At 44.0% G+C, this 110584-nt stretch overlaps 2 protein-coding genes across 6 annotated transcripts in view; one reads left to right on the top strand and one right to left on the bottom strand.

The window, feature by feature from the left end:
• The first annotated feature begins 11796 nt into the window (after nt 1-11796).
• Nucleotides 11797-74317, top strand: cog4 (component of oligomeric golgi complex 4). The gene is made up of 19 exons (XM_078543926.1): nt 11797-11956; nt 19269-19351; nt 24345-24459; nt 31312-31486; nt 32940-33133; nt 40907-41012; nt 42751-42908; nt 44410-44468; nt 49377-49510; nt 50615-50733; nt 52278-52444; nt 61414-61579; nt 62447-62509; nt 63207-63323; nt 65883-65975; nt 66872-66955; nt 68959-69060; nt 70448-70576; nt 73887-74317. Exons 1-19 carry the CDS (start codon nt 11825-11827, stop codon nt 74019-74021), a joined length of 2331 nt encoding a protein of 776 aa, XP_078400052.1. The 5' UTR covers nt 11797-11824; the 3' UTR covers nt 74022-74317.
• A 5487-nt stretch (nt 74318-79804) lies between these two features.
• fcsk (fucose kinase) overlaps nt 79805-110584 on the bottom strand; it is a 391747-nt gene continuing 360967 nt past the window's right edge. For 2 of the 5 annotated variants that reach the window (XM_078543941.1, XM_078543938.1), the window contains 9 exons: nt 105048-105258; nt 102582-102748; nt 100593-100820; nt 99456-99599; nt 98597-98716; nt 96569-96756; nt 89739-89838; nt 83442-83665; nt 79805-80838 (listed from right to left, as the gene is read on the bottom strand). In XM_078543941.1, coding sequence (XP_078400067.1) covers nt 80755-80838; nt 83442-83665; nt 89739-89838; nt 96569-96756; nt 98597-98716; nt 99456-99599; nt 100593-100820; nt 102582-102748; nt 105048-105258 — 1466 coding nt within the window. In that variant the 3' untranslated portion in view covers nt 79805-80754. The remainder of the gene's footprint in view (nt 80839-83441; nt 83666-89738; nt 89839-96568; nt 96757-98596; nt 98717-99455; nt 99600-100592; nt 100821-102581; nt 102749-105047; nt 105259-110584) is intronic. The other 3 variants (XM_078543939.1, XR_013576865.1, XM_078543940.1) reach the window with 3 other exon arrangements.

The following is a 110584-nucleotide window of genomic DNA, read 5'->3' as shown; positions in this document are numbered from 1 at the left end:
AACAAATTTGTTGTCAATTTACTGTAACATCTTTATTGCAACAGTACTGCTTTAAATACAGGATTTCCAATTATTCTTTCACCGAATACTTCAACAGAATCTAAATTTATTATTCTGGATCCTATACATAAAGCTGCCCATGTGTACAAACATGGATTTATAGGAATATAAATGCAGCTTTTGTCAAGAGTCTGGCCTTGTGACTTGTTTATAGCCATAGAATATAAAAATCGAATTGGGAACTGTTTTCTCCTGAGTTGAAAATTAAGGCAGGCTTACATCTGATGGGTTCTGTAGAAGAGTTATCTCATTTTAGGGAGCGATGGTGGCACGGTGATAATTTCACTGGGCTAATAATCCAGAAGCTCCAGGCTAATGCCCAGGAACATGAGTTCAAATCCCACCATGACAACTAATGGAATTTGAATTAAATTCAATGAATAAAGTCTGGAATTGAAAACAAGTCTCAGCAATGGTGACCATGAAACTATCATCAATTGTCATAAAAACCAATGTGTTTCATCCTTATCTGGTCGAGCCTTCTTCCCATGGCAATGTGATTGACTCTTAACTGCCCTCTGAAATGGCCTAGCAAGCCACTCAGTTCAAGGGCACTTAGGGATGGGCAACAAATGCTGGCTTTGCCAGTGACACCCACATTCCATGAAAGAAAAAGGACAAAAAATTGGACTCAAAACATTAACTCTGCCTAGTATATGTTGTCCAGGTCTCACCACTGAAGAGGAGTGCACTGAGGATAGAGGGGAGGCAGTGGAATAGTGGTATTGTCACTGGACTGGTAATCCACAGACCCAGGGTAATGCTCTGGGGATCAAATCCCACTATGGCAGATGGTTTTAATTCAATAAAAATCTGGAATTAAAAGTCTATTATGACCATGAAACCATTGCTGATTGTCATAAAAACTCACTAATGTCCTTTAGGGAAGGAAATGTGTTGTCCTGGCCTACATGTGACTCTAGACCCACAGCAATGTGGTTGACTCTTAAAATGTCCTTTGAACAAGGGATGGGCAATAAATGCTGGCCCAGCCAGTGATGCCCACATCCCATGAACGAATAAAATTGGTAGACTCACTGTTTGATGTTCTCAGTCGGGTTGCTATTGTTCCATACTCTCTTACTCAGCTTGGACATAACAGCTGCAATGCATGATTTCAGCATCAGGTGACAAATTGCTGGTGATTATGGAACCTAGACACATGAAACTATCAACAACATCCAGCATTGTCAATGCTGATAGATGTAACATCCTGGGCAATGACATTCGTCTTCCTGATACCGATGATCCGATCAAACTCTTTACAGATGTGAGAGAATTTGTCCATTTTGCCACTGAAGGTGTTCCTCAGTATGGAATGTAGCATCATCAGTGCAGCGCACCTTTGTCTCGGATCTCAGGTGAGCAGGGCTGAACAGTTTTTGCTTTTAGCTTTCCATCAGTCCTGGTATGTAAGTAGGAACCCCCTGTAGATGACGTGAAGGCAAAGAACAGAAATTAAGTCACCACAACTTGCACAACACTGTAAAACAGTTAAACGAAGAAAATGTATCAAAATGCTGAATTAAATCTGATATTAAGTGTTTGGGGGAATTTTCAGTCAGGGAACATGTTTCCTTGGCTGTGTGGTGGTTCCCCCCGACATTAGCTAGATGAAAAGGTATGTAAGGACAACTCCTTTGTGCCGGTGCTCGGACCCTTGCTGCTCGTGAGCCAACTGGGTCAGTTGAGAACAAAAGTAATAGGCTGAGCTAGTTAATAATGTAAATCTGTGTAAGATAGGGACAGACGTTGACGTTGGTTGTATGTGTATTTTGTGTGTTTAAAATAATCGGAATCTTCTGGGCATTGTGAACACCCATAACCTTGTTATGGGAGGGCAGTTAAAGAGAGATGGATGTCTGTAAGTAGAAAATAGTAGACTATCAAAATAAAAGCAAAATACTGCAGATGCTGGAAATCTGAAACAAAAACAAAAATTGCTGGAAAAACTCAGCAGATCTGACAGCATCTGTGGAAAGGAAGACAGAGTTAACGTTTCGAGTCCGTATGACTCTTCATCAGAACTAAAGAGGAATAAGAAATGAGGTGAAATATAAGCTGTTTAGGGGGGGTGGGACAGGCAGAGCTGGATAGAGGGCCAGTGATAGGTGGAGGCAAAGGAGAGATTGCCAAAGATGTCATAAACAAAAGGACAAAGAGGTGTTGACAGTGGTGATATTAGCTAAAGGATGTGCTAATGGTGACATTAAGGGTAGAAAGCAGGATGAGCAAGTGACATGGCCCTAGTGGGGGTGGGGTGGGGGGAAGGGATAGAAATAGGCTAAAAGGTGGAGATAAAACAATGGATGGAAATAAATTTTTTAAATAATAATAGAAATAGGTGGGAAAAGAAAAATATATATATGAAAAAATATATAATAATTATTAGAAAAACAGGGATCAAAAAGGGGGTGAGGTTGGAGGAGAGAGTTCATGATCTGAAGTTGTTGAACTCAATATTCAGTCCAGAAGGCTGTAAAGTGCCTAATCGGAAGATGAGGTGCTGTTCCTCCAGTTTGCGTTGAGCTTCACAGGAACATTGCAGCAGGCCAAGGACGGACATGTGGGCACAAGAGTAGGGTGGTGTGTTGAAATGGCAAGCGACAGGAAGGTCTGGGTCATGCTTGCAGACAGACCGAAGGTGTTCCGCAAAGCGGTCACCCAGTCTGCGTTTGGCCTCTCCAATGTAGAGGAGATCGCATTGGGAGCAGCAAATGCAGTAGACTAAATTGAGGGAAGTGCAAGTGAATTGCTGCTTCACTTGAAAGGAGTGTTTAGGCCCTTGGGCAGTGAGGACGGGGGGGAAGTAAAGGGGCAGGTGTTGCACCTTCTGCGGTTGCATGGGAAGGTGATAGTAGACCATCAATATTCATCGGAATTCACCTCCGATTGTAAACAGGCTATCAATACTTATAATACAATACTTATCAGAATTTACTTCCGGCTACATTTTAACATGAACTTGACTGTGTAAAATCCTTAATATGAAATGGGAAGCAATCTCCGCGTATTGTTTACTATCTCCGCTGTATTGTTAGCCATAGCAATGAATGAAACTGTCTTACTATAAAAACTGGATACATGCTTGTATTTGTTAGATGTGACTCTGGTGTAGTCCACATCTCTCGTTGCAACGATAATAAAATCAACTGTGTCTTCGCCTCCAGCCAGGGTCTCGGGGCTTTCTCTTGTTTTCTCTAGGCCACACTAATTCGACAGGAAGCCCTCAGCAAATTGATAGACCCCAAGAAGTGTAATTGAGAAATCCCCCAACATTAGGCTATAAGGGTTGATGAAAAAGACTGGCTAAAGAAATGGGTTAAGGAGATTCTTTGAGAAGGATAGCAGTGTAGGCTGGGAATTTCAGAGCATGGTGCCTAGGTGGCTGAAGGAAAAGCAAGTTTCAAAAGACTTACATTTATATAGCGCCTTTCAGGACTCAGGATGATCCAAAGTATTAACGGCCAACAAAATACTTTCAAACAAAAACAAAAATACCTGGAAACACTCAGCAGGTCTGACAGCATCTGCGGAGAGGAATACAGTTGACATTTTGAGTCCGAATGACTCTTCATCAGAACTAAGGAAATAGAGAAATGAGGTGAAATATAAGCTGGTAGAGGCGGGTGGGACAGGTGGGGCTGGATAGGGGGCAAAGAAGAGATTGCCAAAGATGTCACAGACAAAAGGACAAAGGGGTGTTGATGGTGATGATATTATCTAAGCTATGTGCTAATGGGGACATTAAGGGTAGCAAGCAGGACAAGCTAGTGGCAGACACTTTCAAAGTACTTTCAATGCCTAGTTACTGTTGTTAGCTAGGAAATGTGATAGCCAATTTGCACACAGCAAGGTCACAGAAACAGCAATGAGATAATGTGACATCATCTAGTCTGTTTGAGAGCGAAATATTGGCCCACACACCAGGGAAAAATCCTCTGCTCTATTTTGAATAGTGCCAAGGGATCCTGGTGAGGTCATCCAAAAGCATAGTGTCAGTTTCCACATGGATGCTGATGACATCCAGCTCTATCTCACCATAACCCTCTCTCAACCCCACTACTGCCCCCAAATTATCAGACTACTTTGTCTAACATCAGGAGCTGGACAAACAGAATTTCATTGAATTAAATATTGGGAAGACCTAAGCTATTGTCATCAGTCCCTGCTACAAAGTCTGTTCCCTTGCCATCAACTCCATCCCTCTCCCTGGCAACAGTCAAAAGACTGTTCTCAATCTTGATGTCATATTTGACCCCAATACATGCTTCTGACTACAGATCCGTGTCGCCACTAAAACCGCCTATTTCCACCTCAATAACATTGCTCAACTTCATACCTGCCTCAGCTCATTTGTTGCTGAAACCCCTGTCTATGCCTTTGTTACCTCTAGACTTGCCTTATTCCAATGAACTCCTGGCTGGTCTCCCATATCCTCCATAAACTTGAGCTCATCCAAAACACTGCTGCCCGTATCCTAACTCACACCAAGTCCTGTTCACCCATCACCTCTATGCTCGATGAACTACACTGGCTCCAAATGAAGCAACGTCTCAATTTTAAAATTCTCATCCTTTATCAAACCCCCACCCCCAGCCTCGTCCCTTCCTAGCTCTGCAATCTCTTCCAGCTCACAACCCTCTGAGGTATCTGCGCTTCTCAAATCCTGGCCTCTTGACCACCTCTAATTTCAATTGCTTCATCATTGATGGTCATTATTTTAGCTGCCAAGGCCCTAAACTCTGGGATTCCCTCCTTAAACTCCTCTCCTTCTCTAAGTCCCTTTCCTCTGTTAAGACACTGCTGAAAACCTCCTACTTTGACCAAGTTTTTGTTCCTCTGCCCTATATGCTTCTTAATGTGGCTTTTGGTGTCAAATTGTCACAGAATTTTAACGGCACAGAAGGAGGCCATTCGGCCCATCGTGTCTGCACCAGCTCTCCAAATGAGCATTATGACCTAGTACCATTGCCCTGCCTTTTCCCCATGCTCTTGCGCATTGTTTCTATTCAAATAATCATCTAATGCCCTCTTGAATGCCTCGATTGAACCTGCCTCCACCACACTTCCAGGCAGTGCATTCCTGGCCCGAACCACTTGTTGTGTGAAAAAGTTTTTTCTCACATCACACTTGCTTCTATTGCAAATCACTTTAAATCTGTGCCTTCTCATTCTTGATCCTTTTACGAGCAGGAACAGCTTCTCCCTATCTACTCTATCCAGCCTCCCCATGATTTTGAACATCTCTATCAAATCTCCTCTTAGCCTTCTTCTCTCCAAGGAGAACAGTCACAACCTCTCCAATCTATCCTCATAGCTGAAGTTTCTCATCCCTAGAACCATTCTTGTAAACCTCTTCTGCACTCTCGACAATGTGTTCATGTCCTTTCTATAAAGTGGCGCTCAGAACTGTACACAGTATTCCAGCTGAGGTCTAACGAGTGTCTTACATAAATTCAGCATAATCTCCTTGCTCTTGTACTCTAGGCCCTATTAATAAAGCCCAGGATACTATATGCTTTATTAACTGCTCTCTCCAACTGTCCTGCCACCTTCAATGCAATATATATGCACATATAGATCCAAGTCTTTCTACTCCTGCACCCCCTTCAAAATTTCACCCTTTAGCAAGTGTCCCAATACCAATCCCTAGGGAACTTCACTACAAACCTTCCTCCAGCCCGAAAAATACCCATTGACCATTACACTCTGATTCTTATTTTTCAGCCAATTTTGTATCCACATTGCTACTGACCCTTTTATTCCATGAACAATGTTTTCTCACAAGTCTGTTGTGTGGCACTGTGTCAAATGCCTTTTGAAAGTCCTTGTACACCACATCAACAGCATTACCCTCATCCACCTTTTCTGTTACCTCTTCAAAAAACTCCAGCAAGTTAGTTAAACATGATTTCCCCTTTACAAATCTGGATCTTCCTTATCAACCCATGTTTTTCCATGTGACTACTAATTCTATCCCGAATAATTGTTTCTAGGATCTTGCCCACCACTGAATTTAAACTGACTTGTGTTTTATAATGCTTCTGCCTAAAGCCTTCAGGCGTTTTATTGCCTTAAAGGGGCTGTATAAGTAGAAGTTGTTTTTCATATTCATCTGTGGAGGAAAATGGGACTTGCTTTAACATGTCATCTGAAAGATAGCACGTCTGACAGTGCAGAACTCCTCAGTACTGCACTAAATTATCAATCTAGATTATGTGCTCAGTCTCTGGAGTGGGACTGACCAGGTGAGACCTTGGCTAACTGGAATGCAACTAATCGTAGGTTTGAGGGAGAGTGGGATCCACAATACACTAAAGTCAGAGAAGAGTTTTGGGGATGAGAGATGATAAATTGTCAAAGCTTATAGAGACAGGGAGAGGCATGATAAATAAGGCATTTAAACACAGGAATGAGAATTTCAAAACCAATACGTTGAGGGACTGGGGACCAGTGCAGATCTGCAAAAACAGTTGTGATGGTTGAGTGGGGCTTGGTTCAGGATAGGATACAGGAAGCAGAATTTGGGTAAGAGTACAGAGGCTGAAGGATGAGAGATTATCCAGGAAAGCATTGGAGCAATTGAGTCTGCAGGTGGCAAAAGCAAATTGGCAGAGGAGAGGCTTAATGCCTTCTAAATGTGAACCGGGGTACTATTGGGGTTTAATCAGTTAAAACCACTCCACTTACCAAATTAAAATTAAAAAGGGTTTCCTGTTTACACTCATTAGGCCTTTGGCCTATGGGGATATCTGAAACAAGAGGCAAGGCCTATCTTGACTCAAGATATCCAAGATGCACTGCAGCAACTCACTAAGGCTCCTTCAACAGCACCTTCCAAACCTGTGGCATCTATCACCTAGAAGCAGCAGATGCATGGGAACACCACTACCTGTGTTCCCCTTCAAGCCACTCACCATCCTGACTTGGAACTATATCGGCGTTCCTTCACTGTCACTGGGTCAAAATCTTGGAACTCCCTTCACTATGGGTGTACCTACATGACATAGACTGCAGCAGTTCAAGAAGGCGGCTTACCAGCACCTTCTCAAGGGCAAGTAGAGATGGGCAATGAATGCTGGCCCAGCCAGTGATGTGCACTTCCCATGAAAGAATAAATACATTTTTAAAAACTGAAAGGAATTTGGGAAGGGAAGGGAAGGATACAGTTCTTGGTGTTCATATTGGGATAAATGAAATTGGAAAGAAGAGGAAGGAAGCCCAAGAGATAGGAGCTAAATTAAAAGGCAGGTCCTCATGGGTAAGATCTGGGGTTGTTACCTGAGCTACAAGCAAATTGGCATTGGGACAAATAGATTAGGAAAGTAAACACATGGGGCGGAATTGCCTCAGATTTGCACTAATGTAGTAGTGGGCAGGTAAAAAGATGTTTTACCCGCCAGCTGTGATGGCGGGTTTTCATGCCTTATTGTCTCAAACCCGCTGCATTACTTATACATGCCTGGGAAAGACACCATTTCCATGGCAGAAGGGCTTTCACTCATCCGCTATGCTGTCACCTCGCTGCTTCATCACGCCGGGAGCCATATTTAAAGTCCAGCCACACGCACACATCTCAGTGCTTCCAGCCCAGATGTCCGCAAAAGACAGAACGACTGCAGCCCCAAGGTTTAGCAACAGGTCACTGGAAAGCCTTTTGGATTCTGTGGAGGCCTGCCACGATGTCCTCTATCTATTGGCAGGATGGGCAACGGCGTGACCAGCCAGGCTTGGGAGGCGGTGGCAACTCTGGTCAGCGCCAATGCCCTGCAAAAGAGAACAGCCACTCGGTACTGCAAGAGAATGAATGATCTCCTCCATTCTGCCAGGGTAAGTCATTCTACTCACACTGTCAACTCACACACTCACAAACCCATCACACATTCACAGGGATCTCACTCACTGCCAGTTCAAGGGACATCACCATTCACTCTCTCATGCACCCCTTCATTGTCCTTATCCTGTCCATGGGACCACTCATCACCCACATATGCCAGGCTTACGTATCATCTGGCCTGGCAGGTGTCCTGCTTACACTGTCTCCATCTCTATTCATGTAGGATAATCTGGCATACAAGAGGGAGAGGTTGCAGACTGGTAGAGGAATGCCTAAAATCAAAGTCCTCACAGACTTTGAAAACAGAGCCATCCAGCTGGCCAGCGACGACCTGGACCAGTCCTAAGCTGTTAATGAGGTTGGTGGTGCTCTACCAAGTGAGGGTCCAGCAATGCAACATCCATCAGACAACCATTCTGTGAGTGATGTGTCCTGTTTCACAGGCCACTGCCATGCACTAATTATTTCCCCTTGCTTCCGCAGGCACATGTGGGAAACAGCCGACAGAGTCCATGACCCAGGGCCTCCAATCAAGCCCCGAAGAAACCTCTGAAGAGGAATCTGAAGGCACCCTCCTTGAAGTCCCGTCACAGTGCTCACCCACACCCTCCACCAATGCAGAGACATACACCTCGGTGGGACCTAGCTTTAGAATAACCTTGGGATCACAATCTGGTGAGCTCATTGCACTGTCTGATCCACAGCAGCCGTGGCAGGGACATCCCAGGTGTCTGGCACTCAGAGGATTCTGGAGGCCAGAAATTTGATGATGAACCTCTAGACTTAGTCATGTCACAGTTGCTGGAGCTGCAAAGGCAAGGTCGGAAACATCTGGAAGGGATGTCTGCTGCACTCTTCAGATTGCAAGGCATGATGGAGGAGTCCACCCATCTTCAGGCTGAGGTCAACAATGGTAGGTTGGCGGCCACCATGGAGACCTTGGTCCAGGACGTCGCTCCTGCACTGTTGCATGGGCTCAATTCCACCACTGTTGCCGTAGTTAGCCTCCAACAGTGTATACATGAGAGGGGTGTGGAGCAGCTCAATCTCACTTCAGCTACCTCTTTTCCTCAAGGAGTCAGGCTGGGGCCCTCGGGCCGCCATAGGGTGGAGGATCAGCAGGTATACTCCCCTGGGCCATCCATCCAGGTGACTCCGGGAGTGTCCAGCCCATTCGAATCTCCTCTTCCTGTGGCCTCAGCAGCTCCAGCTCCACAGCTCGAGGAGGGTGTCACTGCCACACAGCAGGTCCCCGAAAGCAGGCCGGTGCCCTCCAGGTCTCAGACCGCCAGAGGATACCTGCCAAGGTCATGACAGTCAGCAGGATACCTCCCACTCCGCTGTGGATGGCCAGGGAGCACCAAGACGTAGCGGCAGGATTACATAAGTTAAGAAGATGTAACTCTTTCGAGTTATCAATAGATCTCATGTAACCCTTTCGAGTACATTCACAGTTCATGGTTTCTGGGAGTGGGACATGAACCCACAACCTTCTGACTCAAAAGCGAGGGTGCTATGAACTGAGCCACAGCTTGGGCACGTGTGTTAATCACTTGTTCATTATTGTCAATAAATCAATAGACTCCCAAGTATATCTCCCTGCCTATGGCTCCTTGTTCTGATGAGCAGTGTTCATGTCACTTAGATGCAAAACCTTTCTGCACAGAGTAAAGGCAGGTGTCTCAGTCCAGGGCTTCTTCCCTGTGCTTTGTGCAGCCTTCAGACCAAAGTGATGGTCCAGCCTCACACTCCCTGGACACCTTACTGATGCCTGCAACTTGATGGTGCTCATCATTGCTGCCAGAATGTCGTGGGTGGGTGTCACAGAGTTCCGTCATTCTCTCTGTGTGTTCTCGGCACCTTTAAGGTGGGGCTGGCCCCCAATCTCTTCAGCATCTGTGACCAGTGACACTGTGCTCCTGAAGGGGCCAGGTTCTGAAGGCAGACAAAGGATCAGGTGCTTCTGAAGTTTCATGGCTGCATCTCTATGATATGACCCTGATCACAGGGCCCAAGCGAGCTGCCCTCGGCTAGACAGGAGTCAGACATTTTCAGAGGCTATGTGAAGATCTATGGAGTGTCCTCACTGCATGTCGTCATCATCCCCTTGCAATCGAGCAACTATTAGAGCCTCCACTGTGTCTCCATGACAGGAGCCTTAACGCATCCTGGAGAGTGCTGGCCACCACTTAGATGATCAGAGTTTAGTGCACTGCATGGCTGCCCGAAACCCCACCCACCTCCCCCCCACTCCACTTGGCCGATTGGTGGGAGCTTCGGCTACTGGACTGCATGCTGTGCTCTCAGCTCAGACACAGGCATTCTCCTCACCTGCACTGCAATGTTGCACTGTTAGCTTGAAACATCGGGGAGACTGGTCCAGACCTGAATGATAACATTACAAGGGACTGTGAGTGCCCCCACCAGTGACTGCTCCTTGGCCAGCTTTAGCAAGGAGATTGCACAAAGTGTCCAGTCATCCAACTATTCTGCAGTCCACTAAAATGCTCATTACTTTGCAGTCTGTGCCCAAGGGGTAAAAAGCTCTGGAGCACTTGGTGGCACTTTGATGCCTCTGCACTTCTTGAGTGGGCAGATAAGTTAGAAGCCTGACTCCAATCATATCATTGGCTGCACCTGAACTGTCTCAGTTGCAGAGGAAAGGTCACTTTATGTAAGGTATCCCTAATGAGTGACTGCTTCTCTCGCCCACCCTATCCCCCACCCCGAATGCTTGTGCAGTACATTCAACTGCAGGGTAGCCCTAACACTCCCCTCAAGCCACCTCAACCACATGGCCGCCCTCATGCACCCCCCTCCCAAGTCACTTCAGCCACAGAGCTGCCCTTGCCCACCACCTCCCCACCCCCACCATGTCACCTCAACCCCAGAGCTGCCCTTCCCCCTCCCAACCCCGAATGCTCCTCAAGCTTGAAGTCCAACAGGCGACCCAGGTGAGCTCTGCGTAACGTGACTGCATACTCACCTCCCAGTTCCCCTCAAAGTGCAGCCTGCCACGTGCATGCCTTTTATATACTATTGTGAAACACGTTGGTGGGAAAGCCCGCCGACGTTCGTGGACAATCCAGCTTGGGGTGGGGTGGGGAGCGATTCTGGCGGGCAGGCATAATAATGATATGCAGATGTATTACAATGAGGTTCCCAATGTCTGATGGTGAGAAACATAGCCCAACATTGGCGGGCTGAGAGGACAATCACAAACTGGTTTCACGCTGTTGTGAAACCGATTGGGCCATATTATCCGCTCGTGACACCAAACACACCCAACACAGGGCGGGCACAGAAAATCCCGGCCACGGCTAAAGTATTGGTGTGGTAAAGAGGGTTCTATTCCTGTACTGGGACAGAAAAGAGCTGCACCAATGGGACTGACAGTATGCGACTTGGGCTGAGACCAAGGTCTTTGCTGAAAGGATGAATAGGCTGTGGAAAGGACTTTAAACGAAGGGGGGGGGGGGGAATTAAGGCAGAAATACAAATAGTCTAAAGATTAAACAAAGGGATGAGAGCAAAGGCATTAATAGTGTTAATGCTAATGGAAACACTACAGGTCTGCAAAAAAATAACAAAGTAACTAATAAAAATGCAACAAAAGTATTAAAAAAATGCTAAGTTAAGGAGTGCTTGTTCCAAGAGCAAAAAGAACTCTAAAAAGTGATTCCCAGAAAAGAAAAAGTCAGTATTTGGGTCACTTGATCAGAGCTGAAAAGCTGCAGTTGATTTGTGCAGTATCAGTGGGCCAAGTTTGTGTGTTTTTGTACATATAGATTGTGTCTGGGTTGGAAAGAGTCAGTTCAGTCTCCTTCCTCCTGCCCTGCTCTCTAGGACATCTTGGCTCGGGGGCGGGGCGGACACCGCCGGAAGTGTTTGACCCGGAAGTGGTTGCCCGGGGTGACGGTGAAGATGGCCGTCGCTTCCACGTCGGGCGGTGTTGGCCGGAGCAATAGCTGTTCGAGTCTGACCATGGAGTTTTTGGAGGGGCTGACGGAGATCGCCGAGTTACAAGAGGCCTACAGCAAACTGTGCAGCGAGGAGGTGCGGCTGGGGCGGCGGGGGGGGGGTTAGACCGAGAGGGATAGAGTGTCTGCTGGCGGAGACTGAGGCACTCCAATCATATATTTACATCATCATACAACATATCACTTCAATCATATATTTACATCATCATACAACATATCACTTCAATCATATATTTACATCATCATACAACATATCACTTCAATCATATATTTACATCATCATACAACATATCACTTCAATCATATATTTACATCATCATACAACATATCACTTCATCATATATTTACATCATCATACAACATATCACTTCAATTATATATTTACATCATCATACAATATATCACTTCAATCATATATTTACATCATACAATATATCACTTCAATCATATATTTGTATCATACAATATATCACTTCTATCGCATATACATCATATCCAATCTCTTCTCATGACTAAAACTCTCCGGCCCAGGCAACATCCTGGTAAATCTCCTCTGCACTCTCTAGTGCAATCACATCCTTCCTAACGCTACCTTAAGGGACCGGTGGACATGCACACCAAAGTCCTTCTGATCCTCGGTACTTCCCAGGATCCTATCCTAAAAAAATTGTGCATTCCCGTGCTTTGTTGGTCCTGTCCAAGTGCACCACCTCACACTTATCCGGATTAAATTTCATTTGCCACTGATCAGCCCATCTATATCCTCCTGTAATCTAAGGCTATCCTCCTCACTATTTACCGCCCTACCAATTTTCGTGTCATCCGCGAACTTACTGATCAACCCTCCTACATTCAAGACTAAATCGTTTATATATACCACAAAGAGCAAGGGACCCAACACCGATCCTTGTGTAACCCCACTGGACACAGGCATCCAATCACAAAAACACTCCTTGACCATCACCCTCTGCTTCCTGCCACTCAGCCAATTCTGGATCCAAATTGCCTTGGATCCCATGGACTCTTAACTTCGTTATCAGTCTCCCATGCTGGACCTTAACAAAAGCCTTGCTGAAGTCCAAGTAGACTACGTCAAATGCATTGCCCTCATCTACACACCTGGTCACCTCTTTGAAAAATTCGATCAAATTGATCTGACATGACTTCCCCTTAACAAAACCATGCTGACTGTCCTTGGTTAATCCCTGCCTCTCCAAGTGTAGGTTAATTCTGTCCCTCAGAATTGCTTCCAATAGTTTCCCCACCACTGAGGTTAGACTGACTGGCCTGTAGTTCCCTGGTTTATCCCTTCCTCCCTTCTTGAATAACGGTACCACATTGGCTGTCCTCCAGTCCTCTGGCACCTCTCCTGTGGCCAGAGAGGTATTGAAAATTATTGCCAGCGCCCCTGCTATCACACACACATTACCACTATGGTCCTTAATGGGCCCTACTCTTTCCTTAGTTATCCTCTTACTCTTAATGTACTTGTAAAATAACTTTGGATTTTCCTTTATTTTACCTGCCAATGTTTTTTCATGCCCCCTTTTTGCTCTCTTAACTTCCTTTTTTTAAGTTCCCCCCTACACATTCTATACTCCTCTAGGGCTTCCGCTGTTTTGAGCCCTCTGTTTTTGCCATAAGCCTTCCTTTTTCTCTTTATCCAATCCTGCATATCCTTCGACATCCAGGGTTCCTTGGATTTGTTGGTCCCACCTTTTGTCTTTACTGGAATATGTTGGCCCTGTACTCTCCCTATTTCCTTCTTGAACGAGTACCACTGCTTTGACGCAGATTTACCTAAAAGTAGCTTCTCCCAGTCCACTCTGGCCAAATCATATCTGATCTTATTAGAATCGGCCTTCCCCCAATATAGAACTCTGATTTCTGGCCCATCCTTGTCCTTTTCCATAACAACCTTGAGTCCAACGGAGTTATGATAACTATCTGCAAAATGCTTCCCCACTGATACCTCTACCACTTGCCCAGGTTCATTCCCTAAAATTAAGTCCAGGGTCGCCCCCTCTCTTGTAGGACCTTCTACGTACTGGCTTTAAAACATCTCCTGAGTGCATTTTAAGAATTCCGCTCCCTCTAAACCTATCACACTATGACTAACCCAGTTAATGTTGGGGAAGTCAAAATCCCCCACTATTACTACCCTATTATTTTTACACTTGTCTGAAATTTGCCTACATATCTGCTCTTCTATTTCTCTCTGACTGTTTGGGGGCCTATAGTACACTTCCAGCAATGTGATTGCTCCTTTTTTGTTTTTCAGTTCTACCCATATGGCTTCATTTGAGGAGGCTTCTAAGATGTCATTCTTCCTTACTGCTGTAATTGATTCCTTGATCAATATTGCAATACCCCCTCCTCTTTTGCCTCCTTCCCTATCTCGCCTGAATATTCTATATCCTGGAATATTGAGCTGCCAATCCTGCCCCTCTCTCAACCATGTTTCTGTGACAGCAATGACATCATACTTGCACATGTTAATTTGTGCCCTCAACTCATCTGCCTTATTTGTCAGACTCCTTGCATTAAAATCAATACCATCCAACATTGCCAAACTCCCTTGTGCTTTAACTAGCCTATAATTTCTATGCCTTCCAGATTCACTTGCTCTCTCTTCTAATTTTGGCTGTGCATCTCCCCCTGCTGAACCTCCTCTCAGGATCCCATCCCCCTGGCAAGTTAGTTTAAACCCTCCCCAACAGCATGAGCAAACCTCCCCGCAAGGATGTTGATCCCATTCCGGTTCAGGTGCAACCCGTCTGCCTTGTACAGGTCCCCCCCTCCCCCCCCCCCCGAAACGGTCCCAATGTCCCAAAAATCTAAAGCCCTCTCTCTTGCACCATCTCTCCAGCCACGCATTCATCTGGACTAACCTCCTATTTCTATACTCACTAGCGGATGACACCGGAAGTAATCCAGAGATTACTACCTTTGAGGTCCTCTTTTTTAATCTGTTTCCTAGCTCCCTAAATTTTGCTTGCAGGGCCTCACCCTTCTTTCTACCTATGTCGTTGCTACCAATATGTACCACAATCTCTGTCTGTTTGCCCTCCCCCTTTAGAGTGCCCTGCAGCCGCTCAGTGATATCCTTGACCCTGGCACCAAGGAGGCAACATACTATCCTGGAGTCACGTCTACGGCCGCAGAAACGCCTGTCTATTCCCCTTACTATCGAGTCTCCTACCACTATTGCTCTCCCCCTCTTTTTCCTCCCCCCCCTGCGCCCCGCACAGCAGAGCCACTCACAGTGCCATGAGTGTGGCTGCATTCCCCAGAGGAACTGTCACTCTCACTGTTTTCCAACACAGAAAAATGGTTCTCAAGCGAGATGCACCCTGGGGATTTCCTGACTACCTGCCTGACACCTTTCTTCTGACTGATGGTCACCCATTCCCTCTCTGTCTGCTCTTCCGTAAGCTGTGGGGTGACCACGTCTAAAACCGTGCTATCCACAAAACTCCCAGCCTGGTGAATGCACCTCAGTGCCTCCACCTGCCGCTCAAGCTCCAAAACTCGGAGCTTAAGTAGCTGCAGCTGGTGGCACTTCCTGCACATGTGATCGGTCAGAGCGCAAGGAGCGTCTAGGACTTCCCACATGTTGCAGGCGGTACATAACACGGGACTGAGCTGCCCTGCCATGCATCTAGTTGAAAAAAAACCCTTACTTTAAGTTAAATACAGTAAAAAAATGTTAAGTTATTTATGTATTTTAAATAAAAACTAGAACCCTTACCTTTCCTTAGCTTAATCTATTTTAAACTGGAGAAAAAAACTAGGAGAAAAACACTTATCCACTACTCACCAACCGACTCTCACCTTTGTGCTGATGTCACTTTTTGAAGCTTCCATGCACTCACGCTGGTTCTAATCTCCCCGCCACTCTCTTGCGCTGTCTTGTGATGTCACTACTGTTATTTATTTGAAAAATATACTTTATTCATAAAATACCTGGAAGAACATTACAAAACATTTCTAAATTGCCATCACAAAAAGTGCAATCAGATTCAGAATGATGTCACTCTTGTTATTTTCAATAAGAACTGACTGCAGGACACTCTTCCCAGACTGCTTCACCACGATGCTGGCTGCAGGACACTCTTGCCAGACTGCTTCACCACAATGCTGACTGCAGGACACTCTTCCCAGACTGCTTCACCATGATGCTGACTGCAGGACACTCTTGCCAGACTGCTTCACCACAATGCTGACTACAGGACACTCTTCCCAGACTGCTTCACCATGATGCTGACTGCAGGACACTCTTCCCAGACTGCTTCTCCCGTGATGCTGACTGCAGGATACTCTTCCCAGACTGCTTCACCGCAATGCTGACTGCAGGACACTCTTCCCAGACTGCTTCACTGTGATGCTGACTGCAGGACACTCTTCCCTAGCTCAATATAATATATCCCTCCAATCACATATACGTCATATAATCACTCCAATCACATATACATCATATAATATTCACTCCAATCGCACTTACATCATAAAATATATCACTCCCAATTGCATATACATCATATAATATATCACTCCAATCACAAACACACACATATATATTATATATATATAATATATCACTACAACCACATACATATTATCACTCCAATCATATCTCTCTCATGTAATATACCATTACATTACTATCTTGGCCCAAACATGCAATTGTATATTTACGCATGTAAACACAATCATGGATATATCAATGCTACTTTGGAATAAATGTGTATAACATGGACATATGTATGTGTGCTCTGCCCAGAGGCAGGTTCTTGGCTCACTGTCTGCTGATGTTTCATTCTGAGGTGTTTTCTTGGCAGTTTTTTTGTCAGTGGTGGTTTGCTATTGCCTTCCACCCTCAGGGGCAGGGCGAGGAGGCAGGTCTACCTCAGCCGGAACAGGAATTGAACCCGTGCTTTTGGCGTTATTCTGAGTAATGTGTTAGCCAACTGAGCTAACTGCCTCCACACCGCCCCCAAAACATAGACATGTCTCACACCTTTTATGACCTCAGGACCAAAGCATGTCGCACACAATTAAGTAGTTTAGAAAGTGTTGCAATGTAAAAAATGTGGCAACCAATTCACACACAGCAAGCACCCACAAACAGCATTTGTTTTAGTTGTTGGTTGAGAGTTAAATGTTAGCCAGGGCACTAGGGTGAATTCCACTGTTCTTCTTTGAACAGTGTGATGGGGCAGATATGGCCTCGGTTTAACGCCATATCAAAAAGACTCTGACAGTGTGGCTGTCTCTCAGGACGGATTGTTAACATGGGTTACGGGTTCAGGTCCGTGGTGTGGGGCTTGAACTCAGAAGCCTCTAAAAACATTGTCTCTTGTCCAAACAATACAGTGTTTATATGGTAGATCCACAGTTTGGATACATTTCACAGCTAGAGTGCCTCTCACGACCCTACAGTATAAGAAGGCGAGGAAGACTTAGGAAGTGCTGGATGGACGATGTTGTGGGAAGCGATACAGGTGACTGAAGCGGCCGGAACAGACAACAGTGGAGTGAATTCGTTTTGCCCCATCGTTGTTGCTGGGTTGACCAATGGGAACATATATGTTTACGTTTGTGTTTCTAAAATTGAGCACATATTTATGTTACACATTTTATATAAATATTTTTCTCCCCTCCAATTTTCTTTTATACCTTCCTCTTCCTACCGTGTTAGCCTTGTCTCGGAATCAGAAGGTTCAAGTTCAAGCTGACACTCTCATGCAGAACTGTGGGATTGCTGCACTGTTGGAGGTGCTGCCTTTTGGATGAGAGGTTAAAGTTTTAAAAAAATAAGGTTAAAGTCAAAGTTAAAAATTAATTAGAAGTTAAAAATTAAATGGCAAATTGGAGTTGAGACGACAACCAGATCAGCCATGATGTTATTGAATGGCAGAGCAGGCTCGAAGGCCCCTCTCAGATGGACATAAAAGATCCCATGGCACTTTTTTGAAGATGAACAGGGGAGTTCTCCCTGGTGTCCAGGCTAATTTTTATCCCTCAACCAACATCACAAGAACAGATTACCTGATCTTACCTGATCATTACTTGTTTGTGGGAACTTGCTGTGCGTAAACTGGCTGTCACGTTTTATACTTTACAGCAGTGCCTACACTTCAAATATACTTCATTGGTTTTGAAAGGCATTATAGAAATGTAAGTCTTTCTTTTGATGGTTTCTCTTTGTGGGGTACAGTTCTAAGACCCTCTTGTAACAGCTCAACTGAGTGGCGATTATTTCAGACAAGTAGTGTGACAGTAGCTGGCAGCAGGCTGTTTTACCACTGAGGGCATCATAATTGCACCTGATCCTGAATGCATATAATGTTCACACACCTGCACTTTTCAACAGGGGCTAATACATGATGATCAGGAGCAAGCCGGGGAACCATGACGTAATGGTAATGTTACTGGACTAGTAATCCAGAGGCCTGGATTAATGCTTTGGAGAAATAAATTCAAATACCACCACAATAGTTGTGGGAATTTAAATTTAATTAATAAATCCGGAATACAATGCTCGTCTCATTAATAATGATCATGAAGCTATTGGGTTGTTGTAAAAACCCATCTGGTTCACTAACGTCCTTCAGGGAAGGAAATCTGCCATCCTTACCTGGTCTGGCCTACATGAGACTCCAGACCCACAGCAATGTGGTTGATTCTTAACTACCCTCTGAGATGGCCGAGTAAGCCACACAGTTGTAGGTGGTTCACCACCACCTGCTCAAAGGCAATTAGGGATGGACAAAAAAATGCTAGTCTTGCCAGTGATGCTCAGATCCCAAGAATTAATTAAAAAAACCCCAAGAGTTTAATTGTAGCAACCCAGTTATTGCTGAAATCACATAACTCAGCACAGAGGTGGAATCAAACCCAAGACCTGCCTGGTTTGTATATCTCAAGTACTCACTGAATAAACCTCCTAAGCCTCAAGGAGACCATTAGTTCCATCAGATGCCTAGTTCAGTTCCTGCTCTGTGCTTATTTAACTAATGATGCTGCAGTTCAGTGTCAATGTTGGGTGAGAACGTGATTGGTCTTACTGTGATATTATGGTCATTTAACAGCTTACTGACACTGTCTAGAATTACCATTGCAGAATGCTTACTTAAATAAAGAGCCAGAGATTAGCTGTTCTCTGTGTAACTGACTCGAGCAAAACTTGGTGCATTTGGGGATAAAAGTAGACATTCGGTGGTAGAGTGTAACTGGGCATCTTCACCCAGTGAGGAGTGTTGTGTATTTTTGTGCATTTGGAAAGAATTCTTCGTCTGTAAGGTATGTGCATATCTGTAATCGGTGCAAATCTGTCAGGTGTGTATATACTGTGTTTATTTTATTTTCCTCTGCTCTTTATGCAGAAGGAGGTTGAAGCAGAGCTTGAGGCTCTCATTGGGCAGCAGAGCAGCCTAGACAGTAAGATGGTGGCTCTGCACCGCATGGGGTAGGTACTAATCTGGAGAAGCAGTGATTAAAGAACTGATTTGTAACAGATGACTGTCAAAGGCTGATTTATTTTTTGATCAGGTTCTCAATTTCACTGATTACATCCGAAGCCATTGTGTGGAACAAGTTATATATGAATTAGGAGTAACAGTAGGCCATTTGGTCCCTCGAGCCTGCTCCACCATTCAATAAGGTCGCGGCTGATCTGATTGTGGCCTCAAAGAAAGACACTTCCCTGTCTACCCCCAATACCTTGTTAGAGAAGAATCTGACGACCTATAGCTTAAAAATATTCAATGACCCTGCATCCACCGGTCTTTGGGGAAGAGAGTTCCCCAGACTCATGACCCTCTGAGAGAAAAAAAAAGCTCTTCTCATCTCCATCTTAAATGGGGGATCCCTTATTTTTAAACTTTGTCCCCGAGCTCTGGTCTCTTCCGCAAGGGAAAACATTCTCTTAGCATCCACTCTATCAAGTCCCTTCAGTATGTTATATGTTTCAATAAGATCGCCTCTCATTCTTCTAAACTCCAATGGATACAGACCCAGCCTGTCCAACCTTCCTTCATAGGATAACCCCTTTCGCCCCATCCTAGGAATCAGCCAAGTGAACCTTTTCTGAACTGCTTCTAATGCAATTATGTCATTTCTTAAATAAGGAGACCAAAACTGTACACAGTACTCTAGCTGTGGTCTTACCAATGCCCTGTACAACTGCCACAAAACATCCCTGCTTTTATATTCCATTCCATATTGTTTCTAAGCAGCATGCTTTGCAGATTTGTCCTTGGGTCTGTTTCATGTACTAGTACCAATACACTGCATTTGAGCTAATAAGCTTTAATGAGGTACATGGCTATTGCTCACATGGAGGGTAAATACCAATATGGACTTGTTGGGCTGAGTGGCCTGTTTCTATGTTGTAGGTTATATGTAAGTCTATGTAATTTTCTTATATGTGGAAGTTATGGTAAGTTATTAGAAATCACAGCTCGACTTCAGCTTCAGTATTGTGTTCAATTCTGTGCACCACACTTCAGGAAGAGGGTGCACAGGAGATTTACCAGAATGGCAAAGGGATGATGGACTTCAGTTATATGGAGAGACTCCAGAAGCTGGGATTGTTTTCCTTACAACAGAAATAGTTAATTAATAGGGGTGCTCAAAATTGAGAGGTTTTGATAAAGTAGATCTGGAGAAACTATTTCCACTGGCTGGTTACCAGAGGACACAGCTTTAAGATTGTTGCCTAAAATGAAAAATAAGGGAAGGAGCAAGGGGCAAGTGATTTTTTAATGTGATTGGCTGTTAAGATCTGGAATGCATTGCCTGAAAGGGTGGTGGAAGAAGATTCAATAGTAACTTTCAAAAGGGAGTTGGATATAAACCTGAAATAGAGAAATTTTTGAGGGCCAGGAGGGAATAGGGGAGTGAGACCAATTGCATAGCTCTTTCAAAGAGTCAGCACAGACTCCATGGGCTGAATGGCCTCATACTGTGCAGTATGATTCTATGACACTTGAAGTTCATCCTTTCAAGTTGTTCCCATCACTAGTATAAACATCTTGGTGTTGTACAATTTAAACCGGTCTCTCCAGACACAACCCAATTCTACATGCTTATATTTGCACACCACTATGCTTTACTGAATCCTAGTGACAATGTTGCAAGTGGAGAAACCTATAAAGCACCATGCCATGGCTTTCAGGAAACTTCAGATGTCTGTGTTTGCTGATTTGAGGCACTGTGTCACCATAGCCAACAGTGTTGGTGCATGTTTGTGAGGAACTGATGGAATTCCAGTTAGCCAGCCTGGAGGACAGACAGCTTGATGTTGATACTGAGTTTCTGAAAGGCAACATATTTCATTCCCTGATGGTGATATCCCTTTCCTTTGATCTCAAAATTAGTACAGTAATCTACTCATTCAGTAAATGTAGTTCTAATTGTTTTATGTGTGTTTTGAAATGTTTGACTATGGCATTAAACAGCAGAGAAACCTGATGTTATATGAGGGTTCCACAGAATCTTTACAGTGCAGAAGGAGGCCATTTGGCCCATTAAGTCTGCAGTGGCTCTCTGAAAGGGCATTCTACTGAGTCCCAGTCCCTTACCTCATCCTTGTAACTTGCATTCTTTCTTTACAGATAGCAATCCAATTCCTTTTTGAATACCTTGATTGAACCTGCCTCCACTGCCCTCTCAGGAAGTTTGTTCCAAACTCCAACCACCCTCTGGGTGTAGTTTTTTTCCTCGCCCCACTTTTACTACTTTTGCCACTTATTTTGAATCAGTGCCCTCTAGTTCTTGATGCTCTCTTGAGCGGGAACAGTTTCTCACTATTTACCCTGTCCATACCCCTCAGGATCTTGAATACCTCTGTCAAGTATCCTCTCAGCTGTCTTTTCTCCAAGGAAAACAGTCCCAACCTCTCCAATCTATCCTCATAGCTACAGTTCTTTATCCCTGGAATCATTCTTGTGAATCTTCTCTGTATTCTCTCCAATGCCTTCACATCATTTCTCAAGTATGGCACCCAGAACTGGACGCAGTACTCCAGATGAGGCCTAACTAGTGTCTTATACAAGTTGAACATGACCTCCTTGGTCACGTACTCAGTGCCCTTATTAATAAAGCTTAAGATACTATATGCTTTCTTAACTGCTCTCTCAACATGCCCTGTCATCTTCAATGATATGTATATATACACACCAAGGTCCTTCTGTTCCTGCACCTCCTTTAGAGTTTCTCCCCTTATTTTATACTGTCTCTCCATATTCCTCCTGCCAAAATGAATCACTTCACACTTCTCTGCATTGAACTTCATCTGCCACTTGTCTGATAATGCCCAACATGTCTATGTCCTTTTGAAGTTCAAGACTATCCTCATCACAGTTGACAATATTCCAATCTTCATATCATCTGCAAATTTTGAAATCATACCCTGAACACCACAATCTAGGTCATTAATATATATCAAGAAGAGCAAGGGTCCCAACACTGACACCTGGGGAACTCTGCTATACACCTTCCTCCAATCTGAAAAAAAAATTATCACTACTCTCTGTTTCCTGTCACTCAGCCAATTTCTTATCCAAGTGCCTACTTTTCCTTTTATTCCATGAGCTAGAATTTTGCTCACAAGTCTGTTGTGTGGCACTGTATCAAATGCCCCTTGAAAATCCATATATACCACATCAACAGCATCAACTTTCTCTGTTACCTCCTCAAAAAATTCTAGAGTTAAACATGATTTTCCCTTAATGAATCCATGCTGGCTTTCCTTAATTACCCTGTACTTGTCTAAGTGACTATTGATTTTGTCCCGAGCTATAGTTTCCAGCGGTTTCCCTACCACGAAAGTCAAACTGATTGATGTGTAGTTGCCGGCTTTAACCTTGCACTCCTTTCTGATCAAGGGCATAACATTGGCAATTCTCCAGCCCTCTGGCACCACCCCTGTGTCTAAAGAAGATTATCGCTAGTGCCTCTGCAATTTCCAATCTCACTTCCCTCAGTACTCTTGGATGCATCTCATCTGGTCCTGGTATCTTGTCTACTTTAAGTAAAGATACTCAGTCTAACACCTCCTCCTTCTCAATTGTAAGTTTTTCTAGTATGCTAGTTACCTCCTCTCTCACCTCGGCCTGGATAGTATCTTCTTCCTTTGTAAAGACAGATGCAAAATACTCGTTTAATACCTCCCCTACTTTTCCAGCCTCCATGTGTGAGTCCCCTTGTTTATCTCTAATCGGTCCTACTCTTTCTTATACCACGCTTTTATTATTTATATGCTTATAAAAGATCTTGGGATTCCTTTTTACGTTAGCTGCTGGTCTCTTTTCATGCTCTTCCTTGCTTTTCTTATTAATTTTTTCACTTCTCCTCTGGTCCTTCTATATTCAGCCTGATTCTCCATTGTATTTTCTACCTGACATCTGTCATACGTGCATTTCTTTCTCTCCATCTTCACTTCTATCTCTCTCATCATCCAGGGTGCTTTGAATTTATTTGTCCCACCCTACCCCTTGACATGCCTGCAATACTTTTTCTTTGAAGGTGGCCCATTGTTCAGCCACCGTCTTTTCTGTCAACATTTGATTCCAACTCACTCGACTCAGATGCATTCTCATCCCATCGAAGTTGGCTTTCCCCCAATTAATTATCCCTGCTCTGAATTGTTCCTCTTCCTTTTCCATGGCCAACCTAAACCTTGTGATGCAATGGTCACTGTCCCCTAAATGCTCTCCCAATGTTATTTGATCCACTTGGGCCAACTCATTCCATAGAACCAGGTGCAACAGTGCTTGACCTCTTATTGGACCGGAAACATACTGCTGCGGAAAACTATCTTGAACACATTCCAGGAACTCTGACCCCTTTGCACTATTCTTATCCCAGTCTGTACTTGGATAATTGAAGTTCCTTATTATAATGACTCTATAATTATTGCATCTCTCTGTAATTTCTTTGCAAATTTGTTTCTCTACATCCCTTCCACTAGTTGGTGGTCTGTATACTACACCAATGTTATTGTACCTTTTTCATTCCTTACCTCTAGCCAAAGAGATTCTGTCCTTGATCCCTCTGAAACATCCTCTGTCTCCATTATTGTAAAGCGATCTTTAATCATTACTGCCACATGCCCCTGCCCCTTTTTCTTCCTTTCCTGTCTCTCCTAAACATCTTGTACCCAGCAATGTTTAACACCCAGTCCTGCCCTTCTTTGAGCCAGGCCCCTGTTATAGCAATAATATCAACCCATTGTAAAAATAAAGTGCTCATTTATCTTTTAGCTTTTGGGTTTTCTGAAAGGAATATAGCTGAAACGTTAACTTGTCCTTTCTTTTTACTGATGCTGTCTGACTTGCTGTGTATTTCCAGAGCTTTCTGTGTGTAATGTGGAATAGTCCAATGTCCTCCATTCTGTATGCACTTCATGGTATTTGCATTGTTCCTTTATCATGGTCCTTTCTTGCTTTCTTCCCCAGTCCGAACTTGCAGCTGATCGAGGGGGATGCCAAACAGCTTGCGGGGATGATCACGTTTACGTGCAATTTGGCTGAAAATGTCAGCAGCAAGGTTCGGCAGCTTGACCTGGCCAAGGTACAGCAATCGCTTTGTAACCCAAGTGCAACTACTGTATGAAGTACAGCTATTATATACTTCATTCTTACATGGTAAAGGGACAGTGTCAGTTGTTGAAAAGTTTTTTTTCCTGTTATCTGATAGTCCCAGTTTTTGAAACAGTCAGCTCCATTTTAATCCTGCCATATGCACCAGTAGTCACAGTGGACATTCTGCTCTCTGGAGTACCAGGTGTAGGCTTACACTTGAGTTTATTTATCCCAGTTTTTGCCCGCTGAAGGCGTTAACTCATGTTAGGATATGGGCACCATGTGCATTGGGCATTCCTGGTATCTTGGCCAATTGTCCATTAATTGTGTGCAAGCTTAGATAGAGTGTTTTGACAGAATATTCACAATGAAGGATTGCATAGCCATCTACATTTTCACAATCCCAAGCTGGAGTTACTGGATAGTGACCAGGTACAGAAACATAGATTCGAATTTATTTTTGAAAAGAATAGACTTATATACAGTATTTAGTATATCGCATACATTTTTGAAATTAAGTTTAATATGGAAACTGTCTTTGCATACTCAATTTCAATATTGAGATGAATTGTCTATGGGACCAGGCTAGGTTGGTTGATTTGAAATTGGTCAGACTACAGCAGCTAATCATATGGTCAAAAAATCAGCAGGTATACAAGATGAAGATGATGTTTAAGTTTCTCTATCTTGAGTCAGGGTTGGTGGGGAAATATGGCTCTGTAGCCTATTGGACTGTTCAAGCCTGGGGAATAGTTGCACGGGCTTTAGTTATAGCCAAAGATCTAAACTCCGGAGGTGGGCTGAGAAATCCCCATTACCCACAGTTGAATCTGAAGTGTCTATAGGAGAAATAAGATAAATGAGCACAAGAAATATACCCCCCAAAATGGTATTTTAATTCATTATGGATGATTTTTTGGATTGCTTTTAAATATTCATGAACTGTTTATTGGTCTTTACCCAGAGAATAGTTAGAATGCGGAACTTGCTGCCACATGGAGTGATTTTGGTGAATAGTGTAAATAAATTTAAGGGGAAGCTGGATAAATACATGAGGGGCAAAGCAATAGAATGATATGCTGATGTAACTGTTGCACTCTCAACACCTTCCGATATTATTCAACCTGAAATGAATCTTTCTGTTGCAAAAACAGGAAAAATGCTTTAAATACTCAGCAGGCCTGGCAACACCATTGGTGGGAGAAGCAAGGTTAACGTTTCAGGTTGATGACCTTTCGTAGAATTGGCAAATGTTAGAGATGCAACAAGTTTTCAGCAAGAACAGTGGCAGAGAAAGGGGTGAGTGGGTGAGGGATGTTAGTATGGAGGACAGAAATGATTAAATGACAAAAGTAGTGGTAGTGTTGGACAAAGGGGGCAGTAATGGGGCAAGTAAAGAAACAAACAATGTCAATTACAAAGGCATTGCTTGTAATGTATTAAGCAGGCCAGCTTTTGCAGGAAGTTTAACAAGTTATTATCCTGTGTTTAGCAATTAATAGGAACATATGAATTAGGAGCAGGAGAAGGCCATTTGGTCCCCTCGAGCCTGCTCCGCCATTCACTAAGTGCTCTGATTTCAGGCAAAGTTTGGTCTTCAAGTCTGATTATCTTAGTACATACGAACAAGGAGCAGGAGTAGGTCATTTGGCCCCTTGAGCTTGCTCTGCCATTCAATAAGATCATGGTTGATCTGATGGTAACCTCAAACCTACATCCTGCCTACCCCAATAACTTATAATCCCCTTGCTTACCAAGAATCTATCCGCCTCTGCCTTAAAAATATTCAAAGACTCTGCTTTCACCGCCTTTTCAGGAAGAGAGTTCCAAACACTCACAACCCTCTGAGAGAAAAATTTTGCCTCATCTCCGTTTTAAAAGGGCAATGCCTTATTTTTAAACAGTGACCCTGAGTCTTAGATTCTCTCACAAGAGGAAACATCCTCTCCACATCCACCCTGTCAAGACCCCTCAGGAGCTTATATGTTTCAATCAAGTCGCCTCTTACTCTTCTAAACTCTAGCAGATACAAGTCTAGCCTGTCCAACCTTTCCTCATAAGTCCAGCTATTAGTCTGGTAAATCTTCTCTGAACTGCATTCAACGTATTTATATCCTTCCTTAAATAAGGTGACCAATACTGTACACAGTATTCCAGATGTGGTCTCACTAGTGTTCTGTATAACTGTGCATAACCTCCCAACTTTTGTATTCAGTTCCCCTCACAATAAATGATAACTTTGTATTGGCTTTCCTAATTATTTTCTGTACCTGCATACTAGCCTTTTGCGATTCATGCACTAAGACATCCAGATCCCTCTGTATTTCAGAGCTCTGCAATTTTCATTTAGATAGTATGCTTCTCTTTTATTCTTCCTGCCAAAATGGACAATTTCACATTTTCCCACATTATACTCCACTTGCCCGATCTTTGCCCACTCACTGAACCTAGCTATATCTTTTTGTAGCCTCCTTTTGTCTTCTTCACAACTTACTCTCCTACCTATCTTTGTGTCAACAGCAAATTTGGCAACCATCCCTTTATCCAAGTCATTTATATAGATTGTAAACAGATGAGGTCCCAGCACTGATCCCTGTGGTATACCACTCGTTACATCTTACCAACCTGAAAAGACCCATTTATGCTTACACTCTGCTTCCTTCTAACCATGCTAATATGTTACCCCCAGCCCCATACCATGAGCTTTTATTTTCCGCAATAATCTTTTATCAAATGCCTTCTGGAAATCTGTGTATAGTACATCCACCGGTTCCCCTTTATCCACAGCACATATTCCTTTGTCAAAGAACTATAAAAAGTTGGTTAAACATGATTTCCCTTTCACAAAACCATGTTGACTTTGCCTGATTACCTTGAACTTATCCAAGTGCCCTGCTGTACCTTCTTTAATAATAGCTTCTAACATTTTCCCTATGACAGAAGTTAAGCTAACTGGCCTATAGTTTCTGGCTTTCTGTCTTGCTCCCTTTTTGAATAATGGAGTTACATTTGCTATCTTCCAATCTAATGGGACCTTCCCTGAATCTAGGGAGTTTTGGAAAATTAAAACCAATGTATCAACTATCTCACTAACTGCTACTTTTACGACCCTAGGATGAAGTCCATCAGGACCTGGGCACTTGCCAGCCTGCAGCTCCAACAATTTACTCAGTACCACTTTTCTGGTGATTGTAATTTTCCTGAGTTCCTCCCTCCCTTCCATTTCCTGATTTATAGCTGCTTCTGGGATGTTACTTGTATCTTCTATAGTGAAGACTGATGCAAAATATCTGTTCAATTCATCTGCCATTTCCTTGTTTTCCATTATCAATTCTGCAGATTCGCTTTCTATAGGACCAATGCTCACTTTGTTAACTTGTTTCTTTCTGAAATATTTATAAAATTCTTACTATCTTTTTCTATTTCTGGCTAGCTTTCTCTCATACTCTTAACTTTTCCTTCCTTATTAATCTTTTAGTCATCCTTTGCTGTTCCTTATACTCTGTCCAATCTTCTTTCACCTTCCACCTATCTTTGCACAATTATATGCTTTCTCTTTAAGCTTGATTCTATATTTAACCTTTCTAGTTAACCACGGATGGTGTGTCCATCCCTTGGAATTTCCTTACTCGTTGGAATGTATCTATTTTGTGTTTTTTGAAATACCTACTTAAATGTTTGCCACTGCATCTCTATTGACCTATCTCTTAACCTAATTTGCCAATTCACTTTAGCCAGCTCTGCTTTCATGCCCTCATAATTGTCCTTATTTAAGTTTAAAAACATAGCCTTGGACCCACTCCTCTCTCCCTCAAACTGAATGTAAAATTCAATCATATTATGGTCGTTGCTACCTAGGGGTGTCTTCACTATGAGATGATCAATTAATCCCATCTCGTTGTATAATATCAGGTATAGTAAAGCCTGCACTCTGGTTGGCTCCTGAACATGCTTTTCTAAGAAACTATCCCGGAAACGTTCTATGAACCCCTCATTTAGGCTACCTTTGCCCATCTGAGTTTCCAGTCTATATGTAGATTAAAATCTCCCAGTGATAAGAGTCTGGATGTTACAATTTGGAGAGGCAGTCTCTAAGATTTCTGGGCTTTTTAAAAAAATACTGCATTATGGTTATTTGCCTTTTGGTTTTATTGTCGAACTCGTGTTAACACCAACACACTGACTAAAAAGTGTGAGCTGTACCATTTGGCGTAGTGCTGAACACTGAACTAATTATTACAGGATTTACAAATCATGTCAGATCATGAAACCTTTTATACATGCTTTGTGTAAACAAAGCCATTCATTTGCACAGATTGAATCAGTCAGATTATGTTTTTATTACACAGGTTTAAAAACTTTTACTGGTATTTTAGAAGTTGGGTTTGGTGAAAACCAGAAATCACTGACCTCATCTGCAAGATTTTAATCTTCAGTTGCCTTCAGTAAGGGATGGAAAAGGAACAATGTATATGGACCTTGCTATAGAACATAGCCTTGCAAGGAGTTGGTAGGTAATTAGCCATAGTCCATGAGGGACTGTAGGTATCTCTCTATCAGAGGGAGAGAAACAGAGAGATGCCTGCGGTCCCCCATGGACTATGTTTCTTTCCATTAGAGAGAGAGAGAATTGGTTATATAGCTTGAGGAGCACCACTCTGCATCAAGTATGGACTAGTTGAGGAGGCAGGTCCCAAAGTCTACCTCAGCCAGGAAAGGAATTGAACTTGTGCTGTTGGCGTTACTCTGAACCACATGCTAGACTTCTAGCCAACTGAGCTATCTGGCCACCTACCCCACAGCCCCCCTTTTGGAGTAGGTAAATTTAAAAATAATTTTCTGCTGGGAAACCCAACAAGGCTGACACCAAAAATTAGCTCATGCATCCATTTAATATTTTGGGAATTGAATAATGATTTTATAAAAAATTATAACATAATCTTGTTTTGACACAAATACTTTGATTTATTACTTTCTACTCTGAGGACATTGAGTCTTCCTGAAGCACTGTTCCACAGGCATGGACAGCTTTCATAAGCTCTATGAATGCTGTCAGACATTTAGCCCTGGAGCCTTCCCTGACACTCATGTATATATACTTTCTGTAATTGGAACACCAATTGTGAGTGGAAATGTTGGTTGGTTTCCTTCAGTGCCTTTCCTTGCCCGGGAGCGTTGAGGTAAATTGCAGCACCTCAGCTACACAAATCTCCAACCCAGCTAAGATCCACACATTGGGAATCCACTTGGAGCCTTCCTGATCTGTGTGGCCCAGTACCACATCAGGCCATGCTACTAGGTAGTGAGAATTCTCAGGAGCTACTTTATTAGTTCCAAAATAATGTCAAAAATATAAGCAGGTGAATATCAAGCTCTGAATCCCATTAAGAGCTAACATCTTTGCAGTATCGCAGGTTGCAGATTCAATCCATAAGACCATAAGACATAGGAGCAGAAATTAGGCCATTCGGCCCATCGAGTCTGCTCCGCCATTCAATCATGGCTGATAAGTTTCTCAACCCCATTCTCCCGCCTTCTCCCCGTAATCTTTGATCCCCTTACCAATCAAGAACCTATCTATCTCGGTCTTAAATACACTCAATGACCTGGCCTCCACAGCCTTCTGTGGCAATGAATTCCATAGATTCACCACTCTCTGGCTAAAGAAGTTTCTCCTCATCTCTGTTCTAAAAGGTCTTCCCTTTACTCTGAGGCTGTGCCCTCGGGTCCTAGTCTCCCCTACTAATGGAAACATCTTCCCCACATCCACTCTATCCAGGCCTTTCAGTATTCTGTAAGTTTCAATCAGATCCCCCCTCATCCTTCTAAACTCCATCGAGTATAGACCCAGAGTCCTCAAATGTTCCTCATATGTTAAGCCTTTCATCCCTGGGATCATTCTCGTGAACCTCCTCTGGACCCTCTCAATGGGCCAGCACATCCTTCCTGAGATACGGGGCCCAAAATTGCTCACAATATTCTAAATGTGGTCTGACCAGAGCCTTATAAAGCCTCAGCAGTACATCCCTGCTTTTATATTCTAGTCCTCTCGAAATAAATGCCAACATTGCATTTGCCTTCCTAACTAGCGCGTCAACCTGCAAGTTAACCTTAAGAGAATCCTGGACTAGGACTCCCAAGTCCCTTTGCACTCCAGATTTCTGAATTCTCTCCCCATTTAGAAAATAGTCTATGCCTCTATTCTTCCTACCAAAGTGCATGACCTCACACTTCCCCACGTTGTATTCCATCTGCCACTTCTTTCCCCATTCTCCTAACCTGTCCAAATCCTTCTGCAGCTTCCCCGCCTCCTCAATACTACCTGTCCCTCCACCTATCTTTGTATCATCTGCAAACTTAGCCAGGATGCCCTCAGTTCCTTCATCTAGATCATTAATGTATAAAGTTAAAAGTTGTGGTCCCAATCATAGCGTTACACATGAACATATGAAGTAGGAGCAGAAGTAGTCCTACTCCATGGACTTTGGTGCTGTGATGCAGAAAAATTGAGAACATAACAGCTTTTATGCTGCATGTCCCTGAAGTCTTGTAGAAGCAACTAAAACCTCTTATACTCAAGCCTGGTCTGCCATTCATTAAGATCATGCCTGATCTGTTTGTGTTTCAAATTCAACATTCCCATCTACCCCCTATAACCTTTGATTTCTTTGTTGATAGCCTTTGTTGGTAGAGGCCTGGGAAGTGAGCTTGTTTGACTACCTTTGGGTCAGGGGGCTGTGTTTAATTCAGAGATGATCAGGGCCTGAGGAGAAAGGGAGGGAAAGTGAAAGATGACCAGCAGACCCAGTGTGGTAATTGTGGTCTTATCTGTATCTTGCAGAACCGGATTTATCAGGCCATTCAGCGAGCAGATGACATCTTGGATCTGAAATTTTGCACTGATGGAGTACAGACAGCTCTGCGCAATGAGGACTATGAGCAGGCAGCAGCACACATCCATCGCTACCTATCACTCGACAAATCTGTAATTGAACTCAGCAGACAGGGCAAGGAAGGTGAGGACTTAAAAATCCTGGCTCACTTAAAGCCCCCAGTATTGAAACTGCAATGGGTTAGAGCTTCTAACCTCTGGTTAGAATCTTGCTCAAACAGATTGGATATAAATCCCCTTCCCCATATATTTTTTTTAAACATGAAATGGTTTTGTGCAGCATCAGCCCAGCTCCTAATGTTGGTCCCACAGCTATGTAGCTACCAGGCAAGTGAAGATAAAGGCCTTTTCCAGCCTGAAAGGAACAAGGGCTTGCTTATGGAAATGAACTTTGGTGCTGTGATGCAGAAAAAAATGAGAACGTAACAGCTTTTATGCTGCATGTCCCTGAAGTCTTGTATAGGCAACAAAAATCTCTTATACTTGATAAATTCCAGAAGGCAAAAACAGTCCTTAATCAGCAGTGAATATGCATGAAGAGAACTGAACCTCTGTGCACTCATTTTATTTTTTCCAAGTGTGCGACTGTACTTGTGAGATAACAAGACATAATTTCCATTTGTTTATGATGTGAAGAAACTAAAAATATCAGGAACTTGTACAGTACGTACCCTGCAATTGCGCTGCAGGCCAAGGAAGATGAAGACTTCAAAATCCTGACTCACTTAAACCTCCTTCAATGAAAGTGCAGTGATGGAAGTTAACTATTGCACTAGCTAACAGCACTGTGCTGCTATGGCCAAACACTGAGCTCAGCTTTGTAAAAGCAGCAGAGAGAAAAGCTTGGAAGCAGGTTACCAACCCTGTACTGTCACCATGATTTAAACTGTAATATACTTGGTTGACATGTTTCTACTATATCTGCTTGAGTTAAAGTATAGTTACAAATTTCACTCGAAGCTCAGGCTTGCGGCTGGAGAAAGCATTTTGAGTAGAATTTTCAAATGGCTACTTTGGTAGGGGTTGATTAAGACTATCATACAAAGAATGATTTGTATAACTCAAAAACCTATTGAAGTAATTGTGATTTATTTTCCTGAAATATATTGGTATCAGTGCACTAAATAAGCCAAGTGACAATACTGTTAATGCTGCCCTGCCTGAGGTCCGATATTTCTGCACTGGCCAGGGAGCAAATTTGGCATTCTCCTGGTCTATATTGTGGAGTATTGCGCTGTTTAACCTCTAGGTTATCTATGTGAATGGATTTTGAAATCTCTGGAAGTTTAGCTCCATTCCTGTCAGTTCTTATATGTTCATTTTGAGTGTGGTAGCTCAAGAAAGGCAGCTTTAATGAGTGTTAGGCACAAGAATGATTGTCTATGCATGACTTGGAATTAAGCAATTATCTTGATTGATGAACATGGAAGACTCATTGCCATCAGTGGCAAGTTCTTCTAGTTATACATGAACCCCACAGCTGGGAAGCATTTTTTAAAAAATGGGTATGATTGACTAAATGTGAAATAGACATCACGGGCCCTTCCTCAACTAATTGTAGCTAAATCTCCCAACAGCCAATATCATCGACGCAAACCTAAACCTTTTGCAAGAGGCAGAGCAGCGGTTAAGAGTAATTGTTGCTGAAAAGTTTGATATAGCCATCACAGAAGGTGACCTGCCACAGGTGGAGCGCTTCTTCAAGATCTTTCCATTGCTGGGTTTACATGAAGAAGGGCTGAGCAAGTTTTCTGAGTACCTCTGTAAGCAGGTAAGGAGATCAGGAAGGCAGAAAGGTTGTCTCTGTTCAATTTATGGTATTGGGGTTGATTTTCCTTTTCAGTTGAGCATTTACATCAAGCTTCAGGCCTATGATCCCGTGTATGGCATGTTGTTCTCCTACTTTCTCTTCCCTGTGCTGAAATCGAGACTCATCACGTTGACTCCTGCTCCAACACGCTTTTTGCTAGAATAGAAAACTATGGAACTTTTCTGATCCATCATCCAAAAATCATCAGACTTTTAAACTCTAGGTGAAATTGATCTACACCTACAGTAGTAATGTCACTAGACTAGTAATCCAGAAGTTCAGACGAATGCTCAAATCCCACCAAGGCAGGGGCCAGGTGGGGAGGGGGGTGGAATTTAAACTCAATTAATAAATCTGGAATATAAAGCTAGTCTCAGTAATGGTGGCTATGAAACTATCATTGATTGTTGTAAAAACCCATCTGGTTCATTACATATAAACATACGAAATAGGAGCAAAAGTAGGCCATTTGACCTCTTGAGCTTGCTCCTCCATTCATCAAGACCATGGCTAATCTGTTTGTGTTTTGAATTCCACATTCCCATCTATCCCCTGATAATCTTAGATTCTCTTTAGGCAAGGGAATCAACCTCCCTCCACCTTAAAAATATTGAGTGACCCTGCCTCCACTGCCTTCTGAGGTAGAGAGTTGCAAAGTCGCACACAACCCTCTGAGAGAAAAAATTCTCCTAATCTCTGTCCTAAAAGGGCGACCCCTAATTTTAAAATAGTGCCCCCTAGTTCTGGACTCACCCACAAGAGGAAACATCCTTTCCACGTCCACCTTGTCAATACCATTTAGGATTTTATATACTTCAACCTAATCACCTTCACTTATCTAAACTCCAGGGGAAACAAGCCCAGTCTGTTTAACCTTTCTTCATAAGACAACCCGCTCATTCCAGTTATCAATCTAGTAAACCTCCTTTGAACCACCTCCAACGTATTTAGATCCTTCCTTAAGTAAGGCGACCAAAACTGCACACAATATTTGAGTCTCACCAATTGTGGTCTCACCAATGCCCAGTATTATTGAAGCTAACATCCTTATTTTTATAAAAGCAAAATACTGCGGATGCTGGAAATCTGAAACAAAAACAAAAATAGCTGGAAAAACTCAGCAGGTCTGACAGCATCTGCGGAGAGGAATACAGTTAACGTTTCGAGCCCGTATGACTCTTCATCAGAACTAAGAAATATAGAAATGAGGTGAAATATAAGCTGGTTGAGGGGGGTGGGACAGGTAGAGCCGGATAGAGGGCCTGTGATAGGCGGAGGCAAAGAAGAGATAAGACAAAAGGAAAAAGGGGTGTTGACGGTGGTGAAATTAGCTAAGGAATATGCTAATGATGACATTAAGGGTAGAAAGCAGGACGTGCAAGTGCCAGATGGCCCTAGTGGGGGTGGGGTGGGGGGAAGGGATTGAAATAGGCTAAAATGTAGAGATAAAACAATGCATGGAAATACATTTAAAAATAATGGAAAAGAAAAATATATCTAAAAAAATAATAACAAATTATTGGAAAAGGGGGGACCGGAAAAGGGGTGGTGATGGAGGAGAGAGTTCATGGAGATGGTCTGAGGGCTCTCCGCTTCTTCCTCGAACAGAGGCCCAAACAATCCCCATCCACCACTACTTTCCTCCATCTGGCTGAACTTGTTCTCTCACTGAACAATTTCTCCTTAAACTCGTCTCACTTCCTCCAAATAAAAGGTGTGGCTATGGGTACCGCATGGGCCCCAGTTATGCCTGTCTGTTTATGGGGTACGTGGAACATTCCTTGTTCCAGTCTTACTCAGGCCCCCTCCCACAACTCTCTCTCCGGTACATTGATGACTGCTTCAGTGCCGCTTCATGCTCTCGTCTGGACCTGGAAAAATTTATTAATTTTGCTTCCAGTTTCCACCCCTCCATCATTTTCACATGGTCCATCACTGACACTTCCCTTCCCTTCCTTGACCTTTCTGCCTCACTTTCTGGTGATAGACTGTCCACCAATATTCATTACAAGCCTACTGACTCCCACAGCGACCTCCACTACAGCTCCTCACACCCCGCTTCCTGTAAGGACTCCATCCCATTCTCTCAGTTCCTTCGCCTCTGTCGCATCTGTTCTGATGATGCCACTTTCCAAAACAGTTCCTCTGACATGTATTCCTTCTTCCTTGACCGAGGTTTTGCACCCACGGTGGTTGACAGGGCCCTCAAGCGTGTCCGGCCCATCTCCCGCGCCCGGCCCATCTCCCGCGCATCCGCCCTCACACCTTCTTCTCCCTCCCAGAACCATGATAGGGTCCCCCTTGTCCTCACTTATCACCCCACCAGCTTCCGCATTCAAAGGATCATCCTCCGCCATTTCCGCCAACTCCACAACTCCAGCATGATGCCACTACCAAACACATCTTCCCTTCACCCCCCCCAGCGGCATTCCGCAGCGATCGTTCTCCCCGGGACACCCTGGTCCACTCCTCCATCACCCCCTACACCTCAACCCCCTCCCATGGCACCTTCCCATGCAACCGCAGAAGGTGCAACACCTGCCCCTTTACTTCCCCCCTCCTCACAGTCCAAGGGCCCAAACACTCCTTTCAAGTGAAGTTGCACTTCCCTCAATTTAGTCCATTGCATTCGCTGCTCCCAAATACGTTCTCCTCTACATTGGAGAGACCAAACGCAGACTGGGTGACCGCTTTGCGGAACACCTTCGGTCTGTCCACAAGCATGACCCAAACCTCCCTGTCGCTTTCCATTTCAACACACTACCCTGTTCACATGCCCACATGTCCGTCCTTGGCCTGCTGCAATGTTCCAGTGAAGCTCAACCCAAACGGGAGGAACAGCACCTCATCTTCTGACTAGGCACTTTACAGCCTGCTGGACTTAATATTGAGTTCAATGACTTCAGATCGTGAACTCTCTCCACCATCCCCACCCCCTTTCCGATCCCCCCTTTTCCAATAATTTATAATTAAAAAAAAATATATATTTTTCTTTTCCCATCTATTTCCATTATTTTTAAATGTATTTCCATCCATTGTTTTATCTCTACCTTTGAGCCTATTTCGATCCCTTCCCCCCGCCCCACACCCACTAGAGCTAACTGTCACTTGCTCGTCCTGCTTTCTACCCTTAATGTCACCATTAGCACATTCCTTAGCTAATATCACCACCGTCAACACCCCTTTGTCCTTTTGCCAAGACATCTTTGGCAATCTCTCCTTTACCTCCACCTATCACTGGCCCTCTATCCAGCTCTGCCTGTCCCACCCCCCTCAACCAGCTTATATTTCACCTCATTTCCATATTTCTTAGTTCTGATGAAGAGTCATACGGACTCGAAACGTTAACTGTATTCCTCTCCGCAGATGCTGTCAGACCTGCTGAGTTTTTCCATCTATTTTTGTTTGTGATCATTATTTTTATGTTTAGTTCCTCTCATAATAAAGGATAGCATTCCATTAGCCTTTTTAATTACTTGTTGTACCTGTATACTAACTTTTTGTGACTCATGCGCAAGAACATCTAGATCCTTCTGCACCTCGGAATTCTGCTGCCGTTCTCCATTTAAGTAATACTCTGCTTCTTTTATTCTTCCTGTCTAAGTGAACAACTTCACATTTTCCCACATTATTCTCCATCTGTCATATTTTTGCCCACTCTCTCAACCTATCTATATCCATCTGCAACTTCCTTATATCCTCTTCACAACACACTTTCCTACCTATCTTTGTGTCACTAATGCCCTTTAGGGATAGAAATCTGCATTCCTTACCTGGTCTGGCTTACACGTGACTCCAGACCCACAACAATGTGGTTTACTCATAACTGCCCTCTGTAATGGCCTAGCAAACCACTCAGTTCAAGGACAGTTAGGGATGGGTAACAAATGCTGCCTTGGGGAAGTCCACATCCCAGGAAAGAGTAAAGAAAAAATTCACTTGCAACAAACTCCTAGCGAATCAGCAGCCCGTTTATATCCCATGCCCGATTTTTCTTTTCTGTTTAATGGAAAAGAGAATTGGGTGCAGTATAAACTGGGCTGCTGATTTGTTTCACATTCCTGCTCAAGGCCAATTTCATCCCCCAGCCCATGTCAGCTTGGTTTAGTTAATAGCACTCTGGCATTTGGCTTAGAAAATTGTGGGTTCAAGTTCTACAATCTATAAACTGAGGCTCACTTGCAATGCTCGAGACCTTAAATTAATAGGCAGATGTTAAAGATCGCACGGCACCATTTGAAGCAGGGCGGGTTGTCCTCCTGGTGTCCTGGACATCTATGCTTCCTCAATCAGTAGTAATATAAAACACAAAGTCAACTGGTAATTTATTCTTTGCTGCTATGGTGCAACAATTGCCTATATAATAAAAAAAATATTCATTGGATAGAGGGCTGTGAGAGAATTGGGCCTGTGCCTGAGCCATTATTTAAGCCCCCATGAGAAATACATTTACTTTTTGGGTCTCGAAGAATTTAAATTCTTAAGAGAAAGTGATGGATTGGGAGCAATTCACTAAAGTTTTTTTCCTGATTAAAAATCCATACCAACCCTGGTGCTCTCATTTGGGTCAGAAATTTGTTGTTCAAATCTCACTCAAGAGACTTGAGCACAAAATCTAGGCTGAAAATGCCTGTGCCGTATTGAGGGAACGTTACAATGTTGGATGAGCCATATTATGGATGAGACGTTTAACTGAGGCCCTATCTGCTCTTTCAGGTGGGCATCAGAGATTCCGTGGCACTATTCAAAGAAGAGCAGGGGAATTCTCCCTAATGTCCTGGCCAATATTTATCTCTCAACCAACGTAACTAGAAATACAGATTATCTGGTCATTTGTCTCATTGTTATTCATGGGATCTTGCTGTGCATAAATTGGTTGTGTGTTTTGTACATTACAATGGGAAGCAAGCTTCAAAAGTAATCCATTGGCTTTAATGGTCTGTGAGAACGTTCTGCGATTGTATGAGTTTCTATCTAAATGTAAGGTGTCTCATGGGTGTTAAAGAAAAGGAGTTTATGTCTAATTGGATTGGCCACGCTGGTGAGGGGAGGGGATTACAGATGGTACTGAAACTGAGAGAAGAGGACACAAAGAGTCTGCCAAGGGATATAGATAGATTAAGTGATTGGGCAAAAGTTTGACAAATGGAGTCTAATGGGGGAAGATGCGAACTTGTCCACTTTGGCAGGAAGAATAGAAAAGCAGCATATTATCTAACACTATGTCTCCTTCCAACACAATATGGCCACCAATATGCGTCTGTGCATGATGCATGCGCAGAAATCCAATGACATCACTGCTCGAGCCTGTAGCCTGGAACTCAGTGGGGCAGAAGGGGGAAGAATGAGGAGAGGCAATATAGTCTTAACACTCACAACAGCCTACAATCCAATTACATTACTGGGATAGTGAGACCGAAAAAGCAGGACAAATCCAACCCGGCCAATTACGGCCCCATCAGTCTACTCTCGATCATCAGTAATTAAGGGGTCATCAACAGTGCTATCAAGCGGCACTTACTTAGCAATAATCTGCTCACTGATGCCCAGTTTGGGCTCCGCCAGGGCCACTCAGCTCCTGACCTCATTACAGTCTTGGCTCGAACATGGGCAAAAGAGCTGAACTCCCGAGGTGAGGTGAGAGCGACTGCCCTTGATACCAAGGCAGCATTTGACCAAGTGTGGCATCATGGAGCCCTAGCAAAACTGGAGTCAATGGGAATCAGGGGGAAAACTCTCCACTGTTTGGAATCATACCTAGCACAAAGGAAGATAGTTGTAATTGTTGGAGGTCAGTCATCTCACCTCCAGGACATCACTGCAGGAGTTCCAACCTCGGCCCAACCACCTTCAGCTGCTACATCAATGACCTTCCTTCCATCATAAGATCAGAAGTGGGGATGATAGCACAATGTTCTGCACCATTCGCAACTCCTCAGATACTGAAGCAGCCCATGTCCAAATGCAGCAAGACCTAGACAATATCGAGGCTTGGGCTGACAAGCGGCAAGTAACATTCACGCCGCACAAGCCAGGCAATGACCATCTCCAACAAGAGAGAATCCAACCATCGTCCCTTGATGTTCAATGGCATTACCATCACTGAATCCTCCACTATCAACATCCTGGGGATTACCATTGACCAGAAACTGAACTGGACTAGCCATATAAATACTGTGGCTACAAGAGCAGGTCAGAGGCTGGAAATCGTGCAACGAGTAACTCACCAAAGCCTGTCCACCATCTACAAGGCACAAGTCAGGAGTGTGATGGAATATTCCCCACTTGCCTGGATGAGTGCAACTCCCACAACACTCGAAGCTTGACACCATCCAGGACAAAGCAGCCCGCTTGATTGGCACCCCTTCCACAAACATTCACTCCCCTCCACCACTGATGCACAGTAGCAGCAGTGTGTACCATCTACAAGATGCACTTCAGAAATTCACCAAGGCTCCTTCGACAGCACTTTCCAAACCCATCACCACTACCATTTAGGAGGACAAGGGCAGCAGACACATGGGAACACCACCACTTGGAAGTTCCCCACCCAGCCACTCACGATCCTGACTTGGAAATATATCACCGTTCCTTCCCTGTTGCTGGGTCAATATCCTGGAACTCCCTCCCTAACAGCACTGAGGGTGTACCTACACCACACAGATGCAGCGGTTCAAGCAGCTCATCATCACCTTCTCAAGGGTAGCTAGGGATGGGCAATAAATGCTGGCCCGAGCCAGTGAAGCCCACATTCCACAAATGAATTAAAAAAAAAGAAACACTGACCGATATGACTGCAGTAGAATATCCAACAAGGAAAAGATTTTAGTTTCCCATCTGCAAATCATTCCCTTCTAACTGCCTGTAAAAGTAGTTTCCAAAATCCTTCACTGTTAGTCCAAGATAGAAATTCAGAAGATACAAACATTTCTCTTGGTTTGATTTTGCTGTGTGTAAATCCTTCCTTTCCAACCTACTGTAAAACAAGTTTCTAAAATCCATCACTGTCAGTCCAGGATAGAAATTCACAACATTTCCTCCTCCTGCTGACAGGGTCAGTGATGACCGTGAATGGGCCCTGCTGCAATTTGCCCTCTATAAAGATGGCAACCTCTAGCCTGGGTCTACCGTCAGCATTCAACTGTGCATGAATGGTGTTGGCATCAAATGCAGCCATCATCTAAATGGAGAGAGATTGCAGAATTGAGGTATAGAGGGGTAATGTTGGATAGGTTGGGTCTGTGCATTGGAGTGTAGAAGAATGAGAGGTAATCTTATTGAAACATATAAGATTCTGAAGGGACTTGACAGAGTGGGTGCTGAGAGGATGTTTCCCCTTACGGGAGAGACTAGAACTAGGGAATATAGTTTAAAAATAAGAGGTCTCCCATTTAAGACGGAGGTGAGGAGAATTTTTTTCTCTCAGAGAGTCATGAATCTGTGGAGCCCTCTTCCCTAGTGGCAGGATCATTGAATATTTTTAAGGTAGAGGTACTTAGATTCTTGACAAACAAGGGAGTCAAAACTTATCGGGGGTAGGTGGGAATGTGGAGTTGAGGCCATAAGATCAGCCATGATCTTATTGAATGGCGGAACAGGCTGGGAGGGGACGAATGGCCTACTCCTCCTAATTTGTATGTTTGTATGTAACTTGTTGGTGTATTTTTGCTTTGGATATAAATGTACTTTAGTTGAATCTTAGTTGCCAGCCTGATCTATTTTCTGTTACTGAAGATTGCAAACAAAGCTGAAGAAAACCTTCACCTGGCACTGAGCACTGAAACGAGTGATCGCAGGGCGGCTGTTACCTTTGCTGACACACTCACACTGCTCTTTGAAGGTAGGATTGTCTCAGTGAGTCTAATAGTTGCATTGACAGGCTGGCCACAAGGGGTTAGAACAGTGGTCTGCCACTTCCTCACCCTGAGTTTGAATCCAATCTGTTCTATGGCATGAAAGTCACTTCTCTTGCTGCTTCACCAGCCTAATGAACTACACCTCTTGTAGAATTAGTGTGCTTGAGCTGGGAGATTAAAAAAAAAATCATTTGAGTTGTGAGCGCCAATGGCAAGGCCAACAGTTAATGCTCATTCCTAGTTGACCTGTGAAGATGGTGCTGGGGCTGCCTTCATGACCCACTGGTACTAGGTTCATATAACTGAATGGCTTGTTGAGGCAATTCACTAGGTAGTTCAGAGTCAGCTGTGTTACTATGGGTCTGGAGTGACATTTGTGCCAGACTGGATAAGGACAGCAGGTTTCCTTCTTTACTCTGATTTTTAATGACACGTTGTCATGGCACACTGACAGCACTCCTGCTGAATGAGGGCTTATGCCACACCGGTGTTGCTACCATTCCCAGTGTTAAATTTCGGATACTTTCTGCAGCATTTCTCTTTCAGTTTTTTGCCTTTTCTTGCTGGAATGGAGTATCAAACTAAGCAGTAACTTTACACACTTCTGGTTAATAATTGGTCACAGGTAAAATAGATGTATTCAGAAAGCTGCAGAATGTTTCCTTTTGCTGACTGTTTGGGCCCTGTGTGCACCTTTCAGCTCAGATTGTTTTTTTATTTGTGCTTGGGATGTGGGCATCTCTGACAAGGCCAGTATTTATTGCCTATTCATAATTGCCCTTGAGAAGGTAGAGGTGACTTGCCACCTTGAACCACTGCGGGTAGGTACACCCCATTGCTGAGGGAGGGAGTTCCAGTGACAGTGAAGGAACAACAATTTAGTTCCAAGTCAGGATGGTATCTGTCTTGGAGGAGAACTTGCAGGTGGTGGTGTTCCTGTGTGTCTGCTGCCCTTGTCCTTCTAGATGACACACATTGTGAGTTTAGAAGATGCTGTTGAAGGACCCTTGCTGAGTTGCTGCAGCATGTCTTATAGATGGCACACACTGCAGCCATGGTGCACTGGTAATGGAGGGAGTGAATGTTTAAGGTGGTATATGGGGTGCATTGTCCTGGATGGTGTCGAGCCCCTTGAGTGTTGTTGGAGCTGCACTCATACAGGCATGTGGAGACTGTTCCATCACACTCCTGACTTGTGCCTTGTAGATGGTGGGCAGGCTTTGGGGAGTCAGGAGGTGAGTTACTCTCCAGAGAATTCCCAGCCTCTTGCAGCCGCAGTTATTTATGTGGTTGGTTTAGTTCAGTTTCTGGTCATTTGGTAACCTCCAGGACGTTTATGATGGGGGATTCAGTGATCGAATGCCGTTGAACATCAAGGGGCCATAGTTAGATTCTTTTTGGAGACATAATTGCCTGGCACTTGTATGGCACAAATATCACTTGCTACTTAGCCACCCAAGTTTCTAGGATGTTGGACCTATAACAGCCTATTTGCCACTAAGCACTGAAATGGCAGCATCACTTGGTGAGGTTACACGATGGCTGGTATGGGAATTGAACAATGTCACATTGGTGCATTACCTCTCTGAGCTTGAGGCTGAGGCACATGGTTGATGTGGAGTAGAGGAAGGATTACTTTCTATTTAAGCTGTAAAAGGGATTCAGAACTTGGAGGGGTGATTTTGACGGTACAGAGTTTATATTGTTTGATCTCTTTCACAGGGATCGCTCGTATAGTGGAGACTCATCAACCCATCGTTGAAACGTACTATGGGCCTGGGCGGTTGTACACACTTATTAAATACCTACAGGTGGAGTGTGATCAACAAGCTGAAAAAGTAGTGGATAAGTTCATTCAGCAGAGAGATTACCACAGAAAGGTAAATCAGAGCTCCTGTATCTTTGTATAAACTAATTTTTGACTCGTGTTATTTTGTAGGGTGCCTTGTTTGCCTGCTGTTGGCCCTGTAAGGAAGTAATCGTAAATTGATACAACTGAAAAGGAGGCCATTCAGCCCATCGCACCTCTTTGAAAGAGCTATCCAATTAATCACATATCCCTGTTACTTCTGAAAAGCTGTACAAATGGTTTCCCTTCCAGTGTTTATCCAATTCCATTTTGAAAGTTATTATTGGATTAATCTTCAACCACCCTTTCAAACAGTGCATTCCAAAGTAAAAACCTGCTGCACTAAACAAAATTTCCTCATCCTCTCACCTTTGAAAATTCAAAACTAGATCAACCATGATTGTAACACAGTGCTGGCGAAAGTCAAGTCTCGGTAGTTGAGTGTTGAGGGGTAGCAGCAGGTCAGTGAACAGCACCTGTGGGGGTGAGGTACAGATCTGAGCCTCAGTTAGATTTCATGGAAGATCGGAAACTGCACTCTGTGAGTAAACAATGGGCAGGATGGTCCCCCTCCCCCGTTGGGGAGGTTGTACGAGAGTGGGTGCGAGCAGCTGGGTTCCCTATTGGCACCCCCAGTTGGGGGCGCACTGTCATTTTAGGTGGGCAGGCCAATTAAGGCCTGCCCAGCGTGATATCCGCCTGGGAGTGCTGTGCACTCCCCGTGCAGCCAGGAGGGATTCCCTTAGCCTGGGGTGCACTGTTTCGCATGCCCCCCACCCCCCACTCCGCTCGCCGACCAAAAGATGCAGCCCAGTGTCTAGGAGTGAGGATTCTTTCTTTGTTTAAACTGACTATCTACTTCCCTTGCTTAAAGTGTAATTTTCTTCGTCAAATCCCAAATTCTGAACCTTGACTTTGTGGCTGAAGAAAAATTGTCTCCATTATTTGAGTCATTCTGTCCATTTCCAGCCCAAGGTCTGTTCTGATGTAAATGGTGTGAAAAATGTTACTGCTGGAAACAACAAAAGCACACATTCAAATGGGATAACTCAATTTTTTTTCACTTTATTTCAATCAGTTGACCATAAGCTGAAACATTAAGGCCAGAGAGTGACAGTCATTTTGCCCTCCTCAGTTTTCTCTCCTCTTCTCCTGAGTGTGATTTCACAGGCACTGTCAACATTACAAAACCTTGCTCAAAGGGGTCACTGTTCATGTGGGATGCTACTTCTAATTGCTACATGTTCACTCCTGCTGGCGGGGAAGTTTGTGTGTGGCCTGACCTATTTTTATTTGCATTGTTTTCAATTCCATGGAAAGACAACTAACAGTGGCAGTGGCCTGGCAGTCCCTTTCTGTGGAATTGTGAGGATAAACCTACAGCTAACTCTTATCGGCACAGCAATGTGGTGAATCAATGGCCTGGTGCTAATTCTGGTTCTACAGTTACTATTTGCAATTGGATCTTTACTGTAAACGCCTGTGTTACATGCAAAACAAACATTGACTTCATTCATTTTGTGGCTTTGCAGTTCCAACGAGTGCAGAACAGTATGATGAGAAGCTTAACGATGGATAAGATAGAGCCCAGGTATGAATGTACTCTGAGTAGCTATAAACTGTTGTGTATCCTGCTTTTGTTCAGTAGAAACACAATTAAATTGTTGGTTGTTTATTATCTGCACTTTTTTTTGAAAAATAATGGCTCTGGCTCTGCATCTCTTCTGTAGGCACGATTCCTGGGGTACTGATACAGTCCACTACTTTATTCTTAAGTTATGCACTCAGGTAGCGAGTGTTGACAGTGTATTTGACCATTGAAGGCACAGAAGGAGGCCATTCAGCCCAACGTGCCCGTGTCAGATCTTTGTTAGCCACGCAATTGATACCACACTCCTGCTCTTCCCCAAAGCCCTATAAAAAAATTCCCTCCATTATTTTTCCAATTCTCTTTCGACTATTATTATTGTATCTGCTTCCATCTTTCAGCAGTGCATTCCAAATCACAGCTGCTCACTGTGAAAAAATGTTTTCTTATCGCCAGTGGTTATTTTGCTAATCACCTTAAATCTGTGCTCTCTGGTTGCTGATCCTTCTGCCACTGGAAACAGTTTCCCCTTATCTATGCTATCAAACCCTTCATGGTTTTGAACATCTCACTCGAAACCCCTCTTTGCCTTCTCTGCTCGAAGGAAAACAACCCAGGCTTCTCCAGTCTCTGCATAACTGAAGTCCCTCATCTCTGGTAAGATTCTTATATATCTTCTCTGCATCTGGTAGATAGGTCCTTCAGGACAAGGCCAGTTTGGTCCATAGTGCTGCTACTGAGCTACTCTTGGTGATGGACATTGAAGTCCCCCACCCAGAGTACATTCTGTGCCTATGCCACCCTCAGTGTTTCCTCCAAGTGGTGTTCAACATGGTGGAGTACTGATTCATCAACTGAGGAAGGGTGGTAGGTGGTAAACAGTAGGATTCCTTGCCCATGATTGATCTGATGCCAGGAGACTTCATAGAATCCGAAGTCAATGCTGAGGACTCCCAGGGAAACTCCCATCTGACTGCATACTACTGTGCTGCCACCGTCTCTGCGGGTTCTTTCCTGTCCGTGGGACAGGAAATGCACAGGGATGGTGACAGTGATGTTGATGTGGATGTTGCTTCAACAGCCTCTGTCACACTCATAGAATCATACCTTACAGCCAATGTCCCAGGCACCTAGGCTCTTCCTGCGGCCCCCAGCATCACAGACACCAGCCTTCAGCCTATTTGATTCGTTCCACATGATATCAAGAAATGACTGAAGGCATCGGATACTGCAAAGGCTATGGGCCCTGACAACATGAAGCAATACCACTGAAGACTTGTGCTCTAGAAGTAGCTGCATCCTTAGCCAAGCTGTTCCAGCTGGTCACCACACTATAGGAAAGATGTGATTGCACTGGAGAGGGTGCAGAGGAGATTCATCAGGATGTTACCTGGGCTGGAGTGTTTCAGCTATGAAGAGAGACTGTCTAGGCTAGGGTTGTTTTCCTTAGAGCAGAGAAGGCTGAGGACAGACCTGATACAAAATTATGAGGGGGGTAGATAGGAAGAGACTTTTCCTCTTAGCGGAGGTATCAGTAACTAAGGGGCATAGATTTAAGGTAAGGGGCAGGAGGTTTAGAGAGGATTTGAGGAAAAAATTTTTCACCCAGAGGGTGGTTAGAATTTGGAACACTGCCTGAGGGGGTGGTAGAGGCAGGAATCCTCACAACATTTAAGAAGTATTTGGATGAGCACTTGAAACCCCATAGCATACAGGGCTATGAACGAAGTGTTGGAAAATGGGATTAGAATAGATAGGTGCTTGATGGCCGGCATGGACATGATGGGCCGAAGGGCCTGTTTCTGTGCTGTATAACTCTATGATTCTATGAGTACAGCTACAATACTGGCATCTACCTGACAATGTGGAAAATTGCGCAGATATGTCCTATCCACAAAAAGCAGGACAAATCCAATCTGGCAAATTACCGCCCCATCTGTCTGCTCTCAATCACCAGTAAAGTGGTGGAAAGTGTTGTCAACAGTGCAATCAAGCAATACTTATACAGCAATAACCTGCTCACTGACACTCAATTTGGGTTATGCCCTCATTAGAGCCTGGATCCAAACAGACAAAAGAGCTGAATTCAAGAGGGAAGGTGAGAGGTACTGCCCTTGAAATCAAGGCAGCGTTTGACCGAGTGTGACATCAATGAGCCACGCTGGAGTCAGTGGGAATTGGGGGAAAACTCTCCACTGGTTTGAGTCATAGGTAGATGATTGTGGTTGTTGAAATCAGTCATCTCAGCTCAAGGACATCACTGCAGGAGTTCCTCAGGGTAGTGTCCTCGGCCAAACCACCTTCAGGTACTTCATCAATGACCTTCCCTCCATCACAGGTTTAGAAGTGGGGATGTTTGCTGATGATTGCACAATGTTCAACACCATTCGCAACTCCTCGGATACTGAAGCAGTCTGTGTCCATATGCAGCAAAACCAGGCTTGTGCTAATAAGTGGCAAGTAACATTCACACCACAAAGGTGCCAGGCAATGACTATCTACAAGAGAGAATCTAACCATCTCCCCTTGATATTAAATGGCACTATTATTGCTGAATCTCTTTACTATCAACATCCTAGGGGTTAACATTGACCAGAACCTGAACTGGACCAACTGTATAAATACTGTGGCTGCAAGGGCAGGGTCAGACACTGGGATTTCTGAGGCGAGTAACTCACCTTCTGACTCCCCAAAGACTGCCCATATCTACAGGGCACAAGTCAGGAGTGTGATGGAATACTCTGCACTTGCCTGGATGAGTGCGGTGCAACAACACTCAAGAAGCTCAACACCATTCAGGACAAAGCAGTCTGCTTGATTGGCACCCCATTCACCAACTTAAACATTCACTCTTTCCACCACCGTAGTACAATGGCAGCAGCATGTATACAAGATACACTGCAGCAACTCATCAAGGCTCCTTCGACAGCACCTTCCAAACCTGACCTTTACCACTCAGGAGGTCAAAGGCAACAGATGCAAGTTTCCCTCCAAGTCACAAACATCCTGACTTGTAACTATATCGCCATTCACTGTTGCAGGGTCAAAATCCTGGAACTGTCTCCCTAACAGCACTCTGGGTGTACCTACAACACATGGACTGCAGCGGTTCAAGAAGGTGGTTCACCACCACCTTCTTCTGGTGAGACACTTTCTTGAACTGCTGTAGTCCATGTGGTTTAGGTACACCCACAGTGCTGTTAGAGAGGCTTTTTGACCCATTTACAGTGAATGAATGGTGATATAGTTCCAAGTCATGATGCTGTGTCACTTGGAGTGGAACTTGCAGCTGGTGGTGTTCCCATGTGTCTGCTGCTCTGTATGCTTCTCTCCAATTAAACAACTATTCACCGCAACTCTCTGCTTCCTGCCCCTTGGCTAATTTTATATCCATGCTGTCAAGACCCTTTCGTTCTGTGGACTATAATTCTGCTGGTAAGTCTATTGTGTGTACTTTCTTAAATGCTTTTTGAAAGTCCATGTACACAGCTGCTGTATCCTCACTACACTCTCCATTACTTCATCAAAGAACTCGATGAAGTTAGTAAAACACGATCTACTGTTAATAAATGTAACAAATGAACAAATTTTACTGGCACATACTTTTCAAAATTCTAATTAATTTTGTCCCCGATTATTGTCGCTAAAATTTTCTTCACCACTGCTGTTAGGCTGATTGGTCTGTAATTGCCAGCTTTATCCATTTCTCCTTTTCTTAAACAGGGGTGTAACTTTTGCAATCCTCCAGTCCTCTGGCACCGTCCCCATGTCCAAGGATAATGGAAGATTGTGGCCAGAGCATCTGCAACTGCTATGCTTTTTTTTTCATTCATGGGATGTGGGCTTTGCTGGCTGGGCCAGCATTTATTGCCCATCCCTAGTTGCCCTTGAAAAGGTGGCAGTGAGCTAACTTCTTACACCACTGCAGTCCATGTAGTGTAGGTACACCCACAGTGTGGTTAGGAAGGGAGTTCCAGGATTTTGACCCAGCGACAGTGAAGGAATGGCGATATATTTCCAAGTCAGGATGGTGGGTGACTTGGAGGGGAAATTCCAGGTGGTGATGTTCCCATCCATCTGCTGCCCTTGGCCTTCTAGATGGTAGTGGTCATGGGTTTGGAAGATGCTGTTGAAGGAGCCTTGGTGAATTCCTGTAGTGCATCTTATAGATGGTACACGCTGTTGCTACTGTGCATCGGTGGTGGAGGGAGTGAAGATTTGTGGATGTGGTGCCAGTCAAGTGAGCTGCTTTGTCCTGGACGGTGTCAAGTTCCTTGAGTGTTGTGGGAGCTGCACTCACCTAGGCAAATGGGGAGTAGTCCATCACACTCCTGGCTTACTTCCCCCAGTAACCTGGGATGTATTCCATCTGGACCTCGTGGCTTTTCTGCTTTGAGGACTACCGCCCTTTTGAGTGCCCCCTCTTCATCTATTTTTATCCTTTACAGTGTCGCCACTGTCTCATCCTTTATAATTACATTGGCAGCCTTCTCCTTTACACATACATATATTCATTCTCTATTTGCTTTCTCCTCTTTCTATGCCACTGGATAATGATTAGGAATTGAACCAAGGCCGATTTTTCCTTTATCTCTCTCTCTCTCTCCCCCTTTCTTTGCCAACAGCACCCACCCCCAAACACTCCTCTTCATCCACCCCTCTGTCCAACAAGATTCACTGGATAATGACCAGCAATCAAACTCTTGCCGATTTTTGCTCTCTCTAGCCCAAAGCACTTAAAAAACTTGCCTGACCGATATCAGCTACTTGACCAAAGATGAAACCTGAGACCTTCTGGTCTGCACAGTTTAATACTACAGCAGGCAATGTACTTAAAGCATTAGGAAGAATGGGCCAAGATATGGATGAACACTTTTATTATACTTTTAAGAATTTATGTTTGATTTTCAGAGAATTGGACACTATTTTAGCGGAGGTTACATTGATGAATGCTCGCGCGGAGCTGTACCTGCGTTTCATCAAGAGAAGGATTACTGCTGATTTTGAGGTTTGCGATGCGGTAGCCTCTGAAGAAGTGAAGCAGGGTACAGACATCTCCTTGCTGTAAATGGTGGAATTTCCATCCAACTTTAGAATTGTTGTGTTTAATTAAAATTGTTTAAAAGAGGTATTTTTTGGTATTTTATCCTTCCTCTCTCAGTCCAGTCTCTCTTGTCTGAAAAACTTGGCTGTCAGGAGGGCAGGTGAGTGGATGAGCTGCTTACAGCTTCTCCATCCTGTTGGGGAGGTGCTCAACTGACACGTAAACAGAGAGGTGGAATTGCACTAGCCCTTAGGCACTGCATGATGCTCTGCCATGCTTTCTCCTTTTGCTGCCTTGTTTCTCCCCTGCTCTTCGTGCTGCCACCGTAGGATGTCTAGGTGCCCTACTGTGATTTATGCTGATCCTTGATAGTGAATTGTGGGAGGCTATTTGGCCCAGGGGCCATTGGAGTGGAACCTGAGCCAGTTCTTGGCCAGTGTCCAACTGTGCAGACTTTGCAGCAGGAGTTAGTGGATAATGACCCCAGGAGCTGGAAGGCTGCTTGACCCCTACCCCACCTCACGCAGCAGTGCTGTATTTGAGGAGTTGTGTTGAAGCAGGATGTGAAAGTTACAAATTATGGATAACTAGAAATAACAAGACTGTACTTCTAATAATTTGATTAAAAAATTCAATATGCAACTTAATCTAAGCCATTTGTAATGGTTTGGGATACAGTGTTAATTTTATGGGTAATTTAATGGAGCCCAAAACTAGTTTCATAAATATAAGACAGTTACTAACAAGCCCAGTAGGGAATTCAGGAGAAACTTCCTTAGCCAGAGAGTGATTAGAATGTGGCACTCACTACCACATGGAGTGGTTGAGGTGAATAGCATAGAAGCATTTAAGGGGAAGCTAGATAAACATGAGGGAGAAAGGAACAGAAAGATATGTTGAAATGGCCAGATAAAGTAAGATGGGAGGAGGCTCACATAGAGCTAAAACAACAGCTGATTGACATGTTTTTGCACTGTAAACTTGATACTAATTAATTGCTATTATACTAATGTGCTAGCTGTGATTTCTCTTTGTGTATTGCTGACTGCAAAGATGCTGAATAATTTGTTGACCTGTTTCTGTGATTTAATTACTTGTTACTCAGAGCATCAGAAGGCACTGGATAAGCTGTGTAACCTCTGTTTGCTGAGCCGGAACATGCAGGAGCTAATTGGATATTACATCACCATGGAAGAGTACTTCATGAGAGAGATGGTCAACAAGGTAACTGTATAATGGTGTCAACTTCTCTCACACACATCTGAGAAGCCATGATTATCACAGTGCAGGCTCACCTTCATAATGCTAAGGAGAGAAAAATCAACCTGGGTTCCTGCTCCTGACTACTGTCTAACAGTCCCAGAGACAAGGGATGAGCCTGTGATTTCCCCCTCAATGTCAAATGGCTTACTGCTACTGGCTGTCTAGGTCCCTGTGTGGAAATGACTATTGGACAAGGTACCTGAGGGATTAATCATACCAAGAACCAGCATCTATAGGAGAGAAAGACGGGGAAGAAAGGAATACTGATGATTATGAAAACAGAATGTTTGTTAACTCCTTGCACTCAGATTAAATGACATGGCATCAATTCTTGACACTAGGTGGAGGCCTGGCCTCTCTACATGTAGAAAAGGGGGAAAGTGGTTGAGCAAATTATCCCAAGAAATTGAGACCTTCTTGGCCTGTTTGGCTCAGTTTCATTCCAATAAGGAGGAAACTACTGGAGGCATTTTAACACCATGACCATAGGATCTATTATGAAGAATTCTAGGTGCCCAGTTGTAATTCCAAGGCAGTATAGTATGATTTAGATTCAGATATCAGAAGGTAATCTGATGAGGTTTATCATTGCATCCGTTTCCAGTGGAGGATCCCATCCAAACCACTAACCTTCTCTTTTCAGGCACTGACTGATTTGTGTATTTCAACAGTTTTTGTTTCTGTATCTGCTGTCTCAGCACACACTATGATTGAACTGGGACTTACCTGAACACTGCCGTGGCTAATTTAACCATCTGGTGTGCTCCCAGCCCATGTGTACAGTGTTGCAAAAGGCCTTGAATTAATCCTGCTTCTAAAACCGACTTCACCATGGTTTCTGCATCATACATACACATATCTATAGTACACTGATCCCCATTATCTCAGCAAGGCATATGGTAGTGTGGTGGTTATGTTATCCAGAGGCTTGAATCAATCATCTAAAGAATGTGATTTCAAATCTCACCATGGCAGTTTGAAAATGTGCGTTGCTTTTATTAAAATAATAATTCTGGAAATAAAAAGCTGCTTTCGTTAAAAGTGACCATGAAGCTGTTATATTGTTGTAAAAAAAAATTAACTGATTCACTATTGTGCTTTATGGAGGAAAATCTACTATCCTTACCTGCTCTGGCCTATATGTGATTCTAGTCCCGCACAAATGAGGTTGACACTTAACTGTATAGAGACTAACGTTAATGTCCAACTATTGCGCGCCCCCCCCCCCCCCCCCCCCCCACCCCCAGTGTGATCAGTTACCTTAGAGCAACAACTTAGATTTATACACCATCTTGAATTAGTGAGCTTCAGGTAAGATAAAGCTGATGCAGAGCATGAGCGGAGGTGCCTGAAGGTGTGGATGCTTTAAAAAGCATGTTTGGAGGAGGCTTTTAAAATGGGGAATAAATCACTGATACAATTTGGGATTTTCTCAGTTTGTATGGCTGAGCTATTCGTTGAATAAACTTGCTGAGGCATTTAAAGGTTGCAATGTTTGATTACAGGCTGTTGCGATGGACATCTGTGAGAAGGGCCAGTTGACATCCAGCATGGTGGATGATGTGTTTTTCATTGTGAAGAAGTGCATTGGTCGTGCCCTGGCGAGCTCAAACATTGACTGCCTGTGTGCCATGATCAACCATTCCACCACTGTACTGGAGTCAGATTTCAGGTAATCTAGGCAATGACACTGTGCGTGCTCCTCGTCATTAATGTTAACATGTTCCTGTAGCTATTGCAACCCCTAAGGTATGTCAATCTGTTCTATTCCCTCACCCTTTTTAGTAGTGAGATTAATAACTTATTCTGTTTGATAGTGCGTAGTGTAAAGTCCAAATGTGTACCATCAAGATAAAATGTTACTCGACCACCCACAAACACTGAACCTCCTGTACTTCAGATTGAAATGGTAAATTCTGGAAACACTCAGCAGGTCAGGCAGTATCTGTGGAGACAGGAAGGGAGGGTTAGTTTCTCAAGGTGATGACTTTCATGGGTTCTGGCAGAATGTTGTTGAAACATTAACTCAACTTTCTCTCTCCACAGAGGCTGCCTGATCTGCTGAGTGGTTCCAGCATATTCTGATTTCATGTCTGATTTCTAGCACCTTCCATTTGTGGAAGCTGTAACAATGCAACATTGGGCTATTTAAATATTAAATGCTGAAAATAGCATCCCTATCTCTGAGCCGTGTGCTAGATGTGCTGCATGTTCCCTTTTCAGAGATATGCCGCAGTTCAGAAGTGCGGCTTTCTTTGAATTTGATCTTTCCTGATCCACTCGGAGGAGCTCTTTTGAGATTGATAATTGGTGCTTTGGGAAATTGAGCCCATGTTTTCCACCTACTATAATGTTATGTGTTGGCCCGTTGCAGCTGCAATATTCCAGTAATCCTCAATGTATTGTTTTTTCTATTTGCTGACTGCCACACAGCTAACAGGAACCCTCAGGATCCACATGATACATTTGTACAGCTTATACTGCATTCTTTATTATCTAACTTCACCCTCATACAATACAAGCTATGTATATATCAAACTAATAGCTATGTTACAAATGTTGAGGTTTACAAGATTATTCTATTTGGGGACTGTCTCTTTAAATTTAAGGTAAAATGGAAGGGGTCATGTGACCTGTTCTGGAGTCTGCCTGACAGTAAGTCTGGGTGGTTTGATTGTTAGCGATCAAAGAAAGGCTTATATTGTATTACTGGGAGGAAGGTACAAGGTATTTATGCTTGGAGACAATGGCAGCAGTCTGTATGTTAACAGTGGAGACCGAGAGTCTCCAAAGTCCCAGGAAAGTGTTGAGACTGTCAGGTTGTAAACAGGTGTGTTATAGAGTTGGATTCTCAAGGATAGCTACTTAGCATTTCTACCTGGATACAAGACCTATTTGATTCACTGACTATGGGGGAGGATTCAGAGGAAGGCATTGTAAAGATTAAGTTACACGCTTTCCTAGAATATCACTGAATATCAGAGTGTTTTGAGTCTGCCTGGGTTCAGGAGAGAGCAGCTAGAAACCAAAACATTTCTGTGGTTCGCTGCACAGGAGTGTGGGTGGGAGCTCATGGCTTGGATTGGAAAGACCAAATTCATGGGTTAAAACAAGGCTGGAAGAGTCACCTAGCTTGGGCTAAAGGGAGAGTCTCTGGGAAAAGAAAACCACAATGTGGAAGACTTATCTAAGATTGCAAGTTACCAGGCTGAGAAAAGAAAAGAACAGAAATAAATCCTGAGAAGCTAAGAATCACTTTGGATTGATTTTGGGAAAGTGTCTACATAATAGACAGTGTAAAATATACCTGTGAAGTGTGTTTTTTTGGTTAGGCTAAGAATATGAATAGGGGTGGGGGGGGGATGTTATTCTGTTCTGTGGTTTAAAATATAAGTTGCCTACAAAGATGGTGTTTAATTAAAAGTGTTTTAGTCATTTGTTACAGTAAACGTCTTAAAACGTGAAATCTTGCTGTGTCATCCTTTCTAGCTATTAACTGGAAATTTGAATTTCTTTTTAAAAATTATTGGCCTCTATGGACATTGTAACAGTGAACACTCTGCAAAACCTATATAATGCACCTCTTGAGTGAAGAATAGAGTCATAAAACCAGAAGGTTCCTGGAACAATCCCCAATCTCTGTTGTGTTACCTGCTTTCATCTAGGACTGGAGTGGGGTTCTGCAGTTGCCCCCAGCGGTCCTAAGCTAGGGAGCACAAATCAGCCAGATTGAGGGTTGCCTTTTGACGTCTGCTGGAGAATGAGTATATGTAAAGGTCAGGCAAGGAATGGGTTAGCTTTGATGTTCTTCACAACGGAATAACCTGGCACTAAGTTAGATATGGAGAACTGCAAACATCTTGTAATCCTTACTACGAGCATAAGGAAACACTATAAGAAATGAGGGGAGAAAATTGAAAGGAGATGGGATAAACACCTCATGATCCATCTCTTTAATGCTACTGAATATTGTTTTCTCTTGCTGAGGAATGTATGTATCTTAGGTGATCACCGACTGAAGTCATTTCAAATCCCAGCTCTGTTCTATGGCTAAAGACCAAATAGTTTTAGTGTGGGAAGAACTGTGAGTCATTTGCTAACAGTGACGATACAGGAGGAATCTATGGATCAGTATCAGTGAGGTACAGGAGAAATCTAAGGGTCAGTAGGCGGGAGGTGGTGGCATAGTGGTAATGTCACTGGACCAGTAATCGGGCGGCCCAAGCTAAAGCTCTTAGAAGGCTAATACTAATGGAATTTAAATTCAATTAATAAATCTAGAAACGCATCTAGTTTACTAATGTCTTTTAGGAAAGGAAATCTGCCGTCCTTACCTTGTATGGCATACAGTTAACTCCAGACCCATAGCAATGTGGTTGACTCTTAAAGTTCTCTGTAGTTGAGAGTGAGAGTCTGTGATCTCTGCCTGGTGCCAGGGTTCTGGACATCTGCTCAGGGCTGGAGAGGAACTTGCAGTAGGAGGGGTAAGATCCAGTTGTTGTGGTCCAGTAGGTACCAACAACAGAGGTAGAACTAGGAAAGAGATCCTGCTGAGGGAGTATGTGCAACTAGGGGCTAAACTAAAAAGCAGAGCCTCAAGGGTAATAATCTCTGGATTATTACCTGAGCCATGAGCAAATTGGCGTAGGATAAATAAGATTAGAGAGATGAATGTGTGGCTCAAAAGATTTTTGTAGGAGAAATGGGTTTCTATTCATGGGGCACCAGCACTGAGGAGAGTGCGAGCTGTACTGTTGGGACAATCTGCACCTGAACAGTACTGGGACTATTGTTCTGGTGAATTGTATAACTAAGGCGGTAGAGAGAGCTTTAAACTAAATAGTGGGGGAATGGATCATGTAAGAGGAAATATAGTAAAGGGAAATAACAAAGTGAGAGAGCAGGGCAGCAATTTGGGTAATGAGTTCCAGAGTGTGACAGGACATATAATCGTAAGAGTGCATCACCAGATAAGGCCAGAGATTGCAAAGATGGTGAAAAAAAAAGTTTAAGACCCCGTACCTAAATGCACACAGTATTTGTAACAAAAAGGATGAATTTGTTAACACAGATAGAGATAAATATGTATGACCTTATAGTATTACAGAGATGTGGCTGAAAGGTGACCAAGGTTGGGACCTGAATGTTGAAGGGTATTTGACATATCGGAAGGACAGGAAGCTAGGATAAGGTGGTGGGGAAGCTCTGTTAATTAAGGATGACATTAGTTCAGTACTGAGAGATGACTGTAATTTGAAAGACCAAGATGTAGAATTAGTTTGGGTATAGATAAGAAACAGTGAAGGTAAGAGGTCACTTCTGGGAGTAGTTTATAGGCCCCCTAAAAGTAGTTACACTGTAGGACAGAGCATACAGGAGGAAATAAATGGGGTGTGTAAGAAAGATGCAGTAATAATCATAGGTGACTTTAATCTACATGTAGATTGAGCAATTCAAATTGGCAAAGGTAGCCTGGAAAATTGAGTTCATAAGGGTATTTTCGGGACAATTTCTTAGAGCAGTACGTTCTAGAGCTAACCAGGGAGCAGGCTATCCTAGACCTGGTAATGTGCAATGAATAGGATTAATCAATAACATCATGGTAAAGGAGCATCTAGGTAACAGCGATCACAACATGATAGAACTTCATGTTCAGTTTGAAAGGGGGAAGTGTCGGTCCATGACTGGTGTTTTAAACCTAAATAAAGGTAACTATGAGGGTATGAGGGCAAAACTGGCTACGGTGAACTGGGAAACTAGTTTAAAATATAGGACAGTAGAGTTCCAGTGCCAGATTTTTAAGGAGATAACTCTCAGCAAATATTTATCCCAGTGAGAAAGAAAAACTCTTTGAGAAAGATGCATCATCCGTGGCTAAATAAGAAAGTTGAGGATAGTATTAAATTGAAAGAAACACTGTACAAATCTGCAAAGATTTTTGGTAGGCCAAAGGATTGGACAAGTTTTAAGAACCAGCAAAGAATGAATAAAAAGATAATGAAGAGGCAGAGTATGAGAGAAAGCTAGCTAGTCATATAAAAATAGATGGTGACAGTTTCTACAAGTATTTAAATAGGAAAAGTGTAACTAAGGCTATTGTGTTTGTCCTCTAGAGAGAGAGTCTGGGGAATTGATAATGGAAAACAAAGAAATGGTGGAGGCATTGAACAGGTATTTTGTGTCTGTCTTCAAGGTAGAAGACTTAATCAAGAGGTGCTAGGGATGGATGAACTTAAAACAATCACGATTGCCAGGGAAAAGGTGCTAGGAAACTATTAGACCTAGAGGCTGACAAGCCCCCAGGACTGGATGGCCTGCATCCTAGGGTCTTATAAGAAGATAACCAATGCATCTACTAGATAGTAAATGCATTGGTTATCTTCCAAAATTCCTTAGATTCAGGAATGGATTGGAAAATTGCTAATGTAACACCTTTATTCAAGAAAGGAGGGAGGCAGAAAGCAGGAAACTATAGACTGGTTAGCCTAACATCTGTCATAGGGAAAGTGCTAGAATCCATTATTAAGGAGGTTATAGCAGTGTACTTAGAAAATCACAATGTGATCAGACAGAGCCTACATTTCTTTAAGAAAGGGAAATAGTGTTTAACTAATCCATTAAAGTTTTTTGACAAAGTAACATTCAAGATAGATAAAGGGGAACCAGTAGATGTGATGTACTTAGATTTCCAAAAGGCGTTTGATAAGGTCTCACATCAAAGGTTACTACACAAGATAAGAGCACATGGTTTAGGGGATAACATATTAGCATGGATAAAGGATTGATTAGCTAACAGGAAGCACAGTGTAGGAATAAATGGGTTTTTTTTGGATTGGCAAGCTGTAACTAGTTGAGTGCCACCAGGATCAATGCTAATCAACTTTTTACAAAGTTGAAGGAACTGAATGTATGGAGCTAAATTTGCTGATGACACCAAGATAGGTCGGAAAGTAAGTTATCAAGAGGAGGTAGAGAGTCTGCAAAGGGATATAGACTGGTTAAGTGAGTGGGCAAAAAATTGGCAGATGGAGTTAATGTGGGTAAATGTGAACTTCTTCACTTTGGTAGGAAGAATAGAATAGCAGTATTCTATTTAAATGGAGTGATTGCAGTAATCGGTGGTACAGAGGGATCTGGGTGTCCTGGTACATGAATCACAAAATTAGTATGCAGATACAGCAAGTGATTAGGAAGGCAAATGGAATGTTGGTACTTATTGCAAGAGGAATGGAATATAAAAGTAAGGAAGTTTTACAGCAGCTGTGCAAGGAGTTGGTGAGATTACATCTGGAGTAGTGTGTACAGTTTTGGTCTCTTTATTTGAAAAAAGAAATAACTGCTTCAGAGAAGGTTCACTCAACTCGTTCCTGGGATGAAGGGATTATTTTATGAAGAAAGGTTGAACAGGTTCGGCCTATACTCATTGTAGTTTAGAAGAATGAGAGATGATCTTATTGAAACATATCAGATTTTGAGGGGACTTAAATAGGATGAATACTCAGAGGATGTTTCCACTTGTGGGAGAAACTCAAACTTAGGGACATAGTTTAAGAATAAGAGGTCTACCTTTTAAGACAGGGATGAAGAGAATTTTTTTCTCTCAGAGGGTCATTAGTGTGTGGAATTCTCTTCCCCAGAAGGTAGTGGAGGCTGGGTCTTTAAATTTAATCAAGGCTGAGTTAGATAGATTTTTGATAGACAAGGGAGTCAAGGGTTATGGGGGGCAGACAGAAAAATGGAGCTGAGACCACAACCAGATCAGCCATGATCATATTGAATGGCGGAGCAGGCTCGTAGGGCCAAATGGCCTACTCCTGTCCTAAGTCCCATGTTCCTATGTTCATATGTAAATGCCTTCTGAAATGGCCTAGCAAGTCTCTCATTGTAGCAAGGTGCTACAAAGTCTAAAAGGAATGAAACCAGACGGACCAACCGGCATCGTCCTAAAACCAGAAATCACAACTGCAAACCTAACCCTGTTGACCTTGCAATGTCCTCCTTAGTAACATGTGGGAGCTTGTGCCAAAAGCAACAGCCCGACATAGTCATATTCACCGAATCATACAATGACTGAGGTACCATCATCACCATCCTGGGTATGTCCTGTTCCACCAGCAGGACAGACCCACCAGAGGTGGCGGCACAGTGGTACACAGTCTGGAGGGAGTTGCTCTGGGAGTCCTCGACATTGACTCGGGATTCCATAAAGTCTCATGGCATCAAGTCAAACATGGGCAAGGAAACCTCATGCTGATTACCATTGCCTCGGCTGATGAATCAGTGCTTCTCCATGATAAACACCACTTAAAGGAAGCACTGAGTGTGGCAAGGGCTTAGAATGTACTATGGGTGTGGACTTCAGTGTCCATCACCAAGAGTGGCTCGGTAGTACCACTACTGACCGGGCTGGTCAAGTCCTAAAGCACAAAGCTGCTAGATTGGGACTGCGGCAATTGATGAGGGAACAAACAAGAGGGAAAAATCTACTTGACCTCGTCCTTACCAATCTACCTGTCATGGATGTATTTGTCCATAACAGTATTGGTAGGAGTGACCACCGCACAGTCCTTGTGGAGACAAAGTCCCGCCTTCACATTGAGGATACCCTCCATCGTGTTGTGTGGCACTACCACCGTGTTAATTGGGATAGATTTCAAACTGGTCTAGCAACTCAAAACTGAGCATCCATGAGGTGCTGTGGGCCATCAGCATCAGCAGAATTATATTCAACCACAATCTGTAACCTCATGACCAGGCATATTCCCCACTGTACCATTACCATCAAGTCGTGGATCAACCCTGGTTCAACAAAGAGTGCAGGAGGGCATGCCAGGAGCCACACGAGACATACCTACAAATGGGGTGCCAAACTGGTGAAGCTACAGCACAGGACTACTTCTGTGTCAAACAGCAGAGGCAGCATACAATAAATGGAGCTATGTGATCGCACAGCCAAAGGATCAGATCCAAACTCTGCAGTCCTGCCACATCTAGTTGTGAGTGGTGGTGGACAATTTAACTGGAGGAGGAGGCTCCACAAATAACTCATCTTCAATGACGAGGGAGCCCAGCACATTAGTGCAAAAGACAAGGTTGAAGCATTTGCAACCATCTTCAGCTAGAAGTGCCGAGCAGATGATCCATCTTGGCCTACTCCGGAGGATCCCAGTATCACAGCTGCCAGTCTTCAGCCAATTCGATTCACTCCACGTGATATCAAGGAACAACTGAAGGCATTGGATACTGCAAAGGCTATGGGCCCTGACAACATTCTGGCAATAGTACTGGATTATTGTGCTCCAGAACTAGCCGTGTCCCTAGTCTAGCTGTTCCATTACAGATATAATACTCGCATCTACCCAGCAATTTGCAAATTGCCCAGGTATGTCCTGTCCACGAAAAGCAGGACAAATCCAACCCAATTACTGCCCCATCCGTCTACTCTCAATAATGAGCAAAATAATAGAAGGGGTTGTAGACAGTGCTCCAAGCAGCACTTACTGAAGCTCAGTTTGGTTTCTGCTAGGGCCACTCCACCCCTCACTTCATTACAGCCTTGGTCCAAACATGGACAAAAGAGCTGAACTCCAGAGGTGAGGTGAGAGTGACTAGCCTTGACATCAAGACAGCATTTGACCAAGTGTAGCATCAAGGAACCCTAGCAAAGCTGGAGTCAAAGGGAATTAGGGGGAAAACTCTCTTCTGGTTGGAGTCATACCTAGCACAAAAGAAGATGGTTGTGGTTGTTGGAGGTTAATCATCTCAGTCCGAGACATCACTGTGGGAGTTCCTCAGGGTAGCGTACTGGGCCCAACCATGTTCAGCTGCTTCAACAATTCATCATCTTAAGATCAGAAGTGGGGATGTTCGCTGATGATTACACAGTGTTCAGTACCATTTGCAACTACCCAGCTACTGAAGCAGTCCATGTCCATATGCAGAAAGACCTGGACAACATTTAGGCTTGGGCTTATAAATGGAAAGTAATATTCGGCCACACAAGTGCCAGGCAATGATCTTCTTTCTTAACAGCAGAGTGGGTGCACCTACGCCACATGGACTGCTACCGTTCTAGTAGGTGGCTAGCCACCAACTTATCAAGGGCAATTAGGGATTGGTAATAAATTGGCAGTGATGCCCACATCCTATGAGTGAATTCAGAAAAAAAGTGTCAGTGATGGCACAGGAGGAATCTCTGGGTCAATGATGGTACAGGAGGAATCTATGGTCTCTGATGGTACAGGAGGAATCTATGGATCAGTGATGGTACAGGAGGAATCTATGGGTCTCTGATGGTACAGTATGAATCTATGGGTCAGTGATGGTACAGGAGGAATCTCTGGGTCAGTGATGGTGCAGGAGGAATCTCTGGGTCAATGATGGTGCAGGAGGAATCTATAGGTAAGGAATAGGCAGTGAAGGAAGAATGTGTCAGCCACAAATAGCTGTTTACAACAGAGTTTTGTCTCTTGCTTAGGGGTAAAACCTGGCATGAGGTCCTGGCAGTCCATGGCTCACTCATTTACTTTGAGTTCATAGCCAGCCTTTACATCTGTTGCATTGGTGTTTGTATAAAGTCACATAACAGATTCTCTTGCAGTAAAGCATTGTGAGCTGTTTCTGTCTGTTTCTGTTGTTCAGGGAGGTGCTTTATAACAAGCTGCGGATGGGATTCCCTGCCACGACCTTTCAGGACATACAACGTGGTGTAACCAGTGCTGTGAATATCATGCATTCCAGCCTGCAGCAGGGCAAATTTGACACCAAGGGAATTGAAAGCACAGATGAAGCCAAGCAATCCTTTTTGGTATGTGTTTTATATATGCTTCCCTCTACTTGGGAAGCTGTTTGCCTGTTGTGTAATGGCTCCCTAACCTGCCTGCAGGCTGCCATTGAGAAATCATCCTGTAGAGCATCACTGGTTTGGTTCCACATCCTTGCAAAGCATCACTCGCCAACAGGGATGACCTTTTTTTTGGATGTGGATTTTTTGCTCAGCTTAGGAATTAATCATTTTTCATTTTGCACACCCCATTCAAGCATGAGGTGCTTCTAAACTCTAGTTGTTACCAGACACCACTGTCACAAGCTTTGTGAAAGTTCATTGTAGTTGCTAAACAATGGCTTGACATTGGCCAGGACCCTATGCCTTTTCAGGGTTGCCGACTTCCCCCCTTCACAGGCTTGTGATTGTGTTTAGGTGGCTAGAGCAGATCACTTTCCCTTCAGGCACCCAGTGTTGGCATGGAGTACTCCTTGGTCAGGTATAACATAATTACCTGTAGAGTAAAGCTCACTCTGCTCTTCCCTGCCTTAACAATGTGGCTTGTACCTAATCTCTGTACCTTCTACTGGACCAGTGTAACATCCCTTCTCCAATTATTCATCCTAATGTAACTCTTGATTTGGTGCAGTTTTGTGCTGTGGGGGCATATTATATTGAGGCTTGCAGAACTCATTTTATATTGGACTTCCAAAGATCTGGGCTTGGTTTGTGCCCAGGGTTGAACCTCCAGTGTCTTACCCAGCACCAGCCAGTCTCAGAAATGAGCTTTCTGAACTCTTATCATAAGCCTGATTACAGACTCTCTCATTATTTGATGGGTGTTGTGTATCTGTTCTGCTCATTGTGCTAATTTGCTTATATGGTGTTAAACTCTCTTGTTTCATTTAGGTGACTCTGAATAATGTGGAAATGTGCAGTGAAAATCTTCTGACCTTGAAAAAGACCTTGGAGGTATGAGAATATCCAATTCCAAGGACAGACATTTGCTACAGGATTAATGTTTTTTGATTTTTCTCCACTCATGGGAGGACCATATAGCTGTTAAGGTACAGTCCTGGGGCAATCCACCAGTATCTGACCTGAATGGCCCTTCATTACATAGTCAGCTTTATCATTGTGCGTTTAGAGATGTTTCAAGATTTATCTGTGATGTTGCTCAATCTGTCACCAGCCAGCAACTGCACACTTGCTGATGGTCACTACACTGCACTCGTATTGAGGATTGAAGCCAAGCTGATCATTGTTTTCTTGCCACACGATTACTATTTATCCCCTTGTATTTACAATTACTCACTAAGGGTACAGTACTCAGTTATACATGTCTGCTATTTGAGAATGGGGGTGTGCAGCAGCTGTAGTGTTTGAAGGCTGCACTCTAGTTTTGAAGGCAATAATGTCAAATCAAGCCTCAGCAGACTTTCAAATTCTGCTTCCTTCTCCCTCTTTCAGTCCCTCTCCTGGCCAAACGAGCAAGTCTCACTGGGCCACAGCATGGAAACGGTTTTGTTTTTTGCCAGTTTTCTCCTCTCCCCATGAAGGTGCTGCTTCATACTTGGAACAGTGTCCCGGAAGTTCCAGTCTTTCACTGTGGTGGAAGCAGGATTGTAAACTGTAATGGTTGAATGAAGTGGTGTATGTTTCTCCACAGAGTGACTGTACAAAACTGTTTAGCCAAGGTCTGGGAGCAGAGCAGGCACAAGCAAAGATTGACAGCTGCCTGTCGGACTTGGCTGCCATATCAAACAAATTTAAGGATCTCCTGCAGGTGAGTTAGTCAGAATCGAGCTTTGGCTAATTTTGTTTTTTGATGAGTTAATTGCAGACCCCCAAAATTAATGCAAACCATTCAAGCTCAGTGCTTTCACATTTAGAAAAACTACCTGAAACAAACTGAATCAAAAATGTAACAGGTTTTGAACTTGCCCGTGTTGTACCCGGATATCAGGGCCATAGCTTTCTCTAGATTCTACGGGCTGAGGAACGTGTCTAGCTGTGACATGATGGCACAGCAACTGCTTGGAATTGGAAAGTATCTGCAACATTTCTCCTTCTGGATGGAATGTGATCACCGAGCGACCAACACTAGAATCGGGGAATGAGAGAGAGCAGTGATGATATTGACATCTGTTATGATATAGAATTATTATGCTATTTCTTCTAACCCCATGACACTGACTAACTCAGAAAGAGCTGAATATCAGCCTGTCCAGCTCTCAATCTGGCAGCCCTCCCCCACGAACTCCTGATTCAAATCCCACCACCCCAAAGAGACCCAGTTTAAAACCAGGATGAACCAGTACCCCACACTAATAGGCTCAGCAGTTTATGTAGGTGAAACCTCTTGTTGCCGCAGGGACCAAAAGCAAATGAATTGCTGAATCCCTTAAACTGATATGGGTCCCGGGAGCATATAGCCAAGTCAGGACATCCAGAGTACCAATTACTGGCATTAATAGCAAACCAGCAACTTCACAAAATACCCACATTTAACCATTGCAAAATTTCAGCTTAAAAGATCTGATTGAAGAATTTAAAATATTGGGTGGCTTTTACAAGTTAAGTCCCAGGAGAGGTGGTGCACCAGAGAGAGCCACTTCAATTGGCCTGACATATACTTAGCACACTTAGACATACTGCTAGGATGTAAGATATGGTGATGGGTTTCCCATCTTGGCTGCCTTTATTATTGCAAGGGTTAAGTATAGTACACAAGAAACAACATCTCCCATACCTTCAAATTAGGAGCGATGTTGAGGGTGGATTCCCTTCCTTATCATTTAAAATGTGATTGAAGGGGAATGGAATAGTAAAATGTTGTCCACTAGGACATGAGCACAAAAATGGATTTTCTAAGAAATAACTTGCATTTATATAGCACCTTTCATGCCCTTGGGATGTCCCAAAGTGTTTTACAGCCAGTGACGTACTTTTAAATTGTTGTCACTATTCAGTACATGTCACACTAATCAGTAAATGTCACACTATTCAGTACATGTCACACTATTCAGTACATGTCACACTATTCAGTACATGTCACACTATTCAGTACATGCCCCACTATTCAGTACATGTCACACTATTCAGTACATGTCACACAATTCAGTACATGTCACACTATTCAGTACATGCCACAATTTTCAGGACATGCCACACTATACTGTACGTGTCATACTATTCAGTACATGTCACACTATTCAGTACATGTCACAATTTTCAGGACATGCCACACTATACTGTATGTGTCATACTATTCAGTACATGTCACACTATTCAGTACATGTCATACTATTCAGTACATGCCCCACTATTCAGTACATTACACTATTCTTTACATGTCACACTATTCAGTACGTGTCACACTATTCTGTATATGTCAAACTATTCAGTACATGTCGCACTATGCTGTTCATGTCACATATTCAGCACATGCCACACTATTCTGTATGTGTCACATTATTCCGTACATGCCACACTATTCAGTGTATGTGACAGTCTTCACTACATGTTACACTATTCAGCACATGCCACACTATTCAGTGTACGTGACAGTCTTCACTACATGTTACACTATTCAGCACATGCCACACTATTCAGTGTATGTGACGATCTTCACTACATGTTACACTATTCAGCACATGCCACACTATTCATTGCTTGTCACACTACTCTGTATATGCCACACTATTCAGTGCATGTCACACTATTCATTACATGTCATGCTACTCAGTACATGTCATACTATTCAGTATATGTCACACAATTCAGTTCATGCCACACTATTCAGTAGATGCCACGATATTCAGTATAGGAAACACAGCAGCCATTTTACACAGAGCAAGTCCTACAAATAACATGATAGTGATCAGTTCATCTGTTCTATTTCATTATTGGGTTGAGGCATAAGGTATTAGCCAGAACATATTCTTGAATAGTGCCAGGGGGTCTCTTAACTGAGAGGGCAGATGGGCCTTCAGTTTAACATCTCATCTGATAGGCAGTACCTCTGACAGTGTAACACTTCCTCAGTACTGCACTGAAATATCAGTCTAGATCATGTGCTCAGGCCTCGAGTGCAATTTGAATCCACGGCCTGCTGACTCTGAGGCGACAGAGTGCTACCACTGAACCATGGCTGATATCTCCAGTCACGTTACTGAGGAGGTCTACGTGGTCGGAAATGTAGTCCTTTGGATGAGATGTTGAACTGGGACTTTGTACAACACAGATTCCTTGCGCAGTTGAAAAGCCCAAACCAGAGTATGTTTGCTATTACAATGCCCAGTCTGGTTCTGATTACGTTAATAGTTTATGTTTTGTCTTACAGGAAGGTTTAGCAGAACTCAGCACAACAGCTATCAAGCCCCAGATTAAGCCCTGGATAACTGGGTTCCTCTCCATCTCACACAACATTGAGGAGGTGAGAGCATTTAACGATATGCAAGCAAAAAGCAAGTCCCTGAACACGATTACAGACATCTCCAACTTCAGAAATTTGCTCATGTCACTGCGTCTTGCAAATGCATACAGCCCTCAGAGTTAAAGTTACTTGATTTAGTATGGAGCACATCAGCTTTAAACCCTGTATTTCACTTTCCCAGAGCCCAGCTTGCACATTTATGTATCCCACAATTGCCCTGCATTGCCACCCTGTCCCTAGTGGATAGTCTACATCCCACCACATATAAACCCAGTGTCTTACTGCCTTACAACAATGTCACTACTTACCTTATGTTAGATCTTCTGTTCACTGTAACATTTGCAATCTATACAACAGTGAAATATCTTTGTTATCCTTTCCACAGCTATACATCCAACATAACCATTGCTGTTAAAACCATAAGCAAAACATCAGAACCTCTCCACCTTTTCTTTAGCCCAGATCACAGCATTAAAAACTCTTGGGTCATCGGGCACCTTTGAGCAATCAGCAAATCAACAGTTGAGTCATTGTTGCATCCAAAACGCAACCAAGAAACAGAAAATACCCGCAAACAGCATTAACTGAGGTCCCAGCGCACGAGATATGGATTTATATAACAGTAGCATCGAGATGCAATGGCCTAAATGCCTCATCGATTGCAGACAAGCATTAAATCCAATAATAGACCAATACTAACCATCCTCTGATACTCTGTGTGTTCAGTGTAATTTGTAGTGGAAGCGATCTTAAGGTTTGTAAAACAGGCAAAGTAGTGATGCACAGACAGTTGGCCCTAAATAATCATTTAACAAGGGAGCAAATTCCTGATGTGTTGTATCCCCAAGCTGTCCACTTGACATCTGTTTGCTTTACACTATTTTATTTTATTCCAGGAGGAGTTTAATGATTATGAAGCCAATGATCCCTGGGTCCAACAATTCATTCTCAACCTGGAGCAACTAATGACAGAATTCAAGGTGTGTGTGCAAGGTTTGCTTAAAGTCCATAAAATTCCAATGAAGTTGAGGTCCTGGGCAAAAAATTTAGCTTCCCTAACCTTGGATCCTAAATTATAAACTGGCAGCAACAACGAGGAATCACATCATCTCTTAATTGTTCTTTCCCAAAATTTTCAAGACGATGAAACTCTTTACTTCACACCCCGGTTTTCAGTTTTCCTGCAATTTTTAGCTCTGTAAAATGTCACCTAATGACTACACGTTCAATTATGTTGCCGTCTCTTTTCAACTTGAGCAGTTCTGTACTAAGATCTTGGGCCATCATCTGTTTCTGTGTTTAAAATAATAGTGAGATAACTTTAGATGTTAACCAGCTGGCAGAGTGGAGTGCATGCACAAGTGAGAAGATGTGTCATAATAGTATTTTGCCATAGAAACCTGTCTGAAGTCTACTCTACTTATAATTTCAGAGGCCATTATTATTATAATGGATTAGGTGTGATGAAAAAGTAAATGAAAGCCCCTCACCTTTCACCATCTAGTGTTCTCCCTCGAAACTGGGTGTAGAGCAGCTCTCTGGTCTCGTAACCACTCAGTTCTGGTCCTTGAACTAAAGGAGCCCCACTTGGGTATGGAGATTGAAACTTGTGCAGTTTACCAGCAAACTGAATCCTTGGATTGAGTAGTGTCTGGAGCAGGCCTGTTTGCTCAATGGATCAAAGCACTGTGTAAGGTGTAACTGAGGCACATGGACAGGAGGTCCCGTTATGAAACAGCCCCAGAGGGAAACTTTAAACAACTGTCATAACCTATATTTTTTAAGTAGTATGTTTGAGTTGCACCTCTAAATTCAAGAATCAGACCACCAGTTCTCGAGAGGTTTTATATTAAACTAAAGGAAACATTTTATTAATTTACACAAGTTAAATATATACACATGGCTACAAATTACTACTATCATAACTTTTAACAGATTTCCAAACTAATCTCCATTAAGGCAACAGCAACCCATAGATTTTAACCAGACACCAGGCAAAGCATTTTCACCTTACAAATTCAAACTGAGGTTCCTCTCACTTTGATTCCTGTGGAGACAGTTGTAGGCTTACAGCTACTTTGATCTTACATTGCCTCTGCCCACACAAAACTGCTGAAGTTTTCCTAGCACAGCTCATTGAATGTAAATTCTCATTGTATCACCAGCCTCTTCTAACAATAAAACCCCTTTCATAGTACCAATTTTATTAGTATTATAAACATATTGCTTTGTCTCTGCTAGCTAGGTGCCAGATTTCACTCACCTTCTTGAATGCTCTATTCAAAAATTGCAAATGCATTCTACCTCTCTTACATCTCAAAAGCAGTACACATCAAAGTACCCAGACCAGCTGACTTTTATCCAATTAAGACACACCTACAGACTAACCCTCTATTTTTAAAAGAAAAATATTTTCCAATAATATCATATACATTAATAGCTTCATGACAGGTCCCAGGTTCAATTAGTGCTGTTAGCTGATCTCAGTGAGGGTAAAATTTAACTAGTTTCCAATTCTGTCTGTGTCCCGTGACTCTCACTGGTCAGTGTGGGCATCAAATAAGGATGGAGTCCAGTTCAACTGTGATGCCACCCACTGGTGAATCGCCTGATTACTGTCTTGGTCTCACTGGCCACATGGACCTGGCAGGATGACTAACAAGCGCTATAGAACCAGACCCCTGCAAGACTTGGCTCCTTGAGTAGCAAGGGGAAAAGGAGTGAAAATAAAGCTCCCTGTCCTGCTTGTGCAGTGCTGACTGAAACGCACATAAAACAATCAGATACTCACTGATTCTATTTCATTAGTTCTCAGAACACTGGCAAGGTAGAATTTATTGCCCATCACAGTGTTACTGGTGTTTTCTGTTTTTGTTTCAACTGTCCAGTATTTATGATTTGTTTTTTCATTCCCTTTAGGTGTTGAGGGGATGGAAGAGAATGTCCACTTGTTTCAATATGTGACTGTGTCTGTGTTCTCTAGGTTGGATTGTCCCAGGTGATCTACGATAACCTCACCAGTCTGATGACGAGCTTGATTGCAATTGAACTGGAGAAGGTGGTTCTCAAGTCGACATTCAGCCGGGTATGAGTGGAAAAGGTCACGAGTGCTTTAGCATTTTGTACATGTCCTGAAACAAGCTAAACTGATGGTTTATTGGGCGAAGGTGCCACTCGTGTGCTACTGAACTATGCAGATGGGTAAAAGGATTAAATTCTGAGGGCAGGTTTCACAGATTAGGTTTGTATTCCATCGAGTATAGAAGATTAAGAGGGGATCTAATCTAATTGAATGCTTAAAATGATTAGCAGATTTAATAGTTTCTCTTTATCTTCCCCATCTCAAGTGGGGGAGTCCAGACAAGGGGGAATCACCTTAAAGTTATTACTAGGCTATTAGAGGCGATGTCAGAAAGCACTTCTTCACACAAAGGCCACAGAAAATCTAGAACTCTATTCCCCCAAAAATTATTGGGACTGAGCGTCAGTTGAAAAACAAAAGATTCCTGTTTATTGGAACCAAAGCGGTAATTGAGGTCGAGGGACAGACTAGCCAAGATCTGATTGAATGGCTCGAAGCTACTCCTGTTCCTATGTTGGTACGATCGTAGGCTCAATCCTTGGCTGTGCTGTGTGAGTTGACCTCACCTAGCTTGGCATTAGGTCATGTCACTTGTCTCAGCAACCCTGGGCTAAGCAGGGGAAAAACTGTCCAGGGTTCCTGATTCGATCAGTACCAAGAACCACAGACTGTGTCTAGTATAGACAAGGAAAAGGGGGAAACTGCAAAAGGTGGGAGAGATATTCCATAGAAACTGCAAGGCATGGTAAGATGCTGAATGTACATACACATTTTAGCTAAAGCTTCTATTTTTAAGTCATCTGAATAAACTGCAGTGATATTCCTTAGCACTTGGAAGCATATGAAAGGTCTTTGGCACAAATCACACTGCAAAATGAATCTCACCTTCCACTTTATTTAGGGGTCAGCTGTTTTCCTGAAGATGCTGACTCCACGCAGGGATCAGGGTGTCCTCCAGTAACCCCCTCTTCCCCACTCTCCCTCTGAATCCTGATAGGAGCTAAGGTCACTGGATAGCAACCTGGATCTGGGATTATTTTCTCTTCCCCCCGATCTGTAGCCCAGGCACACTAAGGATATGCAATAGCTCTACAGTTGTCAACTAAAAAGGGAGTAACTTATTCAGCACAGAGTGAGACTTTCATAGTTACACAGTTTAGCATCATGTCAGGCGATGCATTTGTCCACAAGGCTGTTGAATTAAAATAGGAAGGGGGGCGCTTGAGAAACACTTAAAATACAAAATGGGTTTGAATGAGGCTTTGTTTGTGCATTTATTTAAATTTTCTCACCTAGCCAGTGGGGATCTTCTATCTTTGTTATCATTCATTTGCCTCTTAAAAAACAGCTTTGCAGTATCTCCTCCTGACCTCCTTTGGTAACTTTTCAGCTTGGCGGGTTGCAGTTTGACAAGGAGCTCCGATCGCTTATTGCGTACCTGACATCAGTGATCACGTGGACCATTCGCGACAAGTTCGCTCGCCTCTCTCAGATGGCAACTATACTGAATCTGGAAAGGGTGAGTGCGTAGAGTAGGATGAAGTAAAGGGAGTGGGAGGAGGCTTGTGGGGAGCATAAAGAAGGAAGACTTGTATTTATGCAACTCCTTTCACAACCTGAGGACATCCCGAAGTGCTTTACAGCCAATGAAATACTTTTGAAGTATAGGCACTGTTGTAATGTAGTAAACCAGCATAGATTTGTTGGGCTGAGTGGCTTGTTTTTGAACTGCAATTTTATGTAGCTCCTAAAACAGGAGGTGACAGGACATTTGTCAGTCAGAACAAACATAGGTTCTGGAGCCAGCATGTTTGAGAGAGGTCTGAATGATGTGTTTTGAAGCAACATACAGTGCTGACTACGTATGGACATAGCCTGGATAGTGAATGGTGGGGTCAGTGGGAGTTGGGGGCTGGCGGGGTTAAGAAGAGGGTAGGCGGTGGGGGAGGAAGAGGGTCAAGATGTAGAAACAGCAGTTGAGGAGTAGACTCCTGAGGAGATAAAACAGAAAATGCTGGAAAAGCTCAGTAGGTCTGGCAGCATCTGTGGAGAGGGAAACAGAATTAACGTTTTGAGTTCCTATGACTTCTTCAGAGTTCTGAAGAAGGGCCACACGGACTCGAAATGTTAACTCTGTTTCTCTCTCCACAGTTGCTGCCAGACCTGCCGAGTTTTTCCAGTAGTTTCTGTTTTTATTTCAGATTTCCAGCATCTGCAGTATTTTGCTTTTTAAAAAGGCTCTTGAGGAGGTTTTCAGGGTAAGGGAGTCAGTAAGGTGGAGATGCTGAGTGAAACAGGGAGATTGAGGGTGGAGGTAAGATGGCTGAATGAGCAACTGCGGATAGTGGAGCACAGGAACAATAGGATGGTATTTAAGGAATGGAGAGTGTACACATGGGCGCAGGCTGGAGAATGTGGGATAGAGAGGGGTGAGATCGCAGATGGATCTACAAGTAAGTATTAGAATTTAAACAGGAAGGCTGATGAGAAAGTTGTCCAGAGAAGCATCCCCATGAAGAAGAAGAGGGATTTCAGTAACGATAGAGGAGAAGTGAAGATGGAGGTAGAGTGTTGTAGAAGTGAAAGAAAACCTTTGAAACAGGTTGATTATGATGCTGCAGTTGAGATTGAACACAGTAACCAGGGTTCCAGATCTCTGGACTGAGCTTGTAGCAGGAAAGAAGATTGAGTCAATATCCACAGGAGCTGATGTGCTCTTCTTTGGATTTTGTGTCCTAAAGCTGGAGGAAGCTTTTAATAAGATAGACAACTACTAGAGATATGGAACAGTCACAAGATTGGTGGAGGAGGTGGTGAGGTAAAGCTAGGTTGTTGGTGTACAGGTGAAAAGTGATCCTATGTATACAACGACCTCACCAAGGGCAGCTTGTAAATGGTGAGGAATGGATGGAACCCTTGAGATGTGGACATGGGAGGAGAAACCATTTGAGAGAATGTAATAAAAACAGAAAACACTGGAAATACTCAGCAGGTCTGGTAGCATCCGTAGAGAGAGAAAATCAGAGTTAACATTTCAGGTCAACGACCCTTTGTCAGAACTGAAAGTACTTGGAGATGGGACACTTTTTAAGTGTGCAAGGAAAGGGGTTTAATGGGAGGTGGTGGTTGGAGGGAAGAGCTATAAGCTCACTGACTCCCAGACCTACCTTGATTCAACTTGCTCACACCCCAGTTGTTGTCAGGACTCTGTCCCATTCTCCCAGTTCCTCTCAGGGCTCTATTCCAATTTCCCAGTTCCTCTCAGGGCTCTATTCCATTCTCCCAGTTCCTCTGCATTTGTTCTGACAATGCAATCTTCAGTAACAATGCGTTATATACGTCCTCCTTTATCCCCAACCCAGGAATCCCCCACCACCATGGTTGACAGGGCCTATGACTGTGTCCGTTCCATTTCCGCACTTCTGCTTTCACCCCTTTCCCTCACTTGCAGAGTCACAAAAGGCTTCCCTTGTCCTCACCTTCGTCACATCCAGTGTGATACCACCACCAAACACATCTTCCCCTCCCCTGCCAGCATTCCAAGGGGAATGTTCCCTTCATGACAGCCTGGTCCACTCCTTATTCACCCCCAATACCGCGTCCCCTTCCAACAGTGGTACCATGAGGGATGCTACACCTGTCCTTTTATCTCCTCGTTCCTCATCATCCAAGGTTCCACACGCTCCTTCCAATTGAAACAGTGACTTACTTGTACTTCTTTCAATTTATTACACTGTATTTGCTACTTACAATGTGATCTCCTCCATTGGGGAGACTAAATACAGTTTGGGTGACCGCTATGCAGAATGCCCCCATAGAGTCTGCAAGTGTGATCCCAAGCTTCCAGTCGCCTGTCACTTTAATCCTTTGCTCCACTTCCACTCTGACTTGTCTGTCCACAGCCTCTGACACTGTTCCGTTGAAGCTCAAGATTGAAACTTGAGAAACAGTACTCAATCTTTTAACTAGATACTTCACAGCCTTCTGGTCTCAACACTGAGTTCAACAATTTCAGATCATAACCTTTGCCCCCATTTTCTTTTGGACAGCAACTACTGATAATTCTGCTTTTCACATTTACACCTCCTCTAGACCTATCTTTTGTTTCTTTACCTGTCCCATTACCATCTCCTTTTGCCTTGCACCATCCTCCCTTTTGTCATTTAATCTCTCCTCCTTTCATCCTATCACAACCTTCCCTTTTGTCCTTTCATCCACCTCTTTCTCTGCCTTTACTTAAAATGTGTTACATCTCTAAGTACTCTCAGCTCTGATGGAGGGCCCCAACCTGAAACTTTAACTCTGCTCCTCTCTTCACAGATGTGCCTGACCTGCTGAGTATTTCTAGCATTTTCTGTTTTTGTTTCAGATTTCCAGCATCTGCAGTATTTTGAGTGATTGAGGAGGATGGAGTGGATGTGTTGGAGGGACCAGAATGATTGAGGAGGATGGAGTGGTTGAGTATTGGAGGGAATGGAGTGATTGAGGAGGACGAGGGGATTAGTGAGCAACAGTCACATCCCACAGGATGTCGATGGTGACTGACCCATCCTTTACTGATGCTGTGGATGGGGCAGCAGCCTGACTGGGTGGCTTCAAACAAAATGGGGAGAAGCTAGTTACAAGGCAACACAGTGTGGTTCAGAGTCAATCTGCCACTGGAGATCCTTTCTGTTGATGGGCAAACATTTCCTGATACTTGTTTCCACGTGCTACTCTACCAGGTCAATATCCATCTCTCGGTGAATAACTCCGCAGTAAGGTATTTCAATCTCTATATAACGTGTGGGTTTGCAGCATATATCTCATGTCACTTTCTGTTTCCGCAGGTCACTGAAATTTTAGATTACTGGGGACAGAACTCTGGGCCACTTACCTGGCGCCTTACGCCTGCAGAGGTGCGTCAGGTGCTCGCACTGCGGAATGACTTTCGTAGCGAGGACATCAAGAGGCTTCGCTTGTAGCATCTATGCTTGGGCACTCTTCAGCGAATCACTTGTTATCATTCCTCATGGGCAGCAAGATATTGACTTATGCATCTTCAGGCAGTGGGGCCTTGTCTAGCATTTGAAAAAACTTAATTGACATGGTCTGGAGTGCAGTGGGAATGACGTTCATGCTTTTCTGCTGTTGTCCGCAAGGATTGATGTGCATTAATTGACAGATTATCTGAACATGTCCAGCTTCAGTGCTTCTGGGACAGGTTCGGAACCATACAATATATCCACACCCTGCTCCTGGAATAAAGGGTATTACTTCATTACACTTAGACTGTGCTGTATAAATTTATGTCACAGATTATGAGGGGGAGGGAGGGAGAGGTTTGTTTTCAGGGTGTGATAAAGCATTTTATAGCCAATGAACCACTTGTGAAGTGCAACCATTATATTGTAGGAAATCTGTTGAAATGTTCTTGTGATCCCTTTCTTTCCTCACTGGCTGTGGGATTTGACTGTTTTAATTTGCTGGAGAGTGAGACAAACCAGCAGACTATGATGGGGTTAATGCTATCCAGCAATAATTAAAGTCCTTTATCTTCCCATGGGCCTACTGATTTGCATGCTCAGTTCTCTCTCTCTCCTGCGAGATTGGCACAATTTGAATGTGAATCTACTGTTGGTTCATTCTTGTTGCAACAATACATTTGGAATGTTGCCATTTTGAGTCTTCATAAAATCACCTCTCTGGTGTAGCCATCTCGAGAACATCTCCAAATTACTTCATTCTTCCCAAAAAATTCCTCATATTTACAAAACTACAATGATCTTTGTTGTGACCTTGGGACCCTGGAGCAGGAACTTTTTGGTATGGAGACGAATGAAAAGGGAAGATCCGAGGTGTGGAGGTATCCTGTGGAGCAAAATGGTCATGGTGAAGAGTTTAAGTTTTTCTCCTTTCCCTACACTTTCACGTCGGAGATATATCATTCGTGTTCAAGGTTTGTAAATTGCCTAAATTAGCTCAACTTTGGACCACAAAGAACGACTTAGATTTCTATAGTGCCTTTTGTGACTTTAAGTTGCCCTAAATACTTTACAACCAATAAAATACTTCAAAGTGCAGTCTCTGTTGTAATGTAGGAAACATGGCAGCTAATTACACAGTAAAACAAATAACAATGAAAGAAATTAACCAGATAACCTGCTTTTAGATGGTGGTTGAAGGGTAAATATTGGTCAGGACACAGAGAATGCTAGTGCTGTTCATTTACATCCATCTGAGAGGGCAAATGGAGCTTTGATTTAGTGTTGAAAGACGGCATTCCTAACAGTGCTGCACTCCCTCAATACTGCAGTGTACTGTCAGTCTTGATTTTGTGCCCTAGTCTCTGGAGTGTACCGTGAACTCACCACCTTCTGATGCCGAGGCGAGAGTTCTGTCCACTGAGCCACAGATGACACATAACCTAATCCAAATTATATTACTTGTTATACCAGGAGATTGAATCACTGCAGTGAAGCAGTGTGACATTGGGTGAGTTGCAGTTAATTCCTACATGTCAGAAACATCACAGACGAAGTCCAACACAGATGTATCAACTAACATTACTTCAATTAACATCATCTGTGATCACATATGGAACACTATTGCAATGTTATGCATTGAGCAGTGCCCAAAGTATATGGGTATATATTAAACGACAGTTTAAATTATTGCAGGCACAAATGTAAAGCGTCTCAGCGTTAACTAGCATAAGAACAGAAAATGCTGGAGACACTCATCTGGTCAGGAAGTAGCTGTGGAGTGAGGCACAGAGTTAATGTTTCAGGTTGATGACCATTTATCAGTTTATCATTGACCTGAACTATTGGGCCAAAATTTGCTGTCAGAATTGTGATGAAGCTGATAGGACTTGTCATTATCAAATTTGAACTCCACCTGCCATGGTGGTATTTGAACCCTTATCCCTGAGCATTAGCCTCTGGATTAATAGTCCAGAGACATTACCACTACACCACCATCTCCCCAGTGTCATTATTTATGTGCAGATTCCACAGCAACTTCAGGTGAGGGCAGATGAGCAGTTGAATATGGAAATTGATTAATTGCAGAATCACAGAATTTTTACAGTGTAGAAGGAGGCCATTCGGCCCATTGTGTCTGCACCAGCTGTTAGAGATGCTCTGCTTTTCAGTTAGCTTTGTGAGAATAGCATCTTGCTGTCTGGCAACGCATTGAGCAGTGTGAAGTTCCTGTACTTTTACGATAGGTACAAAGTAAACTTACAACAGAAAGTTGTCAAGTCATTTGAATCTAAGTACTCTTTTTAATGATGAGCATTAATTACCTCTCTGGTACTGAAAATTAATTATTAAAGTGTGGAGTTTCATTTCATCAGGTTTTAGATTTTTTGTCTTTTCTCTCTCTCCAATTATTTCTCTTTCTGTACTTAATTTGACATTAAATTCACACACTCTAATTTGCTCTTTCTCAGTCCTTGTGCTGTTAATTTGATGATCCTTCTGCCTGGTTAAGGAGATAGACCAGTGCTTCCCAATACAACCCATTATAACGCTTGAGAAATTAACATGACCCCCAGATGCCAACTTCCCAACTAACATTTTCTTCCCAACTTTTCCTTCCTCCCTGCTGGGCATTGTATCAATTTATATTAGGGTGTGTCATTTGCTTTTATCAATGCCTTGATTCCACATGAAGGACTTGTGCTCACTCACAATTTGTGCACCCTGTGGGGTTAGGGTCACTTATGGAGCTACTGGCATGACCAGTTTAATTTCAGGGCTAGGGAATTCACTGCGAGACCTTACCGTAGTTCAGGCCACACCCAGTCATACCAATACAGCAAAGACAAAACAGTTTAATTTCCCCCAGGTTTCCAGTTCAGGAACCGTACCTTTTAATTTAAATTTACATCCCTTCTTTGTCTTCCCTGCTTTCACCACAGACACTTAGCAACACAGGGTGCCTGAGACTTGGAGCTCATCACTAATGCCTCCACCAAACTGGCAGATGAGGGACAGAAATCCAGGTCGATTCAATCTCCAATTTTCACTATCCATTTCTTGGGGAGTGTTTCTACTCAGTACCACTCCTAGACAACCCAGCAAAGTTTGAGACCTTAGAGTGCTATGAATCTTGAAGTGAACTGCACCTCTGCCCTTCCCTCGGACCTGCCTGCAGACCTAAGTCTACGAGTTTATTTTAGAGTCCAATGGAGAGAGAGATCTCTACAGTTGTGTAGCAATTGGTATCCTGGGGAAATCAAAAATTTGATTTTATTATTTTCTACCCATCTAGTTTCTCGGCCTATTAACGATTTGCTCCTCCTTGTTTCTATATTAGAACGGTTTGTACATAATTATTTCTTGCGATCTCATTTGTTGTGTCTGTCACCCCAATTAAGGTTGCAAACTGCAGTTTGGGAACCCATGAGATGCACACTTGTTTGGCCTGTTCACCTAGGGGAGAATTTTTCCTATGGTGGGCGGGGGCGGGCACGGAGCCAATCACTGCCGCAATCAGCTGCGCGCCGCCATTTTACGTGGGCGGGCCAATTAAGGTCCGTCCACCATAACGCGCGGCCAGTAGCGCTCAGCACTACCTGTGCGGGCGGGGGAGGAGGGAGAGTCAGGGCCTGTGCTCTTTTGCGCATGTGCACGAAAGAGCGCAGCAATCTCCCTGAGGCACAGAGCTGCCTCAGGGAGATTGAATGGGTTACAGAACTTTTTAATAAATAAAGTTAAAATTTATTTAAACATGTCCCCTCATGTGAGCTGAGACATGTTTGTGGAGTTCAGAAAATTTATTTAGTTATTTTATAAAACTTAGGAAACCTAATCTCACCCGTGGATGAGGTTTCGTGAAAAACGTGAAGGCCGCTTGGGCTTATCGCTTGCCCCCCCAACCTTAAGGTTGGAAGGGCAGCATTCTTAACAAGTTTAATTACTTTTTTAATGGACTTAATAGGCCGTTGACAGTTCGACGGGTGCGTAGCTGCCTCTGGCGCCCGCCCGCCAAACGAAATATCGAAATGACGCACGCTGACGTCATCACGCATCATTTGATGCGTCAGTGTGTCGGGCCCACCCCACACGGCGACGGCAAAATTCTGCCCCTAGATTCCAGATGCCCTGTGGAGGGCACTCTGCCATTTCTATCTTAGGCTGGCCAAACTTAAAGTTGAAAAATCACCAGAGCTGGATGGGATGCATCCAAGGATAAATACGGGTGGAAATTGCAGAGGCACTGGCCATAATCTTCTAATCCTCCTTAGGTACAGGGGTTGTGCCAGAAGACTGGAAAATTGCAAACGTTACACCCTTGTTCAAAAAGGGGTGTTAGGATAAACTCAGCAACTACAGGCCAGTCAATTTAACCTCGTAGGTGGAGAAGCTTTTAGAAATGATGTTAAATTTGCTGTTCCTACATAGTAACTTTTTGTAATTCATGGACCAGGACACCTAGATCCCTCTGTACCACACAGCTAGAGTATTGTGTGCAGTTCTGGAATCCACATTATAGGAAGGATGTGATTGCACTAGAGAGAGTGCAGAGGAGATTTACCAAGTCGTTGCCTGGGCTAGAGAGTTTTAGTTATGAGGAGAAATTGGATAGACTGGGGTTATTTTTCCTTGGAGCAGAGGAGATTGAGGGGGGACATGATTGAGGTGTATAAAATTATGAGGGGCGTAGATAGGGTAGACAGGAAGGAACTTTTCCCCTTGGTGGAGGGATCAATAACCAGGGGGCATAGATTTAAGGTAAGGGGCAGGAGGTTTAGAGGGGATGTGAGGAAGAATTTTTTCACCCAGAGGCTGGTGGGAATCTGGAACTCACTGCCTGAAAGGGTGGTAGGGACAGAAACCCTCATAACATTTAAGAACTATTTGGATGTGCACTTGCGATGCCATGGCATACAAGGCTATGGGCCTGGTGCTAGAAAATGGGATTAGCATAGTTAGGTACTTGTTTGACTGGCGCAGACTTGATGGGCCGAAGGGCCTTTTTCTGTGCTGTAGACTTCAATGACATATATTCTGCAATCTCTCTCTATTTAAATATACTGCTTTTCTATTATTCCTGCCAAGTGAACAAGTACACATTTTCTCACATTATACTCCATCTGCCAAATATTTTGCATAGTTAACCTATCTTTGTTCCTTTGTAGACCTTTTATGTCCTCTTGACAACTTGCTTTCTGACCTTTGTGTCATCAGCAAAGTTAGCAATCATACATTTGGTCCCTTCATTCAAGTTATTGATGTAGATTGCAAATAGTTGAGGCCACAGCACCGATCTCTGTGGCACTCCACTAGTAACAGCTTGCCAACCTGAAAATGACCCATTATCTCTACTCTCTGCTTCTGTTAGCTAACCAATGCCCTTTCCATGCTAATATATTACCCTTTACACCATGAGCTCTTATTTTGTGTAGATCAACAGGTGTTTGGTAAAATGTCACATAACAGGCTTGTCAGCAAAGGTGAAGCCCATGGAGTAAAAGTGATAGTGGCAGCATGAATACGAAGTTGGCTGAAAGACAGGAAACAGAGTAGTGATGAATGGTTATTTTACTTGCTGTGGCAAGTTTCTGTCCATATAGATCCCTTGTTACTGGGAAGAGCTTTTAGATTTTCCTAAAAAAAAGGAAATAGCTTTTGTTTTAATAAAAAAGGCACTTGAACAATTTTAAATTATTGTTTAGGCAGTGTGAGGGCTAGCATCATATTAAGCTCTGCTCTGCTAACAGTATCATCTCACTGTCAAAAGAAATCTTCAGTCAATAGGTGATCAAACCACTTTATTTGGTCATTTTAATTGTGCCACAATTATCACAGTCTCAGTAGATAATCATCAATCCCACAGAATACAAGGAGGCCACTTGGCTCATTGTGCTTGTGCTGGCTCTTCTGCAAGAGCAATACAATACTAATCCCAGTGGCCTTCATAACAGATAATGAAAGAATAAGAAAAACTTGCATTTATATAGTACCTTTCATGATCCACAGACGTCTCAAAATGCTTTACAGCCAATGAAGTAATTTTGAAGTGTAGTCACTGTTTTAATGTAGGAAATGCAGCAGCCAATTTGCACACAGCAAGCTCCCACAAACAGTGATTTGATAATAACCAGATAATCTGCTTTTATGTGTGATATATGTGATTCCAGTCTCACATCAATGTGGATGACTCTTAACTTCCCTTTGTTGTTTGCTTAGGCCACTTCAATGTTATATCCAACCAGGGCAACTAGGGATGGGCAATTAATGCTGACCCTGCCTGTGATGCCCAATGAATAATAGTAACGAAAAAGTTCTCATTTCCCACACCCTCCCAAAGAAAAGCAACTGACTAAAAAAATTTCAAAGTGCCACCATAGGCAGCAACCTAATCACGGAGTGCGAATCAATCACTCAGACATCATTCTGTCAATCGCAATATCATCTGAATTCTTGAGGAATTAATTGTTACAGGTCGATGCCAATGTGTTTTGATGCCTGTAATGTATACTGGAATACTATACATTTTGATCCACTTGGCTTCGCAAAAATAAACTTTACTGTCAAAAAAGTTAACAATACCAAAATGATTCGAAATTCTCTTAAATGTTATCATTATGCCCAGTGATTTCTCTCTGATTTATCCCCATTAGTCCAAGGTTTGTGCATGATTCTGGTTTAACCAAATGTTATTTCATCAGGCAGGAGCTGGCGTGTTAAATAATCCGTGTAGGATTCATTCTCCTTCTGTTTCACTGAGACGCACAGTGATTCCAGTCTCGTCTACTTCCACCTCATGGACATTGAAGTTCCCCAAACCCTGTAAGAAGGTCAGAATTCAGATCTGTTATTACCTTGCCCTCATCTTCCCAACACTAGACTAATAGCTCCCTGGAGAGAACTGGGATTTTGGCCAGGAGGAGATAGGGAACTTGACACAAAGTCTGGTATTTCTCTTGCCAAAGATAAACATTCACCGAGACCCTTCTTAACCTCAGTGATAATTGGCTGGAGGACAGGAGGAGGTGGAGAAACAGGTTATTTTACAAAGACAGGTTTTGGCATTTATGTAACGTTTTAGAAATTTCTGGGCAACCATTCAAATGTATCAGTATGAAAGGATGAGGAGCGGACCGCACTGGAAATTAAGGGTGTCACCAAATAACAGAGCGGGTCCAGTGCCTGCAGGTCAAGAGAGCTCCTAAAAGATGGGAAATTACCTTTTCTATTAACTACACAGGGAGATGCTCCCCCTGCACTTACCTTCCAGCTCTATGTTTTGCAGGCAATGCCCGTATCAATTCCATAGGATCATGAGGAGGCCATTCAGCCCCTTAAGTCTGTTCCACCATTTAATGAGATCACGAATAATCTGTATCTTAGCTCCATTTACACGTCTTGGTTCCATGACCCTTAATTCTCTGACCCCAAAAAAACTTTCAATCTGTTTTGAAATATACAATTGACTCCCAGCATCAACAGATTTTTTGGGGGATAAAAAACAGAACGTGCTGGAAAAACTCAGCAGGTCTGTCAGCATCTGTGGTGAGAGAAACAGAGTTAACGTTCTGAGTCGAATAAGACTCAAGAAGAGTCAGTTCTGATTCGACTCGAAACGTTAACTCTGTTTCTCTCTACACAGACACTGACACACACCTGCTGAGTTTTTCCAGCACTTTCTGTTTCGATTTCAGATTTCCAGCATCCGCAGTATTTTAGAGGGGATAGAGTACCAGATTTCCACTATCGTTTTGTGAAGAAGTGCTTTCTGATTATCACCCCTGAACAGTTTAGCTCTAATTTTAAGGTTATGATCATTTATTCTGGACTCACTCGCCAGAGGAAATCATTTCTCTCCATCCACTCTATCAACCCATAATTGCAATTTGATCATCCCACAATTACCCCTCAATGCTCTATACTCAAGGCAATACAAGTCTAGTCTATGCAACCCGCCCTTATACTTTAATCTTTTTAGCTCCAGTATCATTGGTGAATTTCTGCTGCCCCCCCCCATGTTGTCTTTGCCCTACAGGAAGGTGGTGAAGTCAGGAGTCACGTTTCCCTGCCAGCAACAGGGAGAATATTTCCAACTTACACCATCTATCAGCCAACTGAAGAGAAGAGTTACAGGGGTCGAGGAGGATTGGGAAAGGAACTTTAAAGTGACTGCAAAAGGTTCAGGAATCATGGATTGCCTCAACAGCTCAGTGGTAAAGGCATCACCTGATGTGGTACTGAGTCATTCAAAGCAGACTATTCCAGATTGTGCTGAGTTAAGTGGTCCATCCAAGATAGCAGCAGGGAGACTAGGGAAGAGGAAAAGTTGACCAGGGTTCCATTCCTGCCACTATCCAGTCATGGAAAGTGCAACATTTCTGAATGGTCAGCTGAGGACAAGTTTGGGCTCAGCTGTGATGTCACTCACAGTTGAGGAGCCTACCAACTTGTACCTTTGAGCTTGCGCATGACTTGGACAAGGTACTAGATCTGTAGGTTTCCACCTTCAGAGCTGTCCCCAGCCAGGGCCCATGCCTTCAGGAGCAAAAGAAATCTAAAACCTTCCTTTGTTTGGGCAGTTGGGGATCTGTATGGACAGAAACCGTCACCACTGCAGATTTTCAGCAAACTAAGTTACAGAGAATCTCCATGGATACACTGTTGTTTGTTTGGTATGGAGGGGCCAGACTCTCCCTGGAGAGACAGACCCACATTATCCAAGCTGTAAATTGTGTAAAGGCCAAGGTTAATGAATGCCTAGTGTGCACAGGGGTACTGCTGGAGTTTAAACAGCTGTAACTGCAACAGTTTACTAGAACATGGCACTAACAAGCTTGCTAGTGCTTGGTCAGTTATCAGGAGACAAGTAGGAAGAATCCTATTCCCCTGCAGTGACAGGTCTGCCACCAGGTCTCATTAGTGAGGCAGACTGGGGCTTAGCAGTGTCCTGGTCTGACTTGGGTATGGGATATCACAGGGGAGAGGGAAAAATTCACACATTAAAAGAAAATTGTTAAGCAACACAGTAGATGTATCTTCAACAATGGCATTCCCAAAGCCTTGGGGTGAAATTGATCTACTTCAATGGAAAATGAGGCTGGGTAGTAAATTAGGCTCCCGATTTGCTGGAGCCCATTTTGCATCAATGGCAAAAATTAATTTCACTCTCCCTTATATCCCACAATATCTACAATCTTCCTCATCAAAGTATATGTGGATTGGGTTTAGATCACCCTACTGTAAACGGTCACATTAAAATTCCTGCACCTCCGAATCCCAACATCATAGCATTGGGAATGTGTGACTGAATTCTCAAAAGATTGAAGTAGTTTGGGATTCTACTATGATTGGAGCTTATTGAGAAACAGGGATACAAGTGATGGCGCAATGTGGGAGGGTCTTAGTGACAGCTGACTGTCCTACCTCACTCGCTCTCAGTATCCTCTCGAGTGCCTCTTTCTGTCGAGGTTTCTTGGTCAGGAGGTAAAGGAAGCCACCACCACCTGCCCCAGCCAAGCTCTGCCCGTGTACGTGGGGGCGTAGGACTGCCATTATCTGTCGGACGGCAGATGGCTCACATCCAGGAGCCATGTACTTCTTCTGCTGCCAATAGGTGTTCAGGCACTGGCCAATCTGGGAGAGGTCACCTGTCAAATGCACAGATTATTCATTTTAAGTTACACATTTTCTCTCCGTCTTCGACAGGCATGCAAATAGTAAAACGGTAGTGAAGGAGAGATGGGGCCCTTAGGGACCAAAGAGGAGATTTACGCAGAGGGCATAGCTGAGGGAATAAATGAATACGTTGTATCTATTCTTAACAAGGAATAAGATGCAGCTAAAGTCATAGTGAAAGAGGAGATAGTTCAGGCACAGAATAGGCTAAAAAGTTGATAGAGGCATTAGACAGGTTTGCTGTACTTAAAGTTGATAAATCTCCAGGGTTGGATGGGACGCATTCAGAGGAAACTGAGGGATGTAGGAGTGGAAATTGTGAAGGAATGGCCATAATCTTCCAATCCTTCTTAGATACAGGGGTGGTGCCAGAGAACTTGAGACTTGCAAAAGTGCACCTTTTTTCAACAAGGGTATTAAAGATAGGCCCAGCAACTAAAAGCCAGTCAGTTTAGCCTTGGTGGTGGGAAAGCTTTTAACAACAATTATCTGGGACAAAGTTAACTACCACTTGGATGAATGTGGGTTAATTAAGGAAAGATGGTATTGATTTTTTTAAGTAGTATTTAACTAACTTGATTGAGTTTTTTGACAAGGTGACCGACTGGGTTGATCAGGGTATTGCTATTGATGTGTGTACATGGACTTCCAAAAGGCATTTGATAAAGTTCCACATAACAGGCTTGTCAGCAAAGTTAAAACCCATGAAGTAAAAGGAACAGTGGTAGCATGGATTTGAAATTTGCTGAATGATAGGAAATAGTGTTTAGATGACCCTGTTTAAAGCGTGTTCTAATAGCGTGTTTTGTTTTAGCACGGTTTGTAAATAACTAATGTAAATTACCCGAATAATGCTGCCTCCATTTTCGTTTTAGTGTGGTTACTGCACATGCCCATTATGCTTTTGTAAACACACTTGTTTGTTGACTGTCCTGACCTCCTTGCTCCCAACTGCTTGCTCCCTCCTGCTCGCTGCCTCTCTCACCGCCTTGCTCGCTCCTTCTTGTTTGCCTCCCCTTTCCTGATCCTTTGAACCTTCTCACTCGCTGCCCCTCTTCCGACCCCCTCACTCACTGCTTCCTTCTCCCGACCCCTCACTTCATCCCGCTCACCTCTTTGTTCTACCGACCCCTCGCTCACCGCTTCCTTTAACTGAGCCCCTCACTCCTTCCCACTCGCTGCTTCCCTTTCCTTACCCCTTTTGCTTGCTGCTTCCCCGCTTGACTCCCTCCCACTTGCTGCCCCCTCTCCTCTTTGCTTCTCCCTCCCGCTCACCTCTTTCTCCTCCCAGCCCTCTCGATCTCCGCTTCCTTCAACTGACCTCGCTCCATCCCCCTCACCGTTCCTCTTGCCGCTTCCCTCTCCCAACCCTGTCGCAGCCCATACTTTTAAAACCCAAAACCAAACGTCTACTGTTAGATGTGATTCCATGATTGGGCAATACTTGTTGAACAATCCTGAGTGCGTTAATACTACACTAACAATAATCAGTCGAGCTCGTAACGTAGTTGCCTACTTGCTGACTCCTCCCCTCTCACTGTGAGGGCTCAGGAGAGGGGTGACAAGAAGGAAGCAGTGAGGGGGTCGGGAGAGGATCAGGAGAAGGAAGCGACATGGGGGAGGGAGCGAGTGTCGGTGAGCAGGAGTCAGAAGTGGCAAGTTAGAGTTACTGAGTTAGTAAGAGTTAGTAATTAGTAAGAGGATTTTCAGGCCAGTTAGGTTCACGGTAGCCAATAGTTTTTAATGTAAACATTACAGGTCAGGAAAATAACGCACCCTTATTACATGGTTTCTTATGGGAAAGTGATTTTTGTTTAGCACTTCGCCCTTTAGGAACACATTAGGAGGGCTAAACTAGGGATAGCCGTGGTGGTGACCGATTGTTTTTTAGACTGGAGACAGGTATACTGTGGGGTTCCCTAGGGGTCGTACTAAGTCCAATTATTTTCTTTATCTATATTGAACATGAACTTGGAAGTATTGTGAACTATGAGGAGGATAGAGAAGACTTCAAAAGGACACAGACGGGCTGGTGGAGTGGCTGGACATGTGACAGATGAAATTTAATGGAGAAGTGTGAAGTGACACATTTTGATACAAGAACGTGGAAAGGCAATATAAAATAAAGGGTACAATTCTAAAAGGCGTGCAGGAGTAGACGGACTCCGGGGTTTATGTGCACAAATTGCGGAAGGTGGAAGGACAAATTTAGAAAGTAGATAATAAGGCATACTGGATTCTGGGCTTAATAAGCAGAGGCATACAGTACAAATGCAAGGGAGTTATAGTGAACCTTTAGAAAACACTGATCAACCTCTATACTGTATTGTCTAATTCTGGGCACTGCACTTTTGGAAGGATGTGAAGGCACCGGAGAGGGTGCAGAAAAGATTTATGAAAGATCTTCCAGGGATGAGAGACTTCAGTTTCCTGGATAGATTGGAGAAGCTGGGGTTGTTTTCCTTAGAGAAGAGAAGGCTGAGAGGAGATTTAATTGAGATGTTCAAAATCATGAGGGGTCTGGACAGAGTAGAGAGAGGGAGATACTATTCCCATTGGCGGAAGCGTCAAGAACCAGAGGACACTGATTGGTAAAAGAACCAAAGGCGACATGAGGAAAAACATTTTTACGCAATGAGTGTTTAGGATCTGGAATGCACTGGTGGGGGAGGGTGGCAGTGGGGAGAGAAGATTCAACAGTGGCTTTCAAAAGGGAATTGGATAATTATCTGAAGAGATGAAAACTGTGCGGCTGCAGGGAAAGGGCAGGGGAGCGGGACTAACTGAATTGCTCTTGCAGAGAGCCAGCATAGAAATGACAGGCCGAATGGCCTCCATCTGTGCTGTAAGCATTCTATGATTTTAATGATTCTGCCTCTCCTATAGCTGCTGACCCCAGCTGCATTTAAAAGAAAATTATGTAGCACTTCTTATATCCTCAGAACATCCTGAAGCACTTCACAGCTACTGAGGTACTACCGAAGTGTCACTACTGTTGTAGTCTCAGAAAACACAGCAGTTTGCACCCAGCAAGATTCAACAAACAGCTATGAGATAAATGTTTTGGGATATTGCTTGCAGGATAAATGTTCAGCAGGACACCGGTCAGCTCCTAGAAATAGTGATATGGGACCTTTTACATCCACCCGGCCTCAGTTTAATGTCTCATCCAAAAGACAGCATCTCTGACAGTGCAGTACTCCCTCAGCCCTGTATCAGTCTATATGATGTGCTCAAGTCTCTGGAATGGGGCTTGAGCCTGTGACCTGCTGCCAGGAAGCCAAGGCTGACACCAGCATAAACTGTAGTAACAATCGCAATTGCACACTGAGCCCCATTGATAGCTTAATCTGGGGTCAAGTCACTGGCCCACAGTGACACGAAGCCATGAAGACCAGAGGTTCAGTTATGAATACCCAGGCACTGGCTAGCCACCTGTATCTTACCCAAGTGGCCATTCTTCATTTCTAAGCACAAGTAGGAAGTATCAGGCAGCCTGTCGACCTACAGAGTTGTGGTTGGAACTTGTCCTTAACAAATGACCATGCACACATTTTCCAGCAGGGGTCAGTAGAGAGCAATTAGGCAAAAAATACCCAATAAATTTCTTTAGTTTGGGAACACAAAGACCAGTTGTAGCTCCAATCAGTCTACTCTTGGTAACTGTCATGAAGCTATTAATGTATATCGGGTTTTGGAAAATATTTTTCTTTTAAAATAAAGGTTTAGTCTGTGGGTGTGTCTTAATTGGATTAAAGCCAGCTAGTCTGGGTGTTTTGATGTGTACTAGTTTGAGATGTAAGAGAGATAGCGTGTATTTGCATTTTTTGAATAGAGTATTCAAGAAGTGGGGTGAAAATTATACCTATCTAGCAGATACCAAGCAATATGTTTATACTACTAATAAAATTGGTACTGTGAAAGAGGTTTTATTGTTAGAGAGGTTGAGTTCAGAGGTTGTTCATGCAATGAGAACTTACATTCAATGGGCAATGGTAGGTATAACAAGACAACCATTTTAGGTGTGTAGAGCAGAGGCAATGTGAGATCAAAAGGCAGCTGTAAGCCTCCAACTGGCTCCACAGGAACCAAAGTGGAAAAAACCTAATTTTGAATTCGTAAAGTGAAAATGCTTTGCCTGGTGTCTGGTTAAAATCTATGGGTTGCTGTTGCCTTAATGGAGAATAGTTTGGGAATTTGTTATAAGTTATGATAGTAGCAATTTGAAGCCATGAGTATGTATATTTTAACCTGTGTAAATTAATAAAATGTTTCATTTAATTTAATGTAGAACCTTGAGAACTGGTGGTCTGATTCCTGAATTTAGAGTCGCATCTCAAACATAACATTTAAAATTATAGGTCATGACAGTTGTTTAAAGTTTCCCTCTGGGATTTTTAAATGACTCCGCTTTACCAACTGCATTGGTCATAACATTTATTCAAAGTGGGTTTTTTAAAATTATTCAATAGTTTCAATTGAACAAGATAAGTGACATGGCAAAATGGGAATCCAGTGCAAAAGAGGAATGGAACCATCAATTAATTTGAATTGAGAGGACTTAATGAAGGCTGAAAGACTACTGTCTGGGCTAAATTAGCAGAGCCAGAGTCTGAATCTAACCCAGCCCAGTTCAGAGTCTGAAATTAACCCAGCCCAGCCAGGAGACTGAATCTAACCCAGTCCACATCAGAGCCTGAATCTAACCCAGTCCAGGCCAGAATTTGAATCTAACCTACTCCAGACCAGCGACTGAATCTAACCCAGTCCAGGCCAGAGTCTGAATCTAACCCAGTCCAGGCCAGAGTCTGAATCTAACCCAGTCCAGGCCAGAGTCTGAATCTAACCCAGTCCAGACCAGCGACTGAATCTAACCCAGTCCAGGCCAGAGTTTGAATCTAACCTAGCACAGGCCAGAGTCTGAATCTAATCTACCTCAGGCCAGGGTCTGAATCTAACCCAGTTCAGGCCAGAGTCTGAATCTAACCCATTCCAGGTCAGAGTCTGAATCTAACCTAGCCCAGGTCAGAGTCTGAATCTAACCTAGTCCAGGCCAGAGTCTGAATCTAACCCAGCCCAGGCCAGGGTCTGAATCTAACCCATTCCAGGTCAGAGTCTGAATCTAACCTAGCCCAGGCCAGAGACTGAATCTAACCCAGTTCAGGCTGGAGTCTGAATCTAACTCAGCCCAGGCCAGAGACTGAAGCTAACCCAGTCCAGGTTGGAGTTTGAATCCGTTTTTTATTATTCTTTCACTGGGTGTGGGTGTAGCTGACTTTATTGCCCATCCCTAATTGTCCTCAAGAAGGTGATGGTGAGCCATCTTCTTGAACCGCTGCAGGCCATGTTGCACAGGTACACTCACAGTGCTGTCAGGGAGGAGTTCCATGATTTTGACCCTGCGATAGTGAAGGAATGGCAATGTCAGGATGGTGTGTGGCTTGGATGGGAACTTGCAGGTGGTAGTGTTCCCATTTGGCTGCTGCCCTTGTGTTTCAAGGTGGTAGAGGTTGTGGGTTTGGAAGGTGCTGTCGGAGGAGCCTGGTAAGTTGCAGCAGTGCATCTTGTAGATTGTACACACTGCTGTCACTGTGTGTTGGTGTTGGAGGGAGTGAATGCTGAAGGTGGAGGGAGTGAATGCTGAAAGTGGTGGGTCGGCTGCCAGTCAAGTGGGCTGCTTTGTCCTGGATGGTGTTAAACTACTTGAGTGTTGTTGGAGCTGCACTCATCCAGACAAGTGGAGAGTATTCCATCACACTCCTGACTTGAGCGTTGTAGATGGTGTGAAGGCTTTGGGGAGTCAGGCGGTGAGTTACTTGCCGCAGAATTACTCACCCAGGTCCGAGACTGAATCTAACCCAGTCCAGGTCAGAGATTAAATCAGGGACATCCTGGTCTGTGTAATTTAGTATCACTGTGGGAAGTGGCTTTATCTGGAATCTTGCCTTGAGCTTTCTGGTCTGTACTATACAAGGTAGTACCTTTCCCACAGGGAAAGTCTGTGATTGTGCAGATGGCAGCTGGTCCTTCTGCAGCCTTGCTTACCTTTGATAAAAGCTTGGGCACATTCCTCTGTGTTCCTGACCAATGCGTCAGCGTTCTCCACAATACTGGGCAATCTAGCGTACCAATTCCTCAGCACATCCTGTAAAACAACCAAAACAATCTCAGGAACTGGGATCAGTACTTCTTTCTGATTGCTTGCTTCCAACTGTCTAATAGCAGGAGCTGTTCACTGACTTCTGCTGATGCCACTCGCTCACTAGTGACTGGAAGCTGAGAGTATCCAGTCAACCTTCTTTCCAACTTCCTCTGTCTGAGAAAAGCGTTCCAGTGGAACTTCCTCAACAAAATGTTTTATCCCTTCACCAGATATGGCTGATGCACAGAAGGTCAGCATTTAATGCTTATTCCTAATTGCCCTTGAGAAGGTGGTGGTGAGCTGTTTTCTTGAACCGCTGCAGTGTAGGTACATGCACAGTGCTGTTAGAAAGGGAATTCCAGAATTTTGACACAGCGACAGTGAAGGAACAGCGATATAGGTCCAAGTCAGGATGGTGAGTGGCTTGGAGGGGAACTTGCAAGTGGTTGTGTTCCCATTTGTCTGCTGTCCTTGTACCTTCTAGGTGACAGAGGTCAGGGGTCTGGAAGGTGCTGTCAAAGGAGGCTTGGCGAGTTGCTGCAGTGCATCTTGTAGATGGTGCTCACTGCTGCTACTGTGTGTCAGTGGTGGAGGAAATGAATGTTGAATGTCAATCAAGTGGGCTACTTTGTCCTGAATAGTGCTGAGCTTCTTGAGAGTTGTTGGAGCTGCACTCATCCAGGGAAATGGAGAGTATTCTATCACACTCCTGATTTGAGCTATGTAGATGCTGGACAGGCTTTGGGGAATCAGAAGGCGAGTTACTTGCCACAAAATCTCCAGCCTCTGAAGTAACTCCAACCAGGAGAAAGTTTTGCCTGGATTCCCATCAACTTCAATTTTGCTAGGGCTCCTATGTGTCACACTTGGTCAAATGCTACCTTGATGTTAAGGACAGTCACACCCATCTCACCTCTGGAATTCAGCTCTTTTGTCCCTGTTTGGACCAAGGCTGCAATCAGGTGGTCCTGGTGGAAATCAAGCTGAGCATCAGTGAGCAGGTTATTAGTGAGTAAGTGCCACTTGACAAGATTGTCAGCCACATTTTCCATCACTTTGCTGCTGATTGACAGTAGTCTGATGGGTTAGTAATTGGTCGGGTTGGATTTGTCCTGCTTTTTGTGGACAGGACATACCTGGACAATTTTCCACGTTGTAGAGTAAATGCCAGTGTTGTAGCTGTACTGGAACAGCTTGGCTAGGGGTACAGATCGTTCTGGAGCACAAGTCTTCAGTACTATTGCCGGTATATTGTCAGGGCCCATAGCCTTTGCAGCATCCAGTGCCTTCAGCCGCTTCTTGATATCACGTGGAGTGAATCGAATTGGCTGAAGACTGGCACCTGTGATGTTGGGGACCTCCATTGATCATCCACTTAGCACTTCTGGCTGGAGATTGTTGCAAATGCTTTAGCCTTATCTTTTGCACTGACGTGGTGGGTTCTGGATACTTATGCAGCCTCCTCCTCCAGTTAGTTGTTTAATTGTCCACCACCATTCATGACTGATGTGACAGGACTGCAAAAGTTTGACCTGATCAGTTTGTTGTGTGATCGCTCAGCTAAGTTTATAGCACATTGCTTCTGTTGTTTAGCATGCATGTTGTCCTGTTGTAGCTTCATCAGGTTGGCACCTCATTTTTAGGTATGCTTGGTGCTGCTCCTGATATGCCCTCCTATGCTCCTCATTGAATCAGGGTTGATCTCTTGGCTTGGTGGTAATGGATATGCCAGACTGTGAAGTTACAGATTGTGGTTGGATACAATTCTGCTGCTGCTGATGGCCCACTGTGTCTCATGGGTGCCCAGTTTTAAGTTGCTTTTCTGAATCTATTCCTATAAGCACGGCAGTCGTGACCCACAAAACTGTATCATCTCCACAAGGACTGTGCAGTCCTACCAATACTGTCATGGACAGATGCCTGTGTGACAAGTAGATCAATGAGGCCATAGTCATGTCGGCTTTTCTCTCTTGTTGGTTCTCTCATCACCTGCTGCAGATATCACAGTCTGGCAGATATGTCCTTCAGAACTTGGCCAGCTCGATCAGTAGTGGTGCAATGAGCCAGTCTTGGGCATTGAAGTGCCCCACCCAAAGTACATTCTGTGTCCTTGTTTCTGCTATCTTGTTCAACATGGAAGAGCACCAATTCATCAGTTGAGAGAAGGTGGTAGGTTGTAATCAAGAGCAGGTTGCCCATGTTTGACCTGGTGTCATGAAACTCCATGGGATCTGGAGTACATGACTCCCAGGGCCATTCCTTCCTGAGTGAATACCACTGTGATGGTGGAGTCTTGGACCTTGGTTGTAAGATATGATTTGATGAGTATGATTATATCAGGCTATTGCTTAACTAGTCTGTGGGACAGCTTCCCCATTTTTGGCACAAATCCTCTGACATTAGTGAGGAGGATTTTGCAGGGTCTGGTTGTGCATTTGTCATGTCCAAGTGCCCAGTTCAATGCTGGGTGCTCTGTTTGGTTTATTCTCATTGTTTTTCAAAGCTATTTTGATACAACTGAACGATTTGCTTGGTCATTTCAGAGGCAGTTAAGAATTACCCATATTGCTGTTGGTCTAGAGTCACATATAGGTCAGACTGGGTAAGGATGCCAGATTTCCTTCCTGAAAGGATATTACTGAACCTGATGGGTTTTTAGAACAATTACCATTACTGATACTAGCTACTTTTTAATAATCCAGATGTATTAAATTAACTAAATTTAAATTTTGTGGTGGGATTTTAACTCATGAGCTGAATTTTACGCTGATTGGGCGGGTGCGCACCCGACTCGATCGGGCGTGAAATCGTGCGAGATCACGTGGGGCAAGCATCCCGACGTCATCCCGCACTCGTGCGATATTGCGGTCCGCAGATGGGTGCGGGTGTCGGAGCCGCGCCCACCATCAATTAAAAGGGCACTTAAGGTCATTAAAAAGGCAATTGACCAAGATTTCACGTCGCCTGTGTGATTTTGCGCTCATCACACGGGCAAAATGGGCAGGCAGGCATCCACGGGCGGGATAAAAAGGGTCAGCAGCATTGCCATTGTGAGTAATGAGGAGTTTTGGAGATAGTTTGCTGCTGATTGCTTATTGGTACTTGCAGCTTCATCTCTGTTTGGGGCTTCATTGTTAACATTTCCAGGCCGCATGTGAGGACTTATTGGTGTCTCCAAGGTCCCCGGAGGATTTTGACTGTGTGGATCCTTCCAGGTATCAGACAGCCCTCTTTTATCCAAGTAATGGGGACTGTGGTCTCTGCTGGTGGCACCTCCTCTGAGGAGGAAGAGAGGGGCAGAAGGGAGATGAGGCCAGGTGTCCCTATGCAGCTTCCAGGGGAGCGACCTGTGGGAGAAGAGGCGCAGGGCCAGCAGACCAAAGCGGAATGGGCCGCAGAAAAAGCCACTATCTTGCTGCCAGGGTTTACAGGCGGCGATGCAGTTACCTCTAGTCCAAGGTGCAATGCTGAAGGAGGCTCCACCTCTCCAGGGAGACTGCGGCCTCCATTTGTCACATGATTGGGCCTGAGATCACCTCTGACTGAGTGGGTGGACACTCAATGCCAGTGGCTCTGAAGTTCACAGTGGCCCTCAACTTCTATGCCTCTGGCTCTTTCCAGAGGTCAGTGGTGGATCTGTGTGGAGTGTCCCAATCAGCTGCCCACACTTGTGTCAAGCTGGTGACAGACGCTTTGTTCAGTGGGGTCATGACATTTATTCATTTCTGCACGGACAAGGCCAGAGGCTTTGCAGCGATTGCTGAGTTCCCCCACATCCAGGGTGCAATCGACTGCACACGTGGCCATCAAATCGCCAGTGGGTCAGCCAGATGCCTCCGTTAACAGGAAGAAATTCCACTCCAATAACATGCAGGTAGTTTGTGACCACAAGACGCATATTCTGCAAATCTGTGCAAGGTCCCATGACGTTTACATCCTCACACACTCCCACGTGCCAAGGCTCTTCGGTGCTCCCGCTCGGTTGGCTGCTGGGCAACAAGGTCTATCCATTGAAAAGGTGGCTTATGATACCTCTCCGCCACCCAAGAATAGAGGCAGAGCAGCATTATAATAGGGGTCATGCCTCCACAAGGGCAGTGATAGAGAGGACCATAGGTCTTCTGAAGATGTGCTTCCAATGCCTGGACCATTCATGAGGTGCACTACAATACCCCCCAGAGTGGGGACAACACCCCTTAACAGTTCACCACGCTGATCCATGCCAACATGGTACTCACCCTTCCTAAGCATAGCAGGTCATTGAACCTCTTGCAGCACAGCACCCATGTGCGCCACACAATGTCATGGTTGCTGACCTGGGCTGCCACTCCTCCATCAGGGGTGGTGGGGTGGCCTCCTCCTTCTGTCCCTCCTGACAGCCATCTCCTCCAGGAGGACCGCGAGGCGCTCGTCCAAAAAGAGAGGGGCTGAGTGCCCACCTGACCTGCCCTCCCGCCTGGCATCTCCAGCCGCTCCGAGGTCCTCAGTACTGTCTCTGCAACGTAGACTGCATGCTTCGTCACTGGAAGCCTTCATGGAGATGCCTGTGCCGTTTTTAGACTAGCCGCTGGGTCGCCATTGGACCTGGTGTCTGACAGGCCCTCGTCTGGCCCTTCCCGACCATTGGGAGGCTGCGTTTCACGCTGGGCGGGCCTTAATTGGCCCGTCAGCGGGAAATTGCAGTTGTGGGCCGATCGCAGTCAGGGGCCTGTTTCCCGGCCACTCCCAGGCCTGATTACGATCACGCCCACCAGCCCAGCTGAAAATTCAGCCCCATGTCTCCGGATCATTTGTCCAGACTTACTATTTACTAGTCCAGTATAGATGACTAGTTCAGTAACATAACCATTATGGTACCATACACACTAGGACAGTAGGAGGCCATTCAGCCCCTTGAACCTATCTGCAATTCAACTGGACCATGCCTGATCTGTACCTGAACTCCGTTTACCCGTCTTGTTTTTATTTCCCTTGATGCCCTTGCCTAACAAAGAACTATCTAGTATCTTTTAATCCGCTCCCAGCATTCACAGCCTTTCGGGGGAGAGAATCCTACAGTTTCATTACCTTTTGTGTGAAAACGTGCTTCCTGATTTCGGCCTAAACGGTCTGCCTCTAATTTTAGGTCATGGGGGTGTCCCTTCTAATAATCTGGTCAGGAAGGAACCTCATTGAGTGAGTCACAGGTTGCTGTCTTTACTTTCATACACATCTGACACGTGATAAGATTTGCTATGATCACTCAAGCTCATTTACCTCAATATGGTGACTTTCATCTATTGGGAGCCAAGATGATGGATGCAGAGTCACTTGGATATTGGACATTTGTTTTTGTAAGTAAGAGAAAAATCAACCAACATAGGAACAGCAGTAGGTAACTCAATGCCTTGAGCCTCTTCCTTAATCCAATCAGGTCATGGCTGATCTCTATCTCAACTCCATTTATCCACCTTTGTTGTTTTACTAAAAGAAATCTATTGATCTCAGTCTTGAATTTTCAATTGACCCAGTATCCACAACATCAATATAGCATAGAATGGCTACAGCACAGGAGGTCATTCGGCCCATCGTGTCTGTGCTGGCTCTCTGCAAGAGCAACTCAGTTAGTGCCACTCCCCAACTTTTTCCCCATAGCCCTGCAAATATGTTCTCTCCAGATAATTATCCAATTCCCTCTTGACTGAATCTGCCTACACCATACTCACTGGCAACCATTCCAGATTCTAACCACTTGCTATGTAAAAATGATTTTCCCCATGGTGCCATTGCTTCTATTGTCAATTGCCTTAAATCAGTATCCTCTGGTTCTGGATCCTTCTGCCAATGGGTACATTTTCTCCCTGTCTACTATATCCAGATAACTCATGATTTTGAATACCTCTATCAAATCTCCTTTAATCTTCTCTTCTCCAAGAAGAACAGCCCCAGCTTCAGCAATCTATCCACATAACTAAAGTTCCTCATATCTGGAACCATTCTCATGAATCTTTTCTGCACTCTCTCTAATGCCTTCACATTTTTCTTGAACTGTGGTGCCCTAAACTGGACACAATACTCCAGTTGAGGCTGAACCAGTGTTTTACACAGGTTGATTAAAACTTCCTTGTTTTCGTATTCTATGCCACTATTTATAAAGCCCAAATAGAATCATATTTTACACTTTTGGGAAGTACTCTCAGCTTTGAGATCTGAGTTTGAGTTCAGCCAGAGTTGGGTGGAAAGTCTCTCTAGATAAGCTCTCAAAGTCCTACAGGAGTGGATTTGGGTTGCCTCAATGAAGTTCCTAGAATATCCTCCCTGCCGAAGACCAACTAACTCAAAGGATCTTTGACATCCACCTAAGAAAGTCTCAATTTAATGTCTCATTTGAAAGAATCCACCTCTAGCAGTGCAGTGCTAAGAGAAGTGGATTATGCTCAAGCCTTGGAATAGGACCATCACCTCTGACTCAGAGGTGACAGTGCTACACACCACGCCAACTCAGCACAGCATGGGAATTGTACCTGGGACACTCCTGGTGTTATAGTTCAGCTCAAATGTACAATTGGGAGATTCTATCTCTGTGAAATTAATTAATTCCCTAACAATAATTTTAGGATTCCCATGATATTTTCTGCTGAGTTCCCTCAGGGCAAAAAGTATTGTGCTACACCTGCAATAGAGGAGCATTTGGGACTTGATAAAGTCACCTCAGGTTGTTCCTGAGGCACCAACATGTGACGAGTGGCCTAACCTGTAGAAGGTTACGTGCAAGTCGTGTTTTCCCTGTGTACACCAGCAGCAGGTGGTCATTCAGGGTCTTCACAAATTCATCCGTCACTGCAATGCGCTCAACGTCTACTCGCAGGGGCAACTGGGGTTTGGACCGACCAATCTTGATACCAGGCACCAGACCCCCGACTTGATCCTGCCAGCCTCCACCTAGAAAAGTGTGGAACTTTAATAAGGATAAAGAAAAACTTGCATCTATCCAGAAACCTTTCATGACAACAGGGCATCCCAAAGAGCTTTACAACTAATGTCGTATTTTTGAAATGTAGTCACTGTTGTAATGTAGGAAACACAGGAGCTAATTTGTGCACAGATTCCCCTCCTCAAAACTCTGGTCTATTTCTCAATTACCCCCAACACCTCCTACACTACCTGCGGCCATGAAACTGGGGAGAATTACCCTGTTCCACTTCCTGTATGGTCACAGGATCTTTTATCTCCACCTGAGAGGGGGACCTCGGTTTTAACATCTCATCTGAAAGACAATGCAGCATTTCCTCAGTAGCTCGCTGAGATGTCAGCCTAGAAGAGGGGTTCATGTCTCTTGAGTGGGGCTTTTGACTCGGGGTGAGAGTGCTGCCCATTGAGCCACATCTAAACCACCAATGAGGCCATTGGAGGCTTCAATTTTCTTGTTGGCAGGACATCTCTCAACAAACAGTGGACAACTGTGAGGCATTCAACCATCTTCACGGTGAGAATGAGCTTTACCTGCCTTGGGGAATGGTTTGCCTCAAGATTTATTTTTTAATTGAGGGACCTCAGTAAAGACCCATAATGCAGGATAACATTCAGGTTGAAAGGGTACAAATGGTAAGATGGCACCAAGTTCGGGTTTTAAAGAGCTGCAGATCGAGAGAGGAGGGTGCGGTTGAGAGTCCCTCAGTTTTCAGGTGCACTGTACCTGTACACAGAACACTCCTCAGGTAAGGGAAACACTAACTGCTCTCCCCTCCACTTCACAAGAAGAACATCCTCATTTGGTTAATCACACAGTAGCAACAATTGCCAGCTTAGAAAAGTCCTTCAGATATTCTCATTACATTTAAAATTATTGAGCAACTCAGTAAAATACATTTCCCTTTGACAGGCATACACACCAGAGACTATGTGTGCAGGGGCACTGGGCAGTCTATTATCAAGGCACACAGACAAGAAGGTGCCTGGTTTTATCTCTACTTTGTACTTATATAAATGGTCTCTGCTTGGACAGCAAGTGGAATTACACAATTGGCCTCAGCACCCCTGGGTTAGAATGGGATAAGATTCGCTATCTAATGGCTCCTGTTGGTAGCACTCGTTCATGGACAGTAGGTGAGGATTATATCCCATGAAGAATGAGATTGCTGGTAATATGTTAGCATGAATTCAGTATTGATTAATGGACAGAAAAAAAGAGTGGGAATAAATGGGCCATTACTGGGATTTTGTATCAATGAATTAGATGAAGGGACCGAGTGTATGTATCCAATTTGCTGATGATACAAAGCTAGGTGGAAAAGTAAGCTGTGAGGAGGACACAAAGAGCTTGCAAAGAGAATACAGACTAATTAATTGATAGGGAAATAAGGTTGCAAACAGAGTATAATGTGGAAAAGTGTGAAATTATCTACATCATATTGTCTCTTGAACCCAACTTCTCTCCCCAGCTAACTTGTTCCACAACAAAAACAAAAATAGCTGGAAAAACTCAGCAGGTCTGACAGCATCTGTAGAGAGGAAGACAGAGTTTGTGGAGAGGAAGACAGACCACAGATGCTGTTAGACCTGCTGAGTTTTTCCAGCTATTTTTGTTTTTGTTTCAGATTTCCAGCATCTGCAATATTTTGCTTTTAACATGTTCCACAACTCTCTGGATGAATATATTCTCTAAATCCCCTCCCTTTTCCTAATTGTCAACTTGTGTCTCCTGGAGTTGGATTTCTTCACTACTTTAAACCATTTGCCCAAATCTTGACAATCTTGGATCTGGGATGGTCCCTATGATTACCTGTCGTCAGCATTTGCTCCAGGTGAAGAACAGCATGGATCAGGGAAGAGGTGTCGGAGGACTTCCCAGCTGCTGTAATCAGTGCTGCCATCACGGCCCCTGCCAGGATGCTGCTTGTACCTAAAATAACAACAAACAATAAACAATCCCAAACACCACAGCAATGTTTTTGTTAAGGCCTTTAACCATTAATTATCTACTTTATCTAAACATCAGTCAGAGTTCCTGCACTTATCAACTGACACCGGAAAGAAGTGTGTTTGTGTGTGTATGTGCAAGTGTGCGTGTGCGTGCACGTGTGTGAATGTGAATGTATGTGTGTGAGTGTGTGAGAATGTGTGCGTGCGAGTGTGCGAATGAGTACGCACAAGAGTCTGCGTGCAAGCATGTGGGTGAGTAAGTGCGGGAATACTTGTGTGTGTGTGTGTAGGAGTCGCACATTTCAATTGAGAACCTCAGGTGAAGAGCCAAAGACCTAGTGCAAGACATCACTAGAGTAAAAGAGAAGACAAGGTAAATGAGGAAGGAGTGATTAGGTGACAAGCTTGGGTTTTGCATGCCTGATAGTTAAAAGAGGAAGGGAGGTAAGAAGTTGCTGGGAAAGAAGGAATGAAGAGTGCGAGATGGTACAATGAGTCTTGATTTCAACAAGGAGAATTTTAAAGATGGGAGAATATAGAGTATAACAGGGTAACTGTAGCAGAAGAGTGCCTCCTAGTGAATCAGCAGTAACTGTGTCAAAGGGTGGGAATTTGGCAAGGGAAGGGACAAACATGAATGCAAACGGTGAAGGAAACAGAATTTATATTTTGGAAGTAGCAGATGCTGTTACTCCCAGGTTTATCTTATTGTTACTCACCTAGGCCAGATCCATGTGGGAGACTGGACCAAGTGTGAAGCTCAAAGCCACCACCAAAGCCTGTCATTAACTGATCCCGTAATGATACATGGGAAGGGTAGTGGATAATTTCTGTGCAGATAAAGGCTGCTTTCAACAAGGCTCCTGTCAACAGACAGTACATGTATTAAAGAACAGAACCAATACAACAATGTTCTATAATAATATAGTCTCTGATAGGTTTGTTTCACGGCATCTCAAGGTTTTTACAGCTCATTGTGTCTGCACAGCTCTCCCAATAAACAATTTATTTAGTGCCATTATCTCGCCTTCTCCCCATAATCCTGCATGTTGTTCTTTTTCAGATAACAGTCATTTTACATAAAAAGAAATCTATGTAAATGTGTCATGCCAGTGCATTTCAACCCACTGGCTTTGAGACTCTTATTTTCCAGCCCAATTTAAAGTGAAGAAATAGGCCACTGAGTCATTCTTCACCTCACATCCAGTTCCTACACTGGCACTTTCTTCCTAAAGGAAGTTGCTATCCCCTGGAATCATCTTACAATCTTACAGCACAGAAAGAGGTCATTCAGCCCATCACGCCTGTGCTGGCTCTTTGAAAATTAGTCCCACTCCCCCGTTCTTTTCCCCATGGAGCTGAAAATTTTACCTTTTTATGTATAAATCTAAACCTACGTCTGTGGAACAGGCTCTCTCGGGAGACAGTGAAAGTAGTTTTGATTCATTCAAATGTAAATTAGATTGATTACTTTCACAAAATACCATCTCAGATTACAGCGTACGAATAATTTGAGACATGAGGTGTGGTAGATGTAGCATATTTGGAATGAAGAGGTCAATTTGGGCCTATGTTTCCCAAAGCTCTCTACCACTGTGATTTAGCTTACTTCATGTCTGTGTTTGTTGTAGACTAACTGAGGATGCTAGGTGGTGAACTCGATAGACCGTGATCTTTATTTCATCAAGCAATTCCCATGGACATTTTCTCACCTTAATCTGAGGCCGGTTTGTAATGTGCTTTCTTCCACCTTGGCTGTGATTAAGCCAACTCAATATGGAGTGGGGATAGACCCTGTGACTTTTCAGCTCTCTGTGCAATAGGCAGTCTATCTACCACCCTCGCCTTGAACATACCTGGTGCACGTGGCTGACAGTAGTCCTGCAGATCCTCCAGACTCTGACACACTATTTCCATGGCCATTCTCTGCTCTCTGCCTCCACTGTTCAGGACTAAGTGCAGTTTAGGCTCTGCGATGCGACGCACCTTCGCGCCAATTGGTTTGCGCTTGTCCACTAGAACGGCGATATCCAGCACCGCTCCCCCGTGCTCATATGTTATTGGAGGCGTGTCACTCCAGCCACCTGTGGGAGGGAGATACATATCTTAAAGCTTGGGCACCGAGTTGAGAGGGGTCAAGGGATAAAATTTCTAATAAACTTTAGAAATGATTCCTGCAGCAAACTCTCAGGATGAGACAACACAGACAGATTTAAAAGGGAAAGCCACACTTCCAAGCTGGGTCTCTTACAGGTTCACAGATAGAATTACAATGCCGGAGCCTCAGATCTCTAACCTGCGCTCCTTATGGGTACGGTTCCCCACAGCAAGAGTAAATTTAATTCTTCAAAGTAACATTCCTTCTGTTCTTCCCCCTTATATGGGACAATAATCCAACCTGTTTGTATTAAGGTGTTGGAAAACCTTCATTGATCAGCTGAGCAGGAAAGCTGCATCTTCTGAAAAGTAGCATCCTAATTTCTGCTGGGGGAACTGTGTCAAATGCTGACAGAGGTTACAACATACAAGTTACAGTTCAGCCCAACCTGTGTTAGATTTTACCCTCCACATGAGCATACAATCCTAATCAAATTTACTCACCCTGATCCATATCCTTCAACCCTTTATGCTTCATTGTTCTGTCTGATCTATTACAGAATGTTCAGAGTTTCTGCCTCAGTCACTAATTGTCTCAAGTGAATTCCACAGCCTCACAACTCTCTGTGCATGAAGAGGTTTCTCCTGTCCTCTGTTTTGAATCTCTTAATATTCAATCTTATATCGATGGTCTCACATTCCTGACCCATTATCCACTGGTAACAGTTTGCTTCTCTCTATTCCATCATATCTGCCCATAATGTTAAACATCTTTATTATAATGTTCTGTAATCTAACAAAAAAAGTTTTTTTCATTTGTATTTCTTCATATCTGACAGAATCCTATTGAATCTATTTGTAGCCTCTTAAATCTCTCAATATTCTTCCTGTTGAGTAGAATTCACTACTACACGTGGTATTGTAACTGAGGTCTGTTTAAGATTTTAATAGGAGTTCATCAATAGCTCTTTCATATTTAATACCTCAGGAGGTAAGACCTAGAATTCCATGAGGTTTTTTTACAGCACAATCAATCTAAGGTGCTCCTGTAACCCAAATTCCCACCGCTCTTCCACAGCACTGAGTCTGCTTCCATTCGGACTATATTTTTTTTAACCAAGTGCCATTTGGAACTTCAGGTCGAACATGCTATGGGATTCCACACATGTGTGCGCTCATCATTCCCATCCTTGTTTTCAAATTCCTCCAAGGTCTCACCTCTCCCTGTCACTGTAACCTCCACCAGCACTATAACACTCCAAGATCTCTGCATTCCTCCAATTCTGGCCTCCTGAACATTCCCGATTTCCACTGCACAACAATTGGCGGCTTCAGTTGCTTAGGCCCTAAGCCCTGGAATTCCCTCTCTAAAATTCTCTGTGTCTCTCTCCTCCTTTAAATTGCTCCTTAAAACTTACTTCTTTAATCAAGATTTTGGTCACCTGTCCTATTATGTGTTAATGTGGCTCGGTGTTAAAAAGTTGCCTGATAACACTCCTGAGAAGCACCTTGGGATGCACTACAATAAATGTGCTCCCTTGGATCTTCATTGGAGAGTCAGCCTGAATTCTATGCTCAAGTTTCTGAAGAGAGACTTGAATCCATAGCTTTCGGAGGTGCTATCAACCAAGCCATGGTTAACAAGGCTAGCGTATCCTCTCAAGCTGTAGATTAAATCGTAACCTGACCTTAAGATACTCAAACAAAGTGCAGTTAGTAAGCTCTAACAGCTAGAGCAGCACAATTACCTGAGATATCGATACGGGCAGGACACTCAGCCACCACCCACTGATTCATGGGCGGAAGCTCCACCTGTCCCATGGAGATGAACTCTCGTGCTGACATCACGGCCCGTCGGATCAGGATCTGCTCCGCCCCCTCATAGTGACGGGCAGCCCTCACCAGAAGGTCTGGTCTGCAATACAAAGACAGAAAATTGCATCAAAGGCTTGGTAAGCCTAAAATGAACACATGGCAACTTTCAAGATGGTTTAGTCTATGGGTTTTCAAACAGGATTTTGTCAGGCCCTCAGGTTTCTATCCCTCTGCAGCCATGTATAGCATCTCCAGAATTCTATATAAAATATTGATCTCTATTTTATTGCTGTAAACTAATAAAGCTGGAAGTTTTTTTTTAAATGACATCACTGTTTTCGTTGGAGTAGCTGCCAGTCGGTTGGATGTTAGGACAAGGAGTCCCAAGTAGTAATTAAATATTCTCCCACACATTAGGCAGAATTTTACGTCCCGGGGGCGAGGGGCAGGCACGTGCCTGACCTGATCGGGCATAAAATCACATGAGATGATGTTGGGCGAGTGTCCCAACATCATCACGCAATTGCGTGATATTTTGCTCGGCAGGTGTGCGCAAAAGTCAGAAGTGCGCCCGTCGACAATTAAGAGGGCAATTAAGCCCATTAACAGCGCAATTGTCTCTGATTTTCTGTGGCCCATCCAACCTGACAGTTGGCGGACAGGTGAATCGGCCAGGTGGCCTTTACACTTTTCATTAAACGTCATCCAAAGACGGGATGAAACCTCCGTTATGAAATAAAATAAAAATATCTGTGGACAGCACTTTTATGAGGTATGCTTTCAGGTGCTTGATTGTGATGCATGGACATTTTTTCCAGCTTTTTGAACCTTTAGTTAACCATTTGCAGGTCTGCAGCTCCCTGAGGCAGCAGTATGCCTTCAGCGAACTCACTCAGTGCTCAGCTGCACCCGCAGTGACGTCATCGCCCCCCTCTTCCCGCCCTCACCCTGGTAGCGCTGAGCTTTTCAGCGTGCATTTCACGCTGGCTGGCCGTTAATTGGCCAGCTAGTGTGAAATCACGGTCGGGGGCTGATCGCAGTCGGGGGTCCGTTTCCCTGCTCCCGGGCCACCGATCACGAGTGCCCGCCAAGGGTAAAATTCAGGCCATTGATTTAACTCTCTGCCAATCTTCACTCGGGCTGAAAGCAGTGCAATTGCTAATTAGAATAGCTTCACTCCTCCACTCAACTGTCCCCTTTCCCTGGGAGAGGTTCATGGGCAGTGACATGTGTCACTCAAAAAGCCATTTTTTATGTGTGAGCCAGATAGCAAGTGCAACCAAGACACTCAAATTCAGGAGGAATCACAGTCAAGCTAGAGTATGTTATCACCCAGCGTGTGCGCGCACACACACAGATCAGCAGACAAAAACACAGACACATGGATAGACACACAGATAGACAAACACAAGCGCACATGCAGACACATTTATATGCACACATACAACATAGACAAACACACACAGAGACACTGACACACAAACACACATGCATATACACACATGGACGCACACATACAGATACAAACATGCGTGCACAGGCACAAACACATACACAAACAAACAGGCAGACAGACACTTGTGCACAGGCATACAGACTCATACAGACAGACACACAGGCTGACAGATGTACACACATCAAAACACACCGCACAGCCATTAGTAGTCAAGAGCAGGCATCCTGGCTAATTTTTCATTCCTGAGGCCAAAAGGTACCAAAGCTTGGCTGTACCCTCTGGTACCTGTGATTGTCCATGTATCAATTTGCACTAAAGGAGCACATGAAATGGATTCTTAGCATAGGTTCACATTGCAATCATTTATTTGTCCAACACTTGGTAGACAGTGGCTCTTCCTCCTCAGACTCTAAGCTAAACTCCATTCTCATTCAATCCACATTCCCTGTGTATAGGGGAGTTTCAATGGACCTTGGGCACATTTGCTCAAGAGTGTACAGTATCTGTTTTTGCAATGGAGGAATTCTACACGTGATAAGCCTTGTGCTGAGATCCTGTCCCACATGCACCAACAACATTCATGTGTGAGTTTAAACTTAGAAGGATATGATGATAGAGTGGGTTGAAGTTTAGGTTGGGCGGAGGCTCCTGTGGAGCATAAATATTGAACAGTTGGGCCAAATGGCCTATTTCTGTGCTGTAAATTCAAAGTAAACATTAATATTAGCAGATTATTCAACTGTGTTGGCATTACAATGGAGCCCACAGCCCTACACTTCTGGGGCTGGTCAGGTACAGTGCACAGCAGCAGAAAGCTCTCCTGCACTGTGGTACAGGGGTTTTCTAAATGGAAGAGACAGCAGTAGAATCAGCTGTTGCTCAAAAAACTATGGTTATCAATTATCCAGTAATTTATTAATCCAGGAAGAAGCTCCGTCCTCACCTGCTCAGCCATTTACCCCGCTCCTCCGTCAGCCTCTTCACTCCGAGCACCACGTTCCCCTTTTCCAGCAGCTGAAAGGCATCAATCCATGCTGGATTGGCAGCAGGTCCACTGCGGAGCCCTCCCTGCCCTCCAGCCATGCAACCCAAGACATCAGCAACACAGGCGAGGGTGCGGGCTGCAATCCCCAGGTCCACAGTGGCGGTAGCTACTATAAATCAAGAGAACAGGTTAGCTTCAACTCAACAAAAACCTCCAGTGACTCTTCACCGGGGCTGAAAATCAACTGGACGGCGATGTGAAAAGCAAATGAGTTGTCAAGTAGACACTCACCAATTTTACACCCTCCCATCAAAGAGCCACCCATTGCACAGCCACCTGACATGGATGCTCACCGGTTACGCATTCAGCATCCCCTCTCCCCTCACACACCCGGCCCCTCACCCACTTCTGCTCTTGATACATGCTGCCTGTGAAACACCCACTCATTATACATATCTGCCTGGGATGGGGAGATGGTGGCGTAGTATTAATGTCATTGGACTAGGAACCCAGAGGGCCAGGCTAATGCTCTGGGTAATGGGTTCAAATCCCACCACGACAGTTGGTGGAATTTAAATTCAATTAATAAATCTGGAATTGACAATTAGCCACTGTAATGGTGACCCTGAAATTATCACCGATTGTTGTAAAAACCCATCTAGTTCACTGATGCCATTTCAGGAAGGAAATTCCCCATCCAAACCTGGTCTGGCCTAAATGTGACTCCAGATCCACAGCCATGCAGTTGACGCTTGACTGCTCTTGGAAATGGGCCAGCAAGCCACTCAGTTCAAGGGCAATTAGGATGGGCAACAAATGTCCACCTTGCTAGCGACGCTTACAACCCATGAAAGAACAAAAAAAAACACACCCACCTGTGATACACCTCACCCTTACACACCATCCTGGCAGCGTTTATAACAGGTGGCTAATCCTCAACCCCATTGTTGCTTGACCTACTGTAGTTGTACTCAACACCCACTAAGTCTGGAAAATACCCAAAAGGTTGACAAAAATAATTTGCTTCCACACACACTTGCTGACCAAGTCACCTGGGTGCAGTTCAATTGGTGACTGATTTACTAACATCTGCTTGGCTAAGTTTGAATCCCTCTCACCCTGTATAGAAGGTTGTGTGTTGAAGCAGACTTGAATGAGCATTCTAGGCAGGTACAAGAGTGTAGTACTGAGTTGCCAGAGGTGCTGTTCCTTCATTTTTTAAAAATTCATTCATGGGATGTGTGCGCTGCTGGCTGGGCCAGCATTTATTGCCCATCCATAATTGCCCTTGAGAAGATGGTGGTGAGCTGCCTTCTTGAACTGCTGCAGCCCATGTGGTGTGGGTACACACAGTGCTGTTAGGGAGGGAGTTCCAGGATTTTGATCCAGCGACAGTGAAGGAACGGCAATATATTTCCAAGTCAGGATGGTGATTGGCTTGGAGTGGAACTTCCAGGTGGTGGTGTTCCCATCTATCCGCTGCCCTTGTCCTTCTAGATGGTGGTGGTCGTGGGTTTGGGAGGTGCTGTCTAACAAACTTGCTGCTGCTACTGTGCGTCGGTGGTGGAGGGAGTGAATGTTTGTGGATGGGGTGCCAATCAAGCAGGCTGCTTTATCCTGGATGGTGTCAAGCTCCTTGGGTGTTGTCGGAGTTGCACTCATCCAGGCAACTGGATAGTATTCCATCACACTCCTGACTTGTGCCTTGTAGATGGTGGACAGCAGTTGAGGGGTCAGGGGGTGAGTTACTCACCGCAGGATTTCTAGTCTCTGATCTGCTCTTGGAGCCACAGTATTTATATGGCTAGTCCAGTACAGTTTCTGGTCAATGGTAACCCCCAGGATAGTGTGGGATTTTCTGTGATGGTAATGCCATTGAATGTCAAGGGGCGATGGTTAGATTCGCTCTTGTTGGAGATGGTCATGCCTGGCACAGTGTGGCGTGAATGTTACTTGCCACTTGTCAGCCCAAGCCTAGATATTGGCTAGGTCTTGCTGCATTTAGACAGGGACTGCTTCAGTATCTGAGGAGTCGCGAATAGTGCTGAACATTTTGCAATCATCAGCGAACATCCTCACTTCTGACCTTATGATCGAAGGAAGGTCACCGATGAAGCAACTGAAGATTGCTGGACCTAGGACACTACCCTGAGGAACTCCTGCAGTGATACCTGGAGCTTAGATGATTGACCCCAACAACCACAACCATCTTCCTTTGTGCTAGGTATGACTCAAACCAACAGAGAGCTTTCCCCCTGATTCCCATTGACTCCAGTTTTGCTAGGGTTCCTTGATGCCACACCTCGTCAAACGCTGCCTTGCTGTCAAGGGCAGTCACTCTCACCTCACCTCGGGAGTTCAGCTCTTTTGTCCATGTTTGAACCAAGGCTGTAATGAGGTCAGGAGCTGAGTGGCCCTGGCAGAGCCCAAACTGAGTGTCAGTGAGCAGGTCATTGCTAAGCAAGTGCCACTTGATAGCACTGTTGATGACCCCTTCCATCACTTTACTGATGATGGAGAGTAGACAGATGCGGCAGTAATTGGCTGGGTTGGATTTGTCCTGCTTTTTGTGTACAGGACATACCTGGGCAATTTTTCACATTGCTGGGTAGATGCCAGTGCTGTAGCTGTACTGGAGCTGAGTGGCCCTGGCAGAACCCAAACTGAGCATCAGTGAGCAGGTTACTGCTAAGCAAATGCCACTTGACAGCTAGGGGTGTGGCAAGTTCTGGAGCACAAGTCTTCAGTACTATTGCCGGAATATTGTCAGGGCCTATAGCCTTTGCAGTATCCAGTGCCTTCAGCCATTTCTTGACATCACGTGGAGTGAATCAAATTGGCTGAAGACTGGCATCTGTGATGCTGGGGATCACCCGATGAGACTGAGATGGATCAACCACTCGGCACTTCTGGCTGAAGATTGTTGCAAATGCTTCAGCCTTATCTTTTGCATTGATGTGCTGGGCTCCCCCATCATTGAGGATGGGGATATGTGTGGAGCCCCTTCCTCCAGTGAGTTGTTTAATTTAGTTATCCACCACCATTCACAACTGGATGTGGCAGGACTGCAGAGCTTAGATCTGATCTGTTGGTTGTGGAATCAGTTAGCTCTGTCTATCGCTTGCTGTTTATGCCGTTTGGTATGGAAGTAGTCCTGTGTTGTAGTTTCACTAGGTTGACACCTCATTTTTAGGTATGCCTGATGTTGCTCTTGGCATGCCCTCCAGCACTCTTCATTGAACTGGGGTTGATCCCCTGGCTTGGTTAATGGTAGAGCAGGGTATATGCTGGGCATGACATAATAGATTGTGATTGAGTAAAATTCTGCAGCTGTTGATGGCCCACAGTGCCTCATTGTGGTCCAGTCTTGAGTTGCTAGATCTGTTTGAAATCTATCCCATTTAGCACGGTGGTAGTGCCACATAACACGATGGAGGGTATCCTTAATGTGACCTCCACAAGACTGTGTGGTGGTCAATCCTGCTGATACTATCATGGACAGATTCGTCTGAGGCAGGCAGGTTGGCGAGGATGAGGTCAAGTATGTTTTTCCCTCGGTTGATTCCCTCACCACCTGCCGCAGACCCAATCCAGCAGCTATATCTTTTAGGATTCGGACAGCTCGGTCAGTGGTGGTGCTACCAAGTCACTCTTGGTGACGGACATTGAAGTCCGCTACCCAGAGTACATTCTGTGCCCTTGCCACCCTCAGTGCTTCCTCCAAGTGGTGTTCAACATGGAGGAGCACTGATTCATCAGTTGAGAGAGGGCGGTACGTGGTAATCAGCAGGAGGTTTCCTTGCCCATGTTTGACCTGATGCCGTGAAACTTCATGGGGTCCGGAGTCAATGTTGTGGGCTCCCAGGGCAACTCCCTCCCAACTGTATACCACTGTGCCGCAACCTCTGCTGGGTCTGTCCTCTTGGTGGGGCAGGACATACCCAGGGATGGTGATGTCTGGGACATTATCTGTAAGGTATGATTCCGTGAGGATCACTATGTCAGGCTGTTGCTTGATGAGTCTGTGAGACAGCTCTCCCAATTTTGGCACTAGCCCCCAGATGTTAGTAAGGAGGACTTTGCAGGGTTGACAGGGCTGAGATTGCCGTTGTCGTTTCCGGTGCCTAGGTCGATGCCGGGTGGTCTGTCAGGTTTCGTTCCCTTTTTTTCTCCCTTTTCTTTTACTCCCATTCTGCGCCCTTGCCACCCTCAGTGCTTCCTCCAAGTGTTGTTCAACATGGAGGAGCACTGATTCATCAGCTGAGGGAGGGTGGTACATGGTAATCAGCAGGAGGTTTCCTTGCCCATGTTTGGCCTGATGCCATGAGACTTCATGGCATCTGGAGTTGATGTTGAGTACTCCTAGGCAACTCTCTCCTTACTGTATATCACTGTGCCACCAGAACGTACCCAGGAATGATGATGATGTTGTCTGGGACACTAACGCTGTCTGTAGGTATGTTTCCACGAGTAAGACTATGTCAGGCTGTTGCTTGACTAGTCTGTGAGACAGCTCTCTCCAGATGTTAGTAAGGATGACTTTGCAGGGTTGACAGGGCTGAGCTTGCTGTTCTCGTTTCTGCTGCCTAGGTCGATGCGGGGTGGTCCATCCATTTTCATTCCTTTTTTAAGACTTTTTAGTGGCTTGCTAGGCCATTTCAGAGACTGTAGGTCTGGAGTCACATGTAGGCCAGACCAGTTAAAGATGGCAGATTTCCTTCCCTAAAGGTCATTAATTTTTACAACAATTGTCAATGGTTTAATTTTTAATTCCAGATTTTTATTGAATTCAAAGCTCACTATCTGCTGTGGTGGGATTTTAACCTGGCTCCCCAGAGCATTTCCCTGGGATGCTAGATTACTAGTCCAGTGACAATACCACTATGCCATCACCTCCCCTTTTATGTGCCACCTTAAACTGATCTCACTACGCCACAATACCACTATGCGACAATACCACTATGCCACTGGCATATGCCAATATGCCACTAAAATTAGTCTGGAACACTGAGTTAGGGAGGGAGGAAAGCCCCAGGCTACTTTGTATGTACGTTGGTATGGGTGAGGGAGTGCAGGTTTGGGTATCAATCCTTTCTGGTCACTCACTTGCTGCCTGGGCTTACACATGTGGAAGAATCTCTTGGGTGAATGGCACCTGCTGCTGCACCCCCAGTGGGAGTCAGCACTTTCTGAAGGCATTGAGAAGGCATTAAAATTATATTTTAAAAACGAGTTGTTATTTTGATCGATGCTTCTCCAGGATATTCCTTTCATGTAACTGTGAAAAACTTCTGAATGAAACAAAAAAATCCTTGCATTTATCTAGCATCTTAACAAACGACTTCAGAATATCCCAAAGTACTTTTGAAGTGTTATGATGTAGGAAACTCATCAGCCAATTTGCACACAGGAAGATCACACAAACAGCATTGAGGAAAATGACCAGATAATCTGTTTTCACAGTTGGTAGTTGAGGGATAACTGTTGGTGGTTGA

This window comes from Cetorhinus maximus, chromosome 6 (assembly GCF_964194155.1).
Source record: "Cetorhinus maximus chromosome 6, sCetMax3.hap1.1, whole genome shotgun sequence".
NCBI classification, from domain to species: Eukaryota; Metazoa; Chordata; class Chondrichthyes; order Lamniformes; family Cetorhinidae; genus Cetorhinus; species Cetorhinus maximus.
This window is presented reverse-complemented; position numbering and strand designations above follow the sequence as displayed.

What these genes read in the sequence shown, in the direction of transcription:
- cog4 (XM_078543926.1), top strand. Translation starts at nt 11,825, where the DNA reads ATGGCCGTCGCTTCCACGTCGGGCGGTGTTGGCCGGAGCAATAGCTGT. An exon ending in AAGCCAAGCAATCCTTTTTG is followed by an intron (nt 61,580 to 62,446) that starts GTATGTGTTTTA and finishes TGTTTCATTTAG; the next exon opens with GTGACTCTGAATAATGTGGA. An exon ending in TCAAGTCGACATTCAGCCGG is followed by an intron (nt 69,061 to 70,447) that starts GTATGAGTGGAA and finishes GTAACTTTTCAG; the next exon opens with CTTGGCGGGTTGCAGTTTGA.